The sequence below is a fragment of the Agelaius phoeniceus genome, chromosome 3, assembly GCF_051311805.1.
Source record: "Agelaius phoeniceus isolate bAgePho1 chromosome 3, bAgePho1.hap1, whole genome shotgun sequence".
In the NCBI taxonomy this organism is placed as follows: Eukaryota; Metazoa; Chordata; class Aves; order Passeriformes; family Icteridae; genus Agelaius; species Agelaius phoeniceus.
The window spans coordinates 32,787,749-32,918,849 of NC_135267.1; the positions used below are offsets into that span (position 1 = coordinate 32,787,749).

Sequence of the window (131,101 nt, forward strand, 5' to 3'; positions counted from 1 at the left end):
AGTTTGGGAAAGATGCTCTGAGAGCAAAAGGAAAATGAAGACGATTTATTCGCACATGTTAAGTGGATAAACTATGGAGAAAGATTTTGTCCAATTCCATGTCTGAAGACCAAAGCCTCTGTATACAGAACTTTTTTTCCAGTGCACTGGCTGCAGATGAAATACCATATAAAAAAGAGTGCTTACTGATTTGCAAGAATTTTGTTCCAGATATTAATTGTATTGTAGGTAGAAATAAAGTGAATTACAGTAACTTCAATACAACACCCCCCCTCCTGCCAAAGCATTGTATTTGTGGTGTACTGGAGCATATTTAAGACATTTTCTTTCTACTTTGAGTGAATAGTGGAATAGTGTTCTAAATTATCTCTCAGAAAGAGAATGGATTAGTGTTTGAAGCATGTATAGATCTATGGTTATCAATGCTTGGTCTACACTTCTAATAATGAATTAAAATCTACACACATGCAAGCAAAACTAATCAAATTTTTGTTTATGAAAGTTGGCACAAATAACCTGTATACATGGAAGCTTCTTCTCCTTGAGAAGAATCTGTACCTGAAGAAGGAGCCCTTATTTCTCCTTATATTTCTGCAGTGCAATTTACCAGTGACTTTTAAAAGTACGTACTACAAAGATTTTGGAGTCAGCATTCAGATCTTATTCCATCAGTGAAAAGAGCTCATGGTTACTTGGATCTTTTCATGTGCAAGATCTATCCAGTCAGAAGACCCAGATTCCCCACCCAAATGTAGCTCTGGATATCTACATATAGTGTGTGGATAAAACCAGCAGATTTCCTGTGGTCACCAAAAGATGGGAGCAGAGAGCTCCTCCCCCTGCAAAGCACTAAGACACAGCGTTTACATAACATCCTTAATCATTTTTTTCAAATGTGTCACACAGAAGTTTTACAGAGCTGCTCATCTCAAAGCTTCTTCCTTTCACGGTAAGAAAAGGGGCTACTCTTGAGTCCAATCCAAGTTATTGTTCCAACTAAAGACAGATTGTGTTGCTGCATTTAGCCGAGCCCTGTTTATAAAACAGTTTTTTAATGTTTTTTGTACTGTGACAGTAGATACAGTCCATGTCTTCAAACCTGAAAAAACCCAATTAATTTATTTAATTAAAAGAAGAGCTTAGATAATTTTTGCTACATATGAGATTCCTTGAGATTGTGTAATGTGTCCAGAGTTTGTATACTGTATAGTACATATATAAAATGCATACACAATCAAGATTAAAAGGGCCTTGAATGAAATGCACATTGTAAAATGTTGCTAAATTATGACAAACAACTTGATTTTGAGTAGCATATGAAATATATCATGAAACTTACTCCTAAACCAAATCAACAAGACCTTTAAAAAATTTCCTATTTGGCCCTCACTTTCTCAGGTTATTCAAAGAGAATACATATAAATGAAGTGTCACTGATTCAATGCACAAAGCATAAAAAGCCAAAAATAATTTAGAGGGAACACATTCTTCACACACAACATTTTATACTGTCACTCTGTTTTCTTTAATACTCAGGAGATTTTAGCATAAATTATTGTTTTAAAATTGATAGCTGTTAGCATTCATACTGTTCAGTCCACTCTAATGAACTTCATTTGAGATTGAATTATATGAAATCATTCCCCAGTTGGCAAGCTATCCATTAGTGGTGACTTCTGATGATTTTTTATAAAGTCAGGATACAGTGAACATATTCTTCACTATATCTAAAAATCACATGCTGGAGTCAAGCAAACTTAGGATTATAGAGAAACCATGGAATTAGGGCAGTTTCAGAATGTCAGGAAAAATACTCCTTCCTGTTCAGGCCTGAAGGAGTTGTTTAGCATTCAAACAAGGATAGAAAATACTCTAAGTCTGCAAAGACTTTTTCAACCATTAAGCCTCAGCTAGAAATAAATTGAAAGAAGATAGTTCCTAGATATTATGTTTAAAAACAAGCATTTATTTATTTTTAATTACATATTGAGTATTGCTTTGGCAAGTAAAAAGCAATAATGATAATTTCACAACTATGTAACTTCAGTGGAAGGGAGTAAGGATGTACATCACAGCTCCTGTGAAGCTGCTCCACTTTAGTGCTTCTATCACATCTCTGCACTTTGGATTCCTTTACAGGTTAACTTCTATTCAGACAGAGGCTGCTACTCATAAATCCCTGTTCATTTTATAAGGCTATGACAGAATAGTTAAAAATATTCTACAGGCTGAAGGGAAGGATATTTACAACAGTCAGCTTTACAAAAGAAGTGAGGCTGACTGAGTTGAAAAGCCATTATGCCTCGAACTGTGTGTGAAACCAGTTCCTCTGAGGGGGACTGAGACCAAGACTCCATCCTGTGCACTCTCACTGGAATAGAACAAGGTGGGGACAACCATCAGAAAGCAGAAAAGGTCCTGGGAGTCCTGGTGATATGAAGCTGACCATGAGCTACCAAAGGGACATCACAGCAAAGGCAAATAGCCTCCTGTACTAGGCAGCATTGCCAGCAAGATCAGGAAGGTGATCCGTCCCCTCTTTTCAGCACCAGTGGGACCCATCTGGACTGTTGGGTACAACTCTGTGCCACTCAGAACCAGAGAGACATTGGCATATTGGAGCAAATTCAGCCAAGGGCCATGAGGGGAAGAAGCCTAAAATCCTTCTTATTCCTATATGATTTTTTTCTTCTTAAAATGTAGATTATATCCCTGCTATAATTTTCACTGCAATAAATCACTTCTATGAGACCCTAATAGCATTACTTATTGGCAGTACTTTTGAAGAAACTAAGGGATCACATCACTTTCATGGTTTTTGTCAAAGGACATTAGTATTTTAATCTGTTCACGTACTGCCCCTACATTTATGATGAAGAAAGGTAATGCAGTTCTAAGTACACATTCAAAAACAGAAAGGCCATGAAGGTAGAGCCAGATCTCTGTACAGTGCTTTGTATTATGTTGCCCATTTACATAACTTGCTAATTCCATTCTGTGCATCTAATTTCTACACTTAATGAGTTTTTACTTTTCAGAAATTGCCTTGCTATCAAGAAATAAATGAAGCATAAGGCAAGAAATTAACCAGTACTACCAACTGAAATAAAAAAATCCTTGAGCCATAAAACAGTTCATAAATAGAGAACACATCTCAGGAAGCATCTTGACATACATTTAAGGAACAATGTATCTTGAGTGCAATCACATGGCATATACAGGACAACCAAGGGATCAGGCTCATCCAGGATGGATTTGGGAAAGGCAGGACTAGCATGATCCATCTGATCTCCCTTTAGGACAGGGTGACCCACCTAGTGGATGAGGGAAAGGCTGTGAATGCTGTCTGCCTGGACTTCAGTAAATCCTTTGTGACTGTCCCTTACAGTATTGTCTGGGAGAAGCTGGCAGCCCATGGCTTGGACAGGTGCTGTGTCAGGGGAGGTTCAGGCTGGACATCAGGAAGAGTTTCTTCACTGAAATGGTGGGTAAGTATTGGAAAGGGCTTCTCAGAGAAGCTGTGGAGTCACTGTCCTTGGAAGAGTTCAAGAAATGACTGGATGTGGGCATTCACTTCTGTAGTGAGTAGTGATTAAAGCGAGGTTGGACTCGATGATCTTGGAGGTCTTTTCCAACCTTAATGATTCTATTCTATCCAAATAATGTTAAAATTGCTCAGAATAATCACACATCAGGCTTCTTTTATAATTGTCCATCCTACCAATTTTATTGTCTCCACCCCAGACAGCCCAGGCTATGTATAGGTATCACAAACATATACAAAACCAGATGGCAGCGAGTATTCTGGCACAGCTTCCAGCTCAGCTGTCATCCCAGCTGATTCTCAGTGAGCTCAAATATAATCCATTGAAGATGTCATTCCCACAGGAAGCTGAGGATCAGTTCACACAGGACTTTGTGTTTGTTTGCATATGTGTATTCACTGTAGTTAATGTCATTTTACTGACTGCACTTAAAAATTGCCCTCCTCCCGAACCGTGTGAAATGAGATTATCCCTCAAACATGGGACTGTTTCTGAAAAAATACACGTGAATCAAGCCCCAGCTAGTCTCCCACGTTCATGAGAACCACTGGTTTCAGAAAAGCAGTATCTGAATAATAAATCTTCACATCTTATTTTGTCTTCATTATTCCTAATAGAAACAAAAGATTGGCTACCTTTTTGGGTTTCTGGTCCAGAATGATTGCAAAGTGATTATAAGCAAATCTTTTATGTCTCAGACAGAAATAATTTTTTTCCTTCAGGATGCAATGTTGTATCATGTTTCAAGGATAAATGCTGAAAAAAAATGAAGCTGTTTTCACTGAAACAAAATTACTGTAAGGATAAATGCACAAATTAAAACAGAAAAAAAAAAAAAAAAAGACTCAATAATACTATTAATTACAGTGTAATCCTAAACCAGCAAAGTCCAAATGAGGATTTATGCTATATCTGTTACCAGTTTCTGACTGGCTGTGAAAAGGCTAGATCTAGTTTGAAGAAAGATCCTGCTGCAACACATTTTAGCCAGTGGAATCTGTTGAAGTAAATGGAGTCATATCAATTATTATGAGAAGGATTGCACAAGAATGAGAAAAAAATCATCTTTTAATAAAGAGCTCTCTAACAGGGAGTAGTTCCACAGCACAAGATGCAACAACTACCTTTATTTGACACCCAGAGCAAAAGGAGAAAAGAAAATACTTTAAAAAGTGGCAAAATTCTAGAAACAAGCATCTGTCCACAAAGAATAGGGAATAATCATTGTGTGATAAATATGTGAAGTCCCAACAGGGACTAGAAATGCATGGCTGTAAGAATATGTGGACAATAACCATGCATTCCTCTAAGCTGAATAACTCCTATGACTAAGAAAGAGGAAAACAGAAAACAAAATGTTGTTGCTAGGATAATAAACAAGCAGAAGTCCCCATCTTGGGTATATCCTTAACCATAAGATATCTAGTATCTTTTCGTTTTATCATGTGTCAGTCATATTTTAGTGTTTTATGTACCATAGAATAAAAATAGAGCATCTTATGTGGCACAGCTTCTGACCTTAGCAAAGGCAGCCAACACTCTCTCACCAGTTATAATGCATTAAATCTTTACATGGTGGGACTCACCACCAGTTTACACTGTCTGGATGCCTGAGTATCCAGTACTGGTATTACAGGACAAATCTTTCCAAATCCTTTAGCAACACTGCTAATACAAATATTATCTTGTGCCAGCACACTGTCAGGAACTATGATGCTGTCCACAGCAGTCTCAGAGAAGAAATAAAAGATGAGGAAAGTGAGGTGTAAATATGAGATCATGAAAGACAAGTTAGAAAAGGGAAGTAAGAATCTTCTACTTAAATAGGAAGTGTGGAAACCTCTCTTCTTTTCCTCTTAAACTTTTCCTCTTTTAATCTCAGTCTTTGAAAAGGTGTCTAGGGCAATCTTCTGGGAATTCCCTTAGTTTCTTGACCAAGTTTCTACTCAACAGGTGACTTCTTCCAAAAATAAAAAAATACTTTTGTACTTTAAGACATATGGATTTTGTGACACGTATTTTGTGGCATCTAAATTCTGCGCCTTACCCAAATTTCCTTTAAACTGATGAGGCCAGCAATGACGAATATTTCAGTATACATAATTCTCCTGAGGAATACCTTCAAAGCTGTGGGGAAAAGCTTTGAAAGATCATATCCAAATTTCATAATGCTTTCTGTTTAATTTCTGTTACTTGGATTTTTTTACATTTTAGTAAATAAAAACAAATTTTTAACTTGTATTGGAAAAACAGACAAATATTCATGCACAGTCTGGAGTAACAAATGTTTCCAGAGAAATCAAAAAGGTAGTGGAAATGGTAATAAAAATCCTACCTGGCAAAAAGCCAGCTAATTTTCTGCAATGGAAAAGCATGCTAATTCCAGAACATAACTTGACAAAAGCTCTAATAAACATCCTGAATGCTTTATACCCAGAAAAAAAATTCCCTTTTACTATGTTCTCTAGTCTACTATGCTACTGTTGCTGTGTGATCATCTCCTTCTGCATATCTCTGTGAAGAACTAGTACTCCAGGGATTTTTTTGCCTTTGATGACTAATCTGTCTCAGCAGCCGGTGGGAGTTTGCCCTTGACTTCTGCAGAAGCTGGGTCAAGATCCAGAACAAACAATGACAGACTGCTATCTGAATCTGTAGAAACTTGCTGGAAAAAAACCCTCACCAAGTATAAGAGAAGGGGCAATGAAATGAATTGAAATGAATTTAATTTTACCTGTGACATCAAACAAAACATTTTTGATTGATACTATAGGCCAACTTATATCAAAGCAGAATTCAAATTAAGCTACTATGTCCAACTTGGCAAACTTATCTGATGTTTTAGTGAACAGGCCAAGAATTGACTAGACACTAGATCAGAGCTGGCAAAAATCTTCATGGTTGTACTAGACTGATTTATGCTGACTGAGGATATAATCATATATCATCCTTTAATAAAGTCAGGTATACAATAGACAATGTGTTAAAACTTTTGATGGTTTTCTCTGCACAGACAGAAGACTTCAGAATTAATTCTGGCAACACTTAAAAACATACATTCACAAAACTTTTGGAACTAAGCCATTCTGGCAGCAAAAACTCAGACTAGATTTGAAAAGTAGTCTCTATGGAAATCTTTCATTGAAAAAAAAAAAAGTCCATGAAATTATGACTCTGTAGACCAGAAGAAATGCAAGCCTATTTCATTAGGTGTTAACTCTAGCAATTAGGAATTAGACATAAAAAGACTTTTCAGACTAGCATAACCATAAATTCAAGGGATTGCTACTAATTACATCTATGTATTCTCATTTCAGTGAGATTCTGTCTGATTTGAATTTTATTCATCTAAAGCTTATTCCAAAATATTTTAGCTTTTCATCCATTATAAAAATATTATATAATGCCAGAGGAAATACATGTTTCACACAGTTTCTCTTCTGATATTTCGAAGACATTTGGCAACTTCTCATTTAAGAAGGAACATCTTGTTATTGCAAATAACAAGACTGTAATTTTTTTAATGTAAATAGTGTGTCCCCTTCTTCTCTAGAATTTTTAAGTCCCAATTGCAGTGATTCAACTAAACATTTTTGAAATCAAGCAGGTAAGAAGAAAAATAACGCATGGTCAAGAGTCTGAAAATATGCAGATATCTTTGTTTCACAGTTTTTTATGATTTTGTGGCAACTGTTTTTAAATTCTATTTCTTCAGTATGAGGGGAAATAAATAAAACTACTGTTTTCACAGATTACAAGGTTTTTTCCTAATTAACTATTTACTGTTTTCACATGTTGATTTACAGCTAATGTAACAGAAAGGCAACTGTGCAAAAATTTCAAGGGTAGGAATAGTCAAAATTGTCCTGTTAGAATTGTCAGGCTGATTTCTGCTTTTCCCCTGAACCAAGCCTGTGATTTTCTGCCAAGATTAAGAGTCTGTCTTGGGAAGCAATTCTTACAAGTAATATATAGTCCTTACAAGTAATATATTGTCCTTCATAGTTCCTTAATCTTAGCTCTCCTAGGCCTTCATATAAAGAATGCATTTTAAAACTTAAAGTCCCAAAAAGTAGCAGAAACCCAGTATTTAAAATATATGCTTTGAATCTCCATCTGGTGCAAACTTCACCTCACTGCAAATATTGATGCTAGAACTTGGTTACAATGTTCTTTAGTTCTCCAGTCCTCATGTCCAAGAATGTAAAGGTGAATTTTTCAGCTTATTCTCCTGTCAGTGGATCTGACACATCACAGGGATGGGAAAGCCACCACTTCACACAAGTGTAACATTTGTGAATCCAGCTGTTTGCACAAGCAAAACCACATGGCATCTAATGAGGGTTATGCTAAGGTTCAAATTAGACAAAGTCAAATTAAGAACTAGGGAAACTTTAAAACTGTTATGGAGTTTTACCTGGGCATTCTCCAAGTGTTATTCCTACTTAGGTTATGGTATTTTACCTATGCAAGGTTCAGACACCTCTACTGGACTTGAGATGGACTGTTCCTGGAGAACTGTTTCCATGGTCACAAATGTTTGGGAATATAAGAGCATTTATGGCTGGACAACATCATGATAGCAACATCATGACAGTAAACTTTCCTGTATAAAATTCCTGAGCAGATGATGGAAAAAGAAGTGACTTACTAAATGAAAAAGAAAAAAGTTAGGACATTAAAATTCCTGATAAGAAGGAATTTTAAAAGTCATTTCACATTGATTTCTGTGGGATTATCATTGGGTGATACTTTTTTGCATATTGATGATTTACAAAGCTCCTTGCCTCATTATAATTCTCCCAGCTTTGAGATTGATTTGTATGGTCTTAAAAATTTTCAAAAATATTACTTGAATATGTTACACTTACCAGAATGTGTCTTATTTACAGCCAGTTATGGAATGGAAATACTCTTAATAACATCAACGTATATCAGTTTGTAAATCATTTGAAATGATACCAGGAATCAATAGGAAATCATACTGTTCCATTATGTGATTTAGAATTTGGAGAAAGAAAATGAATAGGGAAAACTGCTGATATGCATTAATAGCTATACAATATAATTATTCAATGAATGCAAATGAGTACAGTAGATTTTTGATAACTAAAATATTTTTAATAGTCATAAGCACAGAAAAACTCTCCAGTGTATGTCCTCTCAGGCAGATATACTGGGAAATGCCCCTCAGCCTTCAGGCTCCCTTTGCTTTAAGGTATTCACATGGACAATTAAAGCTTCCATACTCTCAGACTGAGGCCAAGCAAAGCTGTGCTGGAATCCTTTAGCTGCCAGATGAACAGAGCCCCAGAACTTTCAGAAATTTTCCTTGCATCCTCTTACAATAAAATCACTGCCAAGGTTAACTGTCAGATACTTGTAAGGAGAAGTAAATCTCACAGTGAGAAAGGTATTTCCCATTGTTTAGTAAAAAAAAAAAAAATCTGGTTGGAATATGTGAGAGAGGGAAAGACAAACTGTGCTTTGAAGCCTGAGCCTTTTTCAAGACTGAACATCTTGAGTCTTTGCACCAAAAAACATTTGCAAAGAATTAATATGTGAATGGGAGCTAGCAATTCAGCAGCCATTAGGGAGAGAATTATAGACCACAGTCTGAGGCTTTCCAGGGCACAGTCAGCTTTATATACTAAAAGAACAAATAAATTAACTTAATTTCTCCTGGTTTGGCTATGAATACAGATCACAATTAGATTATAGTTTCATTTGGGTAGTTTCCCTGATTTTTCCAAATATCTAAATAAAATTCGTCACGCAGTGTTTTCTAACACACACTACTCCTGTTCCTCTATATGGAACACTTCCAAATTGGATTGCTTATGATATTCTCTTCCTGCAAGCTATATTTCATCAGAAACACCTGTGAGTTTTAAGTTCTTTCAGCATTTTGGTATTTAGAGAACAGGATCTGATATTTACACTGTACAAGCAGCAATCCTGCTGGTCCCCTAGGAAAAGAATAACAAAATGGAACCAAAACTGTGGATAGTAGCATTTTTAATCAAGATAAAAATGCAATTAAAATAGAAAGATTCTTGAGCATTGCTCCAATGAGCTTACAGAAACAATAGTACTCATTTCTTTTTTTCTACACAACCCTTGTTTCCTTATCCAAGGAATAACATGCAATTTTTTTCTCTTTCAGCTAGAGTGATAGAGAATTTATTCTACTTGCCCTCATTTGGCAGAAAAATTCTCCAGATGAAGTTTTAATTTCTCTCTTAGAAGTAGTTTCAAATGTCGTGTAGCCTCTGATTGCTACCCTGGATTAGAGAACATCCATTTTATCTGAACTTTGGTAATAATTACTGTGGTGATGGACAATGCATGAGGTAACACTCATCTTCTTATTGCTTACTGCAACATGATGCCAAAAAAATTGTAAATATGAGATTGTGCATGAGCTTTCATTTAGATTCATCTGTGTTGTCAGCTATAACGTATAGGTAAAAAAATAACTCCCTTCATCTCTGTTTTCACACATCTTTTAGAATATAAATGACAGAACAGATAAATGTATGTGGATATTTTGACATCAATAGCACTTAACAACAGTGCTTATAAATAAAAGATTGGGAAATAAGAAAATTAAAAAGGCAAATGCAAAGTTGTAGAAGCATAGTTGAACTCTACACCATATAATAAGGAAGCCCAAATAATTCAATGGACTTACTCAACTTCTCTAAATATATAACCTCAAAATAAAAAAAATTCTTTCCAAATTCATTCTTATGGCAAGTAGAACATCAACTGTGATCTAGATCCTGTTTTCTTCCCTACCTGGAGTTGGAATAAATATCTTTGATATGAAGTTATGTAATTCATTCTATAAAATTAATCTAATTAATTATTAGAATCTTAAGCTCAATATTATATAATTGATACAGAAATAATTGTATGGGAAATTAGTTTTTTAAACAAAAAATAATCTTAAAATTTAAGAATCAAAGCTGTAGAAAATAGAAATACAAGATTGAAATATTGCTTGTTGTGTTTTTGAAAATCTTTGATTCATTCTATAGAACAAAATGAACATCAGTGTAAATGTCAGCCCAGTGATTAAGGAAAATAAATCTCTTATACAGTGGAAGCAATATGAATGAAATACAAGAATGTGATACTGACAATACTTAAACATTCATGAAATTTCAGCATGCATTACACAGTAGTTCTTTTATTCTATCTAAATGTATATGCAAGAAAATGAAATCCCATTGTGAGAGGTAAAGTTGAATTTGTTGTGTAAGCAAAACTTAATGACAGTATAAGTACAAAAACTCAGTTTGATCAGTCTTGCTACATTAAACACAATAAAGCCCAAAGCAGTAATATACATAATTAGTGCTTTGAAAGGAGACATTTCCCAGAACTGAAAAGAATTATGAGCCAAGTCAGCTAACAGAAAGAATTTAGGCAGAAAAATCATATGTCAATTACAAATCAATTATGGGCATTGTGCTTCATGTTCAAAAGGTAATAAGCCTATAAACAAACAAACAAAAAAAACCCCAGTAAACAAAATAAGAAGGCAGCTATAACTAGTGTGATATCTTGAAAATTCAGAAAACGAACACTAAAAATATATAAATTAGAAGGTGGGAAATTGGAAGGAAAATAATATAAAACATTAAAACATAACAAGAATAAGGACAATGAGAAAGAACAATACATAAGGATTAACGTTGCATAGGTCTATTATTCTATAGAAATAGTACATCCATAAAATGATAGACGTGATGTTAGAAAAGATGGCCAATATTGACTGAATGTGGAAGGAATCACAGTAATGCTTCAGAATGAAAAGACATAATGCCATCAGACTGATAATTTTAAAATGTAGTGCCATTATTTGTTTTGGAATTTTAAAATCAAGTAAGATTAATAGATATTGATTTTTTCAGTGATTTATCCAATAAAAAAATTATATTTTTAATTGCGCCTTTCATATCCCTGCATCCATCACCTTCACAATTCCTTTGCATTTTTTCCTGCAGTGAGTGCTTTAATTTTCTGTAGAGATCATCTTTTGCTAGTGGTGTCTTAAGTGTCATTTTAAGTGTCTAAAACAAAAGGCTTTTGGCTACTTCTGTGTTAACAAATCAAGTACTGCCAGGGAACATTCCTGGGCACTGGAACTTGAATATGTTAAACTCTTAAATTCCCTGGCACCATTTTTCCTGGGCCAGCAAGTACTCTATCAAATAATTTCCAGGTATGGCTTGAATGTTAATGCAGAGCTGATCTCAAAGGATGTGCAACCTGCTTTGGTGTCTAAGATGATAATGGATTCTGTCCTCTGCCCCTTGGCCTCAGTGCCACAGAGTAGCCCCAGGTGCACAGCTGCCTTGTAAATATGTGGCCTTTTGTGACAGACCAAATAAAGACAGATTCAAAATTAATGTCTCAGATTCTGAGCAAATGAATGTCCTTTCATATTTTTGGCCATAAGTTTTAACTACTCCTAGAGCAAAGTCACTTTTTATGACTATTTTCAAGCTGCATTTTGGGCTTAATTACCCTTGTAGTATAAACCCCAGTTTTCTGTCCAATTTTCTTATTGTGATCCTGATAATATAAATTTCCTGTAGACAGTTTTATTAGGTATAACATGCCCCTTGTAAAAATAAATAGGTTTAGTTCAGAGTAGGTCTTGAATCTTTTTCATTCTTTTTAATGTCTGCTGCTTTTTTTTCACCTGGTTTTGTAAGTTCCCAGTACTGCAAAACAAATCTAGCAGTTTTCTAAAGGACGGCATGAAAAAAACTTGAAACCTGTAATTTTCTATGTTGTCTTTCAAGTTTAGAATGGTCTAGGCAGCACTTTTGCCAGATGAAGTCTCACATTTCATAGGTATGAAATAAGCATTTAGTGAACTTAAAGCAGATTACTTGAGTAACATTTAAAGTATAGTCTTTGTGAACATGAACTATGACTGTCTAAAATCAGTGCCTGATTTGTCTGTTTAGAGGATGGAGACACCACCATAAACCAGAAAAGGGACAGCCATTCTTCCCAGCAGAAGCACCTTCTGCAGCTACAGTGTCATAAATAAAATCCACCTCCCACTTTAGGCTCTAGGTTATTTGGAAGTCTACATTTGTCTTTAAAAGTATGCAGAACAAGGATATAGCATATCCCTGGATTTTCCTTGATAAGACCAGGTGTACAGTGGGCTTATTTTCCTTTGGCCTAACAGAATAATGATAAGAGAATTCCAGCAGCAAAGAAGAAAAATTAATTCTTGGTTCAATTTTGTTCAAAAGAGAAATATTTAGGCACACAAATACAGAGTAGCTAGATGGAAGCTCCTTGCCTTCATTCTCTTTTGAAGGCAAAATGCTGAGCACAAAAGTAAGCCAGAAGTAAGAACAACCCCTCTGCAGATGAATGGAATGAAAAATATCTGTTAAAGGGTCTTGGAAAATCTCAAGCTATGTTAGAATGTGCCTAGTTAGTATTGATGCCCGTAATCTCAGGGCATCTTTTGAAGTTACAACTGTTAAGATTCCTGTCTGAAATGCAGAAGAATTTTAGGCATTCAAATTTTTACTTGGGAAGGAAAGGACCTTAGGTCTACAGCTATAGTACAAAGTTAAAAATGCCCAGGAACCACTTCTGGCACTGAGGCAACAGGCATGAAACAGTTTGCATCATTAATAACTAATGGTTTTATCCCACTAAAGCAGGATGGCTTCATCCAAACTGTAAACTGGATCTTTTGTAGCACTATTTAATTTATTTCTATAGAGGTTATAGGTGAAATGGATCTCATCCAAAATTATCACAGTCCCATATCTGAAATAGTCTTCAGAGAGTATTGTATTTTATCAGCTGTTTTTCTTTTCTGTTTTCCTCCACAAATGCCTAGATTTTTCTATGTGTGATTAGTGGCATCTGCATTCATTAACTGGTTCTATGATCAATGCTGTTAGAACAACTAAGATTTGCATTGTCCACAATGCATATTTTTTCCAGTTTTCCAAGAAACAGTCATCAACAGTCTTAACTCCCCTACAGACTTCTATTACTGTGGATTGTCATTTGGAGCTATTATTGATGTCAGAGGGTGTTGGATATGGGGATTAAAACAAGCTATTTCCTTTGGAGACCGATGTCACTACTTTGGTTTAACAATATTATATTTGCTCCAATGCTATATATTTACTGTCTGCTAAACTGAAAAATCCAGATCTTCCTTCCTTTCCATAATCTCATAATTTTACGGGAAGTTCTACCTGCTCTAAACACTGTGTTTTGTTCTGTTTTATTTCTGCAGAATTTTTTTAAGAGATATTCCCATATGATTTAAGAGTTGTGAAGAGTGAACACATTTTACAAGATTCAAACGTGACATTACTGAAGCCAAAAAGCTTAGCTGTTTTCCAGTGTATTGGACCTTTGTACAAATAGTAAAATTATCCAGAGGGTAGAAAATACTCACAGAACTTTTCTTTGATACGTAAGTCCTCAGGTTTTTGGTGTGAACCAGATTCCAACTGCTCAAGGAGAAAGAACTTCCCCATAGGTGGTATCTGCCATAGCAGCCTGTAACACCAAGCTGAAACATCTGCTTTCAACCACTGCTGGATAGAAATGCACACATAGTTCTCTGAAAATAATTAACATCTTTTGTTGCTTTCACCATTAGTAGCATTCTTTGCAAATATTTCCGACAATTACTTACAGTCCTAATATAATGAATTTGCCAGTGTCATGCCCATTGTTTATTACCACCTTTCATCAGGTAGGACCATACAAATAAATGCACATAGAAAAAGGTGGGAAACAAATTGATTTATGCATCCAAGTCAGAAACTCAACTGCAAGAAATCTATTCAGCCAACAGGGAAAAAAATAAATCCAGATAAATTGTACAAACTTTGTAAGTAAAGCAATAGTGCCTGATTTCTGGGTTTCTTTGTCTGACTGCCAAAGGAAAAGGCAGAGTCAAATAGTAAGATATCCTTTCCTGTCAAAACTTATGGAGAATACAACAAAGCTCAAACAGTAAAACTTTCCAGGAAAACTGGAATCCCGCTGTATGTTTTCCTCAGCGAGGCAAAGCAGATAGGACTCATGCACATGATAAATTACAATGACCTGCCAGGAGTCCACACCACCATGACCCAAAAATGAATGCAGAAAGGATAGCAATGTTATAAAACAGGCAGTGAAAAAAAAGTCTGAAGGAAGGCAGAATTGAATAGGGAGCCAGTAAATTAGCTGTCAGGCTGGAGAAAACAAGACAGGAAAAGGAGTAGCTCAACAGGAGACAAAACGTCCAGGGGCTCAAGCTGTCATAATAGAACAGCTGGAACAGAAGAGCTTTTTACTATGGTGGCTATTTCTTCCCATTTCTATTTTGTGCTGGGATCCTGGGAGAGAAAACAGAGTCCATGTATGACTTCCCTTTACTCTGTCCAGGAATTCACTGGAACGTGGGGACTCAGATTACATTAATGTCATTTAAAACAAATAAATTAGAAATTACATCAGCAGAGATCCTTGCTGGTGAAGTGCTCTCTAACATGACCTAGCAAGCTGGCTATATTTTGTCCAAGTGTGAACAAGCACAGCATTCATTTAGTTTTGACTATCCATTAAAACAGCAGTATAAAAAAGAGCTCTCTCAACAGGAAACAGGCAAAATTGTCTAAAGCTTTGCACACTGGAAGAGCACATTCTGTTTCCAGTTCTGCCAGTGAACTGGTGTTCTTTCTACATCTGTCAAGTTTCTCAAGTCATGGCTGACAGTAATGAAGTGTCATGTAAGGAATAAATACACCATAAACTTGATAAAGAGGCTAGATAAAGAAATGCTATTTATTTTAATTAAGGGTGCTGAATTAACTAAATGGCAGTTGCTGCCATGGACTTTTGGTTTTTTCTCAATTAAAGAAATCAAATAGTTTCAATTACTTCCTACACTTCTCTTTTTTCTTCTGTCTCTTTATTGCCTAATTAAATGTGATGTGAATGCAATACTAGAGAAATTACAGTAATATTGCATGCTGTTTAGAATGAAAAAGGTTTGGTTGGTAGGTATCTCTGGAGGGTGTCTAGTCCAACCCCTGTCTCAGAGCCAGCTACCAAGCCAGGTCAGGCTGTTCAGGGCCTTGTCAAGTTGAGTTTCTACTGTTTCAAGGATGAAGATCCCATAGCCTTACTTCTCCAGTGCTTAACCAATGTCACAATGAAATATTTCCCCTATATCCAGCTGGAATTGCTACAACTTGTGGCTGTTGCCTCCTTTCACTGACTATCACAAGTACACAGAATACTTAGAGTTGGAAGTAACCTATGGAGATTAACTGTATATTAACTGTGTTGGGGTTGGTTCCATCTATCAGAGGCATCCAGTACCTTTTGAAAGGATCTCCTTTTTGACACCCTGCTGCCATCCAGTAGGGCCCAGATGTCTCCAAGTTCAATGACTTCTGTCATTCTGCTGCCAGGCTCAGGCGTCTCAAATGACACTCAGGAATCATTGCACTGATGGCTGATTAAGTAAATAATCCTCCAATATTCATAATTTACACTGAACCCTATTTTCATTGCCTGCAGCGGAAGTTCAAGTGCTGAAAATGCCTATAGATGCTTAACCCCAAGTATCTAATGGAGGTGTCTTTTGTGCTGTCAGTGTCTGGGCTACTCTAGAAGAGGGACAGAACTGGCACTGCAAACATTACCTGTGATAATCTGGCATCAGTGATCAGAAGTGGCTTTAGCCACTTTCTGCAAACAAAATTGGTTCTAAAAATAGGCTTTCAACAAAATCACTGAGCAATATTAGAGATATTTTCTGGGGAAGAATACAATGCAATTCATCAGGAACAAATGTAAAGATCTTACATTCTAAATCTAAAGATCAGCTGTATAATGACAGGCTGAATAATTATGATCTCTGCTGCTATAGAAAAGGGTCTCCAAAGTAGGATGAGCCATGAGTTGAAAGTTATTCAGTGTTAGGCTGCTACAAAAAAAACAGAACATACCATATTGTGATAAGTAAACAATAGTTTTGTTTGCAAAACACATGAAGTAACTTGTCAGTAGCATGACCTCGGGGGGAGCACCACGTCCATTTTTGGGCAGTGCAGATCAAGAAGAATGTGGGTCAGTCCAGAGACAAGCAACAGAAATGACAGAAAACATGGCCCATAAATGTTGAAGGAATTAAGACTGCGAAATCCAGATAAGGCTGAGGAAAGAAAACATGGCATGACTTAATCTTTTCTGACTTTAAAAGCGACAAAAAGAACAAGGGGGACATAATGACTCAAGGCCATTTCTGGTGCTGATTGGTACTAAAGATGTTTGGCCACTATGATTTATTTCTCCCATGTCAGTGTATCACGAACAGGGTCCATGCAGCCAGTTCATCCATCACTACTGCTTAGGTCACCCTCATGAGCTAGGATTTTGGCAACAGAAGGCTCTCAGAAAATATGAAGCTACTGCCAAACACTGAGGACTGTCCAGTCTTGTAATCTTTTTTTTCCCCCATACTATGCATCAGTTTGTATTTGTACAAAGAGTGTTTACACTACATAAAGAGCTGAGTCAGAAACAAGGGCAAGCTACACAAGTAATTTCATGACAAAATTTGACCATATTTCCATTTCTTTAGAGACAGAATCCAAGTGTAACTATCAGCTCAGTTAAGTCGTGCTGTGGAGTTGTGCACAAAAAATGTACTTCTGTTTAAAAGAAAAAAAACAAAGAAGAAAAAAGAAATCCATTGGTAAAAATTTGATGCCAGGGAGTAGCAAGAGCCAGCTGTTGCCTAAGGTCAATGACAGGGAAGGTGATCCAGGGCAAGTCATGCCCTCACCAAGTAGGTGCAGTCCTACAGGGCTGAGCAAATTGGGCAGGACCATGGGATGGTACCAGGGTCCATCAACAGCCCCAGATCCAGGTCCACAGCTGATGCCAAGGATCTGAACAGGGGCAAAAAAAGACGGAAATAGCTGTAAACAGACATGAAAAGTTTGGATAGGGACAGAGAGGCTGTGGCCAAGCTTAAATGGTGTCCTGGCCTACAGGGTGGGGTGTGGAAGGGGCAGCAGGATTAGTAAGGTGTATCAGTTCTCTCATGGCTCTGGAAAGTTTCAAAGAAACAAAAAATTACTTATTCTTGATTTAACACACATCAGACTGATTTTAAGCATAGCTGTTCTTAGAAACAATTGATGCTACACAGCATTTTAAAGTACAAAGGAAGATGTATAAAATTCAATAAATACAATTTGTTCATTACTATTGAATTCAAATGTAGACATTTCTACCAACAGCAAAACATATTATATATTTTCTAGAAAAGAAAGCTGAAAGAGAGATTTTTGGTCTTGGCTTATGCTTGGAGTTTACCAAAATTACATCTTGGGTTGATGGCAGAACCAACCATGCCAAAATCTTCTCAAATAGTCATGTGGTTTTGGAAAAAACTCATTAAATCTCCTGAGCATTGTTGTTTTTTGAAAATCTTGGCTGCATCTGAAATGGGAAACAGGCTCTTCCAGCTTTGGGATTTTACTGGAAACCATAAGGAAAGAAATGATGTTGAAGCTGGGAATTCAAATGTTTCCCCGCCCTTCTTGGCCAGAGATTAGATGAGCTGGATGTGACATACTAGTTTCAATCCATCTGTTCTTTCAGGCACTATCAGATACATAGCTCATTTCACTGACAGCAAATGCTCTGAATAATTTGTACGACTTGCATTCTGCAATATCCTTGGTGATCTGTTCCCCTTCCCCACTTCCCCCACAGACACAGTCTTAGCTATTCATCATGTGCTCCTCACCTCATTGTACTGTGAGACAGCTGTGCTCTCATGGATTGCTTTAGACCATTTGGCTGCAAAAGTTGGCTGGCAATCCTGTACAGCTGTAACCTTGGCCCACTAACTTTCTAATGAAAGCCATGCCACAGTGGGTACCAAGGGGAAAACAAATACCCTTTTGTCCATGGAAAGTCTGGCCGGGAAGCAGATCCACTTTTGTTTCAATAACAAATTTCCTTTAACTGCAGCCCTCCCTTTGATTTTTTTCACAGTTAGTCAAATTGACAGAATAGCCAAGGGCAGGAGGAGACCTACAGTACTTTGGGCTACAGCTGCCAATTATTTCAAACAAAGAATCTATGGACAATTAGCAAAGAAACTGCTAAATCAATTCTTAGAGTTCTGCCTTAATGGGAGGTGGTTTCATTCCTCAGACTGGTTTCTTTTTCATATGCACACACATTCAGTAGAAAAGCCTGGAGCAGTGAGGAATGTCTGGCATTTCTGCTGTCAGTGTGCATGTACATTGGAGTCTGTTATTTTTAGAAGCCCATCACATTCAAGTATGCATGAATTCTCACGTAACCTCATAGCATGAGCAGCTCAGGGAGTCAGGGATGTGAGGCTTTATCAGATCAAACACACAACTTGGTTCCTGCTGAGTGTTTTTCACACAAACACTTGCTGCATATTCCAATCCAGGGGCAAATGATACTATAAGATTAAAATGGAGAAGAGAAGCAGGAAAGGCTGTGGTGGCTGTGGTATAGCACAACTCTGCAGGACAGAGCTAAAATTCATTAACCTGGAGATGGCATGGGGAAAGCTGATGTTCAGTGCATTTTAGACAGCCATATGTCTTTTGTAAGTGGCTCTAAGAAAACATTTCTTTCTTAGGGGAAATTTTCTCTAAATAGGAGATTTCTGGTGGGTCTACTGTAGTTTTCTGACCCATGCCCAGAAATGAAGCCTTCTTTCTTCTGTCTTGGCCAGATCATTTGACAAGCAGCCTTTAAGGGCCTTCACAGTAGAAGTAAAACAGGGTCAGCTTTACAAAGAAAATCCAGGGAAGGTCAGCTTTTGAGAATGCTTGAGACATAGTAATTCACATAGGAGAAAGGGGCAAATTTGAGCTGGAATTTTCCAGAGCTTTTTCAATTTCCCTTTATTTCCAAAAAGAGTAAGGATACCATTTCTTACAATGCCAAAGCCCAGCAAATATAAGCAAAAACACTTAAGAAAATATCCCAGTGTTAGGGATAGAGGATTTACTGGTTCAGCCACAGAACAATTTTACAATGAGCTTCCACTAAAAGAGGGCATTGTTTTAAAGATAGGGCAAGGATCTCTAAACTGCTGAGTGGTTTTAGATCCCTGAAATTTTGCAGGCCAAGCAGAGGACAGTTTCAAGTGCCTTGCATCTCTGCTCTAGCACCAAAACATCCAAAATCACTTGACGTGTAAATGATTAGATGCACTGAAAAAATAAACAGGACTGTATTCCACCAGAGCACTTCTTAAAAAAAATTACTTTTTTCAGTAAAATGAGGAAGAAATAAATGTGGACCATGGGTCAAGTATTTTTTAATTTTTTTCATTGAAGTGTTTAATCAGACTTTCACTATTTAATTTAATCACCAAAGCTTGGGCCTAAAGCCCTTTGCTGAGGGAAATCCAAGTTTAGAACATAAATACAACATTCCTGCCTAATGCAGCTTTGATCTAATAAATAATAACATGGAATGATTCTTGTTCTATTACTCCCAGAACACAAATGAAATGGCCTTTGTGTTAACTTTCTCTGGTCTTGATTACATCTGTATGTCATTTATGTCTAAGAGAGTAAGACAAAAGTAATTATAATTCTGTTGGCTTAAGGGCAATCTCTGCTTTTGGACACAGAGGTTTAAAAAGGGTTGAATTGACTTCCCCCCTCCACCATTTTTATTTTAAGTTTCTTTTAAAAAACAGAATGAAGAAATGGAAAAAAATGAGCTAATGATATGGCTACTAGTGCTACTTGTTGCTTCTTGGGAGCTTGTCCAGAGTTCATAATGCACATTTTCAGAGAGGAGATAAAGTTTTACATAAATATAGATAGCATAGTGTCAAGCTACTAGGGCTGTGCAGGCTTAAGGCAGCCTCTAAAAATACTGTGTATGAATATGCTGAATGTCTTTCTAGTCCCCATGGTAACCAAAGGAACAATCAGTTGCTCTGAGGACAAGTGGAAAAGAAATGCTATGAGAAAAACAGACCCTTTCTGACTAGAGCAAAGAAAAGGCATGATCTCTGCAGCCTCCTAGAAATAATGTACACTGTCATTATAACTTGCAGTATTCAAACAAAGATCCAAGTATCACAAAGGGGATGGAAAATACAGAGCTGGCACGAGGCTCTGTGGTTTTATGATTGAGCTTGAGGTACAGAGGTAATTTTCAGCCTGTAATTATTATTTCCCTGCTACTGCCAAGGCTTCCATAGACTAATCTCTATTCTTTCAGGGTTTCTAATTGGGTATCCTCTGAACAAAGCCCCACAGCTCATTTTGCTCAGCATCAGTCATCTTTTAGAGGAGCATCAAAGCCACTGCCAGGTATAAGTAGGATTGCCTTACTCCAGGGCAGAAGTACCTATTAACACCAGCATAAGATATCTGCAGCATTCCCACCAAACTCACTAAGATGAGTTTCTTGTCACAGCATAATCTTACATGAATTTTCATAAACAAAAAGATTAATTTTTCATAATCATGATGTATGAGAGATCAGCTTGGTATACTGAAGCTATGTGATCTTGTTTTTGTTGTAGAGATCTCAGAGAGCAGGAAGGAAATGTTACCGAGGAGCACAAGGGAAAGGAAGAGGATCTGGAGCATGAATTTGCAGCAGAGAATTGGAGGAAGTAGCTGGGGAAGATGAACACCTGGCACAGTAATTGAAGTTCATAATATGATTTTACATGTGAACATCAAACCTGTACCAAACATTTAAAACTCTGTATGTTTAATACACTTTCTAAAAACATTTATCTATGCACCAAAACATATAAAAATGTCACTAGAATACAACTATATTGATAACTGTAACAGTGAACAGTTCATAGCCGTAACTGATTTTAGTAATTGTCTAAATCACTAACTGATCATCCCACAATGCTTAAACTAGCAAAATAGTGTTTTCTATCAAATGATTGCTTAAAAGCATTTTCTTGCATCTTACTCTAAAGCTTGAAAAGTTCTTTTGGGCTTCATACCAGAAAAATGAGTGCCACTGAAAGAGACCCTTTATGTTGTGTCTCTGATCTCAGAAACACTGGCTCTAAATGCAGATTTAGGAATCCTTCACCTCATCATTCTCAGCAGGCATTGTCTTTTGAAATCTCTCCCATTATTTGAAAAGACAGCAGAAAAATGTCAACACATTAAGTGTAAACAGTAGAGAAAAATGTATTTCTCATTCCTGCATGTCACTTCCAGAATTTCAGCAGCAGATATAACAGAGCTACCAGAGCTTCTGAGACCAGATTCAAGATCCCTTCCTTCTGCCCTAGGTAAGGTACACTGTTTTCTTGGCAGTTTTTGAGTGGCGCCTCCTAGGCAGAAATACGTGTACATGTGCTAGGTTTAGGAATTCCACACGGTTAATTTGGAATTCTACCATATGATGTGGTATGATGATCTGACAGGGTTCCAGGACACAGGGGGCCCACTGGATGTGGTGCACAGACTGACATCTCAGAGCTGAAGTGTACACTTGCACTAGGTCTGGCCCTTCCAAAGCATGATCCATCAGTGAACCATAAGCAAAATGCAGCTTATACAGCAGTCTCAATATACATTATGCATTACTGCCTGCCACTGTAGTAATTACCATTAATGGATAATAAAAGACAAATCATCCTCACATGTCCCTGTAATCCTCAAATTCATACATGTCCATCTGGTAAATAAATTTACTTTATATTAATAGCATGTTTACCAATTTACTTTCCAAATTATATTTTATGAAAAATTATATTTTTCACTCTTATATCTCATAAGGCAGAAATTTTTACCATTATTGTTGTCTATCTTCTCTTGATGCAGGGAACCTAAAGCCCTCATGCTTTTTTTGCTGCATTTATTTACTTTCCAACACCCCTTCTCTCTCACTGGAGAGCACAAGTCTCAGAAAACTAATGGCCATGGAAGAAGGATGTTAGAAGCAGCAGGAAGAAGATGGATGCAAGATCCAGGTTGGACAAAACTTCAAAGCAAGAACATATGCACTCACCCTCTTACCTCCTTTCCCCTTTCTCAAGACCCATCTCTTGCTTCAAACACACCTAACAGTATAAGGTCTGTCATTGTACCTTAAAACATCAGTGAAAGTGCCTAGGTCTACAGAGTCCTGGGGAAAAGAATAGTGGCACATGAATGCATCATTAATCAAGTGCTGGGTTTACAAAGTTGTCCTTTTTCTCCAGTCACATTGGATTTTATCACTTCCAACAAACTGTTGGTAGAGCCTGACTAAAGAAAAGAACAAGATCTTTGGATTATCAAAGCTCACTGTCAGTCATTGTGAGGACTGCAAATGTTGATAACATCCTGAGCTGGGCATCCAGTTCAGATATCCGAGTGCAGAGCTGTTTTTTACTCCTGCATGTGCTGAGGGAGAGCCTTGAAGGAGCTGTACAAAGGCAGACTGAAGATCATTGCTCTTCCCTGCCACACACTTCATGGCCAAAAACTGGAGGGAAACTAACGAACACTATAAATAAGGAAAAATAAATACAAAAAGACTAAAAGAGGTTACAGTAAAGCAGAAATTAGAAACAGTCATAAGTCAAAAAACAAGCAACAGTCTAAATAGAGACAGGCTGGCATCAGTTCAAGCTATGGGACTTAAAATAATTTAAGGCAGTCACCTTTAAAAAGAAGTTGTAACAATGCACTGGTTGTATCAACAGCTCAAGCCCTTCTACAGAGTAAAATCTCTGTTCTTCTTTCCCCTGTTTACTCTGTTTTTTCATGCATCTTGCATTTCCCTCAGGTCCTAGTCCTCACAGATAAATTTTCCTCCTTCTCAGAAATGCATTATTTAGAGTACTTGAGCCCAGGGTTTTTTTAAAATTATACTGATAAGCAATGGTATTTTTCTGGGTCCTTGACAAGGGGTGACAATTTTTAAATAATACTAAGTTAATGCAACACAAAATTTTGCGCAATTGTTTTTACTGTATTATGTCTCAAAATAACAGCAAGGCAGTTAAAAGTATAATCACTCCTGGAGAGATAAAAATGCTTTAACTTTGCATCTATAAAGATGAACAATTAGGAAAAACTAATGTATGAAAATGAGGTTACCATAAAATAGCCCGGAATAGTTATGCTGAACATTTTTTGTTAAATGGGGATAAAATATTACTGAAAAATATTAAAAAAATAAAACTTTTTAAAATGCCCTGTCACAGAAAACATAAATGGTATGTGCTTTGTCCCAAGTAGAAACAAGCTACAATATCCATGGGGTCATAAAGATTTCCCAGAAACTCCATGAAACTGTGAAGTGTTTCACAAGGAGGATTTTCCTGATGAAATCATGTATAAATAGCTTAAATAAAGTAAGCAAAGGAGTCAATTCTGGCAGAAGAGATCCACCTTGAGTTATTGAGAAGTTGCTAACTCCTCATGTGTCACTCTAAATTTAAATCAATGGATACTACAGCTCAAACCACCAGAGAATAGTAAAACCTGGGACTGGTAACTTCTTATTTCATTCTCATAGACTTTGGGCTTCTGGGAATGTCCTCTGCCCCTTCTTGGCTCAGTACAGGACACTGTTCAACCCATCTGCCTTCCCCACTGCCTTCCTACCCCTTCTGCACACTGAGGACAAGGTAGGTGTAGCTAGCTAGTTGAGAAAGGTAATTTGTTCCAAGCTGTTATGTTTCTCAAGTGAATGTCAGATGAATTTATAATTGTGAGAACTCTTGAAACATTTCCAGCCTTACACAACATGTTTGTTTTAGGGCTCCGGTAATGTCTGTAATGTGTGGGTCTGCTGAGATTTGGAACAGATGCATTATTTTCCTCAGCCACCTGGAAGAAAGTAAAATATTGAAAAAAGTTGGTTTATAAGACTCCCTGGTGTCCACAAGCTGGTCTGGTTAATAAAAGAGAAAACATTTCTGATTTTTTTCAGCTGCAAAACAAATAGCAAACATATCATTGCTGCTTTCTGTCAAGGACATTAAAATGTCAGGAGGTTTGCAAGGCTTAAAATCAACACACAGTAGCTTGCCTCGTGTCCTGATTTGGGGGTACATTAAGGATTTGTGAATGTACTTTTCAGACCTGTCCTGTAAACCTGAAACTGAAGAGAGAAGGCCTCAAACCTGTGTGCAATTTAGTGTAAACCAGGCAGTTTTATCAGGAGTTAGAAGAAATTCATAAGGTTGTTTCAAGTTCATGAATTATTTTACTGGGAAAAAGACACACTTGAAGTTTACACTTTTGAGAGCAAAAGATCTTTGAAAAAAGAAAAAGTGGCCAAGGTCAAATGGCAGCCCAAAGAATGGACTTCTCCAGACTGAGCAATGTTGCAGATGCCCTTGAAATTACTGGCAAACTCTTTCACATATACAAATATCACCAGCCACAACATTTGCTGAAGTCCTTCCTTGCTTCCCTTCAATATAATGAAATGTGACCAAATCTTTTGCAATCCCCATTCCCTTCTTTGAGAGATAGAGGCCTGTCTGTCTTTAGGCTGAAACGAGGAAGTTTGTGTGCACAGCCCTGGGCCTAGGGGCAGGCCCAGCACATTGTCTGCCAGGAGTCTTGTTGTAGATGGAGCAAAGCTTCAGGCAGGGATCAGGAATATGTGAGGAGACCCTGCTAACCTGCAAGGCTCCATCTGCTGCTCTGCTCACATATGGTCTCATGGCCTCAGAGCTTGTTATGGCATCCATAACAAGAAATTCCCAAGTTGGCTCAAGATGGAGCTTCTCTCATGCAGCGATTGGTTCTTAAAGGTGGTGAATAACAAATCTTCCTGTATGCAGAGGCCATGGACTATTACAGACCAATCCACAGAATCTGGATATTGACAGGAGAGATAATCCTTTAGAGCAACTCTACAGGGGTGCTTTAATATCCAGGATTTCTCAGGTGGATTTACTTTTAAAAAAGTGTTTTAAAATGTCTTCACAGGCTGACCAAAGTTTTCCCCCATTCAGATATACAAGGTTTTGCCTGAATTATTTTCACAAATTTTCCTGAAATGTCATCAATGTTAGGTAAATGAGGTGTTTCTTAACTAATGCTGTGAATAGGAAGGACATAGTATATACAGCAAAAAGCACTTGTCAGAGACAAGAGGTTTTGTCCCAGATATACACATTTCAGCAGTACATGTAAAGACCAGTTGTTTCACCAGACATCTTAAGCTGCTGGCCTAAAAATAATGTTTGGGTAGATCGTATTCTAAAGAAACAACTCTGGCCAGCTGTGTTTGCAGGCTTTACAAGCCTCAATGTACTTCTCCTTTACATATTACAACTCAGCTGCAAGACATGTACACTGGAATGTCCAAACTAGGTTTCAGATCTATATATTTCATTGAAATTATTTTTTTCATTTCATTGGAACTCTAAAATTTCAAAGGAAACAATCTGCATCTATTGCCAAGAGAACATCAAGTTTAACTGGTTATCTTTTGTCTCTGCATTTCAGAGATTGAATGGCAATGATTAAAATATGATTTTGTCGCAAATATTTATGCATCACTAACAAAATTCCTGCATTGTTCTTGTGTGCTAGCCATTGTGTAAGACACAGTCTTTCATATTACTACAGTCAGTTCATCTCATCTTTGAAATATAAATTATGACATTTACATGGCAAAGTGCTGTGTAAAGGGATCAGTGTGAGAGAAGCTGGCACTTCTTTAAAAAAATAAACCAAATAAAATGTTTATTTTTCAAGCCTCTCCTCTGCTAAGTGAGCTAGAATCTAAAGACATTTAGTTATAATACTAAGAAAATGAAAAATTGAATACATTCCTCTCCTTTCACCCCCCCAAATCTAAATCTTCATTATCTAACAATTTACAATGAGCTACATCTGCAAAACTGCATAGCTGCATTTGAAAATCCCAAAGGCCTAGTGCAATTCCTAACAGATGTATCATTGCTTTTATACAAAGGGGAATAATGTGGCCTACTAACCACAAGAAATACATCAAATTATATCTCTGGTGATGACTCTAGTGTCTGGTGATGATATCATGTGCCAAAGAGTTTTTTCAGCATCTTACACAGACCTAGAATTAGGCCTGTCTGTGAAGCTCAGCAGAGAATTGCACTATAGTTCACTTCTTATTGACTTTTCAGAAATGCTATGGAACATTTAATTGAAATGATAATGCATTTATGAAGTCTATTATTTAGTAAACCATTTGTTATCCTTACATCATGGATATAATCCAGATACCAGGTTTACAGGCAATGTCTTCTTGTGTTAGACTCAAAATTGCTCTGCTAAGGTTTGATGACATGCTTGATTTTTCCAACTAAGCCCAATCTGGAGGTAAAGTGGGAGTGAGACAAGCAAACCTGGATGAAAATCTAATGGGAGTAGAAGGGTTAAGATGAGTAGTTAAGGATACAAGGAAAGGAAAAAGAGCAAGCAACCAAGGTGACAATGCAGAAGAGAAGGCAAACTGAAAGGTACATCAGAGAAGTGACAGCAGGTCTGGACCCAAACAGGGCTTGTCAGCTAATATAGAAATTACATGGACCTGTAGCCTTCAAGCAGCTCACATAATTGCCAGTTATCCCAGGTATTATTTAGTCCATTGGTTTTTAGATATCTAAAAATTGCCCCTCTTCAAAACTCACTGGCCTGTTTATGCTAACTTTTTGGAAAATGTTAGTTGGAATAAGATGGAAATGTGCAGGTTAGTTGGAATGAGATGGAAATGTGCAGGTTCTTTCTAACTCATTCATAGGTATGAAGCCTGGCCTTGTTCCATTTACTGTCATACAGAGCTTCATCAGCCTTGGAGTCAGCTGCATGTCTGCATCACTGCCCTGGCCTGCAATCAGCTGTTCTTGCATGCAGAACAGCCTAGCCTTCAGATAAAGTGGTTCTCAAGTCTGTGAATTTTCTCTGTCTTCATTCCATCAACATTTAATATTAGGCATCACCTAGCTCTCAGCCTCTCAAGCATAATGAGCTACATCAGCAAAACTGCATTGCTGCATTGCTCCTCTGATGCTTTATAAGCCATTAAATTACTGTCAAAGCACTAAAAAAATAAAAGTCTCAGTAAACTTTTACATTAAGTATTATCAAGTAGCTGAAAATTAGCACTAGCCTGCCTTTTCCCAGTTACATAAAGGAAAAGGTTAGTGAGCAACAGTAGGTTGCTCACTGTTAAGCATATTCTTTTATCATATAGCCCATTTTTATTTTCTTAACTGCCATTGTGCATTATATTAAGTTTAATATCCAGTATCACATTTTTATCTGACCATAATTTTAGTGGTATTTCTCATAAAGTAGCTATCTTCAGAGATATTTCTACTCACTGGAGAAATACCATATTGATTGCCTACCATTGTACACAGTGATTTCTGTCAATAGCATCTAGATGAGTACAAAAGGTTCTTCTTCCTACTAGGAGTATATACAAATACAAATTTACTTTTTATGTTACATCAAGCAGTTAATGGTCATTCAGAAAATTTGCCACAGTGTAACAAGATTACTGAATAGCATATAAATCTTCTAGTAAAAACATTCATGCAAACTAGACAAGGAATTCAAAGACTAACAGAGAGTAAGGGTGTATCTAAGAAATACTTTGCTTAATTCTACCTATGCTCAACTTTTTACAGGGAAATCTCTAATTGAACTTCTTATAATAAATTTAAAGCTGCTAATTCCTTTTGGAGGAAGGGAATAAAAATATAATTCATGCTATAAAGAAATAGCTGTCTTCAGTCAGAAGATTTTGAATTCAGCTGTGAAATTAGCCCATCTCTCATCCTTCAGCAGGTACATTTATGAAAGGGACATCTTTACATCTCTATCAAGAATTCTTGATGAACAACTTGAAAGAAACAAACTTCTTATTAGGATGATTGAATGTTGCATGGCTGCAGAAACTCTAGTGTTTTGAGAAAGTAGAAGCATGTCTTGTCTGACTCCATGCTTACCTGGGAAAATTTAAAGAAGGTAAATATGCCAACAGAATGTAAAGACAATATTTTCCAGATTAATTTAGGATGGAGATTGTCTGAAAACATCAGATATTCTGATGAAGGATGGAATTTAGGACTCATCAAACATCTCAGAAAATTAAACTGATAAAAACTTAATTCTATCTGCTAGCAGAGACAATATTTTTGCCTGTGCATTGTCTGATGATGATTTCAAGTTCACTGGGGTTCAGTGAAATTCTGGGATGTTCTATGATTGTTTTCAAATGATATTAACTGGCATTTTTACTTCAGTTTAGTTTCAGGTGAGCAATCTGATGTTCAAGTGATTTGAGGATTTATTTTTAAGGGCACAGGTTATCTGTGGCTATCTGACAGGAATTAGATTTGCACAAGTATGGTCTCACTAATTCTTCACGTGCCTAACTCCATCTGCATGAGAGGAAGGAAGAAAAGATAGGGAACTCTGCATCTCCACTACAGGGCAGCTGGTAGGAAGTGACAGGCACTGCAAGGCCATTATCAGCCACTCCCAGACCTGGAAAACTTCTGTCACAATCAGACCATCTAAGACTCAGCTTCCCCCTGTGGTTAAAAGTTCATGGAGGTGTTGTACATGGTAGATTTTTCTTCCTTTGATTGGCCAAACTTCTATTCAAAATAAAGGCAAAGATCACCAAAATGAATGAAAAATAAACAAGGAAAGGAAATAACACATAAGAAGGAACAACAGTAAGCTTTCTCTGAGATACAACAGGCCACCAGTGAGCTTCATAGATTTTGAAATACTTTAAGAGGCCTGCATTATTATGTCTTTCTTACAGATGGGAGACTTAAATATTGAGAGCTTAAATTAATTGCCTGAGCATGCCAAAAGCTAACCCAAGAACTAAACCTTCCTGCTTCTTATCTTAAAGGCCATCCTGCCTTCAATTAATTGCTCCAAATCTAGTCAAACAAAGTTAAGAGATGTTTTTCCCCTCTGTCTGCCTTGATCCAGAATATATTTTATGATCAAGATGTCAAATAGTATCAATGTAGAATCCAATAAGTCTGGAGACAGGAAGGTGAGTATCTCCATTAGCCAAGTGTCCTCTCCAATGTGTTTAAGAGCAAAACTTCCTCCTAAATTCTATTTAAATACTTAGGCTAACTCACAGCTTGACTGGTAGAGTCAAAAACCATTTTCTTGCTTTTTTTTTCTAGTTTAGGCAACTAATTCTACTTCTGACTTTTAGTTTTAAAAAAGCATTTTATTTTTGTTCAATCATGTATATAAAACACATTTTTTAAAAAGGATATATTGTGCAGACTGTAGAGTACTCTAATAGCTCATTTCTACTTCTCAGTACACAGGTCTCTGCGTTGCCTTCAGGTCAGAGAAACAGAATTGTAACAGAGAATGGAAACCCCAGTTACTGAAAAACAACTAATATATGGATAACTAATTTACAGATAAATACGTAAAAAATATTAATCTCAGATACAAGGTGCAAGACTCCTAACCACTGGTTTTGGCTGGAGTAGAATTAATTTTCTTCCCAGTGGCTGTTATGGGGCTGTGTTCAGGATTTGTGCTGAACAGAGGCTTGATAACACAGAGATTTTTTTTTTATTTCTGAGCAGGGCTTGCACAGAGCCAAGGTCTTTTCTGCTTTCCATGCTGCCATGCTGGTGAGGAGGCTGGAGGTCCATGGGAGGCTGGGAGGAGACACAGTCAAGAGAGGTGATCCAGATTGACAAGAGGGATATTCCAGCCACACAACATCATGCTCAGTATATGAAGTGGGGGGAGAAAGGAAGAAGAGGGAATGTTTGTTTTCCCAAGTGATCATTGTGTGTGATGGGGCCTTGGTCTCCTGGAGATGACTGAGCTTGGGAAGCACTGAATTAATTCCTTGTTTTCCTTTCCTTTCTCTGTTAAACTGTTTTTATCTTAACCTGTAAGTTTTCTAGTTTTTTCCCTAGCTTTTACCCTTCTGACCCTCTCCACAAACCCATAAGAGGTGAGAGGCTGCCTGGGGTCATTTGCTGGATGGGGTGAAACCATGACATCCTGTCATCTTAAAAATCATTATCAAAGGAGTACACAATCTTTTAACACAGTAATAGCAACTTACCACTTAAAAAAACACATTTTAAATACTGCAAATAGTTCTTACACGGTGGCATTTCTTTCACAAGGAATAGAACTTTCTAGGTGATAATGAGTAAATCAGCATATAAGTAAAAGCAGGTACAATGTATTTAGATATGCTGCAAATCTTGAAAATTAGGAATTTATTATACATTAATTTTTGTACATCCTGCACTCACTTCTGCGCAGATTTCACCATGGACTGAACAAATTAATTCCCTCAGTTTACTTCAGGGATTATTCCACACTTTGAGGAATTGAATAGGGTAGCTCAATGCTCAATGGCCATTTTTCTCCTCCCAAAATTGCATTCTATTTAAACCACCTCAAAAAACTTTTTCCTTCCATTTTTCCAAACATTTCCTTCAAAATAATTGTGAATTGTTGCCATATTCAGACACTTCATGATGGTTGCTTGGCAAAAGATCTGTTAACTCCCTTAGGAAACCAGTGGTCCCTTAGGAAACCCATGGGACCATAAATGCTGGTTTTCTCTTACATCCATTCCCCTTGACAGAACACTTTGGTGAGGACTTTGGATCACTTGTTTAGGTATAGGGTCACCAGAATCATGCGATAGAGAGTCATGTGGACTACAGAGATCACTAGATAGGCATAAGAAATATATGCATCTTAGAAATAAATACATGTAATCACTACAGTCACAAAGACTTTAACTCATATAAATATAAAATATTTCATAATTAAAAGAAAATACATGTAATAAAGGAATACCATTTTCAGTGGAGGTTTCCTTCCTGGCTCCAGCTGGAAATTCATGTATTCTATAGAGATATTTGACTAATTTGCTCTCAAGTTTACAAGTCAAAAGGGAAGTATGGATTTTCTGCCTGATTGCCAGAGGTTTTATTCGGGGCCCAAGAGAGAAATGTGTTCATGTAAGTCATGATCCTGTGCATGCTTCCTTGGTGTGCTATGCCAAGACTGATGTAACAAGCCTTGGGAATCTTCACTGAAGACCCTAATGTGCTAACTGAGATCTGAGATAGCAGCCATCATCCTGACAGTCTGGCAAGCTGTCTAGAAGAATTCTCTGAATCTGTTGGAAGAGTCAAAGATATTCTCTAAAGGGTGAAGGATTTCCTGATATCTTGCCCAAACCACAAAAGCTCGTTTTTATGTGGATTCCAATTTCATTTGTAGCTAGCACTCATAAGGATGGACCCTGCGTAATAAAATCTACCTAGGAAAAAACATTAAATCTTTTCTAGGATAATATCACCAAGGTTTTTATTGGTGTCCTAGAAAAAGAATACATTTAGTGGAATCCTGTCCTTAAATTGTAGCCACATATTATCCCTGGCAATCTTATTAGGGAAGATTTCTACGTAAATTGGTCATGAATGTTCCTTGGGATACTTCTGTTTTCAGGAGCTGCAACTAACTTCTCTGTTTATTCAGTTTACTTGCACTGGGCACTTGTGTAAACAAAAATTAGGACAGAGGCCTGGAACATTAGAGAGAATAGGATTTCTTCCTAATGAAAATATACTGTTCAGTGCTGTCATATTGACTGTAGTAAGATGACATTACTGAAACTGATCTCCTGATCTTGTATCTAAGACACCAAATTCCTTCTCCTTAACACACAGAATCGAGAACTACAGGAGTATTATTCGATTATCTGGGTGGAAATCCTGCTCCAACAAGAGTCTTTCTCAGGACTGACCATTAAGTGTCAATGACATCACCACATTGACTTAGCAGAAAGAAGATTCCAGCCCTGTCTTATCTCTTAGTAATTTTTATGAGATTTTAATGTTAATGTTTTAATGTTAATTTAAGGATTTTTATGGGCTTTCAGAATGAAAAAAAGACCACCTGTTTGGTTGAAGATAGAAAGACAAAACAGAAAAATAATGGTCTACTTAGGTAAGCAGTTTCTATAACACTTTTCCAAGATCATACCTTATTAAGAGCCTAAATTTTAAGTACTTACATTTTCTATAATCCTATAGGAAGATTATGATTTTAAAACAGCTGAAATGAGCTGCACATCAGCTTTCTTCAGACCAGACTTAGTACTAGTATCTTGGTTGCTTTGCAAGAATCTGTGAAAGTAAAGCTATAACATTTTCTGTGAAAGTCTGGGATTAATATTCTAGTTTATACCTAGTAATAAGCAGTCAACTACTCAATATTTGCTTTACAAAATAAAGCAGTAATTGTTGTGGCATTTCCATTTTCTTTTATTCTTTTATATTTACTATTTTATCCCTTTTATATTTTACTATTTAAAGTAGTAATTAATTTTTAAAATATTATGTATGCATAAATATTCTAATAGTCCAAATAAAAAATATTATGGATTTTAAGGTGTCCATAGTTAAATACTGCTAATGCAAATACTTCTACAAGACAGGTAAGATGGTTTGCAGAGTTTCTAGCAGAGAAGCAAAATCGTAACCAGTAATTCAGTGCAGAACAGAAACACACTTCTCCTTTCTAACCACCTGTGAACAAGTGATGCCACAAAGCCCACTGGGCTGGTAATTGCAGTGTTAGTCTCAAAAGAGACACCAAGGCTTGAATGGACTCAGGTTCATTCTGTGTCTGAGTAATTTTCCAGAGCTGTGGTGGTGTTCAGAGGTGCTAGGATGTTCTTACATCTGCCAACCTTGCAAGCCAAGTCATTTTATTTTCCAGTGGTGCAAATCCAGCACTAAAATATGCAAAATTCCTGACCACAGCTATAGCTTCATGTAGCCCAAACTCTTCAAACTTCTAATATAAACAATTTCCCCAGCCATATTTTTCTACTCTTTCATAAGTGTGGGCTATTCTTGTTTTAATCTAACTTAAATTAGAGACAGAACTAAGAGCTACAATACAGGAAAGCTGAAAGGGAGAGACAAGATTATCACTAGGAAAACACAACCTACACTGTGTGCTTCTACACAGTGTAAATCCCGACTTTCTGTCAAAGCCTCTCTCTAAGCTCTTGTACCTTTAAATAGTGCATCAAGAGTGAAGCAAACAGCAGCAGATAGCAGGGGGGGAAAGCCAGAGACCATCACCAGCTTTTTTTCATTTTCATTTTCATCTCACCACAGAAGGGAAGCAGCAGCTCAGCCTTCATTTGTTTTTCCTTTGCTTTCTTATTCTCTCAAGTGTGGTCTGTCATACTTGGCTACTTATTGCTACTAAGAATCTACAAGATGGATTCACTGTAATTGCATCAGAACATCTCTACCAGATTACATAAATTTCAAGTTATGTAAGTAAATAACATTTTATAAAGAAAATTAAAACAATTACTGATAAATCTGACTTACCTTACACTTACCTCTCAGGTGTAGCAAGAAGATGGCTTTCTACAAAAAGAGTGACTTAGGAAAGAGCAAGCCGTCAGCTTGGTGTTTCCTAGCAGAGTTCCAAGGAAGTGTGAAATCTGTGTTATTGAAATCCACAACTAACGGTGCCAAATCTGTCACCCAAGCACAGGAAAAGAACAGGAACCACTGCATGTCCCTCTGGGAAATGATTTTAACTGAATGACTCTGAATCTTTCTCTGAAGCATCTCATTCAGGCCTCTCTTGTCCTTGTTCAGCAGCCAGGACCCGCCATTCTGCATCAGGCTGATGACATGCCCTAATAAACACCTTGACCTTCATTTAAGTCCTCTAGCTGTGAAAGCAGGTAGGATAGAAAAAAAATCTTCACTGCAAGAAAGTCAATGCACAGAGTGGAGGTAGGGAACTAAAATCCTCCCTTACTACGACTAGTAGCTGGTTCAATAAATGGTGAAATTGCTTCCCAGTGCCTCTGGACTGTCTATCGCAGCCTAGTATGTGTCACTTTGGTAAAATTAACCTGCTCCTATATTCCTAATGCATTTTTGCATTTGCCTGAAAAGTTTCAGAGGCCTTGATGAAATCTTTCCTTTTTTCTCCCTGCTAAAACAAGACAGTATCTTATTTCCTTTTCCCTGGACAATTCCTGACTACTTTTTCCCCCCCTCTGGACACCTTTTTCATGCTTATCTCTGTGAAAAGAGACATGATGCACTTTGCCATTTCAGTCCTTGGAAATGCTGCACATGAGATTAACCACTTACAGCATCTCATAAAGATATAAGTAAATGAGATTTGTTTTGGCAACTCAGCAATAGCACATGACCTCTGGGAATGTAAAGTTGTATCACTGAGGGAGGCATCAAAAAACCATGAACATCTGTACCAAATGCAACAATTAAGTTTGTTCCCTTATTGCAGGAATTGCTGTTCTGTTTGTTCCATTTCTGAATCTAAACAGATATTCAATTCATAGCTTTTCAGCCAAACACAGCTAGCCAGATCTTCTTGTAACTTACACATATCTGATCTGTACTCTGCTCCATCTGTTAGCAGGCTGTAAAGATTAAGCCCCGTGAAAGGACCTTTCATAACAGTGCCAGCTGGACAGCAAATTCATTGGGCCCAAAAGAAAAGGAGAAGTTATACTGGAGATGCAGAGATTTCCTTACCATGTCATAGCAGGCTAAGTGAGAAAAAAAGGAAAGTAACAAACCATGTCATGAAAGACAGGACTCGAGGAAATGGCATGAAACTGTCTCAGCAAGGTTTAGGTTGGGTATCAGGAAAAGGTTCTTCACTCTTCACAAACACAAAGGTGTTTGGGCACTGGAACAGACTCCCCAAGGAAGTGGTCACTGCACCAGAGCTCAAGAAGCATTTGAACAGTGCTCTTGGGCACATGGTGGGAATCTTGGAAATGCAGGGCCAGGAGCTGGACTCAGTGATCCTTGTGGGTGCCTTCCAACTCAGCTGATTCTGTGGTTCTGTGAACTAGGCATCCAGAACAGTAGCAAAACAAGAGTCTGGTACTCTTAGTATGTCGGCTTTAAAATATGTTGTTAAGCGACAATGCTGCTTTTTCATGACTCAGAACAATCTCCTGACATCATAATCCAAAGCAGGTCAGGACTGTATTAGTATTGAACAATTTATTAAACATTTAGCAATTTATTGGTTCACATTAGTTTTAAGGATAAAATGCTTCATTCTGCTGGGAGCCTGACAAACTTCCAGCATGAATGAGATATGTGCATGTGCTCATATTAGTATTTTTTGTTGACATAGTTTAATCATATATTAGATGGACAGCTTAATCATATATTTTTTCTTATACAAACCAAAAATTAGTCCAGTGAATTCTGAAATATATTTCACTGAACCCCCTGTTGTAGATGAGAGACCATTAGAGGACATTATACAGTCTTTTCTTCTCCTGGTAATTTTATAATTTTATTATACTGTGTGTGCATAACTTAAACTATTTTAACAATACAACAACAGAATAACACAGATGTTTTGAGAAAATTAGTCAAATATACCAGCTTTTGATACCTTAATCTAGTTTTCAAATTAAAACCATGGAACAGTCTGACATGTCTAATGATCTCTCTACAAAGATTACTGATTTGGTACATACTACAGGCAAAAAGCATGAAGCTAGTTGAGGATTTGAAAGAAAATATGAGGAGAAATACTTTAGATCATATAATCATGTAGGCTATGGCAGCCAAATATTATTTTACAAAACAAAGTTAATGACTATGGGAGGTCATTCCCTATGAAGACAACTTTAATCCTACTGCAACCAAATGATTCTTTGCTGTAATCAACTAAAAGAAATAACAAAAAAAAATTATTTATTTCAAATGGAACCGAGTCTTCCTCAAAATATACCAGTATCAGTGCAAGGGTTTTATTCTAAATGTCTACACTTTGTAGTTTGTTAGCAAACTTCTAGGCAATTAACACTGAGTGTGGGTGAGCAGCAGTATATTTCAGCAGCCTTCTGGAAAACACACAAATGACCTATTGCAGTTTTGCTTTTCTAGACTTGTCTTATGAAAAACTATAAACTATATAAACTATAGTGAAGTGCAACTAACTGCAACTGAACACCATTCTTAACCTTGTCTCTTGGAATCCTTCTTTAACTTCTCTCATATCAAAGTAAGGTAACTTACAATTATATTAATTTCAGTGATACTGTATCAAAAAAATTCTTCAAAAGAATTTCAAGTAAATTTGACAAAGGAACTGACCTAGTGTCCTAGAGATCCTAACACTTCACCAGAGGATAAGAGTAACTCATCATGTGTCCAGCAGTAATCCATGTCCCGAGATAAAAAGAATAAATGAGGTAAAGAAGATCTCTTGCACAGAAGATTCATTTTGAGCTGAGATTGCATGAACCTGAATATCCATTGGTGAAATTATGTGAAAAAAGAATGAATGCAGAATCAAGTGCTTGGGAAGGCAAGCCATGACTGGATCTATTTGGAGACATGAGGAACGGTAAGAACAGGCTTAAATTTGCATGTGTTTGTGTTTAACTGTTATGGCATTCCCATAAAAAAAAAAGTTCAGCACTAAGGTCTAAAAAATGCATTTTGCTAAGAAATGAGTGTATTTTTAAATATTCTTCCTAAGCCTGTGGTATCTTTTTCCAATCAACTAGAAGAAAACAGTGAAGAGACATTTTAATTCTATGTGTTGTAATATTACATAAACTACCAATCTACATGACTCATTAGCCCATTGCTTACTTCTCAGAAACACTCTTGATTATGACAATCTTGCTTAAGATTAATACGAACCTTATCAAAGGCTAACATTGGAACTTCAGCAAATAATCTAAAGAATACATATACAAGAAGAAACCTTGAAATTTACTTGGAAATGTGGCCCATTTTATTTTAACTGTAAAGCATTCATTATACAGTGCAAACAGTTCTTTGGTAAATTTACTGATTAAAATAACAACAACGACAACTTTGTTTTAGGTAACATTAAAAAAAGAAAATAAATATGTAAAATTTGCATCATATTACAGCAATATTCTCACAGTGGATACTGAGCAAATGGTCAGCTAGCCATTGGCCACTGTTTCAGAAATGTTAAAGTCAAGGCTGATTCTAAAGACACTGCAATAAAACTGAACTAGTACAATCCATGACTGATTACATTTTACACTGTGGATAAAGACCTTTTTTTCCTGGTTTATAAACAGATGGATGGTGGAAAATAACTCAGTATTAGACTTGTTACATTTGTTTAAGCATATCCAGACTCCTAAGCCGATTTTATATACCAAATGAATAAACAGTGAACAACGAAGAAAACCTCCCACTCTGGAGGCTGGAGAAAAGGAACAATCAGCTATAAGGTACTATTTTATAATGTATAAAATGGAAACTCTCTTCTCCTATAAGCAGAAATCTTGAGAAAATTTACTTAATATAAAATTGAAAAGAAAGAATGCAAGTAGTAACCAGCTGGATGTATTACTGCCTTATTTAACTGTTTTGACAGTTAAATTACATTTGGTTTAGCTGTGCAACCCTTCCTCTTTGAGGAATTTCTGCTATAGGTCAATGGGAGCTCCATCTGAGTTGGAGTTACAGGACGAGACATGTGGTTTGGACTCTCAAGAAAAGTCAACAAAACACAGAGTATCAAAGGAATACAGGAATGACAATCTTTAGGAACCATGTGATACTCAAACATGCTCGCCACACAATTTCTAGAAGTATTAACAAAGAACATTACATAAATCAAAACATTGTATATAAAATCAATTAAAATATTCTTAAAAATATAAATTGCAATTCCATGTGTACCACACACCTTTAACACAGCACTCACATGTACATATTGATTCTACCATAGTATGAAACAAAGTTTCTGTAGTAAGCTTTAAAGTTACACCAAAGTTTGAATGTGTGTCATGGTAATAGTTTATCAAATTAGAAATTATTAATGTTAGTAATCAGAGAAATTATGTGCCAAAATATGATAGTGGATTTCATCTTGCTGTGCTAGGTTAGTTATTAAACAGGTATTTGTTCTACCATGCAATAATTAAGTACTCAATCTGTTTGCATAATCTGAAATATTTAACATATGAAGGTTTAATTTTGTGCAGATTTCTTTCATACTCCAATCACTGTCCCTTGAATTTCAACACTTAAACTCAGAAGTCAGTGAACCATGTAACCAGTTCTGGTTCTTGTGAGTCCTGGCTTTGGACTAAAGGACAGGGCAATAATATCTAACAAATTAAGTATTCAGGGAAAGAATAAATTCTGAATAAACAGAATAAAAACTGTAAAATGAGGTATGATAGTTGTCCTTCACTCAATCTAATTCCTGGTCAAAAACATACAGTTTGCATCCTATAAAGTACACAACTTTGAAATGCTATTGTAGACATATACTCTATAATGTTAAACATTGAAATGGGAGATGAAGTCCATTGATCGACCATTTTTAACACAAATGATAAAAATATTGAGGTAAATATATGTATTCATTAGATGAAACTGGGAAAAAAAATCAAACACCTTGTCAGAAAAAGTAGTCAATCCACAATTAATCATGTTGCTTGATTTTGATTTTTCCTTTTTTCAACAGTGCCACAATATAATCAGGAACATATGTCTATTGGCAACGTGCACAATGAATCAGTAGGAATCTTTGTATACAAAATGGCATGTGACATCTTTTCACATTTTCAAAACAGGGCCATACAATTACATGAGCTGATCTGAGATAAAGAGAAGCATGCTTTCAAACTGACCTGGATGGTTATGTAACAAAATTTAAAATAAATGAAACAAACAAAAAATTTCATCAAGCAGTTATAAATGTTTTGACAAAAGGATTCTGCTAATTTTTAAGATCAAATGCTACTCTGTCATGCATGTTTTCCTAGAATGAGGAACACTGTCAATTATATCTATTATACACATTTAGTTGCTTTTGCTTTCTTCCAATTACAGTTATTTATATTTCCTTACTAATTCTAGCTTTTATTGCTTTCAAAATTTGGTTAATTTTGCTCCTTAAATTAAGGAAAGGATGTTGAAAGGTGTCAAGTGGCTTTCTTTATTTCCTTGCTGGTCCAGGCCCAGCAGTGATAGTGTAATTTAACAGAATTTCCATGCATTGATGTTTGCAGAAACTGGCCTGGATATGGCATTGCTCAGGCACAGGGACCTCGTGTTTTCCTTTTCCTGGCATTTTACTAAATAACAGCAAAAAAGTTAAGTATCAAGACAGACTGGTACTAGAAAGGGACATTTACTTAATGTTGCTAAGTAAAGATAGGAAACAAAGTGTTCATTTTAGAGTAAATCCTAAACCCAGTCATTTTGGGTACCTAAAACTACCCGACAGTGTTCTTTTAAAATAGCACCAGTTCGAGTTTGTCTAACCTGAGAAGTATAACACACAATTAACTTTGACCTGTTTGCTATTTTCCCTTTTGTTAATTTTTGCATTGTGATTCACCTTCATGGGCAGAAAATAAAATGATACATCATGTTATACTGTTACAGCACCATTAGAATATTGTAAATCTCTATTTCTTGCTGTTGTTAGGACTGCAGTTACCTGTTTTTGCCATCAGCAGGCACTGATATGATTTGAGGAGTATGCACCCTAAATTCTTAAAAAGCAGAGTTATGGCTTCTTTTTATTAGTATTTTGTTGTAAGCAGACTGGACAGCAATCTCCTTTACCCTTCACAGGTGCTTCGCAGTCAGTGGGCGGGCACGATTCTACAAAACAGGTAATCTGACCACCCTGTGCCAGGGGAAAAATGACAGAACAAAAACAAACTTAGCTATGTGTTCCAAACAAGAAATACATTTTTCATGTTATTGCAGAAAATATTCTCATTCTTTCTCCGTAAGAACCTGACTAATATGGTAACTCCACAGAGTCTGTTTCAGCTGTTTCAGTATAAACTTACATTGAGAAGGTTAAGGCACTCTCTGGATTAGCTCATTTTTTGATAAAGCAGCCTATATGCTTCTGTCCAACATTCAGGTGTGACTGGGGTACTAAGCACTAACATATTTTTCTACTACCTTTTTAAAAATTTCTCTATGATAGAAGAAAATTACAATCTAGCAATAAGTTAGATAAGCTTTTATTGATTTTTATGCATTTGGTTGGATTTTTTCCAAAGTGTTTCACTTTGCAATTAAATTTACCCATATAACTATACATCCATGAAAATAGAAAGATAATAGATAACAGCTGGATTGAAAAATAATGTCCCGGGCAGGGATGTCTGAATAATATAATTTTCTGCAAAAAAAAACCTGAGAACCATAAAAAAAAATTTGCAAGTATTACCCAGAAATTATCAGGTACAAAACTGGAACTGCTGTTTTAGAAGCAAAATTATCATTTCTATCACTAAAATAATTTCCACATACTTACTTTGCATTCACACACAGTACAAGGGTCCCTTTTCCAGGTTTCATTGCTGGAATATGATTTACCCTCTTCATCAGTGCAATCAGAATTACTGAGGCGTGATTCAAGTTTTTTTATCTGAAAACGTTAAAAAAAGTTAGCAACTGAATAATAAAAAAAAAAGTTTTCATTTGTGTAAAGTGTTCTGGTTTGTCTCTTATGATACATGCTATATAATCTTTTTATACTTTTCTGGCTTTTTCTTCTCACTACTTAGTTTTTATAATACTAAAAGACTAGAAACAGGTAAAACATATGAAGATAATCTTTCAAAAGAAAGCTAACAGAAAATATATCTTTCCTACCATTGAAATACTCAGCTAGAGCATACAAAGAGAAAAAACTTCATGTTTCATCTACAAAAAGAAAAATTTAAACTGTCAAAAATGTTTTGGAAAGGAAGTGAATTTTAGATTTCTTTTAAAAAAGCACCTTAATTAAAAATGTTTACTTGAATTTTTAAATAACTTCTGTTTGGTGTACATTTTAAAAATGGGATTCCACCATGGCTGAATAGAGTTTACCCGCAAACATTGTGAAGTCTTCTCTAAGTGATCTAGAGCTTAAGTCTGTTTATAGCTGTAGTCTGGCACATTACTTCTTCTGAAGTCTGCATTTTAATCATTGCTTTACAAAAATTGTACACATTTCAAATGGTAAAAACGATTTTATTAACACTAACAACAAATTTTTAGAAGATTAATTCTGTGTTTAGTATACAGTGGTTACACAAGGCTTCAGGTTCAAAATTCAAGAGGGTCCAGCTGTAGAATATTTCAGTATGATTTCAAAAGAACACAGAAATAAAGAATAACAAACCATCTTCTGTGTTGGTTTTTGTTTGAGATACTACATGGTGGGTATTTTCTGCAGGGAATGTCTAAATATTAAAAAACGTAAGACAGATGTTAGGAAAACATTATTAATTAAATCTACAATCAGACATGATAGACTACAATAAGTTCATTATAGTATCTTACCTGATTTCTGAGGCTTGAAATAGTTTTTTGCATTTCCAAAACAAATTCCTTGAAGTCATTCACTGCGGGTACATTTCTATTTTCATCAGATGTGGATGTTGCATTACGAAAATATTTACTCTGTTTCACAGAACTGCAGCAAATAAATGCAAAGTCAGGATATTCATCTAAATCCTTTTTATTTAGCTAGATATTTTAGGACACTTAACAAAAATGTAGAAGAAGAGCAACCAACAAATGTAGGAATATGAACCGCAACAGTTGGTGCTGAAGACAGACTCAGGACAGGTGAGCTCCAGATTACAGTCAACATCACTACCAACAGGGATTTTCTTATACTTAGAAAAATTATGTATTTCATGCAGGGGTACACAAAAAGTTGTCACCAGTGACACTATACTTCATTACCTTAAATTCACCCCGATCTCCAAGGAAAGCAGGCTAAAGTAAAGGAGTCTTAAAAAGTGTTCCCTCCAATATGAAATTCACATTTCACATTCTGAACCATAGATTCTTCCTCTACAGGCTTATAGCAAAACATGTATTTTAAGAAATATGAATTTAAAAAGGAGAATGTTTGGTTTCATAAATAAATGAGAAGTAATTCTAGGTATGAACATATTTTTGACTAACATTTGACATCAATACTGCTTATAGTGCACAAAATCTAAAGTCTTTTGTCTGTAGTGTTTTGAATCCATTTAGTTTTTTAAAGATTCTTGAATCCATTAACAATTACAGGCATTACTATTTGGTTAGCATGTAATCTCCAGTGCTAAGGGATACCCAAAGAATGAACTGGCATAGAAATTCTCATATATCAGGGCTCAGGATTTATTATCTTTCTGCATAAATTAAAACAGCACTTCCTGGCAGGGGTTCAAGCTACTTAGTTTCCCATAGTTTTTAATCTAAATTAGAGAAAAAGAACTCTAAACAACATAACATGCCAAAGTTCAAGTAAACCAGCTGCTATTGTATAACAAAATATTTAATCTTCCCCACCTGTCTAAGTTATTGAAAATGAGTAGCTAAAAAAAAGGAGGAAAAAACCTTTCTCACCACAAATGCAATTTAAATACAACACTGGGCATAAGAATTCATGGGAATGTTCAATGACTGAGGTTACTTTAGCTTTATTTATGCTACAAATGAAGTATTGTAAATCTACTATTTTATAGTCCTAATTACTAATTGGACTGAAACAGTCAAACGAGCTGGTAACTTAGACGTAAGGTTTATTTTTTTCTTGCTTTCATTTTGACTTAATTTAACTCCTATTACAACTTTAGAATTATGGAACTAGGCACCCTTAAAAACTGAATTGCTGTTTTGTAAATTTTTCTAGCAGTTCATTTGCAAAGATGGACAAAACATTCTTCAAGGATTACTTCAAAGGAACCTACCTTTTCATGTTATCTATAGACCAGCCTATCCATAGCTGCTGTCTTCTCTTGTCTAAAATCCTAAACACCTAAAGGATCTTTTATTTCGGGACAGATTCCTCTCAATTGAGTGGAACATAATCATGGTATTCCTTCAAGTACCATAACACCTCCAGAGTATTTGAAATTGCTGAAATTAATTTACCTCTCTATGTATCTGTCTAGATGCTTTCCTTGCCAGAGTGGGTAGACTCTGCTAGATCATAATCATCATCATCACTCAAATAGAAAGTTTTATTTGTTAAAAGAATGCATGCTGAATAGAAAGAGCTGTAATTCAGGTGTCTCAAATTTGTTCATCATGAAGGATCCTCAAAAGAAATGGTCTGAGCAGAACTCATTTCAAGTCACTAGTTCATAGGTAAGTTTTCATTCCCATGAAAGGGCAGGGACCTGTACAGCTGATAATTTGTGACTGAAACTGTGATTTACTTCCTTGCTATATTTTGAGGATTCGGGAGTTATAAACAATATTATTAGCACTGCTGTTCTCCATTGCTGCTTGAAGTATTTTAGCACCAGAAGCAATCCTTATCACAAATTTTTATGCAACTGAAATCAACACTTCGTATCTTCCTATTTCTACAGGAGAATCTAGAAGGTCCAAGTAGGAAACAAAATAATTTAGATTAATTTAGTTACTGCAGGCACTGTAGGAATGTGGCATTTCAAATCCCCAAATTACACTTCATTAGTGATTTTTTTTTTTCATGAAAACTGCAGGAAGAACAAAAGTACTATACTTATACTACTCACAAAGAGTATTACACAAATTTGAGCTTGAAAAACAAGTGGTTAATTGTTAGTAGATATGCAGAAGTGTCAGAATAAAACACATCAATCATAAACTTGAGAAAGCAGGAACTGGAAAAAAGTGGCATATGCTCCCAAAGAAATCATTCAGTTTCATTCCATTTTGAAAACAAAGGTTTTTTTATAATTCTTTTGAAAAAAAAAGTCTCACCTCACTGATTTGGACATTTTCATTTTCTTCAGGGGCTTGTCCTCCTGAAAGCTGTAGTCAAGAGAACGTCTTCCCCGAAAGTGATACGAAAATGCATTAAACTGTCCTCTGGTTCTACAGTCTGAAAACAGATAAGAAATTACAAATAAACTACAGCCTATTTCAGCAGTTACAATATTAATATGGTTTGGCACTGTTTTCTGAATTGGTAAAGGCAAGTCATACATTCAGTCTGATCCCTCTGGAACTGGTTGATGGCAGATGAATAAATCTCAGTGATAGAATATTTAAGCTAGTTAGATGCAGACAATGTGATTACCCACAGACCAGCTTTTTAGTGTGAAACAAAGGAATAAATACAATTTAAAAAAACCCATATAGTGCTACTTTATTCTTTTGACTTCTGAAATTTTCACTCTCTTGGCTTTTAATTATTTTCTGGGCAAACAGGGCAGCTACACAGGAAGAAAAACAAAGACAGAAAAAACGCTTTGTGGGTACCTCATCTATCTCAGACATCTATCTCAGCCATTCAGACATCTGAAAGAGAATTTTGTATTTAATTCCAAATTTGCAGACATGCTTTATAGGTTGATGAGTCTTATTTCCAAATCTGGGGAATCTGAATGTATCACCAGACCCTAAAACTCCTTTCACCACAGAGCAAAAATCTCAAGCCTGAAAATGAGCTATGACAGAAATCTTCTAAGATCTGAAAAGGAGATCTTGGCAGGATAAAGAATGTCTTTCTTCCAGTTCACTTTATTTAGCCTTTCAACCACAGTGAGTATTTGGAAAGAGTCCCATTTAAGACAGAAAAGGAAAACAAAATAAAACTGCAACAGCGCTTGATAGAGGAGACAATGAGAAAATAGAAGTTTTCTCATTTCTGTTCACAGAAGCTTTAAAGCTAAAAGTTATAATGGGCCAAGCTGAGGCAGGAACAAACTACATGCTCAACTGCTAGAAGCAGAGTCTGCTAAAACCAAAGGGAAAGTCTAAATAAAGGATGCCATAGGCATTTCTCAGCTAAGTCTAGTACTAGCAGAATTAGCCATGAAAGCAACTGAACATGGGAAGGAGTAATTTTCCATAATGTTTCTCTTAATTTGCACCAAAACAAATTAAATCTGAATCTCGGTAATATTTATAAAGTATTTTTCTGGAATTTAGATTGAATACGTGAAGTATTAACACAAATTACTGCAAAAGTTTCAAATCTATAAACACTGCTGAAATGAGCAACTAGAGAAACAAATGGAAGGTTGCTCTGATTACAAAAAAATAGGTATTTTGGACTATTTTTAATTGTGTTGAACTCTTATGTATATTAAAATATTATAATTTATCTGTTAGGAAAAACTTATGTTTGTCTTAATGGCTTAATATCATTTAAGACATAAAAAAAGAAGAGGATTACTGACAAAAAAAAATTCAGATCAAACCCAATATCTACAGATCATTCTTGAACACGTTATCCACAATTCCCCTTCCCTGTGCTTTCCTTGCTGTTTGTCCTATTCTTTAATAAATGCATTACTTTCCTCCTGCAACAACAGCACCCACCAAAGAACTACATGCTATTTGCTGCCAACATATTGTTCATTCTTCTTGTGTGTTCTGCTGTTTCCCATATAACCTCCTTGCTGTCCACTTAGAAAGTAAACTCATTCAGATGGGAACAGACCCATGTCTCTGTAAGAGGCTCGGCATGAAGGCATTTTTGAACACCCTTAGACACTTCTATATTTAGTATGGTGAGAAAAAGGATCATACTGAAAGGTTCCTGAAGAAAGAACTAATTCTGGTCAGAGGAATTTTTTCCTCAAAGCAATGTGCTGCTTAAAGTTTCCCTGAGTATCACAAAGTCTCTGGTTTCTCTTGAAAGCAATATGTGAAAAGTTTCTGCTATCCTCCTTTGTTTAGTAACTGCTATAGTCCTTACATAATACAGATTTTTGGGGTTTTTTTGTACAATAACACAATGGCCCATTGTTTTTTTCATTCTTAGGTTGTTTCTTAGAAACAAAGGTCTGAAATCTTGGGAAGGTTTTATCACCTTAGACTGGTAAATATGAGAACCATATGTTCAGTGGCAGCTTTAAGTACACAGATCTGACTTTCTGACTTTTTTAAAACTCAAATATGTCAATGTGCCAAATTACCAGCTCATGTTGTTGGTTTCTCTTTCAGGTGCAACAGGGAGGAATGTCACTGCTGAGAGGTGCAGGACAAAATGCATCAGCTTTCAGACAGCCTAAATGAAGAAATTTCTTCTCTCTCCTTTTTTTTAAAATTTTTATTATTAATAAAGAATATCTTAGCAGTAGCAGTAAAAAATTAAAAAAAAAAAGCCTGAAATTCTTTTTCCCCCCCCAGCTTAACTAATATGTCCCCAGACTAGCTATACCCATTTAATTAGCTATATACCATTTAATTTTCTGCAGAAAAAGTGAATGTTTAAAAGTGACCTAAGAATTCTTTTTCTCTGTGGACAGTTTTTTCTTCCAGAAGTTACCTACTGTTACAATGCAAATGTCAAGCTGATCCATTTACAGAATCACACATAATCACAGAATAATTTATGTTGGAAAAGACCCCTGATATCTTCAGATCCAACCTTTGACCAAACACCCCCTTGTCAACTAGACCATGGCACTAAATACCCTATCCAGTAATTTCTTGAACATTTCCAGGGATGATGACCCTCCTACCACCTCCCTGGGCAGCCTGTTCCAATGTATAACAACCCTTTCCATAAAGAAATTGGCATTTCTATTTGTATATGGAAGCCATGTCCACATCTTTAGAAAATCCTGTTTCCCACAAGGTTTTAAAAATGCAACTATTACATAAATTGGATAATAAAAAACCTGATGGAGAATTATAGTGCAATCTTAATTCTCTATGAATCACTCCTCAAAATCTAGGCCATGGAGAATTAATCTAACAGTAGATTAAAACAAAACAACTTGAAAGTCTGAGGAGATGTGAAGCAAAGCACATATATCTATTTGATACTAGTTTGATTCTCCAAGATTTATTGTAGTGAATTAGGTTGCTTTTACTGTAAGCATTTGTATTAAGAACTTGTAGACATGCCAGTGGGACCAGTAAAAGGGTGGAGAAACTAAAAATATCTGATGTAAAATGATTTCTTTAAGTAGATGTTTTCACAAAGCAGCTACTTAAAAATTGGACAACATAGGAAAGTGACTTTTCACACAAAATGAATCCCTAACTCAAAAGAGTTGGTTTTGTTATTGCCATAATGGGCCACAACCCTTCACACTGGACAGTATATCTTCATTTATTCTGTTGAATAAGACTTTCTAACAAAGGATAAATTGAACACCACCAAAAATATAATGTGGTGGTCTGAAATCCCACACTAATCTGCTCAGATCAGAACAGATGTATTTTGTAAAAAGATTAGTTAAACATCTGAAAAGGAAAATGTATAGAAGGTAGAAGATGAAGTAACATCTGCATCAGTTGTCATCTGCCAGCTGATATACTGGGGAATTTTGAGAATAAAGAGGTTTCCTGTAGTTTATCTCAAAGCTCACAGACTGAGCTTCAAGATCAGTCTACTATCAGAACTAGAAGGTTCAGATGCTGTTGGGAAAGCAAATGTCCAGTTTGATAATATATAGCTAATGATAAGACTAAAGATATTTAAAAACATATCACGCTTTCATGATCTAAATAGGTCTTGGATGGTCTTCAGGTAGATAAAGGAGAAACATTAGGTTCTTGCCACCAAACCAAAGCAAATCCAAACCTCTCCAGTAGAAAAATTAAATAGGACTAGTTAGGGGATTTTGAAGATCAAAAATATGCAGCTTTTGGAATACAAATCAGTAAGAAAAAGTAATTTCAGAAAGACTGAAAATCCATGGAAATTTTTAAAATAAAGACCCTAAGAACTGTCCTGCTCACCAGACTGTGAAGTCGAGAGTGTCTTAGAAAGGCAGCAACAGTCCACAGAAAAGAAGGAAATCCTCCAGCTGCCTAGATTTGTAGAAATCACTGAGACAATTCAATTAGGATGCTTTCCTACCCATGTTGATCTTAGAGTCAATGAACACTGACATAAGGCGAGATTGCAGCCTGACTGTCCTCCAGAAACATCTCTTTATTGCCAGCAGTGGAACTTGGACAGATCTGGCAACTCAGTCAGGAGTTTGAATTTAAACACAATGATTGAAGCCTGTTGCTTCCCTGTTGCTCTTTGGAAGGGATGGCAACTACTGGCATGAAACTCCTGGTAGCAAAGACAAAGCAATGTCATAACTTAAGTCTCCTTATTTTATGTTTATGAATGTAGAATTGTATTTAATGAATCACAGATACCTGAGAAAGATAGAATATTTTTGGTTTGGATGAAATACAAATAAAAATACTGATTCTCTAAGTAAAATTTGTAATCATACAAAAACACTGGGCTATATTAAATACTTCCACTCAAAGATAAAAAGGATGACGTCTTTATAATTATGGACCCTGGAACTTAATTTTAGTAGCATGGCATAGACTGAATAGTTACTAAGCTAACAGACACTGTCTTTAAATGTAAATTTAAATGTAAAAAGATAATTTGAACGTAGAAAGCAAAGGTATATGACCTGACCAAAGCATACAAGTTCTGGGTAAAGACAAAACCTTTTCAGACATAAATCACATCATTTTGGTATTTTGAGAGTTCTTGGTGAAAAACATCCTTTGTCAAAAAAGAACTTCCATTCTCACACAGAGATTTCTGTTAACATTTTAAAGTGTTATTTCCACAGAATTTAGTGCTTTGCCCAGTGCTGTTTAGTATTCTCATTGAGGATTAAAGGACATAATGAGAAGTGCATAGTAAGAGATTAATGTTGTCAGTAGAGAAGCAATAGACAGCATAATTGTTTCTCTGGTCTTAAAATACAAGAGTTCATAAATATAGGTCTAATATACTGAAAGCATTCAGATTAAGAATGTATTTTAACTCTTCTAATGAAATTCAGTGGGATTTAAATGTTTGATCATAATTTGTATAAGGCTGTATTCCTGAATTAAACAAACAAACAAAGATAAAGAACAATATCTGACAGAGGAGATAGGCTGTTCACTAACTGAGAAATAGTTAAGAAAAATCTTTCCATATCAGTTTACACTTATAAGTATGACTTGTATCTTATCTGAATCACTTCCTCCAGGGTCATTGTCCATTGTCCTCCTGGGTCCATGTGAAACCTCAAGGGTTTTGACATAAAACAAACGGTTAAAGAAATTTTTTACTTCGGCTTACAAAAAAACCCCCCACAAAACAAAACCAAAAAGTGTGAAACTTTTAAAGATTTACATATGAGTAATCATGAAAGCCTACACTAATTACTTTAAAAAAAGAAAACAAATTCAAAATACACTTCTTGCACTAGAGAGCCTGAAATAAAGCACCAAAAGTTTCTTGTTTGAAATATTTGAAGCTTGAATGCCCTTTGAACAAATGAAGAGCAGCAGCAAATCCAGCAATTACTCATCATCTCTGACAAGACAAAGAAAGGTAGAAAGTGAAGGAAGACAGAAGAAAACTTGTGCACTTCAGTGGAACTCCTACTTTTTGCCATAATAAACTAGTAATTCTGTTGTATGATTTTCCAACTGAAATCTAAAGGTAATCTGTTCTTTTTATTATTATAAAGAGGAATAGTTCTTTGCTGTGTAAGAAGGAAATGCTATCATTATTCAAAAATCTACAAGGCAGATTTTTATAACTAAGAAATTTTTCTATTCTTCATATGGAAAAGTATTTTGACTTTTAACAAAACAGGAAGGACAACAAAACCAGATGTGTTTTTAACCAGGCTGAAACAGCTGAACACATGGGTCACTTATGAAACATACATAAAGGGCAATGAGCAATCTTCTGTACTTGAGATTTAAACTTAGTATAATTTTAATTTTAAAATCAATAGAAGCATTTTAAATCTGGAGAAGGGTTTAATTTCTTTTCTTTTAAATAATGAACAATAATAAATTTAAATAAACAAATCACTTTAATATATTCAACTCAAAGTAAATGTTCCTGAGTGTATGCCCCACCTCACAGGAACAGTGGCTACAGAAGGAAAGAAATTTTTTATATCAGTTACTTAAACTGGATTCCACAGAAAATGACACCATCATTCATCCGTGCAAGAAAGCAGTTCAAGCCACGCATACTTCACTTTCTCTTCATTAACCCCTGCAAGGCTTCAGGAGTTCAGAAAAAGGGGATACAAATAGGAAATTTTTCAAAAAACTGTACTTATTTACCCTTTCTTTTTCTTGACAGTTGTCTAACTGTGCTGCATCCAGTGGTACTCTCTGGTAGCAACTTTCTTGAATGAAAGTGCAAACTGGGTTGTTGAACACAAGAATACTCTAAAGACTTTCCAAAGATAACATCTGTTCTAAAGGGCTCAGTGATAACAAAACATTTAGAGAATCAACACATAATTTCTCAGAACAGCTTTATCTTTTTTACAAATCAATATAAAATATGTATTTGTGAAACTGTCTGTCAAGCTTCATGAACCATGGCAAAGTGAACTTATCCTGAATTTGAAGAATGTGCTTTATTTATGGTAAAGCATTTAAAGAGTGATAATTGATCTTTCTCCCAATATTTCTGGCATATGCCAGGGAAATTTTGAAGAGATTCTGGAAGACTTTGTATTAAAATTACAATGTGTCAATAATGTCTAGCTTTTTAGAAACTATTATCATTAATTTGGGAATGGCAAACCTGTTTTTTAAACATTGTTTAAAAACCCAAGTAACTTACCAAAAAAAAAAAAAAAAGCTGTAAAAATTAGAGTAAGGCCTGAATGATATTGTATATGGGGAATACCGTAGAGATCTTATTGAAATTGAAAATATTTATTTCTGTTAGTTTCACACTGATAACTGACATTTTGAACAGTCTTCAAGGAAGAATTTTCTTAGAGAGTGATTTTTTTAAAGACTTGTTTACTGGATAAGACAATACAGTAATCAGTTAAAAAGCTAAGTTATGCAGTAAATTTGAATAATAAATCTCTATCTACCTTTTTAATTATTAGTGATATCTGAGTTTAATTAATAGTGATAATTATTCGTGATATCTGAGTTTAATCAGTTTAAAAGCTAAGTTATGCAGTAAATTTGAATAATAAATCTCTATCTACCTTTTTAATTATTAGTAATATCTGAGTTCTCATGGTACAGTCACATGACTATAAATCCTTCCTCAGTATTTACTGTATCTGTAGCAGACTGAAGAGACATCCTCTATCAGTTTAACTTTTACTTTCTGCATTAAATTCTGAGCTGTATCACAAAAAAACTTTGTCATTGTGGACAATTATATTAATTTACCAAAAGAGTTAAACAGATAAGACACTAGTGGAAGATTATGACTTCTTTAAAAAATGAAATCCACCAGTTCTTTATACATGCATTTCTTTCAACAGAATATTGAATATCCTACTCAGCAGTAGTAAACTCAAGAGAATCAGCAGTAGAAAAGATGAAGAACACAGATCTGGATACCTTTCATCACCAAATCTACAAGGTATTAGTATTGAAATATATTAGGGAAATGATCAGATTCTAATAATATCAACCAATACTACCCTTATCCCCTGAAATAAGAGCAAGGCATTTCATACTAGGACTTTGTTTGACAGCAATTTCTCAATAGTAGGAGTTCTCAAAATTCCTGAATATACTTTTACAGCCTGGGCATGCCATTTGAATTTTGTCCAAAGAAAATGATAAAAACATTGTCAAGGAGATCTCAAGAAAGAGAGGTCATTGTCCTCTGAAGCATTTTGTTGTTGATGCTACTGAAAATCATTGTGCATGATCCAGAAGATTCTCTTGGGAATGGATTCTAACTATGTAACAGTTGCAGAGAATTCTGATGTGACGATGGCTGAAGAGAGGCCACGCAGAAAATCTGTGAGACAGAAGCCAACATACAGGCCACCAAGCAGTGTCCTGTGCTCCATGCAGCTAAACAAATCCTATTTTAGAAGAAAAAAAGCTTATTTTTCAGGAAAAAAAAATTACCCCATGCTCCTAACTTTTGAAGGAGATGGCAAAGAATATTTATCCGCAAAAGAAAAAACCAAGTAAACAATTATCTACACTTTGCAAAGCTCAAATCAAAGTCATTTTTATGAAGTGTTTATTTAATATAGGATATGGAATGATTTACCACTTAACAGGTCCTATGCTTCAGATTAGAATTTGTAATATCTTAACAAAATCCCCAAAATAGTAAAATATCTTCTTAAAATAGACACTTAACAAACTGCATACACCTCACTGCCCGCAAATCCACCTCTATACAGACCTTCACAGCAATCTTGCCACATTCTGAGGTCCAGTTTAGGAATATCTTCACAGCTACTATATCCATGTGGGAATTCAGCCACCTTAAAGACATCGTGTTGTACCCTGGTTATGTTGTCACCATTGTCACACAAAACTCTGGCAAGAGATGTCTGCTTGATCTGAGTGAGCTGAGCAGGCGTGAACACACCTGGGTTTTCATACCATAACCTGTAATCTCACAGAAAAGACAAGTCTGCTAGTGAAAAGAAACAAGTGGCAGTTTTTCAAAGATATTTCAATACTGTGTTCAGAATGAAAATTATTATCTCATAAATCCTGTTCTCAACATTCTATCAAGGGACTGATCCAAATGCAAAAATCTTAGTTCCTGGTGTAACTTCAGCACTAGCTGGTGTCATGCTGACACTCTGAAAGGGATGAAATCTTCAAGGAATTATTTGATTTCTCTTCTATTCTCATTTTGATGTCTTGAGTATTTCTGGACATCTAAAATGGCACCAGACTACGAAGTTAAGGGTTCTTTTAAGTAAGAAACTTAAATGACCATAATTTCTTTTTTTAGGCAACCTTCTTATGGTCATGAAAACTTTTTGATGGAATTGCTGAGATTAGAAGAACAGTTAATCTATTTCTAGTTTACTATGAAGATAAGTGAGATGATTTAATTCATTAGTGATTTTTTTTCTGTTAAACTATTTTCATGACTATTTTGATTCAGGGACTTTCTCATACATGCTCAGTTAATTAATTATATTCAAGAAGTAAACACTATGGTTTCAAATAGTTTTTCATACATAAAGGGCTAAAAGCCTGTTATCAATAGCAAATATAAATAATACATTACCATAAAAAGAAAGCTTTAAATGGAAAAGAAAATTTCTTAAGTTACTGATTCTAACTGCTTACTGTTCAGACTGCTTGCATTGTAGTATGCATAGGGGTTATATATAGAGAGTGATACTATTCCAACCTATGCTTAAGTAACAACCGCAATTTCTTTGCCAATAAAATAACTAAATAACCATAAGAGAAGCATCATGCACTTTTTCAAAAAGGCAAGTGACTTGAATACCTGGCAAAAGGAAACTCAACATGTGCTGGCTGTTGTGTTTTTCGGGGTCAGTATGACATTCACCACAAAAAGTAACAGAATTAATAAGGAATCATGGCTTCTAGCCATGTTTTAAACATGTATTCTTCATCTTTTCACATATATTTTAAAATCATAAATGAAGATAAAATACAGTTTGTTTTGGAAACATGACATTGCAACTGTTATTAAGCATCCGTAAGTTAAAATTCATTTTGGTTTCCACGGTATTTTAATGTACCTGTCTCCATCTCGAATACGCCTGAACTGTGTGCTTAACAGACACATCAAAGTTGGCCCCAGTCGACTCCCTGGAACTAAGTCTTCCACCATCAGAGCAGGAAATAGGTCTATGTTCAGTGGGGAGCCATACAACCTACAAATTGAAAAATACAAATACTGAATAACAAATATTTTATATTTACAAAATAATCAGTACATGGTGAAGCTAAGAGATACAAATAACTCACAGGAAAAGATCTATTGCTAGCACTACATCTTTTGTGAACAAGCTGTGAGTGTATACACAAGAAATCCTGCAATGCAGGTTGTATACACCAGGTGGGTCTTCATGTCTAGCCTGCAATTTTTTTTCTCCTAGCAGCTTTCTTCTGATTTCTTAGAAATGTTTCTTTTTTATAGTTTATCTTTCCTGTGCCTCTGTGCACTCTTTCTGTACACTCTTTTTATATTACTAAAGCTGAGACAAATTCTCTGTCTTTAATTTTGAGCAAATAAGCTAGGGGTGGCAGGTAGATGTAGACTTTCAAACACTGAATCTCTAAAAGAAGAACTGATTACTGGTAGTGAAGGATGTCCACATGATAGTCCAGTGGACAATACTGACATTTGTTTCACTGTACAGAATTAATGGAATTGAACATCTAAATACTTGCATGAAGTTGGCATTTAATATGACCTGACACTGAAATAGCATCCATATTTAACAGTATTTACAAAACTAGGCATTTCAAATTAATAATTTCATTAACACATGCAGTATATATTACTGTATCTATACTGTATATATTCCTACTGTTCATAGACATGCAGAAGTAGAGAAATTATCTGAATGTGGAAATTGTTAACATCTATTTTCTGGTACGGATGGAAGCTTCTTAAAAATCCCATTAAATCTTAGCAAGTATCTTTTTCTAAATAAGACATTCAGATAAGGCTTTTGCATGCACATTTAGATAATTGACTTTTTCTTCACCTCAGGCTCACCTGCTAAGTTTTTCCCTGATTTCAGGATTCTTAATTTCATTTTTCAGATCTTCAAAAGTCTGAGCTGAAGAAAGATTACAGTAAACTCTAAAATCATGGTAGGGAGGAATTCCATGATCTCTGCCTCTCTGAATATTCATAGCTGCCAGATCTAAAGCCACAGTACGTGCCATGGAGAAGAGTCTTTCTGTTAATTCTGTATTGAGTAATTGTGACGGGACACGCATCTTACCAGCAACACCAAAAAATCCCCTTAGAAGTGGATCAATGCCTCCTTCATTTACAATCCGAAATGGAGAGAAGAATGCCTTGTGAAGAGGTAGATGGCCTTGTGGAATAGGTTCAAAGTTTTCATCCAGTCGATACAGAAAAGGATTAATGAGTGTGTGACCAAACCTAAAAGCGGCAGTTGCAAACTCATTAGTTATGCCAGAATTAACACTGGGATCATAACCCTTATATTCGCCAAGCATCTTCATGCCTACCTCTCCAAAGATCTTAGGGAGCCAGTGGCTAAATGTTATGTGCTGCATTTCTGCACCAACAATTTTGCGTGTTTCATGATATATTGTGTCACCGTCCCAGTGAGGATTGAGTTTCAGTAGCTCTGTGGCAATTCTGTTGTGCTCTCTAAACCACAATGTGTGGATGCTGGTAAGACCCAACTGTTCGTTAGAGCGCTGATCACCAGCTAAAAAGCAGGGTATTGGGCTCTCATTCTCATCTCTCATACATTCTGTTGGTGGGCCAGTGGCAAATGGAAGAAGGGGCTTGCCAGATCTCTGTACAATGCCCTGCCTCAGAAGACCCCTTTGACTTGCCAAGTCTCTGATTTCTAGTGCTTCATGGTCCGAACTGCCGTACACATTGGACGCATCAATGTACGAGGTCAGCTGGTTGATCTGTTCTCGTGGATACACGGAATTCATTAGGAGAGATGTCATGCCGCTTCCACAAACTGGGCTGGAGCGTACGAAAAACATGCAGCGCGCACCATTTCTAACTCTGGGATCGTTTGGTGGTATCATGATTGAAAAGCATGGAGGATCATTTGTACAAACAGAACTGCAATGCTGACCATCAGAAAACCTGGCCTCACTTAGTGCAGCCACAGTGAGGTCAAGGTCATGGTCAAGAAACTGACCCCACTGCATGAGCATGTGAGTGTACTGGTCGTCAGGAGTTATGGTTTCCGTGCCGATCAGAGTAGTTGAAACCAAGCGAGGCATTGGGAGCGCATAGCCATTGGAGAGTCGTCTGGGTTCAATTCCCCGAGGCAAATTAAATCCATTATCATAGACTGACTTTAACAGACGTTCAAAAGCTGTCAGAGAAGCGCCCCACATGGGATGCTGAAGGTTGTTGCATGTTCCATCATGTGTCCTGTACTTCTGGTGGAAGCACATATCAGAGCAGTTGTTCACTCGTCGATGGGCTGTGCAGCCTGAGAGATTGGCTATCAGATTCAAGTACTGTGGGGATACAAGGTCATTATAGTGATAACCTGAAAGAGAAAACAGAGAAAGAAAACTATCAGAGAATTCATAGACTCATGGTCCCCCCACAGATCATGAATGTATTTGAAATGCTATTTTGTTTTTTTATTTTATTTTACATTTCCCACCAGATTAAATATCCGTATTTTTAGATAAGGATAGCAATAATCATATATGTATATTTGAGCATTAGGCCATTTGAACAACTTCACAACCACTATGTCAGGAGGAAACTTTCTAAAATGCCAATTCAAGTGCAACTTTTACAAAATGATCACAAGAGGAGTTCACTACTTATTTGGTCACTTAGGAAAGCAGAGATATTTTCAGAAAGAAAAGCCTCATATTGAGACAAATAGAACATTTTTCTCATGTTACTAAAAGCATTTTAAAAATGTCAGTAACACTTAAATGCACTTCAAGACTTTAGCTTTTGAGGCTTGCTTATTCACTGAGCAATACTATTTTGTTTTGCTTTATTACAGTGAAAGTTGCAGATTTTAAGAAAAAAAAAATGAAAAAGTAAAATACCACCAGCAATAGAGCTAAATGTGGAATGATCTCTAGGACAAATGTTGTGGAGTAACTCATATTCACATTATCCTGGACGAGTCTCTATACAAAAGTAGTATTTGTGTAGCATTTGGCACAGATTCCCTCTGCAATCCACACCATTCACCTCTGGGACTAAAACATACTTATCATTTTCCTGAATTTTTTTCTCAGTTCATAGAAAAATAATACCTACAAAATATATACTGTGATTCATTGGAGTTATGTTTTTAGAACCTCTAACTAAGGTTACATACTGCATGATCTCTGTAGTGGTATGATGGCATGTGGAAGGACTGAAGACCATAAGGCCTCCCAGTACAGTGTTGGCTGACTGCAAATAGTATGAAAGTTAGCCTGTGCCTTGTCCTTGCTGCCTATTAGGAATCATTGTAAAAGTGATTTTTACTTAGTAACATTTGAATTTAATTTCAGGGGGGAAAATTCTGGCTACATCTACACTATCAATTTGTGTGGATCAAGAGAAATGTCTCAGTAAAGTAAAATTTTTGCTTCTGAGTAAGACATACCTACTGTAGTCCAGTAGGCTTTCTTCAGAAAATCTTTACTTTATACCCCTAGACTGAATGTGGGCCTTGACCTGATTTTTCATTTAAGTTGAAAAGAATTCACATTGTTCAAGACCCTATCACAAATCATACCAAGGGAAGTAAGGGGGGACAACTTCAAAAAGGAGGCACTAGTCCAAAGCAAAAGGCACACCATGAGTGACTAATGGATATAGAGCGTGGATGAACAAGGTTCCAGGATCCAGGAAAAAGTCCAGGAGGTGGAGTATTTGGCAGCGTAGATGTACATTTCGCTAACTAGAAACCACCATACACCACCAAGGATCTTGATTTGCAAAGCTTGCAGTCAGGAATAAAACCAAACAAACAGTATAAAGGCAAAAAGAAAGAAGGAAATGAGTGAGTGTAGAGTGGTACTGTGCTCCCACAGGCTTCAGGAGTTCCCAGCATGGTGGCAAGGGCTCAAAAATATGAACTGAATGCAGTTTTGCAAGGGGTTGGTATCGTTTAATTGCACACAGTTGGGAAATGTTACTTTTAGTCCTGAGCTCAGTCCCAGTGTGCCTGCAAAGACAATGGTCTTAATCTAAATTCAACACATAAACACGTGCTAGGGACAACTGGCTCTCTGCCAAATTCCACAACGCAGGGCAATTGCAAACAAACTACCTAAAGCCCAGCCTTGTCTTTGCCTTGAAAGGGACTGGGTTGCTCAACTCAAGGTTTCTCAGCCGGGACAGGACCTGTGCTCAGCCAGGGAAGCTGTTTTCTCAGCCTCAGGCTGTGAGTACTCCACATGGCTTGCAAGTCAAAGCAAAGATATCAGAGATGTAGTGCTTGCATTAGGCAAAGCTAACATGCTCCTGTAGACATACAAAAACTATTTTATTAAATATTCCATACTAGGAAAAAAGAAAAACAAACCACAGAGCAAAACTTTTAAGTGCCACTGGGTAATGCAGCAAAATACACACTTTGAGGATAGAATTGATAGATAGCTTATTAAAATATCCTGGCTACCGGGGCAGTTTAATTCTAGAACTATGCCCAGAAAACTTATCTTCTTTATAATAACACTGCTGTTTAAATTATCATCATTCATTATGGAGTTCTTTGCTTATGATAATTATTCATTCAAATAAACATTTGTGGTTATCCTGATTGCCACCCCCTCTTCTGAAATCAAGGTGTGAGCAAAACTCAACCGTGAACCTTTCAGGTGGAATGACCTTCAGTACAAATTTAAAATAAAAGGCTCAGGTTCTCTCTTTAGAAGTTCAAGTGGGATGTAATGTCTTATGATGGATTCGATTTTGGCTTTCTGATGCCAGTTGCTAATCTTTAATTACCTCTCACATTGTAGGCACTAACTTTGCCTCTGCTCTCTAAATGGCTGGGTGCTGGGCATTTCCAGTGCTTAGAAGCTGGCTAGCTCAATTCACAAAATAACGTTTTTTTGGTTTTTTTGAAGCAAGAAAGATGTTTCATAGAGTCATAGAAATATTGATTATAAGGGACCTCTTATCCAGACCAAGTTCCTGCTAGAAGTAGAGCTGTTTCCAGCACTAGATACCTGTATAACTGGTCCAGCAAGCTTGAAAAACTGAGAAGTCTGAGACTCCTCCACCTTTCTGGATTAGTTGTTTCAGTGCTGCACTGGTCTTCTGGAGAGAAACTGTTTCCTAATATCTAACCTGAACCTCCATTAATGGCCATTCCCCTTGTTATACAGTCTGGCACTGTGAAGGAGAATTTGGCTGCATAGTCTTTCCTTGGGATATTCAAAGGTTTTGCAAAAAAAACCCAAAATCTCTGACTGGGAAACTGTCACGTTTCTCAACTGTTCTCAGTGCTAAAGTGCTAAATAACATCTTTCATTTGGCTCTGTATTTCAAAAAAAAATGAAATAAGGATAAAAATTGCTATTAAAAATTGGAGTATTGGCCAATTTAAATGAAAACAGATTTATTTTATTATTCAAGTTTCCCTAAAAGCCAGGTTTCTTTGGATGTTGTAGGTCTGAAAAGTAAGATCAGATTGCAAAGAGAATTTCCAGTATCACAAAAAGTTGCCTAATTTTGTTTTTATTAACTAATATCCATAGGCTTTAATAACAGTTTTTGGTAAACCTTAGGTGTTTCACTATTATGAATCCTAGTCAATCAGTTCTCACACATCACATTTTATATATTGCTAGTACTGTATATTTATAGCATATATATTCAATATTCTTGCATATGCATCTAATGAGAACCAAACCAAACAGGGTGGCTCTTATAATACATCAGCCTTCAAAGAATTTTGAGTAAGGTTTTGTGGTAAACAATTCATCAAGAATTATCTACTCAGCTCTAACAATGAGTAACAAGCTGCTTTCACTAGCAAATGTGACAGTACACCACAAAGCTTGTTGTCTTTGGTGTTATAAATACTTGATAGTTCATGGCCAGTGTTAAAGTTTTCAGAAGTTACAATAAATACTCAATTATAAACATCAAAAAGAATATAATGAGTAAAAGTATTTCCTCTAGATTGTCAGTGTAGTTTTTGGCTATGTCTCAAGTCTCAAAAGCTCTCCTAAAACTCTATCATTATTTCCAAATGCTTCAGTCCTATGTTTCAAGCCTATCCACACATATATCTACACACATTAGCTGTATGTACTCCAGCTGGACTTCATGAGTTTGACTGGAATCCAATACCTAAAAGGCAGAAATTAAACCTCACTTTTTTTTTTCTAGTTATAAAAAGCAACAAAAACTGTGCTTCTCATCACATTATGTCAGTGTTAAACAAAGCAATTAGCTTAGTTTGACACTCATTTACAAAGTAGCAAATAATTCTTTGAATACTATTGTGGTACATGCAGAAACCTTGGTTTGTAAGGTATACAAATCCTTCTTGTTATGTCATATTTTCTCCTTGCCAAGGCACGCTGATATTAAATGTTTTTTCTTAAAGAAACAGGAACAAAACACTGCTTATTTTAACCGCACAAGAGAAAAGTCTGTTCTACTATGAGACAATGATCCTAATAAATAAACACACAGAGAATTAACAAACAGGATATATTATGCACTTCCATTATACTAAGTTCAAACAGCAGAAGAATCAGAATCTGAACTTTTTCCTAATATGTCAATGTGAGAAAAAGCACTCCACTCGGAGAGCTCATAGTTATATAGTGAACAATGTGCAAACCAAGGATGGAATTTGGTAAAGCTTTGCAAAGTCAAATACTGATTTCAATGTAATCATTCTGCAGTTGGGACCAAACGTCAGAAAATGAATGTCTCCTGACGTATAATGACTTAAAAAGGCAAATACATGTCAAAACAGGAAAAAAAGGAAAGAATACTGACTTGTTCCATTCAGGTCAACCATTAGACCATCTTGTACATGATCTTGAATAAGCTGTAGGGTCCTTTCAAATATTTCCCCAGCTCTTGCTTGCTCAACAGTGTATGGGTCCCTTGGGTATCGAAATAAGGCTAGCAAATCATTTGGAGAACGAGGACGACTGATAGATAATTTGGAAAGAAATAGTAAGTGTACAGAGGAGTTACAAAACAACACTACATAAATCATATAAATGTTCAGCAACATGATTAGTACATACCTTGGTTACTCATCTCAAAATGGAAGGCAAACCAAGAAGAAAAAAATTCAATAAAATAATAAAAAATTCAATATTTAGTAGTAATTAAATATTTAGTAGCATTTTAATATACATTATCTCAGCAGAACTGCTGCAGTGAACAGAGATCTCAGCAGGAGTGTATGAACAATAGGAATCCTTACATGTTAAACTGTTAGTATTCTCAGAAACAACCAGACACTAACAATGCCTTTTAAGTAACAAAACAGTTTCTTGTTTAATAAATCTCCCATTATTTCTAGTATATACAAAATTAATTCTGACTTCTCAATTAAAAAAAAAAGGAGATACCTGTCAAACAGATGTGTACGTGTTGAATTTATTGCTCTGTCAACAGTTGCAATTGCTTCCACAATTGACGTTTGTACAAAAGGATCTCCATTTCGGCTGACATTAGGAACTAGAGAAAAAGGAATTCACATGTTATTGCAAAAATGGCCACACACAAAAAGATACTTCCATAAAACAGTCTAGACACGACATCATTTCAGTTCTACAAAGTAAACCTTGTTCTTTAAGTCTTAGTTCATCCAAATATTAAATTCTTAACCATTTTGGAATGCTATCAAGGCATATTAAAGTAGAAAAAATTTAATTTAAAACAGAAGTTAACCTAAGCTTAAAAGTCATCTAGCTTATAACTCAAAACCAAGATAAAGATAAATGCATACAGTGTTTACTTGTCCTTTAATTAGACCTACAATTTCAAATGCAGATGACCAAATCAAAAATTAATTATTAAGGGGTTTTTTCTGGTGTATTATAGGTTTCAGGTGTTGGTATCAAAAGCCTGATCTATAACCACTGAAATCAATGCAGATTTCCGCTTTGATTTCAGCTAGTTCTGAATTTGTATTGACTTCAATTTAAGAACTTAAAGGGCTTACAGGAATGTGCTGCAAGTGGTACATAATGAGCATAATTTACATCATTGAATGAACATAAATTAACATTATTCTTCTCCTGGTCTCAGTATAATAAGCAACACAGATTAATTTTAGAGGGTAGTAAATATTTTTTTAATTTAGATCACTACTTTTTTTCCTACTTTACAGTTATCTATTTACAATTTTTTGTTCCCTACTTTACAATTATCTTTTTAACACTAGATTAAAGCTCACATGCTTAAATGCTATTTAACAACCATATACAATACTGGAAACTCAATAATGCATAGGCCTTTTTATACAGTGCTTTGTTGCAGCTGGGTGTTTGTACAAACTATGCAGGACTAATAACCTTCCTTTCAGTGTAAACTAAGAACTACCAGATCCAGGGGCAACAGCTAACAATTTCCAGAGTGTGTTTAGATTGGAGAAGTCACACAGGAAGAAGGGTAAAGTAGGGAAAAAGTCCAAAGCAAATATATTGGTATAAAATGAGCAGATGTACAAAATCATCTGACATAAAAACTGTTGTTTATAAGCTTTTCATTACTTCTTTTTGTTGCTTTTTTTTTCCCTAGGCAACTTTTCATTATTCCTTCCTAAGTGGCAGCTTAAATTGTCTCTACATGAGTTTCATATCTAGACCCACTTAATCCAACTTAAACATTTATACCATCAAATAAAACACTCCCTGGAACTCTATAGCTGCAGATGAAGCCCCTTTCTGTGCCCTGAGGCCAGTCTCAGGCTTTTGGCAATATATTCCCAACATCCAAAATCAGCTGACCCTTTCCACACTGCCTGAGGGCAGTAGTCCCTGATCCGTCCTAATTACCAACTGTACTTTCTTGACAGCTTCGTTTTCAAAAGCAACCATACAGAAACACTATCAGATAAGCTACTTTTTTTTTTTATTTTAGGAAAAAATGTCATTTACAGGTTTAAATCTTAAATTTTAGTTGTTTCAGTGTGTTTGTGTGCCTTGAATGATGTAAACAATGCAAAATTGCAGTCTTTAAAAATCCAGTGGCTGGTTACCCTCCTTAGTGCTGTCTACATTAGATGTAAACTTGGTGTTTACTCGCAGGGCTATCTTTCTGATTAATGGTATACATGGGCTGAATTATAAACCTTGGTCAGATGTTAACTTTTCTGTACTTGATTTTTGTTTAGATTATTTATTGCTAGCAGTTCTTTTTTTAGACTGATAAATGTTAGAAGTTAAAGCTCCTTGTAAGAGTCTCCCACAATACTTTTTTTTTAATTTGGGCAGGGAGGGGGAACGACTCTTACAAAACAATGGAAAAGGACAGAAGAAAATGGCTCAAGGAAAGCATCTTTAAAATATCCAACAGAGTCAGCAAAACCTGTTCACAGTTTCTATACACTTGCCTTTATTTGGTCTCAATCTTAGGAAAGTCTTTTGATTTAGAAACATTCATAAAACATTGCCCTGTTTAAAAGAAATGATGGCATGCAAGTTTTTAGGCATTTCTGGCTGTGCCATTATAAATACAATCGACACAGCAATTAACCAATACTTATAATCTGTCCACTTGTCCTCCTTGATTCTCTCACAGCATCAGTTTTAAAGCAGCCACAGCGAAACAGCATCTTATATATATCACTAGTTTGAAGGAGAAATTTCATTTATGGCTTCAGATGGAATGCAGATTAATTAAGTGTAGTTTCACTAAATTTAGGTTGATTTATGCTATAGTTTAAAAGAAATTATCCATATTACAATTATTTACCGCAAATCAGCTAATAAGTAGTTTTGTAGTTTGCTGATTTCAGCAGATGAGAATGATCAATTTACACCTGTACTAAGTGAATAAAACTCATCTCCACTGGGGTTTTATTTCATCTCATGGCTACATTTTTCAGCACTCTTAGTGACTTGAGAACTAGCTAATCTTTCCTAAACAAAAATGGGTTTTTGCTATGCATCTCCAGAGTAGCCAGATGAACTGATTTTCATAGACTTTCTTTCCTTTTCTACTTCATACATGTAGATAGAAACTTATTACTGAATGATTCTTAGCCTGACAATTTTTCTCTCCTAAATAATCTCCACAGAATAAAAAAATATTTTTCATAGAAGAAAACATAAAAGTCTATTAAAAGCCACCTAAGACAGGTAACATCATAGTTTTATTGATACCATGGCAAACAATACATTAGAAAAATCAGAGACACATTTTTATCAATTTAGTAAACAAAATACACAACATCCCAAATAACACTGGGAAACAATATCCAGTATATTGAAGATATCTTCACAGTAATTTTCAAAATACCAAAAAAATCACTGTTCTATACTAATCTTTTGAAGATACGAAAATATTATCTCATATTCCCAACTGAGAGGCAGAAATTGTACCATTTCTTTAATTTTCCATCAAAATTAAACTGAAAAATCAGTTTAGTCAATGAGTCAGAAAAGCACTAGGATCAATCTTTGTAGCAAATATATTTCCCTAGCTTCTTTTGCTGCTTTATTGCCATATATTACATAGTAATAATTGATAACTATTATTTGCCATTATTACTTTCAAATAATTAGAACAAGATCAAATATTCTCCTTTTCTTTCTGTTTTCTCTTTTAGCTTCTTGAGGTCTGTATGATGTTCCTGAACTGTTTTGCAATAGTTGCAGCCTAATTTTCCATGACATGCTGTAAGTGTCCCTTTGAAGATGCCAGAAGACATTAGTCGAGTTATTTCTAAAAATTAGACTGGGTATTTATTTGACTAGCAAATTCTAAAAGCTCTAAATAATATTTCAGGAAGAACATTGAAAGATTAACTTGAGCCCAAAGCATAGCTGGTTTTGGAGCTTAACACCTAGAGATATTCCTATTATGACATTACCATCTTAGTAAAATATGGGAAAAAAAAGAAAGAATCATGGGAGGAAAATAAGACACATGAATAAAATAACTAATTTAGTATTTCGACAACTTTGTTTCACCTTACATGTTAGACAATTAGGGGAAAACTAATAATCTAAGTCATACTGAGTCATTATCTTACCATTTACACTAAGCACCATACTAACAGAGGAGTATCCTATGGTGTTGCGGGCCACGCACTCGTAGCGCCCCTCATCGGCTGTGCCAACATCGCGAATGGTGAGAAACCCCTCCGGACTAACATGGAACTTTCCACTCTCAGTTACCTGCACTCCATCCTGCAGGAAAGCCCAAAGTTGACTTAATCAAAACACACTCATTTTCATACATGATTTTTTTGTCATCTTTTTCTCTTCTGCTTTAATTTTTTATTTTATATTTCTATTTTGTATGCCAAATTCACAGTCAGATAGTTTTAAATAAGCTTATATAGAAAAATCACATGTACCTCTAAAATGTACATTATATTTCTTTACTTCTAAAATTACTCATTATTACAAATCAAAGTATTTTAATAGGCATTCACCACATAGGATCTATGACCCAAAAATAAGATAACACCACTTGAGAACACACATATTTTATTTTTCTCAAAATTAACCAACTGAAATAGATCTCAAGAGCCTTACGTATATCAGATCTTCATGTGCTACATATTTAGAAGCTATTCAAGGTTCATTAGAGTAAATTTCTAATATTCACTAATTGAAGAATATAATCAGAAATAATGAATATCAATATCAGCAACTCATTAATTCACTGGTAACTCTGCTAATACTCTATAGTTTGATATAGAAATTATTACATGAATGGAAATCAAAGCCACAAAGAGGCTACCAGAAAGTTACCAAAGCCTGTCCTGGTTGGTCTCAACATAGCAATATCAAATGGCTCCAATACGCCATTTCTTATTGTTTTATATCATAATATCATTAAAAGTGTGAAAATTAGTAGGCTATTCACAAAGAACTGTCACTAAATACAGACCTTATAAGGTAACATAATGAATTTTAGCTGATCTGCACAGTAATTTGCATAACTACATATGTAAATTTATCTATATAAAATTCAAGTTTACTATCTATATGCATGCTCTGTATTACATACTTACTGATTGGACTTCAGGTAATGTTTTCAGATACCACAGGAAGCAATAATTTGGCAATATGCACTTTCAATAATTAATTATGAAGAGATGGAAAGGCCGCTGCCTTTTTGCAGTAACTATGTCTTATGTAATATGTAGTACATGCATATTATGTAATATGTAGTACCTTATTCCATGTAATGACTGGCTCTGGCTCTCCTTGAGCACTGCATGGGATCTGCACGTTTGTGCCAACCTCCACTGTCATGTCACTGGGAACACTGGCAAATACAGGAGTCACTAAAAAAGCCAAACGATACACTGATAAATTATGAAATAGAACTTGTGCAAAAGACAATCAAAAAATAGGTCGGCACTCTGGTTTTATCAGTTACTGAACATTTCTTAATCTATTACATGATTCTATCTGCAGGCTTTTTGTTGCTTATAATTTCGTTTTAGGGATTAAATTCTCTTTGAAGAAACTACCTTCCCATGGTGTGGATGTATATTCTTTGCTGGATAAAAAACTGGCTGTATGGTCAGGGCCAGAGATAGTAGTGAATGGAGTTACTTACACCCAGCTGGTGGCCAGTAACAAGTGGTGTTCCCCAGTGCTCAGTACTGGGGCCTGCCCTGTTTAATATTTTCATCAATAATCTGGCTGAGGGGATGAAGTGCACCCTAAGCAAGGTCATAGACAACAACAAGTTGGGTGGGGGTGTTGATCTGCTGGAGAGTAGAAAGACTCTACAGAGGAAGCTGGACAGGCTCAATAAATGGACTGAGGCCAATTGTGTGAGGCACAACAAGGCCAAGAGCCAGGTCCTGCCCTTGGATCACCCTGCAGTGCTGCAGGCTGAGGGCAGAGTGTCTGGAAAGCTGCCCCATGGAAAAGAACCTGAGGGTGGCTGGTTGACAGCAGCTGAACATGAGCCACATATTAGCATGTGCCCAGGTGGCCAAGAAGGCCAACAGCATCCTGGCCTGTATCAGCAACAGTGTGGCCAGCAGGAACAGGGCAGTGACTGTCCCCCTGTACTCGGCATGGTGAGGCCACACCTCGAGTCCTGTGTCCAGCTTTGAGCCCCTCACTACATAAAAGACATTGCAGCACTGGAGTATGTCCAGAGAAGGACAGGTAGCAAGTGACAGGACAAGATGAAATGCCCCTAAGTTGCACCAGAGGAGGTTTAGATTAGATATAGGGAAAATTTTTTGCATAGAAAGAGTTGTCAAGCACTGGAACAGATTGTCCAGGGAAATTGTAGAGCCACCATCCCTGGAAGTGTTCAAAAAAAGTGTGGATATGGCACTTAAGGACATGGTTTAATGGTGAACATGGTGGTAGTGCTACATTGACAGTTGGACTTGATGAAAGGTCTTTTCCAGCCTTAATGATTCTATGACCTTATTTGTGATGTCTGCTTCAGGATGATTTTAAAGTACTCTTAACTTCTAACATAATAGTCTAGTAGTTGTCAAAACCACTTAAGTTCCATTAATTTAGAGCTCTGAAAATAATTTCTGTTAATAGCTAAACCTGTACAAAATCATCAGAATGAATACTGCATTAACTTGTCATCTTTATTTTTTTGTTGTTTTAATTTTTCTATGTAGCGACAACTGCACTTTCTCAGATGATAAAAGCAAAACCTTCTACAACTCATTCAATTGAGTCTCTCAGTTTGACTTGCTGAGGCACTGAGTCTTGACATAGCTCCTACCTCCATGACACCTATAAGCCTCAGCCCTTAAAACATCAAAAAATCACCTTCAATTCTAAGGACAGAGTACACTGTTACCTAAATCCACTGTGAATAAAATTAATGTGCTTTTAAACTAGAATTTTCTTCAAATCCAAACTGATGCCTGGCACTCAGATATCATCATAAGGAGCACATACAAGATTATGAAGACATTAAGAATTCTATTTTTCCTGTAACATACACTGCTATGTTACTGATGTCGTGATACTGATATTTAGGGGGGAGTGGGAGAGGTTGGAGGCTGTGCTTTTACAGAGAAGTATGTGGCTCCATTGCAGTCATTTATATTACCAACCAAATCTGGCCCTACTGTTAAACTGTAGATAAATGCCTCTAAAGGACCAGAAACCAGTTCAAATAAGGCATCCACAGACAGGTGTCCAGCACTGGGAGGTAAGAGAATCTGGCTCTGTGGATGTGAGCTGAGTCATGCCAGCAAACAGACCTGGACCATTAATTTGTGTTTATTAACATTGACTTAAACACAGTGACCAATGACTAAACATTCCTCAGATGAACAGCCCTTTTGTTAGATGCCCAAAAGAAGAAAATTTCTCTTCTCACACAATTGAAAACAGCATTGCAAATAATCTGTGGAGAGCTTCAATTTCATGCTACATATTCAGCCTTTAATCTTGCATTTACTATCTTTAATCTTGTATTTACTATCTGACTGAATTTTGCAACCCAAGTGGCACAAAAACTGTTTTATTAAACTTTACTCAAGTCCAGTGAAATTTGACACAGCTGGAAAGCTATAAAACTTTTTTAAACTGATACTTGTTTTATATAATTTTTACCAACATTTTATATAGGTTAAAAAAAAAATCTCAATTTTGGCGAATCCATCTCCTAATACTACTCTTTACTAAGAAAAATCAATAGAATTTTTTTTCTAACAAACTCCTAAGCTCATTTGAGCCCCTTTTACTAATATACAGTTTTCAGTTAGGTCAGTAAAAAGAAATGCTTTGAATTACATGTTTTATCTCCTTGAATTCAGTTAAACATCAAAGTACTTAAATAAATTACGAGTGGTAATATGATTATAATTTATCCTAGAAGTAACTTACTTAGAATTTAATTGGAAAAAAAGCATAAAAAATGGAGTTTGGGGTTGGTATTTTAGGACTCTTTTTTGTGTCAGTTTATTTTCAGTACAAAGAATGACTTTTCTTTGTGAAGTTCATTCTGCTTCTGTAAAAGAAAGTGTTCTGTTTCTGGACATGAAACATTATGTTAATAACACCACTTAATGAACATCATAGAACCTTATTAGAAACAAGACTTTTCACAAAAGAAAATATTTTCCAATGCATAGGAATACTGTCATCCTCAAAGCAAACCTCCACTTCTTACCAAAAAAAAAAGTAAATCAGATAAATCTCTTTCCCAGAAGACAGACTGTTCTAAAGGAATGATACCCAGCACAAATACTGGTAAATGTCCAGACATGTTATTTGTTGGAAACCAGCTGGGATCTACAAGGAGATATACTCAGAAAAAATCCCACATGGTACTGTGTATTTTTGTGTAAGCTTAAATATTTCTCCTTTTTCTTTTTTTTCTTCCCAGCAGCTGTGCATGGGCTGTACCTCTGGGCTGTACAGTCAGGTACACAACGATCCGCTGGGATCCAATGATGTTGACAGCTTGGCATTCATACTGTCCCTGGTCATGCAGAGCAACTCTGGAAATCCTCAGCGTTCCAGTGGAGAGAACTAAATGTCTTCTGTCAACAGACAACTGGCCTCCTGAAACACACAATAACACCATTTGCTCCTTATAGCAACAAAGAATTTTTCCTTTGCGTCCAAAAAAGCGAAACCCAGGTTTTAAATTTGATAAAAAACCGGAAAATATTAAAGTTTCTTAAAATAAAAAAATCAAAAACAAAACAAACAAGAAATGAAGTCTAAAACCTTTACTTCTAAGAAGATAAACATGAAAAGCAAACACATTATGCATATGCACACAATCATAATTCTCATTTCTTCTCTGTTTATGGTAGAAATAAATATTTTTCCTTAAGGAGCATGCTAAAGCATCCAATGAGAAGGTATAAAAACACCAACATGTGTTACTGCTCATATCATATTATTGCCGTGTGTGCAAGACACAATTTATCTCATTGGACTAGGCCTAGATAATCTACAGAAATATAGACATGGTCCTGAAAAAAATGTAATATAAGAAAAATGGATTTACATCACTTTCTATACCCTATCCTTTCTTTCTGAACATTTCATTGGATTGGAGCAGTCTAAGCAGAGAGAGAAACAGGGACATTATCAGCATCAAAATGATGATCAATTTGTTAAGAATCTGCTTTATGTACAATAATTTAGAATTTCCTAAGAGTTATTTAGCTTGCTAGAGTTTTTTCACTTGAATCAAACGGAATTTTTACTTATTTTACTTACTGATAAAACATCCACTACAATATTTCTTCCTGCTAGATTTGGCTTAATGTCTTTAGAGCCATAACTTGATAAAATAGTCAGCAGAGTGCACCCCGTTGTTTCTGTCAATGTGCATTAAGTGACAGAGATGCTGGTACAGTACAGGCTGGACTGTTCTGGTTTCTGAAGAGAGCACATCCCACATAATTTCAGACCTCCAGTTAATGACAGCCATCTCCATTTCTTCTGCAGTACAACAGCAGTGATACATACTGCTACATGTAATTCGCCTCATATTTTTTAAACATTTATTATTAGGAATCTAATAATTTCTGAAACATTTATTATTAGGAAGTATGTATGGACACATACTTTAGTGATTCTTTTTTACCTAATAATGAAAAATGCTTGAGCAGCTATCTCCTGTGGGATACCTTGCCTTACCCAGCTAAAGGAGAAAGAGATTAACTCTGTTTCCTTCAGAGACTAAAGCATCTAAATAAATACATGCAGTTCCTTTCAGTAAAGAAGTGATTCCAATATGACTGTTAGACTATCCTGGTAGTTTAAAAGTAAGAATGGAATGCACTTACCTCCTTTAGTCCAGGCAATAACAGGCTGGGGATAACCTTGTGCTTCACAAGGGAAGTCAACGGTTTGTCCTTCGATCACTGTTTTGTCTTGTGGGGTGACAGTAAACTGAGGTAGAGCTACAGAAGAGGACATAAAGCCATTTCAAAAAGACAATTGAAAAATGCATGACTAAATTGCATACTATTTCCTGTATAAGTTGAAATAGCTCATCTTGGTGGAAAGACAGATGCTAATGCAATTCTTTACATTGTGACCGCCAGAGAGAAGACAGTTAGGGCAGCCACTTGTGCAAAAGGAACATTTCTCTCACAACCTGGCCTTGATGTCAGTGCAGGTATGTGGGATCTACTGTGACAGATCCAAAATAAGAGGCGCAGTAAAACCTGTTGAATCAAACATAGAGTCTTCCCTGGATTAAAAATGTTATCTTCTCTTTCTCTCAAAACTTCCCAGTTAAATTGTGAAGAAAAAGTAATGTAATCAAAACCTTCTTGAGCTGATTCTTTTCTTCCATGAAAGCAGTGAGTGGAGCGTGGGGCAGATTCGGCAGTAACGCTGTGCAGTAACTACTCACTGTGTGAAAAGTATTTGTTCAGCTCTCAAAATGCAATGATCCACTGGTAATAAATTAACAAACCACACAGAGAAGTTGTTTTGTATAGCTTTAGAACTCATTAAAAAGGTATTTGCAATCTTAACTGTTCGCCAACTAAGGATTTTAACATGAGAACGGAAGCAAATAAATTTAAAGGTTACTTAAAGTATTTTGTAAATAAAAGTTCCAGCATGAAAGTGTTTGCAAAAAATATTATCTATATACACAGGAGACTTCTGATAGTTGATCTCAAATACTTTATAATCATACTATTGACATACAATATCAAAATTATTGCAATCACGAGTTAGAGTACTTTGACTTTTGCTTTGCAGAAAAGCTGTGCTAATGCCTCAGCTGGCAGAATGATAGCTTCTATCAAACTCAGCAGAAAATATTTCCACATTCCCTGAAGTGTCTACAACAGAAAAGTGGCACGGATCTGTATTCAAAACTCCATTTCTAGTTCTCCAGGCACAAATTCTAATCTCTAGCATTTCTGCCTGTTACGGAAAATATTTAATCATTCAAAAATTTGGCAATTCTTGTTTGTTCCTTCATGCAAACAAAACATAAGAAATTAACATTTGAAAACATTAACCTTCTGATAATAATCACTGAAACATAATTTTCAGGGAAATAGTAAGTAATATCTTACTCTGTGTGAAATGTATAGCAACTTCCCCATGAACTACAATAGTGCAATTAGAAGTAAAAACTCTTATGTTTTTAGTTTGGCTCGGTCAACTCAGAAGAAAAGACAAATCCACACAATTTCAAGTAGTATGTCTCTTCCAGTTTAACATTATTTACCTTGGACTATGATGTATGCAGTGGCGTGGATGTTATCAACGGTGTTAGTTGCAAAACAGGTGTACTCGCCACTGTCTTCCTGTTTCACATTCTGTATGTAAAGTCCTCCTGAGGGAGTTATGGTGACACGAGGGTCATTTGGTAGAGGGGTTCTGTCACCTTTGGTCCAGGTAATTCGTGGCTGAGGGTGCCCAGTTGCACTGCATTCCAAGGTAACGCTCTCTCCAACCAGCACTTCGGTGTTTTGTGGGTGAATCACAAAACTTGGCCTGGCTGTGAGAAAACAGCAATGCCTAAATACAGCTTCTAGCTTGCACAGCTCTAATTTAGACAAATATAGTCTATAAATGGGGACACCCAGTTATCCTAGAACTTTAACAGACTCTAGGATACCTTTAATCTTGGTGCAAACTCTGCGCCTTGCTTTCAGTCTAATCTAACTGCAGATACCAATAGATAAAAACAAAAGCTCATAATTGCGCTGAAGTTTTTTTCTAAACTTCCATTAAAACAATTTTCAAACCTTTTGCTCTCCTATGCTGATGTTTATAAAGGTCTCTTCAGAATCATAGACATTGAGACTCAAAACACAAACAGGCTAAAAATTGCTGTAAGTGCACAAAAGCCAAAACTGATTAAGCTACATTTTAAGTAACCTTTCTCAAGTACATGAGTAATTTCCAGTGACATTTTAAGTTTACCTGGTGCTGTGCGTCAAAACAAAATGTTCTCACAGCAAAGACCATGTTTTAAAAACATTACAGTCCTGGACAGGAATTTAGTCCTTGCAAATATGAGGCCTTGGCTAGACAGAGCTAAAAGGTTCTTGAGCAAGGATGGCTGCACAGGGTGTGCCGAAGCTTCCATGAATGGCTTGATCAGCAACTTGTGGTTTTTGGTATCCAGAGAGAACGTTACTGCATTGAGAAATGTTGCAGTGCAAAGCCTCTTCTCCTAACCCTTCTACAGCCTACAAGACTATTATAAAAATTGCATACTACAATAAACATATTAATTAACCAGCTGACTTGTATTTTTGTTCTAAGGATATTATATCTTTATGATCTAAGTCTTAAGATGCCCAAGCCCAACAAATCTACATATCAAGTGCCAAAGCATTTTATTTTTTAGCAATCTTATTATCAAAACAACTCTCTATCTGAATGTAAAATTCAAACTTAACGTTCTTTACCTGGAGACTCAAAGTATCTAAGAGTAACTTCCTGAGTTTTCACTTCTCCAGCCACATTTTTTGCCATGCACTGGTAAATGCCTTGGTCTGTTTCTTGAGTATTCTGAATCATCAACGTGCCATCATCTAGCAAGTTTAGACGGGAATCTTCTTTCATACTGAGCTCATTACTGAGAAGAAAAGGATCTGCTAGAGTTAAACCTTTAAATCACAAGTGCAGAAAACTGCCAAATAATAAAACCCAGGAGATAAATTACCCAAAATAACTTGTGGGGGAAAAAACCTTTTACTTTGTTATAAATAATGGAACTTTACATTTTCTCCTAAAGAGAAGAAGAGGAAAAACAAATCATGGAACTGTTTTGCTTATGCAAGTAATGCATCTTCAAAATGAAAAGTTAAAATAAATTTATGAGGAATAGCTTACAGGGAAAAAAAACAACCAGTGAACAATACACATACCTGGTCTTTAAAAGGCTGTTCTAGTTAGCAAAACAATTAAAACTGTTTCTACTGGAAGTATGTCATGCAAGTTCAATATTCAAGATACTTTCTGCTAGGAGAGAGGTCAGTTGCTATAAAACTATCTTTGTGCCAAGCTCTGCCTGGATTGTTCAAGAAGCACTAATGAACTTGATTATACTTTGTACTGGTTTAAAATATAAGTTAAGGTCAGGTCTTCAGGTTAGGTCATGGATGAAAAGTTTCTGTGATGTAACCTAAGAAGTCTTAGGGGGGTTTATTAAAAGAACTTTTTCGCAGTCTACCCCTCATTACATGATGAAGAAAGCACAGAGGAGGGATGAGATCACGCCTTTTATGTACAAAGCCCAGCCTACTGATCTATTCAACATACTGCTCAACAGGCTGATGGCTTTTGACTGAAATCTTGCCATATTCAACTACCTTGCAAACAGCTCTGTTCTCATTCATGCAGCCAGGAAACAAGCCAGAGTCAATAATCTCTCACCCCAAGCTCAAATTTCTTCTTAAAACTCATATGTGTATTCTCAATACGTTTTCTTTGTGCGTTATAAATACTTGAGCCAGAGAAAATTTTAAAGAAATAATTATACCATTCAAGTTCATGGCTCTGTTCTTGACATACTCCATAAATGCTGTGCCTTTGCTGCACTAGGGGTTCTCACTGACATCAGCAAAAAGATATAGAACCAGGACTCTAAACCATGCTATTTCATCTGCAACTGACTAATTAAAATGCTTTATAGAAAGTGTAAGGGAATTTATGTTCCAGGTCAGGTTTGTATAAGAGCATTATTAAACCAAGTCAAATTTATTGATGGTAAACTCACAGTTCACATGTCCATTGTAAGTTCACACCAGTTTAAGGGGGTGATGTGCTGGCAAAAGGCTGGTTCAGCTGTGCTGTGCCCAGTGCAGCTGGAGGGAGCCAGGCTCTGGGCACAGCCTGAGCAGCCATTCTGCAGCAGGCTGGCCCTTGGGCTGTTTAAAGATAGTCATCCTCTATAGAACCTTCTCCCATCTTCTAAGTGGTGAAGGAAAGGAACACAGTAGGTTGCCCAGACACCTTGTGCTGTCTCCATCCTTAGAGGCTTTTAAGACCCATCTAGATAAAGCAACCTGGTATAATCCTGCTTTGAGCAGAAGGCTGCACTGGAGACCTCCTCTAACCTTGGAGACCTCCTCCAACCTGAATTACACTACAATCTTATGATCTAAAGACTTGCCTGCCCTCCATGTACTGGTTTGAGGAGGCTGGAAACAGATGTCTCTCTCCTCTCCTGGGACAAAGCTCAACCTTGGAGGGAAGATACCTCTGAGGAGCTAGGGCTCCAGCAAGAGTTCTCTGAAACTTTAATTGTATCCAGCTGGAGTCCTCAAAGTATCTTTTGCTCCACTCCAAAACATATGCAAATGCTAAGTAATACATACAACATGTCCACATGTCCTGGCACTTAGATATAAATGATTTCGTATTACAGGGGTGAGCAGCTTTGCAGGTATACTACAGCTGAAGATCTTACAAATTGCACTAGAGTAAAAATACTTTCTAGTTACCAGCTTTTAAATGTTTAAAAATATTAATAAAAAGCTATGGGCCATCATTACTTCATATGCTTATTTTAATTATAGCATGTTTTTGCTGTAACTATTTCACATATATTAGCATATATAGCACATGGACATACACCCAGAAATGTACACACACACAGGCAAATGTAATTACAAGTTTCTCTCTTCCTCTTTCAAACTTACTTGTTTCGAAGCCAGATAATTTCTGGTTTAGGATTGCCTTCAGCCCTGCAAGTGAAGTACACTGTATTCCCTGAGGTAACGTCCACATCCTGAGGCTCTGATGTAATTCTTGGCCTCTCTATATCAACAATAAAACATACAAGGAACTCTTACTTATTTTAAAACTACTAAAAACTGGTAAATAAAAATATTTCCACACATCTTGCAAAAAATATTTTTCACAAATGTTTTGACTTTATATGTATGACTAAATATGTATATGCTTAGTCAGGATTAAATGCACTTTTCCCTGTGCAAAAATGACTGTGGGATTTCTGACCTCCTTCATTGTTCCTTAGGACCTTTCAGCAGACTGGAAATAGATTGTGCAAATTTGTATCAGGTTCTAAAGCAGCTGTTTTATTTATTTGAACAGAGATTCAAATTGCCTATGAAGGAAAAACTTTAAAGCAGCAAGCACAAGTGCCATTTAAAATAACTTCCTCTAGATAAGTATCAGTGCCTAACCTGCCTCACAGAATAATTTGTACAGCTTGCTTCCTGCAGTTTCCATATTCAGGCTCCTTAGATGTGCAAAGAGCTGGTAGGATGCCATGTGCATTATTCTTGCATCAAATTCCCTTTGTACTATCTTTGTCAAGAACCTTGTAGATGCTTATGGTCATAGTTCTCTTGATCAGAATTATATCCAACACATAACCAAAAGGACAATTTACTTATTTTATACTTTGGCTTCATTATGTGAGTGGGCAGGCAAATGCCCACAGCTTGATGAGAAATCTGCATTTTGATTTCAGAACACAAGAGGTACTAGGCAAAGTCATAGGGTGCCCATGGGGCCAAGTTTTTGCACCCCTAGGGTGAAGGAATATACAGAAACAAAAGGATTACAATGGTGCTTTTCTATTAATCCTCAGTGGCAGAGGATTCCAGCGCCTGTGTGGGGTACTCCTATTAATTACACCTGAGTAAAAAAAAAATTTAGTGGCCCAACCCCAATTCCTACATCAACAAAAATTTTAAAGGCCAGAACTGTGTCATCAGGGGCAATTCAGTAAAGCTTCTTTCCTTCCTTTCCCTCATATAGAAGGGAATAAACAACACCAAATAATATTAATGCAACACCATAGACCCTAGCTGACAATCCTGTTATGATCAGAATTGAAACATAAAAGGGAAAAATAAACTCCTTCAGGATAATCACCTTTCATTCTTCAAGGGGAAATTTCAAACATAGTTATATTTGTTTCATTATAGATAGGCTGAAGGGTAAAAGCAATCAATCCTGTCAGGAGCACACAAAACCAGAAAAGGAATGTGGAGAGATTTCTAGAAATAACCAATACTATCCAGAGGTGGTCAGTGTTAATAAACAGAACAACAAATTCTAACTCCCCCAAAAAATACAGTTTAGGTACATTCAGTGCATTAAAAATAAGCCATCAGGAAGTGGCAAACCCACCACAGTTCAGTTCTTCTGGTGTTATTGTGGCCACCGATCTTCCCTGGATCCTGCGTGGATACTCGCAGGTAGCAGCTGCCTGAGCGTTGCCCGACTCCGCGTACGTCTTGAGCAGCTCCGCCAGCCACAGGATCTCACAGTCACAGTGCAGAGCGTTGGAGTCCAAGCGCCTGCACAAAACAAGGAGCAGCCACAGCTCTGTGAGCAAGCCTCAGCCATCTTTTTCTAGGATCAACATGGTTCTGTAAATGGAGCAATGCCTTTATCTGGGAATACAGACAACAGCCAACAGGCAATACAGGTGATGGTTGCTTGCTTATAGGCATTCTGGTAGTTTTTATTAGAGGAATGTGTGTTATTTTTACTGCCCAAAGGACAATCTATGTATATTATTTAGTCTATAAAACAATGATTACAAATATTCCCAATATAGGAAATAAACTTCAGTCAGTAACTAAAGAAAATAGATATAAAACAATGTTCTCAATCTATCCACATAAACAATTGTAGCACAGTTAGGAAAAAAAAATTAATATTTAAAGCAATTGCACCACAAAAGGCATTTGCAAGGAAGATAAATATTGCAAGAGAAGATACAGTCTAATTATTCTAATTGGGTTATTTAATATTTCATTAGTTCAATAATAATTCAATCTACTTACAGTCTCTTCATAGATTCTAAGTGACTAAATGTTCCAGGAATCAAATGAGCTATTCTGTTGTTATGCAAAAACCTGTTAAAACACAGAAATATGCATGTAATAATTCAGATTTTGTGATGCATTCATTTCATTTACATACTTCTGGAAGGTTTTCAAGAGAAATTAATCTAAGAAAATTTAAGATAAAAAAAATGAGCCTGTTCAGCAACTCATTGTCTGGTATTTTTTAGGTGGCCTCCAAGGTGTACTTGGGTATGTCCATGTGGGGAAAAAGAAGCCATAAGTAACTACAAGGAAGGGAGCTCATAAGCTTTAAAATTAGAAATTAAAAAGGTCCTAAATAAATAGTCTAGTTCTTCATTCATAACATTTATTTTAGGCCAAACATTGATAACAGATCTTTGGGAAGTAGTTTTGCAAAAGAAAAATAAACCACAGGCAACGCTCACTTCTGCATGCCTCTAAGGTCAGCCTCACCAAAGTGCTCTTGGAAAGACTGTGTAGTAGTTACAGTTAAAAAAAATTGATTCAAAACCACCTATGGCAATGATAAAAATATTATATTTTAGTTTAAAATGCTTGATTTAATTCAAAGAAGGAAGCAAGCTGTCTTCTGACTCTTACCCCAAGAAAAACAAACTTACAGCCTTTCAAGTTTTGGAAGATGAGTAAAGGATTCAGGTTCCAACGTTTCTATTTGATTAAAGTGCAGATACCTGAAAATATGTTAAACAAAAAGAAAAATACTGAAACAATTTTCTTGGTGAAATATTTTAAAGAACTTATTGTTTCCATAGTGTTTACAGATCTAAATGGCCATAGTGATGTAGCAGCTTTTTTCTGTTACCATCTGAATCTCATACTTGAATCTGAGAAATAGAAGACATGACAAACAAAGATGTGTTTGCAGATCACTATATTGAGTGTGTGTGTATATAAGCAAAAAAGTCCAAACATTGCTGTGGAAATTTTGGAGATAATAATTTGAATGCTATTTTGCCAGCTCTGATGTTTATTGTATGCATGCTTGAAACAATTTATCAAAAAAAAGAAAATTATTATTTTTAATAGGAAAAATGTTAGAGGTTATTTAGAAAACATTTACAGTTTCCAGCACAATAACATTTTTTGTGGCCAAATGTTTTCATTTCCATGAGTGAAAATTTCAAAAGATACTGACAAATCATCTTCTCTAGTCCATGAACACCGGCATTTAAAGCTGTGAATGTTCTCAAAACCAAATTTGTAATATAAACCCAAGTTTTACTAATTTGACTTTAGACAAAGGGCTTCATACCAACTGGTGCTGTTTGGTGCCCTCTTGATGCTTATGCCAAGCTATGAACATTACACAACAATAAATCTACGCAGCTCTTAATGCTGTAAAATTGACAAAGTTAACACAACAAGACAATTAACCAGACTATTAACCTGTAACTATTGTGAAGATGGACTGCAAAGACAGGATCATTCCAGCATCTACTATTTTGTGGAGCTACCCCTGAACCTTGCAGATGAGAATACAAGATGTATGGATAAGACTGGCACAAGAAACTGTGAAAATTATTTATAGACTTTGGATCTTGATTATATCCAAATGTATTCAAAATCCTTCAAGTTTTGTATTTGACCTCTGACAAACTCAGGAACCTCTGGAGAATGTGTTTATACAGAAATCACTGTGGTCTGAAGAACAAAAAGCCTGTCATTTAAAAACAGTGGGAACAACTCTGAGCTCAGTATCTCCTGAAACACCAATGCCTCAGCATGACAAGGCCAAGGACACGGGGATTTGCCCGTGCTGAGCCGGATGGTGGCTGTGCAGAGAGAGAAGCGGGAGCAGCAGTGGTTCCAGCCAAGCCTTGCAGGGAGCCCTGGAAGGCGCGTGCAGGGGGAGCCAGGCTCGTGCCTGGCAGCCTCCCAGGACAAGCGCGAGCCAGCGAGCGATGCCAGGGAGCAGTGAATGGGGACCACAGAAAAAGCCAATAAATCAGCACGGGCCTGATCAAGCCCATCAGGGTGTCACGCCTGCCTACTGGCAGTGCCACGCCACAGAGTGTCCTGAGCACAGAGCATGGTCTTGTTAGCATGAAGATCCAAGAACTGCGTCACCTTGCTGGGATTGCCAGTTTTCATCTCCCCTTTAAAAATACAGGGTGATCTCTTCTAAATTAAAAAGACAGATGTCAAAGGCAGATATTTCCTGCAAGACTCATTTGATTTGCCAGCAGAGAGAAGAGAGACCTCAGTGAGGAAGGACTGGGCATGGTCCAGCCATGAGGTGGGCAGGCACTGCTTGCCAGGAGCCAGGGCTCTGCTCATCTGCCTTCCAGGATCAGCAGCATTTGGGAGGGGGCAAGGCAAGGTGGGGATCACTGCAATGAAAAAGGATGAAGGGAAAAACCAGGCACAACTACAGACGGGGTTTGTTATCTCTGAAGCAGCTTTTGTTTTGGAAAAAAATTATAAACACTACTTCTTTTGCAGGCAGCAGTGATTTTTTTCCTTTTTAACTTTTAAATTATTCTTGCATTTTTATGCCTCATGAACACCTCGCAAACACATCTCTTAGTATTCCAAATAGATTAATTTTCTGTTCTTTTTTGGCATTGACAAGGCAAGATTTGTAGGCATCTCTTATTTGAACAAAAATAACATTGGTAAAAGCAGATACATCGAGTCACACAACCCCTTCTTCAGGGCCACAAATCAGGGTGAAATTAGAAAGAGAGGAAAAGAAAGAATACCTCTCTCAGATGGTTTAAGTAGTATACACATTGCAAAACTCAAAGCCCCAGCCCATAATGGCTGTTTAGTACTCACTATTAGAATTACAGATGTAATCAATATGTGCCTGAAAGGTCACCTTGTTTTTCCAAACAAATTTTAAAAAAATATTTCTGTTATAAACCTTGCCTTGTTTACAAGCTCACACCATTGCAGATACAATAATTCAGGTGCTGAAGAACATTTTAATAGCTAACTTTACCTCATCAGATATCACACTGTCTAAAGTAGCTCAAAAAAATCAAATCATGAAATCCAGCTGGAAAATACTCTTAACTGCTTCATAGTAGTTGGGCTACACAAATTAGTTGGGCTTTTCAGGTCTTTAATTTATGATCTAAAAAAGACCCTGAGCAACTTATCATGCAATTTATTAATAGAACAAGTTATTCAATATCTGGCCAAAATAATTCGTAATTCAAAATAAATAGATGCAGAAACCGGATTGCATTTTAAGTCTACAGTAATGAGAATAAAAAAATCCTTGGCATTATGACCTACACTTTAATCCTGTTTTATCACTTAGGTTTATCACTTCTATTATTTTATTCTACGTACCACATTAAAGTTTTGTAAAGGTATATTTTAATATTTTAATTAATATAGTAATTTCTTGGATTTAAAATTCACTCTAAAGGTAGCCATATTCAGGAAATAATCTCACACTAGCATATATTTATAGGCATCTTTTATGTTCAGAGTACAGAGCATTAAAAATAGTAATATGTAATAAATTAGATATTAAAAAGACTTTCAGAATGAAATTGAAAGAAAAAGCATGCAAGAGTGATTTTTAAATACCAACATATCTTTCCTTTTTAATTCTAAAAACATTATCAAGAATTAAATAGAAGGAAAAGAAATACCTATTGGGAAAAAATGTCCAAATGAAACATGTCAAGAGGAAGATTAAGATTTTATCAAACAAGCATGGTATAGATTTCTTAGTATTAATCTTGTAGGACAAAAAATTACAAAAAAATTCAGTCCCAGTGACATTTTTCACAGCATTAAATTTAGGATTATATCTTATGTAGCTTTGAAGTTTTTGTAGGTAAGGACTTTTATTAAATATGCCAGTTGTTCTTTTACTAATAGCATCATCACATCTTTGGGGAAATACTCATTAGCTGAGTATAATCCATGCTCTGAATATTTAAACAGCATGTTTGCCCTTTTGGTTATTTGAATAAGAATGGCCAAACATATATGTTCCATATTTATCAATGAGCTTTCCCTGCTCAGGGACAACAAGTAGCAGCCTTAAACCACAAGGAAAAATATTTAAATGTATGTTGTGATAATGATATAAAATACTGGAACAGGATACTTAAGGAGATTATGGAACACTCACTGAAGACTTTTAAAATAAGGCTAGACAAGTATCTGTTTCCAGTTTCTTGTCCCTAGCTAATCTTATTGTAGAATAATAAGGATTAACTTCTCAACGCCCCTGTCATACCTCTTGGGTTCCTTTGTTTGTTTATTAACTAATTAACTAATATCTGACATAGAGTCATGCAAAAATCAGGAACTTGTAGTATAAAACAAGAAAATAAATAGCAACACTTCAAAAATACTGAAAATGGAAGTGAATTACATAGACTTAATATAACAAACTGTATCACTATATGTTAGTTAAGGTTTTTGTCTATTAATTCCCCCAAAATATGTATACGTGTACATAAACTACAGCATAACTAATAACAGCTTATAAAGAACAAAATTAGTATGTTAATATGAAAGTTACAAGAAAATGCATAACTAGGATTAGGTAAACAGATTTAAATAAGTCCATTAATATTTGGGGATGCTGCTAGTTAAATAGTGGAGTACACTTTTTGTCCCTGATACATACAACTCATAAGCTGAGATCTCAAAAATGTGACAGATATTTGGAAGGAAAGCAATGTATACAGATCTGGAAACGGACTCCATTTAGAGCTAGATCTTGGGATCCAAACTCATGACCTCCCCAGCAGGGTATTTGTGCCATTTCAGGTGGGATTCAGTGGTCAAGCCCAGGCACAGAGGCACAGAGCAGCTGTCTAAGCCCAGGCACACAGAGGCAGCCCTCCTTGCCTGTCGGGTGCTCTGTCTGCTTTCCGGCTGCTGCTCTGAAAAAATGCAAGTTTCCTGCAGCTTTCTGCTCTCTGTGCCAGACCCAAACATATGTCTTGCAGATTTAACAGTGTCTAAACTGGTACTCAGCAGCTACTTTTCATCAGCACTCTCCCTTCATGCCCAGCCACAGGTGAAAAGTTAGGTGACGAAGTATGTATGGCTCAGTGTGTTCAAGTACCTAAATCTGCCAATTTTTCTTCAGAATTTACCCTAGCACAAACAGGTTTCAAGATCTGATTCAAAGATCTTATTTTCTTGGCAGAAATTTCCAAAGGAAAAGCTATTTTGACTACATCAGCAGTTAAGAATTCTGCTTCAGAGGTTTAAGGAGGAACCTGCCAGCTGCAGTAAATACTTTGGGGGGTTTTGTCCCTTATACATGCAACAGTACATTTAGGTTTCAGTTAGTGTAATTTAGTTACATTTAACTACATTTAGTTTCTGGTAACAACAACAATCACCAAAAAAATGTTTGCTTTGCTGATCAGATATTTTTTAAAAGGCAACTATCAGTTGAATTCTGCTTCACTGGAGTAGAAGAAATAGCTGTGAAACAAGTCATTCCCTGAAATGTGGTCCACAGTGTCTACTTCTGAGAACTCTGCTGAGCACTGAGAACAGCATTTGGCTGAGTTAACACAACCAGTAGCAAAATGTGTTCGATAACTTGTGGCCACAGAGACCTCAAATGCAGAAACATTGATTTAGTACTGTCAATGCAGTTCAAAACTGAAATTAGGACACTTAGAAACTTGTTTGCCAAGGGTAACTCTTGTCTTGTCAGCAATTTTTCTCCAAAGCTAAATGTGATAAAACAGACCCTGTAGAGTCAGAACATATTTTCATGCTAAAGATGCATAAATGCCAAATCTCTCCTAAACTAAAAATCTCAAAGCTTACTCTCCATTGAATTTATTTCTGTGCCTGCTACTGGCTTCATGTACTCCCATTTTCCCTCCTGGCAAGTTCTGTGTTCAGGAGAGGAGCAGAAGAGCTCTAAAAGGTAGTGAGCTCTGATGCATGCAGTGGGGTAGCACCTGCCCCCCATTCCCCAGCAGCTGCAGGTGCTGACAGGACACACGGGCAGGCAATGAGCAGTGACTCTGCCAGGCTCCATATCCCCACATCCAATCTTCCCAGCTGGAGATGAGACTCAAGCCCTGAGTCTGAATTTCAGTTTCATACTGAATAATGTGGATGTCTCAAAAGTTTGAGCTTAAGCTGATACAGTGTGATATCACTGTAGGCAGAGAGGCTTAACTGCCACATAGTCGAGAAGAGCATTCAGAAGGTGTTAATATTCCAAACTGATTTATGTTTTTCAATAATAACATAGATCAACAGGGAAAAAGAACACAAGAAAAAAAGACAAATATTGCCACTTGCACATATGGGGCTTGTGGCATGGGGAAGAACATTCTTTTGGAAATATTAGTAATTCAACAAATGGGCCTCAGTATTCCAAATTCTACAAAGAAATTATGTATTGCTATTAGCATGCAAGTAAGCCCTACCAGTTGCTGTCAATATGGTGCAGTAATAATTTCTAGAGTAAAAGGAGAAGGAAGAGAAAGGCATTGAGGAAAAAAAAACCATATTTAAATACTTTTTATAATTAACACTTCTGTTTTACATAGAAGTTCCTCCTTCAAAAGGCATCTATTGCACTCTAAAAGGAGCATGTATGATTTTGTACCCATATTAAGTGTCATTTTATTTCATATACACTTTGTGTCTACTAATATCCATTAGAGGCTTACAGTAACAAGGAAATTGGTACATAGAGAACACTTGTAATACACTGATATCTTTCATCAGTTTAAAAATTTATATTCAGCTCCCAATTTATACCCTACAAAACTCATTGGTTTGCTACTGTTATTCGGTAGTCAAACTGTGAAACAACTACACATTTACAGTTTTTTCCTTTTTCTAAACATTGTCACAATGAATGTAGAGCAATGCTTTCTGATCATAGAGTAATAGAATTGTTAAGGCTAGAAAAGACATTTAGGATTTTCAAGTCTAATCATCAACCTAGCACCAGTATCACGTTCATCACTAAACCATGACCTCAAGTGCCATATCCAGCCATTTCTTGAACACTTCCTCAGGGGGAAGTGTGAATCCACTGCTTCCCAAGGCAGCCTGTTTCATGCTTTACCACCCTCTCCATGAAAAGATTTTTTTCTAATACCAATCTAAACCTCTCCTGGTGCAACTTGAGACCATTTGCTCTTGTCCTGTCACTTGTTACCTGGGAGCAGAGACCACTCCCCAGGTCACCATAACCTCAATTCGAGTAGTGGTAGAGAGAAATGAGGTCTCCACTGAGGCTCCTTTTGCCCAGACTAAACAAGCCCAGCTCCCTCAGTTGCTCCTCACAGGATTTGTGCTCCAGCCCCTTCACTCGCTTCACTGCCCCTCTCTGGACTCACGCCAGCAATTCAATGCCTCTCCTAATAGTGATTGTACAACAAAACATAGTTGAACTTAATGGAATCAATACAACTGGGTTTTGTCATGCTTAGGACTGTATTCTTCATTCTTTTTCAGTAGACATTATTCTTCATTATACAGGAAAAGAAGTATGATTTTAATCAATCTTTCTGGAGGACATTACTGAAACATCTACATTGCAAACGATGTACTTTCCTACTTTTTAAACATCTGTATCTGTATATGGCAATGATTAACACATATAAATTATAGCAAGGTTTTTATTTAAAAAACTATTCTTATTTCAAAGTATAACAAAACAGGGTTGAACTTGCAGAGGCTAATTCAGCTTTAGTTATGCTGCATAAAACAAAGTAACTGCTGCAGTGAAAGGAAGTGAGATATAATAAAAACCTGCAGAAATGAAAGCAGAATCTATCTCTAAGCAATACACATTAGTTTCCAACATTTTCCACAATAATTCTCCTCTGTCAAAGCTATGTAACAATGTAAAGGGACATCAGGAATGCAAATCACAAATAAAAGACAAACACAGAAATGAGGAATTTGACACAGACATCAACTGTGGTTTTTTCACATGCAAATGATTATGGGGCTCTCTGCCCAACCCAGGGGTGCAGACGTGCAGAGCATGCAGGTAGGATGTATGGATCAAGGCGTGCACTTTTCCTCTGCAGGGGAACCATGGAGATGACAGCACAGAAGAGAAAAGGCACTTACAGTTGTTCTAGAGAGGCAAGTCCTTTAAATGCTTGCCTGTCAATTGACTGGATTTCATTCTTGTACAAATAGCTGAAACAAGAAACAATCAGTAATATTAGTACACAAACAAGAGCTACATGAAGGTGGAAAAGAAGAATTAAGTTGACACGTGAAGACAGTTTTTCAACTACATATTAGAAAAAAAAAATATACAAATAAAAAACTAAAAACATAAAAATAACCTATCCTTGAGATTTCATCCCAAATGACGTAAGTCTGGGGCCTTGAAGACCCTGAGGCTCACACCTGGATGGACTTGGGCTTTCCAGTGCTCATAGCACAACTTACTGGATTTTTGTCCCTTGTTCTCTTGATTGGTTTGCCAAAAGTCAAAATAAGTTCAACTTAATGGGACAGAATTGCATTAGAGGTGCCTTTACCAGAACACACCAGGGATGGCCTCTCGATTTCTTTAAAATACTCATCTGAATACTGGTGCAAATATTCAAATTAGGATAGAGTGGGTCTTTTACTGGACTTGGAGAACAAACAGTGAGAAACTTCTGTAACTCCACCTGTGTCACCTTTGGAATATTCACAGAAAATACAAGTTGCAATACTGGTATCACATCCATAAAGCAGCACCGTATATTTGTTTTATCACTGTGCAGAAGATGGACATTAGGTCCCCATTGATACTCTATAATATAAAGAGAATATACATGCAGAGTATCAGTATGATCACATGTGTTGTCTATACCTTTTTTATGGAATTAAAATAAATCAGGAAGGATCAGTGTATGTGCTCATGTTCATCATGCTCTTAGCAGCAAGGATGGTTTAATGAGGGGGTATTGGAGAAAAATCACACAGTTTAGCTGATGACTGCAGTTTCTGCATGGAGGCAGCAAATGAAAATACTTTGGGGGTTCAGTGTCAGTCACTCTTTTTGTGTTAGGATAGGCACAGGTTTGTGGTTAAGAACTTTTTCACAATTATTTGACAAATGATTTGAAACTCAGTTAATCAGGCATGGGTTTCCATGGAAAGGGGATGAAGAGACTTTGTACCACAAATGACTTTATTAGCAGGCATCTTATTAGTAGTGGTTTTGGGTTTTCTATTACAGTTTTCAGTAACTTACTGGAAATATTGCAAACTCCTTTTGGTGCAACAGAAAAAATACTGGCTCTGCTGGAGGTGGTGGCAGTTTTTACACTGATGTGACAATGGGCAACATTTCACAATAGGCCCTAACAAGGAAAGAAGTTGTAGGTATTTGATATTAAACTAATGACAACTTTGGGGAACAATAAGGAGTAGTATCCTTCCTTTGAATCTAAATTAACTTTTCCAATGCACTTCTTGCTGACAATCCAACACATTAATATACAGAGATTCCAGTGTGCTTTTTTAACATAGATATGCATCTGAATAAAAAAGCAGAATTCTTCCAAGAACAGGTAACATGGAAATAAAAATTTCTGAGGTTTTTAAAATATTTAAAACCAGAAAAAAATTACTGTCTTGTGAAATTACTGAAAAAACTTTTGAAATAATTTGAAAACAGTGATTTTATATGTGGAACTGGTTTTATTCCATTTGAAAAAAAAATATTTCATGAGTATTAAAATATTTGTTTTGGCTCAGATTTACCAATTCATTTGAGGATCACAGTCATTACGATTTTCTCTCCTTAATTTTCCTCTCTGATATTCAATTCCTATCTTATTTTCCTGTGAGAATTTTAAACACACCTTTTGACTCCTTAGAAAATTTCGAGGACTGATTAGCTGAAGCTATTTATCTTTCTTAATACACTTAGTTCCAAATTCCACTTGGCAGTGTGGAAATCCCTCTTACTTCTGAGTACTCCTGGTCAGACCAGAGAACCAAAGTGGGCTTAGACAGTTTTGAAAACTGCCCTCAGTTAATCATCTCTTTCTGGCATTTCAACAATTGTATTCAAAAAATCTGAATTAATGAGATTTTTTAAAAAGTTTTACCACAACCATTCATATAACTTTTTACTCTCTGCAGACAGAAGGAGGCAGAGAGTGAAAATTGGAGTTGAATTAGACTGGGATAATGACTGTAGTACTGCAGACTTTTACCAGCATACTGCAGGGAAGGGAGCAGCCTCTAGGAGCTCTTACTAAGCCACTGCAGTGAGCGTTTATTTGGTGTTTTCAGCTTTAAATCAGAGCTTTTTCCATTCTGACCAGAAAACCCTCAGCTCCAGGAAATTCAACCAACCTCAGTCAACCATATCCTCCCTTCACAGAGAAACCCCAGCAACCTCAGGGCTACACATCCTATGACAAATGTGTTAACCAAACTTCCATTTAATTGTGTAGCTATTTCACTGAGGACAGCAGAAAGAAAGACATATAATTATTTGCCTGATGGACAGAGACATGTCAGAATATAAAGTACAAATAAGTATCATTCACAAAAAAAATTCATCCTTCTAAAATGGCAGCATGCACATACAGTGTCATAGAAGTAAAACTTTGTAAACATTGTTAAATTTTAACAAACATTCTCCAAATTCATCTCAGTTACATTATCAGAAAACAAATGTAGTACAATGAGGGAAAAAACGATTTATCATTTAATTTACCTAAAGGCTCTCTTACAGAACTGAATAGTACAATTTTACAGGAGATGAATAAACAGTGGATTGAAATGGAAAGGGGATATATTCTATTAAGACATTAAATTAATTTTGGACAATTTTTAATATCTATTTTTAGAATTTTATAGGAGATGAATAAACAGTGGTTTGAAAGGGAAAAGGGATATATTCTATAAAGACATTAAATTATTTTTGGACAATTATTAATATCTATTTTTAGAAATGTTAAAAAAAAAAAGAGCATTTTTTTTCCCAGAAATGCAAGCAAGGCTGCTAGAGATCAGAGCTACTGGTCATATACTTCAGAAATGAACAAATAGGTAATCAGTTACCAGAAAATTTGGGAGAAAAAGTAGTTTTAATTAACAAGCCTGCTAGATTATGAGGATATTATTGGGGGGTTCTTTTTTTCTTTTTTAATGGGCCATACCAAAAATCATGTGATTCTAGGAAAGTAAGATTCAGATATATTTGTTTGGAACTGGAGGGGGAACAGGCAAAAAGTAACAAGCATTGCAGCATTGAATCTCACAAGTAAATAAACACCCAAAGACAGGTTTACATAGGAACATGAAGGACAGTGGAACCAGCAACGTGAATTGCAAAGAAAAGAGATCTGGAACCACTGCAGGTGCCCAGAGGACCAAGTAACATGGCCAAGACAGCAAGAGTGGCAGAAGGTATGGAAGGAAATGAGACCTAATCTCAAACACATGATCTACCACTATTGCTTCATTCACCAGACACAAAACAAAACTTGTATGCTCCCTGTTGGCATTTCTGGAACTGACACACTTCATACAGTCTTAAAAATTACCATTTACCATATGTTCATGGTAATACTTTCATGTCTTTTTCCTCATCTATGCATTTCATACCAGGCCAACATACAACGTTGTTGACAAATTTCATTCCCCAGTTTTATTTCTTTCACTTCCTTCATGTTATCTTCTAGCTCACTGCTCTGTAAATGTCTAATATATGTTCTCCTTATCTGAAAAGGTTTTTAATTGCTAACCTATATTATAAATTTTTCCATATCTCCTCCTGACTCCTTCCTTTTTTAACTCACATTCATTTTTTCCACTTCTGATTCCAAAATCTTCTAGTATTCTACATGTTGCAATGGTAATAATGTGCCTACCTTCAATTCCCAACTATCTTCTCTCTTGGAGAACAAACTGTTGACTTTTAGGCTTAGGAAGAATTATCCTATCATGTTTCCACAAATTTACCTGCATCTATATTATAAGGTTGGGAAGCTTACTAAAGAGCTTTATTGCCACCACTGAGGTATATGGAGTAAAGACAGATGGACAGAAAAGCAGAGAATCGGAAGAAAAAGAAAAAAAAAGTATCCTCTTGGTTTCACAACAAAACAATAATTACATTTCTTTCTTTCCAACCTTTAGTATATTAATACAAAACCAAATTATTACCACAAACAGCACAGCAAAATAACACAAAACTGCTTTTATAATTGCCAGAATTTCAATTACATAAAGAACAAGACAATAAAAAATCCTAAAAAAATGTAAAAAAATTATGTGCATAGTTTTCTTCTGATGATGTAAAGACCAAGTTTCACAGTGATGAATACTTTTAATCCAGAGAAAATTGAGAAAATATTACTCTTCATCAAAATGTGTTCTTCATACAGATAATTCTGGTAACATACACTCCTCATAAAACTCTGAGCTCAACTTCAGAAAGGAATAGTACAAAGAAGCATTTGAAAATCCTGATTTAGATCCTGTTGAAAAAATTTTGTTTGAAAGCACAAAAGCTGATCTTCAGCAGTCATAAAGGAATGGATCGTAACATCTATCTCTCAGTGACTGGCTTTTAAAAAAATAAATATGCTGTGGTAGACTTTATATATTTTATATAAAAATACATAATTGTGACTGGTTTTAGTTTTAAATACGCATATTTACTAATTGTTATCGATTTTATATTAATATATTCTCACATTTTACTAAATCAGGGACACTGAGAAATGACAGGTTTTTTAAAATTATTCTGAAAATACATTTTCAGAACCACATGCAATCCAGTACAAGTTGTCATAAGAACAGAAGTAACATCATGGATCAATGATCTAGTTTTATGAAACATGACAGTACAAGTTAGGTTTGCAAATATCAAGAGGACCAGATAACACTAAACCTCAACTTTTCCAGGTGATTTGACTTTATAATAGTACAATCTGAGCAGTATTTCTAACTTTTGCACAATCTCTCCCCCCAATTTCTACTTCAGTGAATCCTGTTGGAAAGAAATGTTTTGATTCCCTTAATTTAATAGAATACAGTTAGCATTCAGTAACTCAGCTGAAATTTTAACTGCTGAACAGTATTGATTTGTTACATCTAAGTCTTCTGTATTGATAACCTGACCAGTACCAGAAATTTTGTAACTTTAAGGCTGTTCAATTTAAACATTTGTCACAGCCTTTGAAACAGGCAAAACACCCCTTCATTCATTTTTTCAAAACAAAGGATAGTTTTAAAGATCTCCCTGCAGTTGAATAAATTACCACATTGAACTTAATATTTAAATTTTCCAGGCAACAACAGGAAAATAAAAAGATCTTCCTCTTAATAATACAGATACTGACAGCCATTACTATCTGTATATGAAAACAAATCAGAGTTCCATTATCTTTTTTCCCTTTTCCATTGAACTGAACACAACTGCATTGTTAAGCTTTATTTCAGGTTTACTACAGCTAAGCAAAGGCAAGCATGTGAAAACAAAAAAGTAAGAAGAGTCAAGAAAAATCTTTGTACAGTTGCTGACTATGAAAAGAAGTTTAGCAAACCTCACATAGTAAAACCTTATGTACTACACTACTGCAAGCAGACATTTCTTGTAACAAATACAATCATCGTGGACTTTAATCATTCATTGGCAGCAGTCTGTTCAATAGTCTTTTCCCTCCTATTGTGTAGAGGTTAAACAATTTCATTACTGAAAGACAATATACATAAAAAGGAGAGCAGGAAACATAATCAAGCACAACTTGGAAAAACAGGCAAATGTGTCTGCACAAATTTATGTGATTTTCTCCCTGCTCCCACCTCCTTAGAGGTCTTCTGGCTGTATTCTTGGAAAGTGCATGGAAATTTCAGCTTCTGAATTGTTTCCAAAGCAATGAAATCTCCATGTGAGCTTTTTCTTCTGTATGTCATTCAAGTAACCATCAATCAATACTCCAAGACAATGGAGTGAAACTTTTTTAAGTGACACTCCAGAAACTAGAGCTGAGAATCCATGACAACTAACTATGCAGCTTTAGTCTAGTACACAGACAAAAATAACATTTTGATGCCTTTTGTTTATTCATATAATTAATAACCTTGGTATGTTTGTTAAAAAAGAGAGAAGATAGGTTTAAAATATACAGGCTGGCTGAAGACCTAGAACAGCAAATCATATACATACTCTGGTATTTTGGGTTTGACTGAATTTTTCATTTCAGTGAAAATTTCACTGAAATTTTCAGTGAAAATTTCAGTGAAATTTTCAATTCAGTGAAAATTTTAGGGGTAGTTAATAAGCTTAGGTAAGTTACAATCTTCTGCAGACACAACCTTTGGACTAGCTACTTTAGAACCACTTTTCAAAAGACAAAAAGTACCTGTGTGAAGGTTTCAGTGAACAACTGAAGAGGTGGTTTCCTTCACCTTTCAATGTATCCCTTTTTAAATTATAAGTTGCATATAATAAACCGCAACCAGTAAGTCCTTTAAAATGGGTTGCTTACAGACAGCAGTGTTTTATTAGGAACAACTTGGAGAAATACAGTTGTTCCCACCCCATAAATTCATTTCACAGACTTTCAGCGCAGTTTATCTCCTGATATAGTTAGTCAGACAGAAATCACCATCTCAGATTAGAACACTTTCTCACTGAAGAAGCTATTACACAGTGAAGTGACATTTCATTTAACTTACAGATATTTCAGATTTTCAAGGTCTTCAAATGCTCCACTAGGAATTCTTTTGATTTGATTGTTGTTTAGAAGCCTACAAAAAGAAATAAACAACCATTTATTTTAACATAAAGAAACACTAGGGGGGAAAAAGGTGTAAAAGCAGGGACAATATAGTATTAAATAGAAAATGCTTTTTTCCCTAAGAGTAACTGTTAGAGAAAAAAAAAGTTATGTGCTTACAGCTGCTCAACCACTATCTTGCAGGTAAAAACCTGAAAGAATTAGACAGAATTGTGAAAAAATAAATTAAAAAATACCCAAACCCATAAAAACAGCAACAAAGATAAACAAACAAAACCCCAAACCCAAACAAAAAACCAAAAAGATCCACCCAGAAATGGAATAATGCAGTTTCTTGAAGTTATCTGTGATGTAGATGAAGGGGAGGAAAAAACCTTCTGCATCAAGTATACACATCAGTTTCAAACTGATAAAAGCAAAGATTTGTCACTTGCAAGTGCATTAAAGTGACTTTTCCCAGATATTTCTTAGCAATATCTTGTGTACTGGGCCTTTACATTGTACAGGAACACAACTGTCTATATGCACAGATTTGCATATACTCATACACTGGTTTTACAAAGAGAAAGGAATTCAAACTTAATGTATCCTGTCTTTATCTGAGACTTGTGAATATCAGATCAGTGATTTGGACAGTTAAAACTTGAGCTGGATATCTGGCAGAAATTGTAATTCAAAACTGGGGATCAGCTGCAAACAGGAGTATGACCAAAGGAGACTGGAAATAGGGACAGTTAGTAAGAATATCTTGGCAGCACAGATTTGGACAATATACATTTTGGGGAAAGTCCTAGCATTTCTTCTGGTGTGAATATAGAGTACAAGATGTGTCAGTATATTTGCCATGATTGCCTGCAGATAAAGAGCGATCCAAAGCTCACTGACATCACTACTGTATTTCAGCTCATACACTACTTCTGTTCTGGGAAACAGTCACATTGCAACCATAAGTTATGTACATTTTAAAGTAAAAATAATGTCTATCTTAATTCCTCCTCATGCCTGCTAATATATTAAGGAAGAGAAACATGCATGCATTTGTTTTAAAAGTGAGGCCTGAAGGAATGATAGAGCAGATACAAAGTTAAAATGATTATATTCATACTAATTGTATTACTGGTTGTAAAAGATCTTTTAGAAAGACTTTTCTTCACCATCATAAATGATAACAAAGACCTCCATAAATGGCAGCTCAGCAGGAACAAAACCATCTGACTAATGCCTGTCCTGGTAAGCACATTAGAATAGGAAAGTTCAGAATATTAGAATTTGTCAAATATTTTGTAACTGTAACACATTTGCACATCTCAGCCTTTGAACAGCTTTCTTGTAACCCCATGGTTTATTATGTGATATTCCAGCAAAACAATTTAGCACCAATTTAGTAAAAAAAAAAATATTACAATAATGGTCTGTATTTTTTCATGAAATTCAATTAAAGTATATTAGTAAAATACTAGTATGCAAATAATTTTCTTTTATTTTGATAAACATACACGAGTTTTTGCCTTCAAATATTTTGGTCTTAACCGCCACTTCTCCCATCTGTGTAAATGCTACAGCTCAAATTTATGAGACTACTTACCTGTGAAAAGTAAGCAAATATGACACATCATCAAACTGATTCTATTAAGTCAAAAGGGAAAGGGTCTTAGGGTTGAAAAAGGACTTACAGTGTGTTCAGGTTTTTAAGCCTTCGAAACTCTCCAGGCTGGATTTCTTTAATCCTATTAAACCTCAGGTCCCTGTAGAATAAAAAAAGAAAAAATATCATGTTATTAAAAAAGCTTTGTATTTTTTAATATGAAAAAGTGAACTAAGCACAAGTCTTTTGTGATGACTGACCAACTTCTGTCCATAAAACACAACACAAACAAAGCAAAACAAATCCAAAGGCTGTTTGACAAGTTTAGGAGAGGATTCACCAAATCTAGCCTCAGTGGTCAGTATCTAAGTTAAACCTGTGGTCATGAAGTATGTTCTCTTCCACAGTGAAGCAACTGGTAATGGGTTGTTCAGTATTTTACTAAATTGAATTCTGTACTTGAAATGCTGTTTGTAAATAATACTGTAGGACAAAAATGCTTATTTATAAATAAACAGATATAGAAATATTTGCATCAGAAAAAAAAACAGGAAAAAGAAGAGACAAGTTAAGACTTTTAAACTATTTAATTCTTTAGTTCTGAGTAAGGAGGTTAAAGTGCCCTATGTTGTCTTCCTTCTAAACCATGTAAACCCAGCTGCCTGAAGCTAGACATTTCCTTATTTAATTTTACTTTCTCTTATTTTTTTATATGTTTCTACCACTTTCCATTTCCTGTTAGATCTATAGCTTAATGAGAAGTTCTCCAAGAAGAAGGAAATCTCTTTCTCAAGCAAAGTTCTGCAGAGAAAGCAGGGACAGGGAGCAAGGTGGAAGTGGAGCAGGGATGTGGGGAAACACCTTGGCTGTGCCAGTCTCACCCCTCTCTTCTGCTGAGAGCAGGCAACAGAGCTTCCCACCTCTGCCACCTCCTGTTCTCCCCTGAATCCATGTCTGGCTACTGTATTCCAGCAGCTCAAAATTGGTTTAACCAACTGGTCAGAACCAGCAATAAACCCATGCAAAAGAACCCAAAACAACCAGGAAATCGTTTTCTGCCTGATAAGCAAAATGGACAGGCTTCTTGGGAGAGCACTCAGGTGAGAGGACTACAGGACCAGGGGAGAGGAAGCAGGGTGATAAGTTTGTCCTCTTCCCTAGCAACAGGCCAAGGATATCAGGACCTTATTGTGTCTGGCAAGCAAACAGAAGGGAAACAAATGGAAAGTAAGTAAAATCTAAGACTGTGATCACATATCTTAGAACACACACTTACCAATTGCTTTCAACCAGTAGGATATAAATGTGTCAGAACTGTAATCTTTGCACCATGCCTGGTCTCAATTAAAACAAATGTGCTCTGCATTTTAACAGGTAATATGTTAACAAAAGTCTCTCTGCAATTTGGTTACAGGAAATAGAGAAGAGCAGACAAAACTCAGTCAGCTGCATCCTAATCCCATACAACCCCACTGGCTGAGGCTGCACCAATGGCAGGAATAGTTGTCTGAAGTCTTTTATGAAGAACATACTTAAGCATCATTCCTCATGAATCCACCCATCAGGACTTGTTCAGCTCTGGAATAATGGCCTCAGAAGGACTTTTTCTATGTTAGTGCTTTAGGATGTGGCCTACTGTTCATTGCAAGGAAAGGATTAGACATGTGGTTCTGTTTGCATTACACTCCACCAAAGTACTTGACTAGTGACTGGAAAAAATGAGGGATGCAAACTTCTATCTCTTATTTAGATGTGTAGTTAAACTGCCTGTAGATGTGCTGGATAGCCCCTTTACACAACACTCAGCAAACTGAGGATTTCCAGATTTAGAAACACAAATTTTCAAAACCCTAACTTGTTCTTCACAAAAGCACTTATTTAGTTCTACTTTAACAGCATTGTTTTGCTCATCACTCTTCTGTTTTATGTGTCATACACATATGTTCCTGATGAGAAGGAGACGCTGCCTCTGAACCTCAGGTGCCAAGATATTCTAAACAACCATGGAATGTCATATCCTGCACTGAGAGAAGATACAGCAGATCCCTCTGTAAGAATCATTGGACATGACATACCACTTTACTTTTCTTGATTTTTCTAGATTATCTGAAAGTTTAATGGGTTCCAAAGGAGCATTTTAGTTTTGATTAAAATAGTCAAAAGTGCAAAAATTCAATATTCTTGAATGGAATATTGGAAACTGAGTATTTTTCAAAAGCCTCAAACGACCATCACAATTAGCAATATTTAGCTCCTAAAAACCTCTTTTTTAAGATATGAAATAATGTACATTCATCCATATGACAAGCAGGCCTGTTCCTTACATCAGCGCAAAGTCAATAAATAAATATTTAACTTTTATGAACACAAGCAAGGAGCCAGGTACTGGGTCAGCAGCAAAATGAACCCTCTTTAGATGTATCCAATCTACTCTGCAGTAACTCATGAGGATATCTGGGGATAAGGAACACCAAGTAAAGTAATTACATGCATTATTACATGCAGCACCAGGCTGCATATAACATCATATATAGTGGTATTTATCTCAACTGCTAACACTATTGCCCTTCTCATATGAACTTGTTAAAGCTAAAGAACACATAAAATTTGAAATTCTACCCATTTATTTTCATTTTATGTAAAGATGAGAAAAAGGAGCTGCAATAAAACACAGCATGCAAATTTTCTCTAGAGCACAGTATATTTTGTATCTGTAAGTAAAATTATAAAAAGTATATATGTTTTGTTCAAAGTCTACTACAATTACATTAAATTGGAGGGGAAAAGCAATGTTAACCTTACTAAAATGTAGGATTATATCTTGGTCCATTCTTTCAAAGAATATTTCCTTCTTCAAAGGAAGTAACATTTATCAGTGTTCACTCAAAGTATTTTCATTAATTTTCAGCACAAAATCCCCCAAAATAAAGAGTTAAACAGCTCACAAATTAAGAAGATAAAACTTAAGTCATAACCACTGAAGATTTCTAAAGAAGAAATCTGTCAAACTGTGATAATTTCTCTATACAACAAAAAAATAAACAAGTGGATAAAGGAAATAGAATTTACATTCTATGCATTATTACTTTAAGGGGTGTGACATATGCCATTCACATAGAGGAAATCTCTGTAAACCAAGTGTTCAACTGCTAGGGGAAAAGATATGCAAGACTGGTTACTGAAGTGAAAGATTGCATCCAACAGAATTGGCAGAAATCAGATTCAGTAGAAGAGAAAAAATAAGGCAAAAACTTGAGTTATAACTGTCATACCATCATAGGACAAAAAAAAACACCTAAACCCATTCCATACTAAACAGAAATGCCATTTCTCAGACTTGAAATGCCATGCCCCCACAGCACAGACACCATATCCAGCTTATGATAACAGAATGATTTCAGGGAACAGAAGAGCTCAGAGCAAAAGCCCAACAGCAATCGGAAATGCCCCCTTGAAGAGTAAATGGCAGGAATGAGGACTGTGTTAAAACCGAAAAATGAGTATGGGTAGCACAAATAGGCCATTATGGAGCAGATCTTCAAAGGCATTTTGTGTTGCTGAAATAATGTGTGGTCAATCAGCATGATGAGGTTTCTTGACCCTTTTTTTCTGACTAGTTCCGGCCCAACTGTGCCACATGACTTTCACTCACAAAAGCCTGTTCCTGGCCCATTCAATTCTCTTTCACCTTTTTCACTGCTGCCCATTTCACTCTTACAAACTGACATATCCTGGCTGGATGCTGTGCTTTGGACCAGAGCAAGCCTGACTCCCACTGACCAGCCAGAGCGCACCAGGAGGTTAAAACAGCAGACTCAGGGAAGCCACTCGGTTGTCACTGTCATTTTTCCCTCTCCTAATCTCTACACAGCAAATGAAATGACCAATTAAAGAAATGCAAACACCTGTGATGATGGCATTGAATTTTAGGGTATTTAACAAATTTTGCATAACAATTCAAAACTAAATGTCATGCATTTTGTTTTTAAAAGAAAAATTTATTACACCTAATTCAGATTGTCTCTTTTATTTTGTGTTTCAAAGTGAAAACATTTACTTCTTAAAATTGTAGCTAGACAACATAACACAAGCTGAAAAATCCACTTCAGCCGCACAGGCTTCCCCAGAAGCTAAGCCCATCATTTTGAAGCATGTCTTGCTTGAATAACAAACAAAACATGTCCATGATAGCCAGCAAACTGAACGCTCTCAAGGCTTATTTTATTCCTGGCTGCACTCAGGAGCTCTGCTCTGCGCTAATCCATGGAGCATGACCAGGAAATGTTCGGCAGAGCACGAGGCTGCGTGGGCCAAGAACGTGCCAGGGAGCAGGCGGTCAATTTAGCAATTGGATGCCCCTGAGATTCACATTCCAGCGCCTGGGAATGGCTGTGGTCCACAGCCCTGCAAGCAGCCATGGCCAGGACCTGTGCCAGGCAGGGTGTGCACACACACACTGGCTTTGCCAGCTCCCTGCGTTCCATTACCTGAACAGGGCTCTGGGAAGATCTCTAAGGCCCAGATGGATGGCATGGAAGCAAATACAATATTTGTGTATGTTTCCTTTTCTGTCACAAAGCAAATGAGAAATGTACTGCAGGCACTTTTTGTCTGGATGAAAATGAAACCTGTTCTTAATAAGTTCTTTATTTGAGCTAACAGCATCCATTTATCTCCCCTCTTTACACTGCCCATTTTTAATTTAGCATTGAAAATTAACTTTTAACAATATTTTTACTTAATTAAACACAGTGAAAATTTCTAAGTATATAAAAATTAAAAAACATTGCTGTCCCATAAGATCCAATGCTTCCATGGCACATCCTGGCACTGCAGGACATTCTTTAAAGCTTGCACTGGCAGTGTGCAGTAATGAAAGATAGGGTTTCTCTTTTAAAACATCCTGATGGGCCATATGAATTCATTGCAAGTTTACAAAATAACACTTTATAAACACTAAAGACCTTAATAAATATTTGGACATATGACAGTCACATAGGGTACACAGCCAACAGTACAAAATTGACCTTAAACATCAAGCAACTTACAAGAAGAACTAATTAAAGAAGTTTCTGTTTGAAATCCCTATGAGAGAAGGGATTGTTTTTACTTAGATCAAACCACGCACTGAACGTAAAAGTGCAACTTTTTATATAAAATGCCTAAAGTGCACTTTTCCTTTATTCTTTTTTTGTTAGTTATTGCTAAGCAACATACAGGGTGGAAGGGTAAGGATTGTAATTTCATTACTTTTATAAAGGGTTAGACTTCACATATGTCAATAATATTATTTCAGGTCCCTTTTTGCATATGCTTGAATTTTAAAGATTCTGTGGCTTCATCAAATTCAGAAAAATCATTAACTGTTCTAGGTCAAACGGATTTAAAGTAGGGTTGTGAAGAATCTATCATGTGCTCTCATCATGCACCTCAAAAGGCAGCCACCTTTGGATCAGATTGTGCATACTCAACACCAAAACTGCTCACTCCCAGTCATCACTCCACCAATGGTAACCTACTGATCTCAAACAATAAGCACTCATTAGTCAGCAGTTATTACAAAAAGGGTCATCCTAAGCAGGACAAATGTGAAAATTCCTTATAAAGAACCGCTGGAGCAGCAGTAGAAAGACACCAGGGCTTCTCTTCTGCTTGATCCATCCCAGCCATGTACTTCTCATCTCTCCCTGAGGACTGGGCATCCTGTGACCTATTGGAGCTTGGAGGATGTCCCAAAGATCCCCTCATTGCTAGAGAGCATACTAAAAATGGCTTTCATTTTTTTCAATTTTAATCTGTGTCAGAAAAAAAAATTGTCATGACCCAACACTAAGATCTTTAATAAAAAAATTAAACCCAAAATTTAACGTGTTATGCTACTGCTTCTTCTACAGTCATCCTTCTCTATATATACACATATAATTAGCCAATTGTAACATGGGTATAGAAACACTATATATATCCCAAGATATATACAAAATATCTTGGGAAATACCGTATGTATGCAAAGCATAACATCAGGGCATTCACAAAAAAAACTCATGCTGCTTTCCACAATTAAAGAGATTTCAAATCTAGTATCACAACTACAAGTATTCTTGGTTACTTCTAGCTACAGGATATAAATGAAAGCAGAAATATAAATAATTTCATTTAGGCTCATTTGCTTGGATGTAACAATAAGATTTACAAAATGTAGTATAAGGAAAGAGTTTAAACTTTAGCTGCTAGAATTACCAACACAGCCTCAAATTCTTAGACTAATGGAAGGGAGATAACTTAGTTTTCTTTGGACACTTTTATTCCTATTATTAAAAAATGCTTGAGAGGGGAATTCTATATGCAAAAGGAAGATTTTAAGCACAACATGTAATTTGATATTCTGTTTCTACCTCTCCCGATACTCGTGACATTCACATTTTCTGAAAAATCCCTTCGCCCAGGATTTTTCTTCTGGGAAGCTGAGAAGCCTCAGAGAAAAATGAAAACAATAATTATCTCATTTGCTTCTTCTTTGTTTTGCTCATATGGAATGTGTTTGGGGATTGTTTATCCAACAGGTGGTTGTTTCATTGGTTTCTGGTGTGAGTTGTTTTCACTCATTGGCCAATCAGTGCCAAGCTGTGTCGGGACTCTGGAGAGAGTCACGAGTTTTCATTATTAGCTTTTTAGCACTGTGTAAGTATCCTTTCTGTATTCTTCAGTATAGTTTAGTATAGTATTCTTTAATATAATATAGTATCATAAAATAATTAATTAGCATTCTGAGAACATGGAATCAGATTCATCATTCCTTCCTGCCACAAGGGTCCCCGCAAATACAATAGATACTGAAAAAGATAAATGCAAAAGTAGACTTTTGATCCCATTTCCTTCTCACAATAAAGAATAAATTTGTTATTGTTTTCACTGTTAAAGGCTGAGGAAGACACACAGCTGGTCGAATCAAGCACTCATTAGTTGTACTGATGCCAACCAACTGTGCAACATGAAGCTATGTCTTACTTAGTACTTTTTGGTTAGACCTACTTCAAATCACCTGAACTTCCCAACTTCAGAAGATCCCTTTAATAATTTTTTAAACTCCGAGGATCTGTTGTAACTTTTCTAGTCCAAAAATGAAAATATCCTCTTACTTTGCTTAATAACACTAAATGCAAACAACAGAACAAACTAAACACCAAATTGCACTTACATTTGCCATATTTGTTCTAGGGACTATCGACCAGCATACTGCTCCCAGGTATCACACAATAAAGATCTCATTCATACATTCATGCTAAGGAATACTACATGAAAAGGAGAGTAAGTAAAACAAAACAATTTTTTTAAAAACACTAAATCCTAGAAGTGTCTCCAAAACCAGTATCTGTAAATACAGAATAAAGCAAATTTACCACTGGCACACTAGAACAAAGTATTTAAACTGAAGTTTTGAAGAGCTGCATTTTTTTAGCCTATCATATTGAAAGCATCTGATTTCATACTTTAAATTGAAAATAGTTGTATATCTGTTACCTTTGGACAAGACAAAGGCAATTTGGATGAAACTAACTTAGTAATATAATACTGTTTCATGGCTGTTTCAAATGCCATGCTGACCCATTAATGACTTTTATTACCAGTCCTCATTTGAAAGCAAAATACTAAAGCATTTGCCAATGAAACCAAATCCTGATTTTTATTAGCAATGAAGGTAAGTATCTCATTACCTTGTTTCAAGGGTTAACCAGCATTGATTCAAGACATGAATGAACTTAAAATTTAGAGTTATTCCCTCAGCTAAGCAAAATCACCACAGCAGCAAAATTGAAAAATCTGAAAGAACGCTACTGTCTTAAGTATTTTTAAAATGGACAGGTTTCCAAATGTCCAACCTCTGCTGCAAAGGTAGATGCTTTTAAAAGGTCCAGTGAAAACTATTTAAAGTTAAATCACTTCCTCTATAAGTGATTGTAAAGTGTATGGTAATATAATCTTCATTACTTTAATCTGATAAATTAAAAGGAGGTAGCGGCAGAAATAATGCAAGCTTTAAAATTATGGATATATCATTGTCATAACATTCTGCTATTGAGTGATATAAACAGTCTGAGAAAGATGCTTATGTGAAACACAGTGCACTCATTCATCTGTAAGGCCAGTTATGAAATGCTGATTGGCAACAAGAAGTGACAAAACAGAAAATAAATTCCTTCAGCTGTGTAATTTATACTGAATCTGGAAAAATGGGTGCAAACTAGCTAATCTCATTTTCCTTTAAAAAAACAAAAAGAAGTGAGCAATTTAATAGACAAACATTAGATTTGTAGATCTATTAGATTTAAAAGGTAAATCAGTAATTTAACTTTACATAACTGCCATCATGCAGTTAGCACTTTTATGACATGTTCATAAGGTAGGAATTGTCACAACCAGATGATTTTACCATTGCTAAATCCAAAAGAACAAAATAAGACACATTTTTTTCCTAACCATTGCAGATTAATTACTACTCAGCAGAAATAACCTATACCTTGAACACCAAACTGCTATGTTTCTCAATACAGAACAAAAGATCTGCAAATGCCAGCAAGACTACATTGCTTATGTCTACTTTATTCTTATTCTTTTTTTATTCAAGGTCATCCCAGCAGGAAATGAAAAACAGCCATCAGCATAGTAAAAACATTCAAACAGAGCAGAGCATGAAAATTGCACAAAAGAGGTTATATAATCAAGTCAGTGGAGTAACTGGATGATGTCAATGGCACTTTAATGCTGCTTTAACTACTGCCCTGTAAAAAAAATGTGTCACTTTGTTGAACAAACAAAGACACAGACACCACTTAAAAAAAATAAAACCAAACCCTACTTGCAGCTACAGCACTACTTACAGTAATCATCTCTGTTAGCAGTGTAACACTTGCTGGAATACTAGAGAAACCAAGTTTTTGTGGGGTTTTTTGGCCTCCTTTTCAGATTTAGCCCTAGAGCTTCTTTTACAAACAAAATTGTATCATTCTTCTTTTTCTTGAGGATTCATTTTCTGGGTTAATCTTCCCCAGTCTAATTATTACATACAATATGTAATATTCTCCAATTTATATTGAGATATTTTAATTATCTGTACATCAGCATGCAGCATATAAAAAAGTCACTGCATTTTGAGATGGGAAATTAAAACATTATTCTTACATGGTGAGGGGGTATCATAGTCAATAGTACTTAGTATACTGTAATTTCAGTACCAAAAGTAAATGGTAGGACCACAAAAATATTGAAATCTGTTGAACAAAATGCAGAACATTTGGCAGTACTCACTTTGATCATAAACCCATGCTTCAGAAAATATAAATAATGAAGTCTAGATGATATATAAATTATCTATTTAAAATAATCTGATTTGCACAAATATGTATGATTTTTTTAACAGGAACTTTGGGTTCACATGTCTTAAGAACTATTTTATCAGCTACAGCTTTGGTGAACACAAAGCTTATGACATATCCTTCTCCAATAGCTAAGGATTTGTTTTAACTAACAATTATTTTGCCATTACAGTTGAAAGGAAAACATTTAAATGTTAATTCAATGAAATGCACTACAGCATTGTCTTACTAAGTCTTTAGATCCCTTTGCTGCCCTTGTCGCCAATATTTCTAACCAGCCATTAAAAGGACTCAAGTGGGATTTGCTGGTCCAAAGTTCTATGCCTGTAGGCTTGCCAAAAATTATACATGGAAATTTTACCATGGTGTGATTGTGGCTCTTTGTCTTATCCACTTTCAGAGTCCTTCAATATTCATCTACTGCAGAAATTATTTTCAAATTAGAAATTTTATTTTATAATGGTTTCTAATTCTCATGCTATCTTAAAAAAAAACAAACAATCAAACAACAAAAACCACCAAAACAAAACCAAACTAACACAACTAAACCCCCCCTCCTTTTACCAGCATGGATAGAATTCAGAGATGCAATTGCTGTTTCTGCAGTCTGAGAAATTACAAGAAAAGGCAAAATCTGTCTTTATTTCTCTCAGGGGGATCTATTGCTGAAACCAAACAATGAAAAGGCTGTTGACAGCACAGCCATATGTTTCATTACTGATTATTTTTCACAGAAATGACCTTGGGAAAGGGCTGATGTTTTGTCCTGTGTTTGTGCTATGCCCAATAAAACAGAGCAGGACAGTTGTATCTGCATGCTGCACTAACACAAATCTGAGATAGCAAAGGTCTTGGATCAAACTAATGGTTGGCACAGTCTGTGTGAAGAGCTATGATACACTGAAATATTTTAGAGGACTAGTGGCAGTTGGAGATGCAACCTTTTCTTGGTTTCCTTTTTAATATTTAAGAATATGCAGTTTCAACTGGACTTTTGAATAAAAAGTTACATTTCTCCTCTATAGTAGGCTAAAGAAGACACCAAAATATGAAGCTGACTAGTTTATGGCTCAGCATGAACCACTGAAACAAATGCATTAGTTTTGTTTGCTTTTAAAGTTAGCAGTCCTGTGAATTACTACTGTGGAAAGACCACAGAAATTCTGATGTTATGCAGTCATAAATTAGTCTTATTTTCCTCCCACGTACCATTCTGTAAAATAAATACTGTTTCTCCACTTCTCTGTCTCACAGGGATGCTTAATTCTAAACTCTATATCCATGAAATACTGATATTCTCAGAGGAAAAAACTGAAAGCCAGAAAGAAACATTATCATTCCTGAACCTCTCACACAAGATAAGTCACACAACAACAGAGAAATTCCTGTCTTAAGGCAATTATTGCTGTCAGAGCTGAGCCATCCCTTTGAGAAATACATAAAATTGTGATTCAAGACCATTAATCAAGCAAAATCTAATGACTTGCTAGTCATTCTAGTAGTAAACTATATTCACTCTTAAAAATCCTGCTTCCAAATTTCAGCTTAAGCATGTTTGTTTCCAGTTTCTGCTCAGCAGAAACAAACACCTTTAAGTGAAGAATAGCACTGACCATTTTTCTTTAAAAAATCCAAACACTGAAGTTCATGCATTTTTTTTTTGCAGCTGCAGCAGCTCTTGAAAGATTTAAAAAGAAATAAACCATAAAACTTCAAATAGTTATGGGTAGGGAAAAATACAACTCTGATTTTGTTCTGTAGCAGATTTGTTCTCTCAGGAAAATGGATGCAAAGAGTGTGCATATTCATAATTGAAAACCAACACAGAATAATCACCTGTGTTTTACCAGAGTGCCTTAAGATTCTTTCTAACTCTGCCACTCAGCACCTCTCCCACAGGAGCACCCAGCTGGGTACCCCCTGTGCTGGGTGAGGATCGGTGCAGGGTTGAGCAACAAAGCAACAAAGACCCTACAGCTGAAAACAGGGGTGAGAGAGAGGGCTCTGAATGAATGAACAAGCTGGACAGGTGAACTAATAAGCCAGTATAAAAGTGTGGTTTCCCCATCACTGCAGTTTTAGGGACTTTCCTCAGGGCAGGCAGCCTCATTGATGCAGTGCATGTGAGCTTGTATTATGTTTATTACGCCAATAAATAACATCCGGCATCTAAAATGCCAATGACCTTACTAAAGAATGCCCATTTTGTTTCCTTCAATTCAAAAAGAAGTTCTGCAATTCAGGACCAACATCAAGCCAAAGGATGTGGAAAATTGAAGGAATTACTGCATCTAAAAATAACATCTAAATTTGACTCAAAAGCTTTTATTCATTGTAAATCTATGTGTCACTCTTCCCCATACACTAGGCAGATTTTGTTGGAATATATTTCCAACTGTTTTGTACTTCCCATTTGTTTCCAATAGTGATAGGTATATTAGATTCCAATACACTTGGAGGTGCTAGAATTTACACGGATAGTTGTTCTTGTAAAATGCTGAGGACATTTTACTCTTGAAATGGAAACACTGTTGGCTTGCATAAAGAGTAACAACAAAAATTCAGGTACTCTATCACTTGGCTGCAGACTGGATCCCTGGTTTCAGACAAAGGAACGGCTCTTCCTTCCACTTCATGGAAAATCCCAGGTCACCTCAATGAAAAAGCTGCAACTCTTGGAATGGAATTTTCTGCTTCCTGAGGTTAACAACAGGCTGCAAGAGCAGATAAGTTAGCTACTTTATGACTCTGCTTCCAGCTCCTCCTGCTCCTGGCAAAGAAAACTCAGAGGACCAGTGGTCTTAGGACTCCTCTGATATTTATCTCCCCACTCCTCAGGAGTGCAGACAGCCTCAAGGCAGGCTGGGTGTTCCTGTCTCTTGGGAGAAGTTGTTTTCTCCCTACGAAGAGCAATGCAAGTGGCTACTAGAAGACATTCAACCTTAAAGTACCCAACCTAATGACATGCAGAGAAGGGAATGTCTGGGAACAGATTATTGTTTCTCTTTTCTTCTTACATCATGCCTGTCCTCACACAGATATCAAAATTATAAACAGAAAGGAGTTTTGGAGCTACTGCTCATTAGGGAACAAGTTACCTTACAGAATGCATCAAGAGAATAAATGAAGATTAAAAATAAACATTAGGCTTTATACATTTTCATTATATTCCATAGCTTGACTCAATCAATACACATTGTCTCCTACCTCACATTGCAAAAGTAGAGCTAAGCAATACTAGCCTACAACTTCTTCCCCTGCACATTTCTTTTCTTCTTTCTCTACCTATATTGAATTGATTGGCCAACTTCAAAAACAGCTTGAAAAACTAGATTGCTGAAAATTATGGATGTATCTGAAATTTCCAAGTAAATCTTACTAGTCTTGTCAGTATTTTTAATTCTAGTAGCCTCAGGAGATCACATCTATTTTGCATTGTCATGCACCCTCTTCCTAGCAGTTCAAATACTGGCAGCATTAAGCCAACAATCAATTAGAAAGCACTCTTCTGAATCTCTCTGTAATTATTCCATTCTATTGACACAATACTGAAGATACCAGAAAAAAGTATGAAACATCTGCAGACAGAATAACATTTTTACCCACTTCCATGTTGTTCATAATACAAAAAAGGTAACTTCTGAATAAAATCAAAGACAAGTTTATCCTTCTTCAGTCTTCACAGTGTAATGCCATTTTTAAAGTTATAATTCAATCTGATTTTTCTATTTTGAACATGTATCAACTTACATTCCTGCTTTAATTACCCCATACAAACTAGCTATACCCAGGCCATATAAATACCATTTGGGCCACATGGAGAGCAGCCATGGTGCCCAGTAACACATAAGAGCAAATGGGGATTCTCAAGGGGTCTTTCCTCAGCTCAAACAAAGAACAACACTTTTGACCTAGTGTGTATGTAAAAAAAAGTGCAAACATTTGATTACTCTTGCCAAAGTAGCATGAAAATACCAGAATTATCTCTAAAATATTCAATTAAGTACAAACCTGCCTTTAAGGAATATCAGATGGTTTAAAATATCCACATAATAAATACGTAGCATAACAAATCAATAGAGGGGACACTAATTAAAAATTAATTTGTGGCAGTTCAAATTGCAGACACTTCTGAGGTGGAACCTTTGCTCTGGCAGGTGGGTGCAGTAGCCCAGGGAAGCAGAGCAGGGGCTGGTGGCACTCACATCCCTAGCAAGGAAGAAAAGTGCAAGGGGGCTTTTTCTCAAGAAGGGGCACTCAGAGCCCGCTGTTTGCCCAAACGTGCCCCTTCAAGCTGCACCACAGATTCAGCTAATTTTATGATTTTCTCTGAGGACAGGTTTGATGAGGCCCCAGGGACAGGTAAGCAGGTTTGCTCAGGAGGCAGCTCCTCCCCTCTCTGAGACATCACCATCAGGCCACCAAACCAGGGAAATGATTCAGACAAACCAAATGTTCCTCCCTTGCTTCTTTTCCAGCTAACTCTGAGAACTGAAGAAGACCACAGGCAGGAGTGAGCAACTACTGCTGGCCAAAAGAAAGCCAAGGACCCTTCACAGGGTGTTTCTGAGTTGTTGGTTTGGGATTTTTTTTACTGCAAAAGGGAACAATCTCTGTTTTGTAAATTAAAAGAGAAAGTTGGAGAAAACAAGTAGCTATATACTAGCATTAATGCACTTAATAGACCAACTACTTAAATACATTAGACTTACTATTTTCTTTTAATATGCAATCTAAATAATAAAAAAAAGTCTATCTGCAGCCAAATTTTTTAAAAAAAAATCTTAGTTTCAATAAGCAGATATATCTACCAAATAATTTCCAGCTCTGATTAAAAGATTCTTACAATATTTCTAACTACTGAAAAACACATCTACATGACTTGAAAATGTATAAATTAGTAATATTGCACTTGACTAAGACCACTGCTATGTCTATATTTGGCTTAAAAGCCTGTGAAAAAATTCTTTCCCAGAAATATTAATCACCAAATTTTAAGTTTAATTGCAAAAGAATCCTCTGGACCCACAGTTAAACAATCACTGTTCTAAGAGTGCTCAGAAGTACAAATATACCCTCTGATCCAAAGGCATACAAACACCAGTTTGTGGCTGGGATTTCCACAAACACTTGCCTACCTGTCATATCTGTTTTAAGTGTTGTTCACATTGCAATTTCATCAAAACCAGAAAATTTCCCCTGTAATCTGAGGTGTTTGACAATCCCATAGGTTTCTTCAAATGACAAATCTATCTTACACCTTATAAAAGAGATGGATATATATCTTTTATACAGACATGACCAGTATAAAGATTGACACTGAAGGCTACATTGTTTTGTTGGTTTTTTTTTAAATAAACCTTGCTTTCAGCCAATTAATTACTGTTCAGTTAGAAATTCCTGTTCATTAGAAATCTATAATGAATACTGGGTCCCACTCCTTTTACATATTTTGTCTCTTTCTAAATCGTATATTCAATTATTCCCATGCAAGATGTATCCAAAACTTTTAAGTAAAATACAGGATATCAAAAAGAAAACATCTACTCCAGAAAGTACACAAAGCTGACATAGTATAAAACAGCCAAGAAAATACTCATATCACAATGGAGGATTAGAGGATTTTCTGGCTAAGTTTTCAAAACTTTTGTTTACTGAATCAAGAAAAATGTTTCAACATGTATCAACATTATAGAAATTTCAAGTGATTTAGATTATTGATAGAGAACTCAGGAAAAATATAATATCCTGAGTTTTAAAAATTTGTTTAAATAAATTATAAATGTAACCATACTAAGAAAGGTATTTACAGACCTTTAATAATTGTCTGGTAGCCATTATTTACACACCTGACAACTAAGTCTCCAATCTACAAGTTAACATCCTTAAGCTATACATAAACGTCTAACTAGGAAACATTTTAATTGATTTTACCCCCTACATAGGTGCTTTTGCATTTACTTAAGCTTTTCCCAGGGCAATAAAATTAAATCAGGAAGTTAATGTCTTGAATCTGGCCAGAGCAAGCCACCAACTCACAAAATCAAATTGCTCTCCCTGCTCTCACAGCTCTGTCACAGCTCTGCTGATATAAGTCTCTCCTTCTACTGACACATTAATTCAATTACCTAGGCCCTTTTTACTGGAGCCAGAGAACCTTACCAAAGCAAAGACCTGAATTTTCTCATTCAATTTATGTCTGTAAAAAAAAAAAATACTCTCACCTCTCCAATTTCTTGGAGAGTTTACCAAAATGCCATCAAACCAAAACTTTCCTGAACTCAAATTAGCTATTATCCCAAAGAGTGACAAAATATCCCTTAAAAAGTATCCTGCTTTGATAGGCCATGTACTTTTTAATCTACATATGTCACACCATCATACTGCTGCTCTAGCTTTTTACTTTATCTTAGCAGACAATGTAATGTGATATTAATTTATGTTTGAGTTTAGAATGGCCCGCTAGGGTTATCTGTGTACCAGAACACACATTGCCCCTTGTATTTTTCAAAATATTTTGGAAAAATTGGGAAGAAAAATTCTCTCTTCTCACCATTAAAACATGACAAGACATTAATTTAAAGATTTGAAAATTGGTGACTGATTTAATCTGATTATGATTATAATCTATCATTAAATAGAAGCCACCATGAGACACCAAATAGTGAAATCTTATATTAAAGTGGACAACCAAGATTGTGTAAAAGTGAAATATTTGCTTCTGTACAGCATGATGGACCTTGGACAGAGGCTATAAGCCTCTGAATTTCACTGTTGTGAGAAGTCTGCACTGAATTTCATGCTGTCCCAGTCACAATGCTCACACTGCCTAGAGATAAGTCAAGCATGCAAGAACTCATTTCTTTATTTTTTTTCTGCAACAAAGGAAACCAGCAGCAAAAGGGCTAATAAAAGGCTATTAAATCCAGTCTGGCTAACACAGTGCAAAGAACTTGACATTTAGCAGTCATCATCCTCCTTACCAAAAACAGTCATTAGTTAAGGTAACACCGTGTACCAAGTAATATTTTTCCTTTTTCGGACCAGCCAGGCAATGAGCAGTCTGTTGTAATAAGTGATTTAAGGGGAAAGAATGCTGAAAGAAAATGTTTCCGAAAGATACAGGGAGTGGCAATTGGAAAGAGAATAAAAAAATCTGAAAGTTACTACAACGGATCACAACAAAAAAGAGAGCAATGTCACAGGCAGTAAAACTAATTTGGAGTTAAATACATTTGCTCGTTGTTTTCCTTAGTGAAACTTAAAAAACAACTCAGAAAAGAAAACTAAAAGAGAACACTACATTGCACAAAACTTCACACTTTTTATTCTACAAACTTTCACATAGTTTCAAGAAGCCCTGCCAGCCACTGCACAAACTCTTCAATGTCCTAATCTTTGCTTATCTTTGTAAATACAATTAAACAAAAAGACATGAAGATGAGAGACCACATTAATCTCTCCTCTGTGAGTCTTTCTCAAGATTTTGAGACTCTTTGTTATTTATAGTAAACATTCAATTTTCTGTTTAAAAGAATCACTTGACTCTCATTAGCAGCAGTAATAATGCCATACCAAAAAGAAATCAAATTTGGCAGCCTGATAAGCAAAGGAAGGAAAAGGAAACATTTGAGTCATTCCGTTCCAGCTCAGTCAGCTCTTGTTGCACCATCTCTATGGATTGTCTTGAAACCCTGCCCACATTTGCAATAAGAAAGCCTTTAAAGTTACTTTTGGTTTGGTTTGGAATTTTTTTTTATTGAATCCAAATGGAAAAAAATGGTAGACAATTTAGTTCAGTTGTTTCCCTATATCTATCTATCCATCTATCTATACACACACATTATGTACAGCATGTGTACATATGTACATCTGTATATATGTGTACATGTACAGAAACACACATATACATAAGTATTTAAAATACTAACTTCTTTTTATACATAGACTTCACCAGAAAGACAAGCAACTATAAATGTTTAGATTGTGTGATACAGATTTTAAATGTCACCTTTATAAATGGATCTTTTCTGTAAGTGAAGTCTTATCCTATAAGGATGTAAACACTTTGGCTTGCTGGAAAGAGACTCAGCAAGTGTCCATGTCCGGGAAAAATCAGAAGCCTGGGGATTACCCATGTATACAAAGCTATGCATGAGTTCTGCAAGATGAGATCTAGAGTGTACAAAATATGTGATCACAAAGTACTGTAAACAAACTACAATAAGCTTTGAAAGTCTCAGATATTTGAATCCAAAAATAAATAATAGAAAAAAATACCATATTAAAACATGAATCAAGATAGATTAAAATTTAGTTGTTTTTTCAGTTGTTCAAAATAGAATTGGTGTCTCAAACATTAATCTAGCATTTTCATTTTACCCATTATACACAGTAAAATATTCCTGTAAAGGCTATTTTGTAATTAAAAAAAAATAAAATAAAATGCAATTTTAAGCATAATGGACTACTTCTCTTCTTTTGTTATTCCCTGAATAGCTGTCTGCTATTTTTTCATGTCATAATAGCAATATCAATTTCTTCTATTATATTATGTTGGTTTCTTTCCGCAGTTTCCTTCTATCTTCATGCCAAGTTCTATTCTTTACTGGCTGCATTTCCTAATTTTCTTTTCTGCTAGACTTGCAACCTTTCAATTTAAACTTAGCTTACTTGCAAGGCAATCCATAAGCACTTGTGACAGGCCTAACATTAATTTAACACCTAAATGACAAAGCTTTCTGCAGGCTAATGACATCCCCATGATGTCATCTCTTAATGAGCACTGACCTCACCTGGGAGAAAAATCAGTAGGGGCTACTCAGAAAATGGAGGAGGTTAGAATATTTATTAATCATGTTTTTCTCTTAGGCATGTGTTTACCACCATTTGAGGTGAGACACTCCTCTCCCTGTTTCAGATCCAGACCCTCCAGATGATGTAAGGATAGGCATCTCCCTGTTATTTTTCCACCAGCTGCCTTTGGGAATTAAGAGAGAAAGAATATATTTACTCATGCCCAAGCATCCATTTCCTACTCTTTCCAATACGTAATCCCATGTTTGTCTCTGCAACACAAAAATTTCTTATTCACTGTCCCTCATGCCCCTAAATTCCCCAAAGTAATGCTGAAAATTCATTTAACTCATCATTTTTTAATTATGTTGTTTGGGAAAATTGAGTAACAGCAGACACACTGATGTTCTTTGTTAAACAGAATCAGAAAGACAGAAAAATGTTTTTAAAAAATTTTGAATAGGGGATGTAGACAACAACACCAAGCAATCCACTGATCTGTATAATCCTTATAGCTTTCTAAAACATTTCAGTAGAACAAACAAAAATCCTTGTGATGACAACAGTCCAAACTCCCAAAGCTTTGGGAATTAGAAGACAATCTTTTGAAACAGCTATAAAGCAAATACTCCACAGTCCAGATGAGCATATGAAGAGATGTTTGCAGTAAATGGAGAATTTTTGTAGGTGGGAAAGGTCACCAGTAGACTTTCACAGAGAGCTGTGCTGAGTTGTGCATTGTTCAGTTCATTCCTAAATGGAAGAGTGATGAACCACAGAAAGAACAAAGTTTTGCTTATGGTATTCATCTATTTTAACAAAGTTCCCCTAGGAAGAACAGCAAAAAAAAAACTACCAACAGTCCATGAATGGCTATTAAAATGCAGACCTAATGCACGCATTAATATAAAATAATGTATATGGGGAAAATCAAACTTTACAAATAAAATGGCAGGCCTAGAAGAGATCATTACTACTTACTGACAAGATCTTAAGCTTCCCTTGATTAGTCCATGAGACTTCATACCAGATTTGTCCAGACAAATACTGGGCAAAGTTACAATTCCCTCACCTCCAAACACAGCAGAGGGGGGAAGCAACCCCAGACGATGAGAAATTAATACCAACCTTTCATTGAGAAGACTCCAACTTTAAAAAGAAAGGAATGGAGAAGCTTAGGATCAAAGATCACAAAATCACAGCTGCATTGGAATGATAGAGAGGGATCAAGTACTCACTGTCTCTTCCAATGGAAGAAATGGGGAACACTAAGTGAAGCTAACAACTTTCAGGCCTCAAACAGAAGACAGCAATTTCCACATGTAGTTTGTGTAGTACTCCTTGTCACTGAAAGTTATAATGTAACTTAACAGCTAAATAAGTTGAAAAAAAGACATTAAACAATTTGTGGAGGAGAGATCCATCAAGATCTACAGAAAATATCGAAGTATCTTTAGCCCCAGAAATCCACATCTGCAAATTATTATAGGTATAAACAACTATATGCTGCTCTGTACTGTCTACTTGTTCATAAGCTGTGCTTTCCATCACCCTCAAAAAACAGACATCAGGTCAAACAGATCTTTGGGTTTACTTATTAAAGGTATCTTTCAGTAAATAAACACATATTTATCATTTTAACATTCAAATATTAAGTATTTACTGCTTAAAAATACATCTTAGTAAAACAAGATGAAAACAAGAAATTATATTTATTCACTGTCATACATGATAATGTATTCCTCTGATGACAGTGTGTTAAGGGTACAGTAAGCTACTTGCAGTAAATGATGGATATGATTTTGTTCCATATATTTTCCCATTCTTCAGCAAAGGATTTGATGGGGGCTAACACAGTTTTGAGATGACAAAAATATCTTCCCACCAGTGAATCCCGTGACTGGAAGCGAAGACTTGCTTGGGCCTTCTGTTGCAGCCCTCAGCAGCTTTGCCTCTGTCTCCCAGTAAATGTCAAACACTATCAGTGCTGTGCCCTTCTGCCCCCTGCTAATGACCAAACACATTCTGCAAGCTCTGCAAATGTCTCCTTAACACACTCATGCCTTGGTCCTGGCTCGTTCCATCAGCAGTGCAACCAGACTGCCTGGGAATGGCTTCAGCAGGCTTTACCTCCCACACACCCTCCACAGCTGCTTTGCTGGGGAGGATTGGTATCTTTTGCAGTATCCACTTGATTTGTTGGGACTCAGGATGGGGCTTAATAGAGAGAAAACAACCATTTTTAGCAACAATTTATGCACTTTGAAAGCTAGTTTTTTTAAAATCGCTTATGACTCCTTTGCCTAGTTTTTGCAAGTAGTTTCTTTCTGTTGAAAATTCCATGAAAACATTCTCATCTGAAAAATGCTTTAAACTTTGGTTTAGACAAACATCAACATCTACATACAGACATTTAATCTCCTTTTATTGTCAACAGAAGACTAGTCAGCACACTTGGGCTGGAGAAGGCACAAATAAATTAATAATCTGCCCAAACAGTAGCTAATTAATTCAGCTGTCTGACCAGTGGTGCCCACTGTTGATTTAGATGTCCTAGGCTGAGAGCAAGCAGCTATGACACAGGCCCAATAGTCTGAGGTTAGAAATTATCATTTCCAATGAAGGTGTCCCCTTTTGAGTGCCTGAGTTCTGGTCCGGGTACTATGAAGGAAGATGCAAGATAATTTCTATTGAAATAATCTTGTGCTTTACCCTCCCCTGTTGTGTCATTAAGGAAAATCATCACTGGCACCTACTGCAGTTTGCTGCCCAATCAGGAGTGCCAATAGCTGTGTCAGTATTAAGTCATTTTCAAACCCTTCAAATAAATCTTCAGAATCTGTACTTCTTTTTTTTAACATTAAGTATGTATAAATCCCTGCATCTTGAATAAAATCTTCTGGTGTGTTATCTCATGACTAACTCCTACATGCAAATTGACGTTTACCCATAAAGTGATCAAGTTTACTCACAGTCCATATTTGAGATTTTGAGATTGCAATCCTTCACCCTTCACACTGATGAGTTGTGTTTATTGTATTCTGTCTTAATTTTAATCTACTGCAATTTTTCTAAAAGGGTTTCAAAGATCTAACAGAACACAAGGATCTTGTATTTTCGGATGAAAATGGGATGGTTGTTTGCAGGCTGAAAATGCATCATTTCAAATAGCAGATCTGCAAACAGCATGCAGATTTCTGCTGTGATAGCCCAGAGACTTCTGCACTCACAGTCTCCATACATATCACCCATTTCATTTTCCTAAACATCTCTGCTAAGAGGTATAATGCTAGCACAAATCAACAATGAAATGTGAAATTTCATTATATTTCCATTACCCCTCCCTCTTTTGTGATTCACATATTCTCCAAATAGATGTGGTTTGTGTCATTTAGTGTTGTGGGGGTTTTATTTGTATTAAGACAGATACTCTTGGGAAGCCTCAATAATGGTTTTCACTGGCATTATGAACATACATTAGATTCCAGCAAAAGCTCTTAGGAGAGATGAAAAAAATGTAAGTACTTCTTACTCAGCTATCCAGAAAATCACCATAGAATTAAATTAGTAAAGCTTCCCCCTTTGACATCTACAGTACAAACCAGAAATTAAAATACATTGATAAATGAGTAAATAAAAAAGTACACACCCTAAACTATCCAATATTGAGTATGTGTAAGAATCATGTAACAAAAGCAGTAACATGCAACACAAACTGTTGCCTTCAATTTCATTCAGAGCCTACCTTCAAAAGCTATTCAGCTGGAATGGCTGCAACTTAAGAAGTCCTAGTAAAGTTTGATCACTTAAAATTATACTCTCATGTTGAAAAGGTGTTTTATTCATAGCAGACATGCAGGTGTAATAATTACACCTAAAGTAATAATCACATAGCAAAGACAGAATGACTTATTTCAAAATTAAATCTTCTCCTCAATAATTTGCATGTCATTCTCAGTGCAAAAGAAGTCCACTTTCTTTTGTGACAACTATTTTTGTCAATTTTTACCTTTTCTGCTATTAACAGAACATTAGTTTCTTTTCTTGTTCAGTCTGTTAGACTCAAGTGCAGTGAATACAATTTTGTTTGTACAGCTAGCAAGAAACAAGAGAGCAATGAGGTGCTGCCAAGAAAAACTGCAAACAAATTTCAGTATTGGTCTGAGTATGTGTAGCTAGTCCTGTAGACAGGTTTGGATTTGGATTGTGTTTAGATACAAATAGTAACATATTGCATCAATATTCAAAGGTCTTCTGTCAGAATTATCAACACCACATACATGAAGTTGCTCTAGAACACAGACATTCTCTAAAAACTGTAAGACAAGACACAATTATGGGAGGGGGAGACAGCAAGAGGCGACACCCAGAATTTTACATTCCTCAACAGTTTAAATGGTTTAATATAAATATGTTTCACCAATTTCTGTGAAAATAAGCACTCTGTATTTGGTCAGAGATGAAATTAAATTTCCATGATTGTATTTATGGCATTAAGTAGCTTTTCAAACCATTTTGTACACGGGTCTCCATTTTTAAGGGAAGTCGGCACAGGACTGTGATGCTGGCCCTAGTCCAAAAAAGTCCAAAATTGTCCCAGGTAAAAATGAAACCACAAGCTTATGCAAGGCTCCCTGAGCTCTTTCAAAACTGGCAGAATCCACCCTGCAGAAGCAATCTAAACCATGGTTCTGAGCCTGCAGCAGGGAAGTGCCAGAAAGTGGGAGGAGCAGGGGAGAGTGAGAAAATGTACAGCCAGAAGTAGCACTGGCAAGGTCAGCAACCAGTAATGTTATGAACAGTTTTCAAAAGAGAGCCTGAGATTAGGAGTAGACATTTTTGATATGTGGGAAAAAACACTTGGCTGCACCATTGGTCTGGGCCCCATGCTGTTTTAATCCATGTAACAAATGATATGTGAAGTAGAGCAAAGTCAACACAGCTTCCAAAATGGGGCATTTTTCAGAAGCAGAACTCAGCAAAATACTTATAAACCAGGAAAAACTTAGGGCGATATTTTTTTAAAAAATTACTCTGCACAGTCAATCTATGTTGTAAGTAAGAAATAAAACAGATGAGAATGTGGAATTTATCAATGCCAGTAAAAATGGACTTAACCCATCAGCATACACTTTGCAGGATTTCCTAAATTTTTGTTTGAAAGGGGAAGGTAATCAATTTAAAATAATTTATTATTTTTAATTATCTAACTATCAACACCACTACTAAAGAAAATTCATTTAATATCCAGGCACCACTTGAAAGACAAGCATTGAGAGTCAAACCAAAGATTAAATAACTGCTTACTTTCATGCTTAAAAAAGAAACTGTTCTTGAGTGTAGAAAGCCCTCTGTGGGTGATGGGCTACCTCTTGAAGTGCAGTGTAGAACTACAGTTCAACATTGCAGGTAAGTAAAAAAAATGAGTGGTAATTCAGTGAGTACCTCAGACATGTAATAGCTATTCTGAAAGTACCTCCTACAGCTAAAACCAAGCAATTCATATATAACAGGTAATATGATTGGTACCTTCAAACTACTGATTATTTAATCAATTGTACCATTGTTCTTTGTCCCAAAGACTCATATTGCCTGACTATCTTCTGACCCAGCTCCTTTCCATTCACAGCCATTCAGCAGAACTGTAGCAGAAGGAGTAACTGAGTATTTACAGATGTAATACTGCCTATTTCATCTATAATAGTTCCCCAGTCAGTTGTTCAGAAAGGATAATACCCATTACTAGATGACAAGTAAGGTCACCACTAGGTTTTGAAGAATGCTGGTAATCTGCAGGCATATTTTGAAAACAACCATTCTTTGTCAAGCTGAAAACATAAACTTCTTCTGCATTACTTCTGCAGCATGGTAGCTTGCATTCTACCAGAATGATAATTCACATTTGGGATACTAGACAACTTGATATATTAGTGGAGTTAGATGAGTATAATGCTTGCATTGTTCACGCATTCTCCTCTGACTCACTGCAAGAGTATAAATACCCACCGTAAGGGGAGCTCCACTCGGCAAGGTTTAATCTAATATTTTCTGCTGTTGCAGACCCTTCCACCTTTAAGACGAAACCAAGCCATTAAGACTTGACTCCACTCTAAGACTTCTCTTTTTTTCATTTAAGATGATTCACAAAAACTAGCTTTACACGGTTTCCTGTAATCTCAAGGCAAAAGGTGTTCTGTAAATGTACTTTGTTTCAAATGTAAGAAACATTAACCACCCACTTCCTGTACTGTTCCCTAAAAGGTTTACAAGTAATGCAGGACTAATCCAATTCTGCCAAAAGCCTGCACTTCTTGCCAAAGAGGGACTCAGTTAATGCTAAATGACTGTACTCTTCACATTAAATAATAGTTGGAAGCTGAAACACAGCAAGGCTTTATAGACCCCTTTTGAAAATATCTGACAAAGTCACAAGTTAATTTATGACAGGAGGCCCCGCAGAAAATTCCCAGGGCCAAGTTCTGCTCAGCTTCCACGGCTGAGTGTGTGTAAGGAAAGGGCAGGGCTGGTGCCAAGAGCTTTCCGAGCCCAAGTAACATATAAGCAGGTCAGTGGAACAAATCTGTTCCTCTTAGTAAGCCACGAAACAAAATAGTGTGTGATGTTCATTTGGAACTTTGCCTTTATTGCAGGGAAATATGCCTGGAAAGGTAACTGCTTCAGTCAAATCAATGTGAATTAAATGTCAATCATTGTCAATACTGAAATTTATACCAATGCAATCACACCCAAAACAGCGACCACAGGAACGGCACTTCAACTGAGACATTTGTGCCTGAACTAAAAAACTGGTTATTAACTAATGTTCGCAAATCCCTGCAGGAATCTGAGCCGGGTTCGTTACCAGCAAGCCCAGGGCTTGGGTCCCGGTTTGCTCGTACATCCCCAACATGTCTAAGAATTGAGCAGAAAGTGACACCTATGTCCCTGTCGATCCCCCTGCCGCCTGAATATGCTTTCAAACAGGATACTAAGGAAGTACTGAAATCCTTCTAGGGACCGCTATGCTGGGACACAACACCCGCACGCTAACCAGAACATCCACCTCTAAGAGCCCGGCAGAGCCGGGGGCACCGCTCCGACCCCCTCGACCCCGCGCCGCCGGAGCCGGGCAGGAGCGCTCCGGGCACGGCGGGGCCGGGGCCGGCGAGCGCAGCCCCGGAGCCGCGCAGCGACGCCCGGGCCCCTCGGGCAGAGCCAGCGCCGCGGGTCCGGCCCCCTCCCCCGACCGCAGACAAAGAGCTGAGGCTCCGCCGCCACCCAGCCCAGCGCCTCTCGCCCCAGGTATCCATCCCCTCCTCCGCCTTCGCCTCTGCCCTCCCTCCCTTCCTGCCGCCCTCCGCCCCCCTCCCTGCCCCGGGCCGCCGCGGCAGCCCCCGCCGGGTACTCACAGGATGGTGGTCTGGGGGGACACGGCGGGGACGCTCTCCAGCATCAGATGCATGCAGCGCACCGTGGTGCGGAAGCAGAGGCAGCGGCTGGGGCACCACACGCTCCCGCGCTGCGGCGGCGGCTGCGCGGCGGCGGGGGCGAAGAGCCCCTCACTGCGGAGCAGCAGCAGCAGCAGCAGCAGGCAGAGCCCGGGGGCGGCCGCCGCTTCGCACCGGGCCATGCCGCCGGGCGGAGGGCGAGGAGGAAGAAGAGGAGGAAAAGGAGGAGAGGAGCTCCTGCAGATCCGCGTCGCACCCGCTCCGCTCCCGGCTGCCGCTCGGGTCGGCGGCGGGGCGATCCCGGCCCCCGCGCGGGCTGGAGGAGGGGACGGCGCTGGGCCCGCCCCGGCCGGCGGAGCGAGGAATGGGCGGCCGCCCCGCGGGGCTCCGCGCCGCCCTCCGCACTGAGCCCCGGGACAGAGCCGCGCTGGGGCCGGGGTCCGCCCGCCGCCCGGGCTGCTGCTCCGCCGTGCGCGGAAGGGACAGCGTGGAGGCACCCTCTGAGCGGGACGGCAGCTTGCGCCTCGGGAGAGGAGAGAAGGAAGGCAAAATGAGGGGACTGGAGAAGGGGAAAGAAAGAGTAAGGAGAGGAGAGGAGAGCAGAAAGCAAAGAGAAAAGATGAGGACAAACAGATCAGGGAAAGAGAAACCCTTATGGGAAGAGCCAAGTCCAGCAAGCCAATTTCCATTTCTGCCCTGGTTTGAAAACCCACATACACAAGCCTTGGACTGTTCTCTGTGACTTTGACTGCTGAGCCAGGACAATCTGTTGGATTTGCCCTGAATTACTTTCTGGTGGTGGTTTTGGCTAGGTGGGTGCACAGGCAAGGAAGTACAAGAGGACCCACTAGAATGTCACGTAGAAGAATAATGGTTGCAGCCACAGCTCACATGATCTTAACACTTTCTCAAAACAAATCTTGCCTGAAAACAAAACAAAAAAAAACCTAGGCTGGCTTTGAGATTTCTAACATGGCCCTAAATACTTTGTCACTCTTATGTGATGTCAGTCAGTCCTAAGCAGACTAATACCGTATCATCCACCCTTTGCCTAGCCCAGGTGAGCACTGGCACATCATTCCTATGATGACAGTAGCAGTGATCACAACTAACCTATTATGTCTAACAACAACACATTCTCTTATAAATGATGGGTGTCAGCACCCCCAGTTCCACCTCAAAAATAAGCCATGGCACTTCTGCAGCATTGCATGAATCTCTTTTTCTTCAAGAAAAAATGTAGAGGCCATTCTTGCCTAAAACTTAACTATAGTAATTCATGGAACAGCTTGCTCAGAGAGGTTGTAGAATCTCCCTCACTGGAGATAACTGTCTGGATGCAATCCTGTTCCGTGTGCTGTAGAACACCCTGTCTGAGCTGGTAGGTTGGACCAGATTACTCATTGTGGTACCTTCCAACCTCATCCACTCTGTGATTCTGTTATTCTGAATCTCACTGAAAACCTGTGTTTAGCCCAGGAGTCTGGGAATTACTTTTGAACACTTTTTTTTTTTTTTAACAAGTCAAATACCTTATCAAGAAAATCAGAGCATGGAAGTCTGCTGTGATGCTGGAAATCACAAATGGGCCCGTAATTAAAATACGCTGAGATGATTCATTATCTTTGACTGTGTTTTCCATGAATCACTGTGTTTCCTTCTCTAAAGCAGCACAACTGCTGCTTTAGAGAACCCTTCACCACCCCAGTGGTTAACCGAGAGCCTGTGGGCTCAATCTGTGTCTGGAGGTAAAGAAGGCTCACTGGCTTGCCATCAGTGTGATTACTGATTTTCTAGGGTCATCAGAGACTCCTAGAAGAATCTTACCAGTTAGGTACGCTTCTAAATTGGGTGCATTTCTAAAAACTCTTGCAGGGCTGGACTTAAGTCTTCTACTTCAACATACTAAGTTGCTCAGAAACTCATATGCATCCCCATCAGCTGTTTTACAGCAGAAGATACCAGTCTGAAGTAGAATAGAATTTACAGAATAATCAGGTTAAAAAGTTCATCACTTCAATGTCAATTCAGCAAGCAGCTGCTCTGTGTATCACCTCTTCTGCATTTGTAATGAGTGTTGGGATACAACCATGTCTTAATCTGAAAATTATATTTGTTTCCTGGTCCAGGAAAACCTCTGACACTTTTGACCCACAAAGTGCAAATGTTGGCACAATTAAGTTTTTGTTGCAGAAATGCCACTCCTATTAGAACACCTTGGCAGCTGTAAATCTGTCATCTTGCAGTGCTTGTACTGAAAGCAGCAGAACATCTGAGGTTAGATAATTAAACACAATCATATAGAGATAGCACCAAATTGGGATATTTGTAGCATTTAGGAAAATATGATAACAGTTTACTTTGTGTAATTTTGGTGCTTTATGATGAATTATTTTTCAGAAAAAGCACATAGTTAAAATTATGTTTTCTATAGGAAATTAAAATTGTCCTGAAAAGTTTTTAGCATTTGGGATCTTGATGGACTATTGTGCTATGCCTCAGAAGTATCTGCTATTACACCTGTAATTCTGACAGTGAGAATAAAAGTGCATGGATACTCTCATGGTCCTTAGGCAATTTAGATGTAACATGCTTTAGCATTCTTGCAATTTGTTACATGCAACTTCCAGGCTCTTGGTGAATATGTTATTGATGCCTTCTAAGTCATTTAAGTTAGACTTTTTTTTATGCCCTGTTGAATCCAGAACGATGAGGTGTTATGTTTATAGTTGGACTCAGTGATCTTAAAGGTGATCTTTTCCTAAACAGTTCTATCTTTTTATGATTTTAATATTCATTGCATGCTATTCTAAATTGCTGGCAGGGAAGAATTCTGATAAATAAAACTTCCAAATAGTTTTGATATGTGTTTCTATTCTTAGCCAGTTTTTATAGAAGAATTTTTATAAAATGTGCAGGGTCATTTTTGTTGACCCTGCATATAAATATCCATGGGAAATTTGTCTTCTGTTTCCAATTTCTCTAGTTGAAGAGTTGACCTAACAAAAAAGAAAAAGAAAAGGAAAAACAATATGCTGGAAATGAGATATGTTTCTTTCTAAATGCTAGCAGAAGTGATTACCTTATAGTTAGATATAGTGTAAATCTCCATTTGCTTTTAAAAGCTTCCTATCCATCTCACAAATTTTGTCAAATACTGCCACTTGCTGGTTTTATTCCATATCAGTAATTTAGTTTCATAGATTTTGCTTTGGTGAGGTACTAAAAAAACTTTGTAAAAGATCAAATAGTTAATACTTTTATATTTTGTTTTTCTAAAAATTCAGGTATAAGAAATATATACGCAAATCCTCTTCAGTTTAGTTTATATCTCCATGTTAACATTCTATCTTTGGATATAAAATCAGATATTCTAGACATTTCAACATATCTTCAGATATCAGTGAAGATGCTTTGCATTGTCTCTAGCAGACACTGAATCATGACCTAGATGATTAATTAGAACCTTTTGGTCAATAATAATAGTAAGAACTAAGAGGACCATATTGACAAAATCTTGAACAAAGCACCATAGAAACTTATATTTAAAGTGTTTTCATGATAATATACCAGCACAGGGATCTAAAGATTAACACATATGATTGTTGATTTTTTAAAGGCAGAAACAAAACTCAAACTGGTTTTGAAATCACATAATCTTACCTTTTATTGCTATTCTATATGCAAAGTGAATGACATGGAGTAGCTGTCAGCAATTATTAAAATTCATAAATTCATAAGCATTTCTCAACTATCCAGGAAAGCTTAGGCTATACTCAGATACATCATTCTTGAAACTCCTCGTGCGTCTTCACAGCCAGATCTGTCAGACAGAGGCAATGTAAATTCTCTGACCATGGGCATTTGAGGGTTTATGATATCTGCTGGCACAGCAAAGAACATTGAGGATATTGACTCCAAATACTCACAAATCCTTCTTCCTCTCAGTTGAGATAGTAGTGTTGATATCTTTAAAAGCTGCCATTCTCCTTTCCTGAATATAGTATGAATTTCTGGAAGAAGTTATTCCTTCACTGGCTCCATCATAAAAGTTGTTCCGTCCAAGTTTGTACAAGAGTGTGCCTAGCTGTGGAATGTGATGGGTAACTTTATTTGCCTGGTGACCGGCAGACACCTGAACAAGTGTTGCTAGTTTCTTTATAATAATAAATTCCTGTGACTGACAAAACAAAAGGAAAAGCTTGTCTTCCAAGTTACCTTTGAATCTTCACTTCAACCAGACTACCTGGTGCTAGTGAATGTGTTCAAGGAAAGATGCTTACTGTATCTTAAATCAAACAGTACAACTTACATTTGCTACATATTTCTGTTCTTCCAGACAATTCATTTTAATGTGTCCTCCCTTTCAAAGGGACAGTTTGTTACATGCAGGAAATAGACCTTGCCTACCCCTTATGTGATATTTAGGAAAATAAACCATAAGCTTGTTTTTTTACCAGCTGTGCAATAAGGATCTATTAGACCTAATTCCTTTGGTTTGATTCCACACAACTCTCACAGGTAACACAGTAGAGGTAAAACACTTACCAACCTGCACTGGCTAGTGAAGCCAGGCTTGAAAAGTAGATAGCACAGGAGGACAACCTGTTTTTATCCTTCTGGCTTTTTAAATTATATGCTAAGAAAAATACTGAATAAGATAAATAATATTAAGCCCTGCTTTGGCAAGCCACTTAAAATACAGAGAAACATGGCCAGCCAACATACAATGGAAGAGTTTGCCTGTGATGATAAATAAAAATAAGAAAACTCCCCTGAAGAGACTTTCCCAAAGGAAAATGTACTTGAACCAATGAGCTCCTGGTTTCCCACAGAGTAATTTTCCTTAATATCAGCATAGTGGGAAATTGGGTGTTATTAGTTTAATCCCTTGACTACACTGAGGAAATACCTCACCCAGAAGAGATTCCAGGCTATGATTTGTTCTGCAGCTGTGCCTGGAGGCCTCAGAGGATCAGAGCCACCAGCCACATGTTTACAATCATAAATAAAACCAAATGCCCTCACTGAAGACAGACGAATACTGTGGGATTGTGCCCACTTCCCAGTGGGTACTGGGCTGATCCTGGGCACCTTGAGCCCAGGGGCCTGGCTCTTGGGATGCTGGGACAATCTGGGAAGAGCAGAGCTGGTCCCTGGGCAGAGGGAGCTGCTGTGGGGAAGGCCAGAGCCCCTGTGAGGGCAAGCAGACCTGCTTTTAAACAAAGCTGCCATTTCCAGCCCATCCCCATCCCCACAGCCCTGCCCACACATCCCAGGGCTGTGCCAGATGCTGGTTCCCCCATGGGACTGATCCCAACCCAAGCCCAGGGAGGTTGGCAGGAGGGACAGGCCCCAGCCACGGGCATATGAAATCCTAGGAAGGATCCTGGAGGCAGTGGTGAACAAATGCTGTTCAACTCTCCAGAGCAATGTAGATGTTTTCTGTTCTCAATTTTAAATGAATGAGCATAATCAGGAGAAACAGAGGCAGCAGATCAAAGGAGGAGGCTTTTTGCCACAGCTGGTGCATGTCAGGTCCCACCTGGAAGGACACATCCTCTTCTGCCTTACCAGATCAAAGGGGATGACAAAAAGCTAGAAGAAGGAACACCAAGATGCCCAATGGCCTTGAGTACATGACAGTGAGCATAGACTGAGGGATCTGGGCTTATTTCATCTGGTGAAGTTTGGTTAAGGTTGTGATCCAACAGCAGCCTGTGACACTTGGAAGAGAAAGTACCAATATTGATATAACAAACAATTTTTTGCAGTGGTAGATGATATAATAGCAGTGATATAGGGGTAATGGTTATAAATTGCAGTTTGAGAAATTTAGGTTAGATGCTGTGTATAAATACTTTTTTCTAGGATGGCAGTGTGGCACAAGCAAGGGTTACATGGTAACACTGGGAATCCTCTTTCTGAGACATTCTCAAGATTTAATTGGACAAAGCCACGACTGCTATGAGACATTGCTGGCAATAGCCCTTACCTCAGCAGGAGGCTGGCCAAGAGGTCTTCCGACATTGCCTCCAGGCATCATCTGTTTTTTTCATCACCTGACTTGCCCCTTGGCAATGACACCTCACTGTTAACAACAGCTGAGCTTGGGTGACCTGCTTGGGCAAGATGCCTCACAGGCTTAAAGGGTGAGTCATGAGCAACTTCACCAAAATGACACAATCTAGGACAGGAATGATCTGATCTATTCATCATGACCTTAGCTTCCAGTGAAATGCAACAGTTTGTCTGAAGCAAAATCATTTTACCATAGTTTGATTGCAGCAATAGTTTAACAAGGGTTTTTGGAAAATCAGAATTAATGCAATACCTAACAGGACATTCAGAAAAATATATATATTTTTCATATAGATGTTTGTGTTTAAAAACAGAAAGATGTAGTTTCTCAAACTTTCAGGTCAAATACCAAGGTACACCAAGGGGCAAGAGGGTGTGTTCAGCTTGGTTGTCTGAGGTTGAGGCTATCACAGCCCTCCCTTAATTCATCCATTCTTTCCAGTCTGATCAAAGCCAATATGACTGTTCAGCCAGGGTGGGCCAGCTCAGTCCTGTTCTCTCCCTAAGGGCACTTTCAGTGTCCTCTAATTGCTCCTCGGATTGACTAATTGCTGTCTGATCTTCCTCCTCTAGTCACCTTTGATGTTCTGTTGTTTGTTACAGTCTCTGGTTAAAATTAAGCAATTTTAGAGAGTAAGACAGTCCTGTGAACGGGAATGCAGGCAAATTAGTACTAAAAAAAGAACAAAACAAAACAATGTTCTTTGCCCCAGGGCATTGTCACAATGGCAGTGAAATCGGGGGTGGGGCGGGGTGGGTCTTGATTTGTAACTCGGGTATCATGACCAAAATATTACACTTGCAGCCATGCTCTTTCCTGTTGGCCCTTGAATTTATAATGACCTGCCAAGGCAAAACAGCCATTCCACATACAAGACTTAGGTAAGAGTAAGAATAACAGTGTGCTAAAGTAGCAAATGGAGAAAAAAATCCACTACTAAAACCTGTAGTAATATGGGCACCTTTTGCATGCAAATCAGTGTAATGTACAATTCTCTTCAGTTGCACAGATAGTAATCTTATTCTCCACGATCCTTGCTGTACATGTTCCACTGGCCTCCACTCATCTGCTTGTCCCATCTCATCCACAAAATGGATATTCGGCTGCTTCACTTCCTTTCTCTCTTTTTGCATAGCTTGGGGAAAGCATAATTTGTTCCCATCCAATTCTGATGAAAGTAGCAGTATCTTCTAAATATGAGTTAAGGCTCTATTATTTATCCTTATCATTTGAAATTAGGTGGAAGAATTTTAGAAAATTATCAAATTTTATCTGATTCAAATTTTTTCTGTTGATTTTTTCTGATATTGAGAATTGCCAATTCTCATTCTATTCTCATTCTCATTTTTCTAGCAGAACAACCAAAACAGCTCTTAGGTAGTAATAAGTTTGAAAGAGACAAGATTGTTGTTTGATTTTTAATTGCTTTTTTTGTTGTTGTTGTTTCATGAAAAAAGCAAAATATTTGAAAACCCAGTGCAATTAAGATGTCCTGTTCTGCAGAGAAACAGACCACAAGAGACCTTGTCCTCATTAACAAGTATCTATTAAGAAGCTGGCAGCTGGCAGGCATCTTAGTACAAAATACTAGCTTTTAAATGGAAAACAAAAAAAAATCCCTGTATCATTTGTGAGACCAATATGAACAACATACTTCTAGTATTTATTGGCAACTTTTAACAGAGGCACTAGAATTGAAAGGACACAGTCATTATTTTTCCATTTCAAACTTTATTTACTTTGTTTTTTCATCCTTCTTCATGCTTTCCCTGTCCCTTCTCTTCAATGCACAAAGGTTTTAGGTCTTAGATTAAGAAACAAAACATTAGAAGGTTCTTGAGTGCTTCCTAATTCCATTTCTATTTTTGAGTCATGGGGTTCATTTTATTTGACTCTTATAAATTTATGTTATTGAAAAATACCAAGAAAGGTGAACCCTGTGGCATGGAAGCACAAGGGTTCTCCTTTGTGTGAGTGCAGGGCCCCGGAGCAGTCAGTGTTTGAGAGACTTGGAGCAGACAGCTGGAGTTCCTTCTCAGAGAGGGTTTGGGGAGCCTCCTAGGACCAGGGGGCATAAGCCAGGATTTAGCCAATGACACAGAAAGTTGTTGGTTAGCTTGGAAGCAAGGACATGCTTGCAAGGAGCTCGTGAGAACACCTGAAAAGTCTTTTTATTTCTCTTCTAGCTGCTTAAAAAAACCTCCTACTCCTTTTGTTAAAAGCCTATCTTTTTATATGTTTAAAATAGTTTTGGTCTTCTTTTGGAAAAGAATTCTTAGGCAGATTCTTTTCAAAGCCAGCTCAGGACATTGCCACACTCACATTTTGCATTCCTAGTCATTACAGTCGTACTTCTTCTTGACTGCAGTGAGATTTGGAGAAAGACCACTTGAAACATTTAAAACAGATAATTTAATAGATGAGTACTGTTATGAGTATATATGCTGCTATATGCCATTATTGGTGGCATATATACTTTACCTTTTTGGTTTACCTTTTTTATTTTACCTTTTATCTATGTTTTATCTAAATTTACCATTTTTATTTTGCCTTTTATCTATGGGTTTGTTTGTCATGAATGTTTACCTGTGTATCAGATTCCTTAGGAAATAGTGGGTGAATTCAAACAGCAGCTCAAAAAATCAAGGTAAAATCAAGGTAAAATCAAGGTTTATCCAGGATTTTCAAAGGGAAGCATGTGAGAACAATGACTTCCCAAGGTGTTGATCATCTCTGTTCAGACAGCTGCTGATCATGTGTGGACAAGATGCACCATGGAATGGTTTTCATGATCCCTATCTACAGATGAGATCACCTCCTGAGCAGTGCTAGCAGCCTCGCCTGTGCCAGCACATCCAAGGAGAGGTGCAACCTTTGCCATGAATATTGCTATCACTTCTTGCTTATTTACCCACCTGCCCTGAAAGATTCCCTTTTCATGCCAGTCAGTTCAAAATGGCTAATAATTATACAGTCCCAAAAGTTATGACTACAAAAACTTAGCAGTTCTGCTGATACTGCAATATCTGTTTTTAGACATACCACATTTTGCTCTTGGTTTTAAGTATTTTGTATCAGCTGTCCTACAGTAAATGCTATTTCTTAAAAAAGATAATTCCTTTCTCTCTCCTGGAATGAATTATTCTTCCAGACAGTATGCTCTTATTATTCCAGACCTTACTCATGGGATAGAAATTCAGCTTAAGTAATTTTCAGAAATTGTCCTCACATGCATTCGGATAACAATAGATGGTGCAAATGAGAAAGAGTGAAATAACTACAAGGGAATTTTCAGAAGATAATTTTTTTTGTAAAGGACCATATAACTAAGCATATGAGAATCAGAGAAATTGGCACCTGATAGAAAGAAGTTTCTCCTGAATAGGCTTGAATTGGTTAAATTAGCTGCTATTACTGTTACCATGCCATTTTCCCAGGAGGAGCAGCAAAACTAGATTTTACTGTGAATTTTCTCTTTTGTAGTTTTCCAAAAGTGTTAGGGATATAAAGATAAAATTCTTTTTTGGTCCAAGAGGTATAGCATAGAAAGGGCTCTCCATTTTTTCTTAGGAAAATAGAGTTTTGGGGTATCAGCATTTTTAATCAGAGATTAACTCTATGTATGTATCTGGGAACATGGACATGAGAGATAAATAGGTATTGGTTCATGTGTAGTAAGAAGAGCTGAAATATCTATTTTAGCAATAAAGGTTAGATATTACTGATATCTGAGCAAGACCTGACTGCTGTCTAGGCCTGAACATGTTGGCGAAGGTGTTAACAATGATCTGCTTAAATATGAATGTGGCTCACACATCTTGGGCATCCATCTGGGCAGAGTCTCAGGGCTCCAAAGCATGATTGTGGATTTTGTGAAGCGGCATACTTCACAATTAAGGATTATATGCACATGTGTGCACACTAGTCTTTCATGTTAACGTTACAAAAAAGAAGAAATTTTCAGTTTCATGCATGTAGAGAATAATCTCCTTAAAATGTCTCATGCAAGGACAAGGTGGTCCATACAGAAAACAATTTCTGTCTGAAAATCTGTTTTGGTTTTGTTAACATCTCCTTAATGTGTAAATCCAGCAATGACTTCCATTCTCTCATTATAAAGGCCATGGTCAGTGAAGAACTGAATAAAAGTAATTCCAGATGTTAGAAGGGTCAGTGAATAGCTCATTCTTTATAAGCCATATTATTTCCTAGCTGCATACTGTTCAGACACCCTTGAATTTAGCACATTTACTTGTATCAATTGAAGTAACAAACCAATTTAAAAATAACCACAGCCATCTCATAATCACCACCAAAAAAAATTAGAAAAAACATATTGCCTTTTGAATCGTTCCTATTATAAGTAATGGCTGGATATAAATTTATGCCTCACTTTCATTACAAATAACCACAGGAAAGGATCTAAACCAGAAGTGTTCTCTAAAGCATAGTTTGAAGCAGTGAGTGCTGCTGTCACCCCAGTGAAGCCTTTGCTGCAGCTGCTGCTCTCCCCAAAGCTGCTGCAGGTATTGCTGCCCTGGGACCACTCGGTGCTGGCAGCCCCAGAGCTACGGGCGAGGGAGCAGCAGGACAAGCATCACCAGAGGAGCCAGAAGCAAGGGAAATCCTCCAGTAAGGCTTGATCTGACAAGATCTGACCAAGAAGATAACCTGGCCTGAGGTTCTGTCCTTCAGGGGGATATTCACTTTCTTTAAGTGTCAAAAGGAAAGTGGGTGCTTGAGCAAAGTAACAGGTACCCACAAATCCAGATCATCCGACACACAGAGTGTTTCAGGGCTGAAGAAAGAAACTTCATCAGTCACTTCCACAGCACTGTTGGTTGCTCCTCAGACATGCTCAACCTCAGTGTGTGCAGCCCTAATATTTGGTGTGCAGTAGGAGACAGGTGTTCTTAGTGAAGCAGTGTGACTTTTCAGCCTTAAGAGTTTCTTATTTTCAGATCACAAAAGCCAGACTCATCTAAAGCTAATTTAAGGTCAAAACTTCTCTCATTGGCTGCCTGAATCATGTAGCAAAAGTATCAAAACCTTTGGACAGGGCAGAGTCCAGGGCTTAATGCAAAGACAAGGAGTAAGTACAAGTGTCAATAGGTGAATATCAGAAAAACTTAATTGCTTCTGAGAAACACCCACTTGGCA

At 36.6% G+C, this 131,101-nt stretch overlaps 1 protein-coding gene across 2 annotated transcripts; it reads right to left on the reverse strand.

Moving 5' to 3' along the window:
* Positions 1-37,403: 37,403 nt before the first annotated feature.
* Positions 37,404-120,290, reverse strand: PXDN (peroxidasin). 2 transcript variants are annotated; one of them, XM_077175023.1, is made up of 24 exons: positions 119,821-120,290; positions 94,333-94,404; positions 92,598-92,669; positions 86,019-86,090; positions 78,572-78,643; positions 77,928-77,999; positions 77,266-77,435; positions 75,804-75,921; positions 73,566-73,735; positions 72,374-72,646; positions 70,965-71,081; positions 69,565-69,723; positions 66,388-66,500; positions 65,235-65,391; positions 61,603-61,711; positions 61,016-61,173; positions 55,076-56,579; positions 54,090-54,224; positions 52,757-52,965; positions 44,392-44,512; positions 42,391-42,423; positions 41,983-42,115; positions 40,967-41,080; positions 37,404-40,321 (listed from the first exon to the last, which is right to left on the reverse strand). In XM_077175023.1, exons 1-24 carry the CDS (start codon positions 120,039-120,041, stop codon positions 40,199-40,201), a joined length of 4,497 nt encoding a protein of 1,498 aa, XP_077031138.1. In that variant the 5' UTR covers positions 120,042-120,290; the 3' UTR covers positions 37,404-40,198. The 2 variants fall into 2 exon arrangements, with proteins under 2 accessions (XP_077031138.1, XP_054485859.2); XM_054629884.2 differs by lacking the exon at positions 42,391-42,423 and having other exon boundaries at positions 119,821-120,230.
* Positions 120,291-131,101: the final 10,811 nt, after the last annotated feature.

What these genes read in the sequence shown, in the direction of transcription:
- PXDN (XM_077175023.1), bottom strand. Translation starts at nt 120,041, where the DNA reads ATGGCCCGGTGCGAAGCGGCGGCCGCCCCCGGGCTCTGCCTGCTGCTG. An exon ending in GTGGCAAGATTGCTGTGAAG is followed by an intron (nt 44,513 to 52,756) that starts GTCTGTATAGAG and finishes ATCTGTTTTCAG; the next exon opens with ACTGTAGAACCAGAGGACAG. An exon ending in GTACTGTGTGTGAATGCAAA is followed by an intron (nt 40,322 to 40,966) that starts GTAAGTATGTGG and finishes CCCCTGGCACAG; the next exon opens with GGTGGTCAGATTACCTGTTT.